General features: G+C 60.1%; 6 protein-coding genes across 8 annotated transcripts; 5 read left to right on the top strand and 1 right to left on the bottom strand.

Annotated features, from left to right (window-relative positions):
* Window positions 1-7,035: 7,035 nt before the first annotated feature.
* Window positions 7,036-17,939, top strand: USP43 (ubiquitin specific peptidase 43). 2 transcript variants are annotated; one of them, XM_071452531.1, is made up of 15 exons: window positions 7,036-7,563; window positions 8,651-8,791; window positions 10,637-10,737; window positions 12,746-12,838; window positions 13,019-13,154; window positions 13,385-13,508; window positions 13,978-14,140; window positions 14,332-14,443; window positions 14,596-14,699; window positions 15,004-15,081; window positions 15,157-15,286; window positions 15,424-15,772; window positions 16,031-16,171; window positions 16,738-16,836; window positions 16,909-17,939. In XM_071452531.1, the coding sequence occupies exons 1-15, from the start codon at window positions 7,036-7,038 to the stop codon at window positions 17,355-17,357; spliced, it is 2,748 nt and encodes a 915-aa protein (XP_071308632.1). In that variant the 3' UTR covers window positions 17,358-17,939. The 2 variants fall into 2 exon arrangements, with proteins under 2 accessions (XP_071308632.1, XP_071308631.1); XM_071452530.1 differs by having other exon boundaries at window positions 16,738-17,939.
* A 277-nt stretch (window positions 17,940-18,216) lies between these two features.
* On the bottom strand, window positions 18,217-42,164 carry ARHGAP44 (Rho GTPase activating protein 44). Its single transcript, XM_071452532.1, is given in 23 exon segments — window positions 18,217-19,116; window positions 20,702-20,861; window positions 20,863-20,922; window positions 20,924-20,994; window positions 21,083-21,150; window positions 24,227-24,451; window positions 24,719-24,736; window positions 25,688-25,868; window positions 26,082-26,173; window positions 26,459-26,572; window positions 26,655-26,735; window positions 27,051-27,132; window positions 27,575-27,686; window positions 28,942-29,069; window positions 29,785-29,866; window positions 29,941-30,009; window positions 30,870-30,987; window positions 31,652-31,728; window positions 32,075-32,186; window positions 33,171-33,247; window positions 33,343-33,447; window positions 33,935-33,974; window positions 41,818-42,164. Coding segments are annotated over 23 exon segments (2,490 nt in total). The 5' UTR covers window positions 42,081-42,164; the 3' UTR covers window positions 18,217-18,961.
* A 5,432-nt stretch (window positions 42,165-47,596) lies between these two features.
* Window positions 47,597-52,554, top strand: LOC139602601 (cytochrome P450 2C5-like). The gene is made up of 10 exons (XM_071452558.1): window positions 47,597-47,670; window positions 47,917-48,103; window positions 48,606-48,768; window positions 49,098-49,247; window positions 49,833-49,993; window positions 50,428-50,604; window positions 50,693-50,834; window positions 51,229-51,416; window positions 52,082-52,223; window positions 52,361-52,554. The coding sequence occupies exons 1-10, from the start codon at window positions 47,597-47,599 to the stop codon at window positions 52,552-52,554; spliced, it is 1,578 nt and encodes a 525-aa protein (XP_071308659.1).
* A 3,595-nt stretch (window positions 52,555-56,149) lies between these two features.
* LOC139602776 (F-box/WD repeat-containing protein 10-like) lies at window positions 56,150-65,008 on the top strand. The gene is made up of 11 exons (XM_071452933.1): window positions 56,150-56,243; window positions 56,335-56,462; window positions 57,347-57,475; window positions 57,935-58,047; window positions 58,419-58,616; window positions 59,418-59,539; window positions 60,587-60,735; window positions 61,077-61,219; window positions 62,010-62,168; window positions 63,035-63,243; window positions 64,173-65,008. Exons 1-11 carry the CDS (start codon window positions 56,150-56,152, stop codon window positions 65,006-65,008), a joined length of 2,280 nt encoding a protein of 759 aa, XP_071309034.1.
* A 1,750-nt stretch (window positions 65,009-66,758) lies between these two features.
* On the top strand, window positions 66,759-71,789 carry TVP23C (trans-golgi network vesicle protein 23 homolog C). Of its 2 annotated transcripts, XM_071452687.1 has the most exons (7): window positions 66,759-66,846; window positions 68,125-68,207; window positions 68,375-68,519; window positions 68,947-69,036; window positions 69,569-69,700; window positions 69,781-69,909; window positions 70,569-71,789. In XM_071452687.1, the coding sequence occupies exons 1-7, from the start codon at window positions 66,844-66,846 to the stop codon at window positions 70,599-70,601; spliced, it is 615 nt and encodes a 204-aa protein (XP_071308788.1). In that variant the 5' UTR covers window positions 66,759-66,843; the 3' UTR covers window positions 70,602-71,789. The 2 variants fall into 2 exon arrangements, with proteins under 2 accessions (XP_071308788.1, XP_071308789.1); XM_071452688.1 differs by lacking the exon at window positions 68,375-68,519 and having other exon boundaries at window positions 66,830-66,846.
* A 45,819-nt stretch (window positions 71,790-117,608) lies between these two features.
* Window positions 117,609-123,234, top strand: TEKT3 (tektin 3). Its single transcript, XM_071452801.1, has 7 exons — window positions 117,609-118,184; window positions 118,694-118,777; window positions 120,037-120,107; window positions 120,291-120,434; window positions 121,590-121,812; window positions 122,313-122,467; window positions 123,003-123,234. The coding sequence occupies exons 1-7, from the start codon at window positions 117,609-117,611 to the stop codon at window positions 123,232-123,234; spliced, it is 1,485 nt and encodes a 494-aa protein (XP_071308902.1).
* Window positions 123,235-127,216: the final 3,982 nt, after the last annotated feature.

Genomic DNA, 127,216 nt, shown 5'->3' with positions numbered 1-127,216 from the left:
AGCCCTTTGAAGGCCCTTTGTGCTCCTGGCCCAGTTTCTGGGCACAGCTCCCCGGGAGCTGCTGCTGCAGGCTCTGAACTCTGCTGGGCACCGACTGTGCTTCAGTGAGAAGGAGCAATTGTCCCAATTCCCGCAGTGATTGTCCCACCCTGCCGAAATCAAAGGGATATCTCAGTGCTCCCTGCCTGTGGGGAAAGCAGGAACAGGCTTAGGCAGAGGAGGGAAGGTTTAGATTAGAAATTAGGAAGAAATATTGAGGAGAGGAGGCCCTGGAACAGAGAGGCTGTGGGCTGGACACCCCTGTGAATGTCCCAGGCCAGGCTGGACAGGGCTGGGAGCAGCCTGGGACACTGCAAGGTGTCCCTGCCACGGCAGGAGTGGCTCTGGATGAGCTCTAAGGTAATTTCCAACCCAAGCCATTGTGGGATTCTCAGGTTCCAGGTGCTGCCAGCCTGGTCTGGAATTCCCCAGATTTGCACAAGCAGCTGGGGCAGGAGCTGTGGGGCTGCTGCTTCCTCAGCCTCCCAGGTGATCCTTTTCCTTACAGCTGAGGCAACTTTAAAGCACTTTTACAATTAGAGGATAACCTATTTTTGTATTTCCTGCCATGCATTTACCAGATCCCCCCCAAGAGCCCCTACAGCACTGAACAAATGGGTCTGACTGGTTCAGGGGGAGCAGGGGTTTGTGCTCCTTTCAGATTGGTGTGAAGGGTTCCCCACTTCTGAGAATCACCTTGGCCGTGGTTACAACACTTCCCTGTTGTCACTGCCACCTTTCCCAGAGGCTCCTGGCACAGCCTGGCTGGGATCTGCTCCCTTTTGGAGGCTCTGCTCCCTTTTGGAGGCTCTGCTGCCTTTGGGAGGATCTGCTCCTTTTTGGAGGATCTGTTCCCTTTTGGAGGCTCTGTTCAATTTTGGAGGATCTGTTCCCTTTTGGAGGATCTGTTCAATTTTGGAGGCTCTGTTCCCTGTTGTAGGATCTGTTCCCTGTTGTAGGATCTGTTCCCTTTTGGAGGCTCTGTTCCCTGTTGTAGGATCTGTTCCCTATTGTAGGATCTGTTCAATTTTGGAGGATCTGTTCAATTTTGGAGGATCTGTTCCCTTTTGGAGGATCTGTTCAATTTTGGAGGATCTGTTCCCTATTGTAGGATCTGTTCAATTTGGGAGGACCTGCTCCCTTTTGGAGGCTCTCTGCTTTCACTCCCTCTCTCTTCCCTCCCCCTTTTTGCCCTGCCTTTAATGAATGACTTGTTGTGTAAATTCAGTCTTCTGTGTTTATTTTAATTTGTCTGCTCCTGATTAAGGAAAAATTTCAGCTCCAACTCCTGGCATTTACTGGGAAGCTCTTTCGAGCCAAGCTTTTAACCCCACGTTCCCAAAGGAACTCAGGGATGCTGGGGCTGCTTCTTTTGCAGTGCCCAGTTTAAAGCCCTGTTCAGGGACCTGGTTCTGGAGAGTGCAGCCTCTGCTAGAAATGCCTGGGTGTTTCCAGCCTGGCACACTCAGATTCCTCAAACAGCCTCCAAATTTCCACAGCAGAAGTGCTTATTACTAACTCAGTATCACATCCAGGATTAAAAGCAACAGCTCCCGAGTGCTGTTTGTGTAAAGATCAGCGCAGGCAGCAGCCTGGGAAGTGATGCAAGGGAAGGATTTGGAGACCTGGGAGAATTCTGTCATCAATTAAAATGCAGCAGAAGAGAATGCTGCAGCCCTTAATGCTGAGGATCTCAGATGTTTTGGTTAATGGAGATGATTTATCTCCACACCTGCACTGACAGCTCTGGAAGGCACTGGGGATGGCATTTAGAGGTGTCATTGCTTGTTTTTCCTCACGTGCCACTGGAAGCATTTCCTGCTCACAGCACAGCACAGGGGGATCCTCTCAGCCTGTGCCCCTCTGCCATCCATCAAACACTGCACAAATCCTCTTCCTTCTGCCTGAAAACCCCCGTTCTCACTAATGGAGCCTTCAGCACAGGAATGCAGTCAGAATCCTCTCTTCCTCTGGAGCCCCTGTGCTGTGAGCCACGGTCTCTCCAGCAGGTTCCACAGGCTCTGCAGCAGCCAGGGGATCCAGGAGCAGCCCTGGAATGTGGGACAGGCTGGCAAAACCTCTGTGCCTGTGTGGGGGAAAGAGCAGGGGCCCTGTGAGAGCCGCCCAGGGGTCCCAGGAGCTCTGGCACTGCCAGCTCCCCTGGGGCAGAGTGTGGAGGTGCACGAGGGGCAGGTTTGGAGATCAGGGCTCTGCCCGGCCTCAGCAGAGCCACTCTGTCCCCACGGGTCACCCCAAACCTCTCACTGCCAGAAGGGGAGGACCCACTGAGAGCCAGAGTTGGTGTGGCTGCCCCCAGAGCCACATTGCTGCAGGAAACAGAGGCCATTCCCTCCCAGGCCGCTGCTCTGGGTGCCTCTGTCACCTTTCAGGCTTGTGCTCAGCTTGGCAGGGCCTGTATCCCAGCACACTGCTGTCCCTGTGGGCACATCCCTGTCCCTGGGGCACATCCCTGTCCCTTCCGGCACATTCCTGTCCCTGAGGGCACATCCCTGTCCCTGGGGCACATCCCTGTCCCTCCCAGCACATCCCTGTCCCTTCTGGCATATCCCTGTCCCTGAGGGCACATCCCTGTCCCTCCCAGCACATCCCTGTCCCTCCCATCACATCCCTGTCCCTGAGGGCACATCCCTGTCCCTGGGGCACATCCCTGTCCCTGAGGGCACATCCCTGTCCCTGCGGGCACATCCCTGTCCCTGCGGGCACATCCCTGTCCCTGGGGCACATCCCTGTCCCTGGGGCACATCCCTGTCCCTTCTGGCATATCCCTGTCCCTCGGGCACATCCCTGTCCCTCGGGCACATCCCTGTCCCTGAGGGCACATCCCTGTCCCTGTGGGCACATCCCTGTCCCTGTGGGCACATCCCTGTCCCTGGGGCACATCCCTGTCCCTGCGGGCACATCCCTGTCCCTGAGGGCACATCCCTGTCCCTCCCAGCACATCCCTGTCCCTGGGGCACATCCCTGTCCCTCCCAGCACATCCCTGTCCCTGGGGCACATCCCTGTCCCTGCGGGCACATCCCTGTCCCTGTGGGCACATCCCTGTCCCTGAGGGCACATCCCTGTCCCTCCCAGCACATCCCTGTCCCTGTGGGCACATCCCTGTCCCTGGGGCACATCCCTGTCCCTGGGGGTACATCCCTGTCCCTCCCATCACATCCCTGTCCCTGTGGGCACATCCCTGTCATCACTACTGGATCCTGGCTCAGCTCCTGCTGTGGGATCACAGTCCCTGCTCAGCTCCTGCTGTGGGATCACAGTCCCTGCTCAGCACTGCTGGATCCCAGCTCAGCTCCTGCTGTGGGATCACAGTCCCTGCCCAGCTCCTGCTGTGGGATCACAGTCCCTGCTCAGCACTGTGGATCCCAGCCCAGCTCCTGCTGCAGGATCACAGTCCCTGCTCAGTGCTGTGTAATCACAGTCCCTGCTCACAGGATAACGGGTGGAGAGAGCCTGGAGACGCCAGCTCCGTGAAGCACCAGGGATGGAGCAGATGCATTAAACCCGAGGGGAATTGCTGTGAACAAAGTGCAGGAGTTCCTGCAGCTCGGGGTTATCTGCTGCTTTCATTGCGAACCAGCGGAGCATGGCCAGCTCCATTCATCAGCCTGAGCCCTGCACAAGCAGAATTTCCCTGCTTTTCCCCGATGATGTCTCTCCTCAAAGAGACTCCCAAAAAAGGCAGGCCCCATGCATCTTTCATGGGGCACGAATAACTCACTCTGCTATCTATAATTCAATCCGAGCTGCAGAGGCTGAGGAGGGAGGGGTTCCAAGGGGGGAGATTTCTCTGCCTGCCCGGAGCCCAAAAATGGCCGCAGGCACAGAGGGGCAGGGAGGGGCAGGGAGGGGGCAGTGCCAGCCCCGCCCGGGCTCCCCCAGCTGCCCCCAGGCCGGGAGAGGATGGGGCTGCTGAAAGCACATTTCCACTCCACAGCACAGATGTTCCCAGCCCGTGCCAAGAGAGCGGGAGAGGCTCAAAGAAAGCAAACATTGTCCCAGGGCAGAGCAGGGAGGAAGGTTTCTCTTTTTTTTTTTTTTTTTTGCTGTTATTATTATCATGATGATTTGGCAGCGTGGAAATGGATTTCTCTGGGGCCTGAGTCGGTTCAGCTCAGATCTATTCAGGATTTTATCCTGAAATCCAAGTGTCTCCCTGGCACAGGGACTCATGTCCGTGCCCAGGGCTGTCCTGTCCCCGTGTCTCCCTAATCCAACCCAACCCCTCCGTGTTTTCATACCCATCCTGGCTGTCTGCTGTCCCAGGCAGTCCATGCCATGACAACAAGGAATTTTCCAGTACAGGGACCAAGCGTTTCCACCCTTTCCTGGTGTTTGACACTCGGATTTTGCCCACCCCACATTTGCTCTGAAGCCGAAGCAGGAAATGGCAGCTTGAGAGGCAGGAGCTGGAGAGAGCCAGGAGATCCCAAAAAAGGCATTTTAGGGAGAAAGTGCTGACGCAACCCAGCAGTGCCGGATGCTGCAGCGTTGATAAATATTTGATTTAGGCTGAATGGGAAGGCATCACGTTCAGAATGACCTGAAAAAGAGGGAAGATGACAACTACAGTGCCACTGAAAGGCAGATTGACACGGTGAGCATTCCTGAGGCTCACTCCCCTGTGCAAACTGCCTTGAATTGGAATGAACTGGAGTTACCTGTGGGAAAGGCACCTCTGCCTGCTCCAGGCCGGGAGGGATGCACTGACAGCCACGGGATGCCTCTGCCTGTGCCTGGAAAGGCCCTGATTCAGTTCACAGCCGTTGGCTGGTGTGTGCTGTCAGAATCCTGCACTGACATCGCAGGGAGCAGCTGGGGGGGCTGGCAGGATCCCGGGATAAATGCTTTCACTACCCTAACTTCCTAATCCTGGCAGCATTGGGGTTTTTGGCAGGGCTGAGTTCACTCTCTCATTTTAGAGCCATTTCCCTCGGCTGTGTTTGTCAGCTCTCCCTTCCCATCCCTCCCCCTCTGACAAACACCAGGTTCTGACCCAACCTGAGTTCAGCTCCTGCCTCTGGCCTCTCCCCTTCCCTCGCTCCTTTCCAGGCTTCTCCTCCCTTTCCTTGAGGAGTTGCTTTGGGTTTCTGGCTGCCCTGAGCTCTGCAGGAGCCCTGCCCGGGCTCCCTCTCCCTCCCTGCACCACAGCTCTGGCTCGCGTGGGATGCTCGGGGCTCCAGTGTGCAGCCAAAAGCGGCCAGAGAGGAACAACAAGTGCTTTTCTCCTCAGTGAGCCGGGAGCTGCTCTGGATAAACCCGTTCTGCCCACGCTGCATGAGGCACAACCTGCCCTTGTTAGGGGATGCAGCCGGGAAAGGCCCCGCAGCCCCTGAGTGCTCAGGCAGGTCCCAGTTCCCATCTCCTGGGGTCTACACTGGGGTTTGCAATGGGGGCTGCTGGAGCAGGTCAGGAACCTGCCAGGCGTCCCAGGGAACACTCTGTGCATGGATTGGCACCTTCAGATAGGAGCAGGGAGGCTGGTGTTAAGGATGCTTTTCCCAATTTCATTTATTGGCTTTGTAATGATGGATTTCACAGCTCTGGCCAGGAGGATGCTGAGAAATGAGCTCCAGCAGTGGATGCAGAGTCAGACCAGGAGTCAAAGCTCTGAGCCTGGGGGGGTTGTAGATGGAATTTCAGCTCAGCCCAGACTTCCCCAAGCGCTGGCCCAGCAAGAGCCCCGGCAGTGCCAGCAGCTTTCCTCAGGCAGCCTTGAGCCCCCACGGTGCAGGTGGGGCTCTGCGGGGCCAGGAGCTGCCCTGAGCCCCTGCCCTGCATCCCCCAGCCCAGAGCAGCTCCCCGGGCACAGGGACCAGTCCCGGCAGGGCTGATCCATCCCCATTCCCATCTGCCCAGAGGAGCAGGAGGCTGAGTGCCCGGGATGGCCCCAGGGTGCTCCGGGTGGGAGCTGCAGTCCCCACAAGGCAGCTGCTCCCTCGGAGGGCTGGCAGGGGGCAGGGCTGACCCCAGCCAGGCTCGCAGGGGACATCCCGTGCCAACCAGTGCTGCCTGTGGCCGGCAGGAAACTTCGGCTGGGCTCAATCCTCTCTCCTGTCTGGATCAGCAGCTCCTGAGCCCGGCGGAGCCGTCCCTGGGGATCCACGGGCGGCTGATCCCGCTCCATCTGCTCAGCATCGGCAGCTGCATTTAGCCGGAGATCACTCCAGGGGCAGCACACGGCCCTGTGCCCGATCCGTGCCCGCCACACCCGCCTGGCATCCCCTGGGAGGTCACCGTGCTGTCACCACCCCCGAGCTCACAGCCCGGCCCAGGGACACCTGCCCTGAGGGGAGGAGGGACGGTGACATCCAACAGCACCTCCTGACCCCTTCTTCTGTCACCGTGCTCCACCTCCCTAGCCCCAAACCGACACCAGTGTGTGGTGCCAGACAGTGTGGGGCAGCAGGAGGCGGCCAAAGGCTCTGGGCTCTGCCAGCACTGGGCTGGAAACCCCCGTTTTGTGACTCTGTGTGCAGGAACTGTCATTATGTCCCCAAACCATCGTGCCGCTATCAGCCCAGCGCGCCCAGAGCAGGCGGAACCGGGGCATCCCCGAGTGCCGCTGTGACACCTGAGGCGATGCTGAGGGCAGCACTCGGGGCGCGGGGACGGCCCTGCCGGGAAAGCGGCGGAGGGGACAGAGGGGGGCTCACCCCGGCTGCCTCGGCCGGGCGGTGCCGGGGTGACGCTGGGGACACCGGGGCAGGCGGGGCACGGCCGCCGGCGGCGCCTCCCCGTTCCCCCCGCCTCCGCTCCGCTCCGCTCCCTCTTCCTCCTCCTCCTCCTCCCGTCTCCCTCTCCCGAGCCAGCCCGGCCGGGGGAGGAGCCGGCCGCGCACAAAACCTCCCGCCCGGCCCCTCCGGGCCCCGCAGCGGCACCGGCACCGGCGGCGCCCAGCGCCCGCCCGGGGCCATGCGCGCCGCGGCGGGGCCGGGGCCGGCGGGGCCGGGGCAGGGCGGCGGCCGCCCGCGGCCATGAGCGCGGCGGGGCCGGGCGGCGGCCCCGGGCGGCGGCGGCGGGCGGGGGGCGGCGGGGCGAGCCCGGCGGGGCGGCCGCGGCCGGGGGGCGGGCGGCGGCGGCGGGCGCTGCGCTCGCTGGGCAGCCTGGCCGGGCGGCTGCTCCGCACCTGGGCGCGCCTGGCCGGGGGCCGCGGGGGCCGCCGCGCCGCCCCCGAGGATGACGAGGGCGGGTTCCGGGGGGGGTCGCGGCGGCGGCTCGGCGGGGCGGCCCCGGCGGCGGGCCCGGGGGGCGAGGCGGGAGCGGACGAGGCGGGAGCGGGCGGCCCCGGGGAGCGGCCGCCGGGCGCGCAGGGGCTGCGGAACCACGGCAACACCTGCTTCATGAACGCCGTGGTGCAGTGCCTGAGCAACACGGCGCCGCTGGCCGAGCGCCTGGCGCTGGGCCGGTACCGCGCCCGCGGAGAGGTCACGCAGCGGCTGGCGGCCCTGGTCCGTGCGCTCTGGACCCGCGAGTACACCCCGCAGCTCTCCGCCGAGTTCAAGGTACCGAGCGGCCCCCGCCCCGCGGCCCCGGCTCAGCCCGGCCCCAGCGGCATCCTCAGCAGCAGCGGCACAGCCGGCTCACAGCGCCCGGCACAGCCCGCTCACAGCCCCCCGAACCCACTGACAGCCACCCTTCTGAACCCCCCGAACCCACTGCCACCCTTCTGAACCCCCCCAAACCCACTGCCACCCTTCTGAACCCCCCGAACCCACTGCCACCCTTCTGAACCCCCCCAAACCCACTGCCACCCTTCCCAGCCCTCCAAAGCCACTGCCACCCTTCCCAGCCCCCCGAACCCACTGCCACCCTTCCTAACGCCCCCGAACCCCCAGAACCCTTCCCAGCTCACATCAGCTGCTCCCCTGCCTCACCCTCCCCGTGGACCCTGCCCTGCCAGACACCCCCGGCCCTGTTGCTGTCACCTCCCTCTGGCCTGGCCCCTGTCCCCGGAGCCCCCGGGGTGGGTGAGCTGCCAGCCCCGGCCGTGCCCAGAGCCCTGAGGCTGAGCTGGAGCCGGCTGGGATCACGGGGAAGGCAGGATGTTGTCCCAGGAGCCAAATTCAGTGGCCTCAGGCTCTGTCCCTGAGTGTGTCACAGCTCTGCCAGTGTGCCAGGGGACAGGGTGCCAGGGGCATCGCAGCATGGCCAGCCCGGCACCGCAGCTCCCCACGCTCAGGGACACGTGTCCCCTGCCCGGGTGACGTTTCCTCGGTGCTGCCAAGAAACTGAACTTTTCAAAGTGCCCGGGGGAGCTCCGGGGCAGCCGAGCCCCGCCCTGGGATGCGCTACACGGGGTTGGTGCCATCCGAGCGCTCGGGGCAGGTGGGACCCGAGGGTCCCCATGGCTGGACCTGCCCATCTGCACTTCATTCACTTCATTGCGGTTTTCCCTGTGTCCCCTCCTGGCCGCTGGAAGCTGGGACACCACAGAGCGTCTGTCTCTGTCCCCACTGCTCTGCTGGCCCCGTGGTGGCCGTGATGTCCCTGCAGAGGCAGGACAGGGCAGAGGCTGTTCCAGGGATGGTGTTGGGGTGGGTGCTGAGCGTGACCCCGTTGATCAGCGCCCGCCCCGCCCGTGTCTTGCAGAACATCGTCTCCAAGCACAGCTCGCAGTTCCGGGGCAATGCTCAGCACGACGCGCTCGAGTTCCTGCTCTGGCTGCTGGACCGAATGCACGAGGACCTGGGCGCCGCCTCCCCGGCCCAGCAGAGCCGCGGCCCCACGCAGGTGGGTGGCCCCGGCTCGGGGGAGGCGTTTAGGTCTGGGACCAGGGACAGCGGGATGCGGTGCCAGGCGATGGATGGAGCCGGGCCCCGCCCCGGAGGGGATGGGGATGCTGCGGTTCGCGGTGGGAGCCGAGTGCTGCGGGGCCGGCAGGGATCGGGGTGCTGGGAGAGTGGGGGTGTGGGCAGGAGCCCATCCAGCTGAGCATCCCGGCTCTAGGGGCATCCTGGTCCTTGGGTGAGGAGGAGATGCAGCCCCCCCGTCTCTCCCTGCCTCCAGCTAAACCCGCTGTAATTACAGCTCGGCGGCTTTGCTGCTGGCAAAATGAGTAATTAAGTCTTCTTCAATCCATCTGCGCTCAGGCATTGCCCTGGCCCTGGCCCTGGTCACCCCTGCCTCCTCCTGCCTCCTCCTGCCGGCTCCTTCCCGGCTCTTTCCCTGCTCCTTCCCCGCCTGCTCCTGCCCGCCGGGCGCCGCCTGTTCCAGGAGATGGATTTGAGCTGTTGCTGTTTGACCATGAGCTCAGCCTAGCACTGAGCTGTCCCTGCTTTGGGGGTGACACCTGGCCCAGCACTGAGCTGTCCCCACACTGGGGGTGACACTCAGCCCAGCACTGAGCTGTCCCTGCTTTGGGGGTGACACCTGGCCCAGCACTGAGCTGTCCCTGCTTTGGGGGTGACACCCGGCCCAGCACTGAGCTGTCCCTGCTTTGGGGGTGACACTCAGCCCAGCACTGAGCTGTCCCTGCTTTGGGGGTGACACCCAGCCCAGCACTGAGCTGTCCCCACACTGGGGGTGACACTCAGCCCAGCACTGAGCTGTCCCTGCTTTGGGGTGACACCCGGCCCAGCACTGAGCTGTCCCTGCTTTGGGGGTGACACCCAGCCCAGCCTCCAGCACTGTCCCAGGGCTAGCCTGGCTGTGGTGCCCATCTCCAGCACCTCTGGAGAGGCTTTGCTGCCTGGCCAGGGCCCTGCTGCCATCCCTGCCCTGACCTGAGCTGTCCTCAGCCCTGCCACCTTCCCTGGGACATTTGGATGCCCCAGGCTTTTTGGGGGAGCCCGGCAGCTCCCATTAAATGTCAGTGCCCATGTGTGCCATGAGCTGTGGTGTGACACTGCCTGTGTCACCTGGAGGCTGTGTCACCTGGAGGCTGTGTCACCTGGAGGCTGTGCCACCTGGCTCTGGGGAGGGGACCCTTGGTGTGTCCCTCAGCACCTGCGGTTTTGCCTGGCACCCCCCAGTTTTGGCTCCTTTTGGTGATGCCACCCGAATGTCACTCACGTGCCCCTGTCCTTGGGGAGGGATGCCCGGCAGGGGTGGGACCCCAATAAATGTCTGGGGTGAGGGGGGACCAAAGTGGGCACCAAGGCTTGGCTGCCAGGAGGATGGGAGGAGGAGGCACCCCTTGGGTTTTTGGGGAATTCTGTGGGCCCTGTAGGGCACAGACACCATCCAGGTCCCCTCTCAGCCACTCCAGATGGACCCCAGTGCCAGCCAGACCGTCAGGACACGTCAGGCTCAGCAGGACCTGGTGCCAGCAGATGGCATTGAGGAAAATCCACCTCTCGGCCAAAATCCTCAGTGATTTTCAATCTTACTCATGGAGACACCAGAAAGTCACTGTCTTACCCCAGAACAGCCCAGGTTTTTTACTGACACTGCCTGGAGGGCACAGCAGTGCCAGGAAGGCAGGTGCCAGAGTCTCTTTGGCATCACCTTCAGCCCATCCTCGTGCCATAGGGACACCAAAGCTGGGCTTGGATCCCTAGGACATGTCCCTGACCCCCTGAAGGACATGGCCCTCACCCCATCACCTCACTCAGCACTTGTCTCTTGCCCCTGCAGCCTGGCAAGGACGGGAGCAGCAGTGGCAGCAGGTCCCCCCCAGGCACCCAGCACCCCCGTGGGCAGAGCTTCGTGCAGAGCCACTTCCAGGCCCAGTACAGGTCAGTGGGGCACAGGTCCTGCCACAGGGGCCTTCTGTGAGCTCTGGGTGAGCACTGTGAGCCAGGGAAGGGATGAAACGGGGAGGATCTCCATCCATCCATCCATCCATCCATCCATCCATCCATCCATCATCCATCCATCCATCCATCCATCCATCCATCATCCATCCATCCATCCATCCATCCATCATCCATCCATCATCCATCCATCCATCATCCATCCATCCATCATCCATCCATCATCCATCCATCCATCCATCCATCCATCCATCATCCATCATCCATCCATCATCCATCCATCCATCCATCCATCATCCATCCATCCATCATCCATCCATCCATCCATCCATCCATCCATCATCCATCATCCATCCATCCATCCATCCATCCATCCATCCATCCATCATCCATCCATCATCCATCCATCCATCCATCCATCATCCATCCATCCATCCATCCATCCATCCATCATCCATCCATCATCCATCCATCCATCCATCATCCATCCATCCATCCATCCATCCATCCATCCATCCATCCATCATCCATCCATCCATCCATCCATCCATCCATCCATCATCCATCCATCATCCATCATCCATCCATCCATCATCCATCCATCCATCCATCATCCATCCATCATCCATCATCCATCATCCATCCATCCATCATCCATCCATCCATCATCCATCCATCCATCATCCATCCATCCATCCATCATCCATCATCCATCCATCCATCATCCATCCATCCATCCATCCATCCATCCATCCATCCATCCATCCATCATCCATCCATCCATCATCCATCCATCCATCCATCCATCCATCATCCATCATCCATCCATCCATCATCCATCCATCATCCATCATCCATCATCCATCATCCATCCATCCATCCATCATCCATCCACCCATCCATCCATCCATCCATCCATCCATCCATCCATCCATCATGCATCCATCCTTCCATCCATCCATCCATCCATCATCCATCCATCATCCATCCATCCATCCATCCATCATCCTTCCATCATCCATCCATCATCCATCCATCCATCCATCCATCATCCTTCCATCCATCCATCCATCCATCCATCCATCCATCCATCCCACCCACTCCAGCCATCGCAGCTCCTTCCTCTACAAACAGTTGAAAGTTGTCCAAGGCCAGGTTGGACAGGGTTGGAGTGACCTGCTCCAGTGTCAGTGTCCCCTGCCCATGGTGCTGTCCCTGCCCACAGTGGGGTCCCTTTCCACACCTGCCTGGCACTCATGGGATGCTCAGGCCACCCTGTCCCCAAGCCACGGCACTGCAGGCAGCAGGGGACACATCTGGCATCACAAGCCCTGCCTCCTCTCTCAATTAATCCCTCGTCCTATATATGCAAAAGGCACTTTAATTATCCCTGTTCCACGTGCCAGAGCCGTCTGTGCGCTAAAGGATTATTAATTCGTGTTGCTGTTTCCCAGGGAGCTCAGTGGCTCTTCAAGGTGACAAATAACGAGGACTTGGGATTTTGCTTTGGATTTTAATTCATTTTCCCCCTTTTTGTTGAACAAAAAGGCAGTGGAAAAAAAAAAAAAATTTAACCCCCTCTAAAAACCCCAAAACACAGAAAACAAATCAAAAAAACCAACCAATCCTCCCCCCAAGAAAACAGAATTAAGAAGAATCAGCAGTCAGTGGCTGTTGGTATCTGGGATGATGAATTTGGGATGTGGTGTCTGGGACGATGGATTTGGTGTGTGGTGTCTGGGATGACGGATCTGGGATGGTGCATTTGGGCTGTGGTACCTGGGATGATGGATCTGGGCTGTGGTACCTGGGATGGTGCATTTGGGCTGTGGTACCTGGGATGATGGATCTGGGCTGTGGTACCTGGGATGGTGCATTTGGGCTGTGGTACCTGGGATGATGGATCTGGGCTGTGGTACCTGGGATCAGCCCCAGGGCGGGCTCTCGGGGGCCGTGCCCGCTGTGCTGACACTGCCCATCCATCTGCCAGGTCCTCCCTGACGTGCCCTCACTGCCTGAAGCAGAGCAACACCTTCGACCCCTTCCTGTGCATCTCCCTGCCCATCCCGCTGCGCCAGACCAGGTGAGCCCGCGGGACGGCAGCTCCGAGCAGAGCAATTTGCATTGGTTGGGGTAAATAACGAACGCGGAGGCGGCGGCAGCCCCGGGGCAGGCGGCAGCGGTGCCCGGTGGGTGTGTGCCATGCGGGGCTGCCCCGGCGGTGCTGAGCCGTGTCCCCGCCGTGTCCCCGCCGTGTCCCCAGGGCTCTGAACGTCACTCTGGTGCTGCAGTGTGAGCGCTGGCGCTTCGTGCGGGTGGGCCTGGCCGTGCCGCTGCTGGGCACCGTGGCCGACCTGCGGGAGATGGTGGCGCGGGAGGGCCGCGTCCCCGCCGAGCAGGTAACGGGGCAGGCGGGGAACGAGGAGAGCGGAGCGGGGAGCGGGGTGGGGGGAGCGGAGCGGAGAGCGGAGCGGGGAGTGGAGCAGGGCGCGGGGAGCGGAGCGGGGCGCGGGGTGCGGGGAAGGGAGCGAAGAGCGAGGAGCGGAGCGGGGAGCGGGGAGAGGAGTGGGGAGCGGGGAGCGGAGAGCGGGGCCAGCCCGCGCGGTGCTGATGAGCGCCCGTCCCGCAGGTGATCCTGGCCGAGGTGTCCCCGCGGGGCCTCCTGCGTTCCCTGTCCGACCCCGAGGCGCTGCGGGCGGCCGGCGAGGCCGCGCCCGTCTACGCCTTCCAGCCACCGCCCGCCCGGCGCGCAGGTACCGCCCCGCGCCGATTGGCTGCGGCTGCCGGCCCGCCCCGCGCCGATTGGCTGACAGCTCCCGGGCTGTGCTGGGATTGGCGCTGGGCGGGGGGGCGGCAAGGACCCTGTGATTGGCGGGAGGCCGTGGATCCCTCACTGTGATTGGCAGGAGGGAGTGGATCCCTCACTGTGATTGGCGGGAGGGAGTGGATCCCTCTCTGTCATTGGTGGGAGGGAGTGGATCCCTCGCTGGGATTGGTGGTGCGGTGGATCCTCCCTGCTGTGATTGGTCAGAGGCAGCTGCACCCCACAGGGAATGGGGGAGGCAGTTTCTGCTGGGATTGGTGGAAGTGGGTCTCTTTGACTCGGATTGGTGGGAGCTGTGTCCTCTCTGCTGGGATTGGTGGGACCGGTGGTGCTGGGCAGGGCTGTGGCACTAATTAACCCAGTGCTAACGAGAGCCCCTTGTTTCCCTCATTCCTCAGGATGTGCCCGCAGCCTCCCCACGTCCCCTGCAGCGCCGTGGCCGGAGGGGCCTCGCCTGCTGCCCAGCGCCGCCCGCTCCTCCGACTGCCTGCACCGCGCGCCCGGCGGCCGCATCCTGCTGCTGCTCTGCAACACGGCGGGCACGGGGCCACAGCTCGCCAGGTACCGCCCCCTGCCTGTCACCTGCCTGTCACCTGCCAGCCACCTGCCTGCCATCTGCCTTGTCACCTGCCTGGCACCTGCCTGCCACCCTGTCCTGCCACCCTGTCCTGCCTGCCACCTGCCTGCCACCCTGTCCTGCCCACTCCCACCCGTGTGACACCCAGCCCTGTGTCCCTGCTGCCTGTGCCCAGGTTCGGGCCCCCGCTGGTGCTGCGGGAGGAGCGCGGTGTCTCCTGGGAGCAGCTGCAGCAGAACATCCTGGCCCAGCTGAGGGGAGTCCTGCGGGGAGAGGTCCGGCCACAGGTGAGCCCAGGGAACAGCCCTGTCCCCTCAAAGCCATCAGAATTTGGGGGCTGGTTTTGCCCCGTGTCCCAAGGCCTGGCTTGGCCAGGTGCTGCTGCTGGGCAGGGGATCCCTGTCCCCTGGTGACCCCACAGCCCCCTCTCCCCTCACAGGGCACGGGAGCCCTTTTCCGGATCCGCCTGGCCGGGGGCTCGGCCCCCTGCACCTACCTGTCCCCTCAGGATCCCCGTCCTCTCTGCCACCCTGCCATCGACAGGTAAGGGGCTGCAGGGACAGGACTGTCCCCAGGACATCCCCTCAAGCCCTGGGGGTGGTTAGTGGCATCACCATGAGTGCGCACAGTGTCCCTGTGCATGGCTGTGTTGTCGCCATGGGTGGCCAGTGGTGACACCTTGAGTGGCCACAGTGGTGGTCACTCTGCTGCCCCAGCACTGGGTCCCCAGCCCAGCGTTCCCCTTGTGGGAGGTGGTGGCTGTCCCTGCCTGCCACCACGGGCTGGCAAGAAGGTGTCCCCATGGGGACAGGGGTTCTGGGGACATCTCACCCTGTCCTCCCCTCAGGGCCCTGCAGCTGTGCGGGGCCGGGGGCCCTCCCCACGTGAGGCTGACAGTGGAGTGGGACACGAGCACCAAAGAGCGGTGAGTGCCCTGTGCCCGGGCTGGGGGGACGCCCTGGCACTCGGGTCACCCTCACTGGTGCCACATCCCCCCCAGGCTGTTTGGGAGCATCCAGGAGGAGGTGGTGCAGGACGCAGAGAGCGTGCGGCAGCAGCAGCAGGCGCACGGGCAGCAGCACAGCTGCACCCTGGACGAGTGCTTCCAGCTCTACACCAAGGAGGAGCAGGTAGGGGCACCTCGGCAGGCCCATGCCCTGCCCACCCCTGGCACAGGGGCTGCGGGCGCTTGCAGCGCTGGGGGTGGCTGTGGGGCTGCCGGGGATGACAGGGAGGGAGGAAGGTGGCCCTGACGTGGCGTCCCCAGCTGGCCCCGGACGATGCCTGGCGCTGCCCGCACTGCAAGGTGCCCCAGCAGGGCACGGTGAAGCTCAGCCTGTGGACGCTGCCCGACATCCTCATCATCCACCTGAAGCGCTTCCGGCAGGTGGCCGAGCAGCGGCACAAGCTCACCACGCTGGTGAGGTTCCCGCTGCGGGGGCTGGACATGGCCCCGCACGTGGCACAGCGGGGCCAGCCCGGGGGGCAGCTCCTGGGGCGCTGGGCGCCCTGGCAGCCCCCCCTGCGCCTGCCCCCGGGCTGCCCCCGCGACCACCTGTACGACCTGTACGCCGTCTGCAACCACCACGGCAGCATGCAGGGCGGCCACTACACCGGTGAGCGGGGACACGGGGGACGGGGGGTACAATGGGGGTGTCGTGGGGCAGGGCGGGGCAGGGGGCAGCCGGGGGGCAGGGGACATGCAGGATGGCATTGCAGCCACCCCAGAGCACCGGGAAGTGTACCCCAGCACCGCCCCACTCCCCTGGTGTTTCCCTGCACCACGGGGCTCCTGGCACCCCCTGCACCCCGGGCTAGGGGCATCCCGGGACAGAGCCCCCGTCCCCGCTCACCCCGTGCCCCCTCGCCCCCAGCGTTCTGCTGCAACGCCCTGGACGGGCGCTGGTACAGCTACGACGACAGCCGGGTGGAGTGGGTGCGCGAGGCCGAGGTGAGCACCCGCAGCGCCTACATCCTGTTCTACCAGCGCCGCCGCGCCGCCGGCTCCGGCACGGGTGAGCCCCAAATCCCTGACCCCGCACGCCGGCACTGCCGTGTGCTCACCCACAGCCCTAAGTGTGACCCACACCCGTGTGCTCACGCTTGCCTCTGCCCCCTGCACACGTGTGCACAGAGCCCTGCTGTGCTATCTCTACGCGTGTGCTCCCTCCCCCCCAGCCCTCCCTGTCCACCCCCGGCTCACCCCCAGCCCACCCTGTCCATCCCCGGCTCACTCCCAGCCCACCCTGTCCATCCTCGGCTCACCCCCAGCCCACCCTGTCCATCCTCGGCTCACCCCCAGCCCACCCTGTCCATCCCCGGCTCACTCCCAGCCCACCCTGTCCATCCTCGGCTCACCCCCAGCCCACCCTGTCCCATCCCCGGCTGACCCCCAGCCCAACCTGTCCATCCCCGGCTCACTCCCAGCCCACCCTGTCCATCCTCGGCTCACCCCCAGCCCACCCTGTCCCATCCCCGGCTGACCCCCAGCCCACCCTGTCCCACCCCCGGCCCTCGCCCCGCTCCCCACGCTGGGTCCCCCCGAGCGGTGCCCCCGGCCCACGCCCGCCGCTCCCCACAGGCTCCGCCGCCGCCGCGGGGCACTGGGTGTTCCGCCTGGCCGCCTCCGAGCCCCGCAGCGACCCCGACTGCTCGGGCTCCGTCGGCGCCCCGGAGAACGGTGAGGCTCAGGATGCCCGGCCCCCGGTGCCCGCCGCGCCCCCCGCCCGCCCTGACCGTGGTTTCCCCGCAGGCGGGTTCGAGGCGCGGCCGCCGGTGCGGGGTCTGCAGGGGCTGCACGGTCGCAGCCTCAGCGTCCGGACCGCCCCGGCCGGACCCCCGGGACAGGGGGAGCCGGGCCCCCCCCGCGCCCCCCGACGGCTCCGCCGGGCCGCCAGCGCCGAGGGGACCCCGCGCCGGCCGCCCCCGGGTGCCGGCAGCCCCGGGGCCGCGGGGCCGCGGGGGGACGCGGGTGTCGCCCCGGGCCGCTGCCCCCCCGGCCCCTCGGCGCTGGGGCGGTCGCGGAGCTCGGCCAGCCTGCCCCCCCGGGCCGAGGCGGGGCTGCGCAGATCCGCCTCGCTGGGCAGGGCCGCGGCGGGGCCGCCCCTGGCCGCCCGCGGTGCCCCCGGGGCCGCCCTGCAGCGGGGCCGGCAGCCCCCCGGGCCCCTGCGCCCCTCGGCCGTGCCCGAGTCCAGCTTCTGAGCCATGGACGGGAGCACCACCCCAGCAGCTGAACAGCCGGTCCTGAACGGATCGGGGAGCTCCCCGACGGAGGGCGTCTCACCACAAGGGTGCCTGAACCAGGGACCCCAAACCGGGAACATCCCGTCCGGGGGTGTCCTGACCCGGGGGCTCCCAGCCCAGGGACAAAACCAAACCAGGCTACCCTGAGCCAGAGGCTCCCAAATGCAATCCTGACATGGGGGCTCCTGCCTGACCCAGGGCTCCCCGATCCAGGAGCATTCCAAACCAGGACCATCCCTAGCAGGGGGGTTCAGACCTGGGCTCATCCCAAAGGGGCGGCTCTGAACCCGGGGGTCTCCCAGCACAGGGCCATCCCAAACAGGGCAGGCGCGTGCATGGTCCCCAGCTCTGCTGCACCAGAGTATTTATTGTACCAGGAGAGGTTTATTCAGAGACGCTTTTTGTTTTCTAAAAGGCGACTATTTGAGGGTGGGGGGTCCCCCACACCTCGGTCTATGCAATCCCCGATTCCTGCAGCCAGCTTTTGTACGGGGCTCTGCCCCACCGCCGGCGGTTTCTATTAAAGACACGTGAAACAAACCCAGTGTCCATCCCAGGGGAAAAGGGCTCAGAGTCCCTTGGGGCTGGTCCTGGTCCTGCAGTGGGGATCAGCCCGGGATCAGGGGTCAGTCCTGGCTGGGCCCGGCCGTGTGGGGTGGCTGTTTCTGGGGGAGGTGCCCCTGCCCATCCCATGGCACCAGAGCCATAATGTTCCCTGTAAAACGCCAAACCACCATTTTACCGCCCAAACGCTCTCCACCTCCCAATCCTCCCCCCAAGGCGGGGGCAGGAAGGAAAGGCCAGCGCTGCTGGGCAGTTCTCAGCGAGTGGCACACGGATTTATTGGATTTATTGATTGCTTTGGGGTGCTGGTGCCCCCCGGTGCCCACCTGGGGCGGGGGCACGGCGCGAGCGGGGCGGGGGCGAAGCGCTGCCATTTCCATCCTCCCTCTGGCCCCGGCCGGGCGGGAATGGCTCCACATAAAACAAATCTCTCTATAGTTTCTCTCTCTCTATACAAATATAGAATATATATATATCTCTGCCGATATATATATACAGCTCTTCTCTCTCTGGAAAGGATAAAGGTTAATTTGTCTGTGCATGCACGACCAAAGCCACCAACCCCCGGGGACAGTGGGTGCCGAGGGACGTGCGCCCCCCCCGCCAGCACCCCAAGAGCCGGGGGGGCACATCCTGCGTCCCCAGGTTATTGCTGGTCAGGTCCCATCCTGCTCCCAAACAAGCGGAGGGGGAAGAAGCCGAAGAAAGGAAATGCCACTGCAAAGCGCCGGCGAGCTCCTTGTCACCTGGCCAGCACCCAGTGGCACCCGCCTCGGGGCACGGGGACGTGGTGGCACCGCCCCGGGGTCGCGGGTGCTGCGGGGCGGGGGGGCAGGCACCCGCTTCCAAGGCAAAGTCTGGATAAGGCGAACAAAAATGAACTAAAGAACGGCGGCCGCCCCCAAAGCGGGCGCTTTGCCACCCGAAAGTGGCGCCGTGGCCCTGGGTGCCGGTGGCCGGGGCTGGCCCCACGGATGAGCTTGGGGACAGGGACACTGTCATAGGGCTGTGCTCTCTGATTCCTCCTCCTCCTCCTCCTCCTGCCGCGGGGTCACGCTCGGCCCCGAGAGTCTCTGAGCTGCCTCGGGCAGGTCCCGGCACAGGGCGGCATCCGGGGACACGTGGAGGGAGGGGACCTCAAAACGGAGCAGACCTGCGGGAGGGCACAGAGATGGGGACACCCACCGGGCTGGGGACACCCACCGTGTCACCGCCGCCAGCAGGGGTGGCACCACCGCCCCCTGCTCTGTGGACCCCACCCGAGCCAGGGCGGTGACACCAGCTGTCCCCACACACTGCCCGTGTCCCACCGAGCACAGGTGACACCAGCTGTCCCCACACACTGCCCGTGTCCCACCGAGCACAGGTGACACCAGCTGTCCCCACACACTGCCCGTGTCCCACCGAGCACAGGTGACACCGCTGTCCCCACACACTGCCCGTGTCTCACCGAGCACAGGTGACACCGCTGTCCCCACACACTGCCCGTGTCCCACCGAGCACAGGTGACACCGCTGTCCCCACACACTGCCCGTGTCCCACGAAGCCCCGTCCCACCGAGGGCAGGTGACACCGCTGTCCCCTCTCCCAGGGGACCCTCAGGGTGAGGCTGCACGTGTGAAGTGGGCAGGGTGACCACAGCCACAGGCAGGCAGTGTCACCGTGTCCCTTGCTGAGAGCAGAGCAAGCCCCTCATACAGAAGAAGCATCTCTGCCCCTCCTGCCCAGCTGAGGGACGTTACCCAGGGACATTGCCCAGGGATATTTCTCAGGGACATTGCCCAGGGGACATTTCTCAGGGATGTTTCTCAGGTACATTGCCCAGGGACATTTCTCAGGGACATTTCTCAGGGATGTTTCTCAGGGATGTTGCTCAGGATGTGGCTCAGGGATCTTGTCCCGCAGTGGCACAGGGGAGATGCACTCGAGCCAGAGGTGATGCCAGGTGTGATGTCAGGGCTGCATCCATGCCAGGCCCACAGCAATGCGTTGGCAGAGCCACACTGATGCCAGTGCCACCCAAAGGCAGGTGGCAGCCCCTGGGGACACTGTGACCGCCCCTCACTGCCACTCGGGCTGTCCCACCCCTCACAGGCAGGGACAGAGCCCTGAGTCCTGCCAGACCCCACGGGAGGGACACTGGGACACTCCCCCAGCCTCTGTGTCCTCCGTGGTCCCCAATGCCACCTGCACTTGCCAAGCAACCCCTGGCAGCAGCGCGGGGACCCCGGGGGGACACGGCACCACCAGAGCCCAGGGCCAGGGCGGGCAGAGCAGTAGGGACAGCAGCGCAGCTCCCGGGGATGCCACAGTCCTGGTGACATTGCCACCTGCCATGGGACACAGCCAGCTTCCCCATGCCTTGGCGCCTCCCTGGGCTCATCACCACCGTCCTGGGGACGGTTCTGCCTTTCCAGGGACATTGTCACCTTCCCGGGGACATCACCAGCGTCCTGGGGACGGTTCTACCTTTCCAGGGACATTGTCACCTTCCCGGGGACATCACCAACATCCTGGGGACGGTTCTGCCTTTCCAGGGACATTGTCACCTTCCCGGGGAACACCGCCACCTTCCCGAGCTCAGTTCTGCCTTTGCAGGGACAGTTCCGCCTCTGCGGGGAGGGTGCCACCCTCCTGGGGACATCCCCACCTTCCAGGGCGCACTGCTGCCTCCTCAGGGCCATTGTCCCCGTGCCGGGGGTCTCTGCCACCCCCCCGGGAGCCCCCCCCAGGGTTACCTGTGCCGGCGCCGTCCCCGGGCCCCGCGGTGTCCGAGCGGGGCGGCTCCGGGGGCTGGGGGGGCGCGGGGGCGGCCGGGGGCGGCTGCGGCGGGGGGGGCAGCGCGGGGCGCGGCCGCGCTTTGGGGGCGGCCCGGGCGCGGGGGGCGGCGGCGGCGGCGGGGGGACGGCAGCAGCGGGGGCGGCCCCGCGGCCGGGGCGGCTCCGGGGGGGCCGTACGGGGGACGGGGTGCTGGGGGGCGTCGGGGACAGGCTGGCCGGGGACGGGATGGGCGCCAGCTTCTTGGGCCCCCCTGCGGGACAGAGACAGCGACAGGGCCGCGTCAGGGCCGCGCCACCGCGGGCGCCCCGCGGCCCCCGGAACCCCCAGCCCGCTCCTACCTTTGCGCAGCGAGTGCGGGCTCTGCTCGGGGGGCGGCCCCGGGGACAGCTCCGGGGGCCTGAAAGTGCTGGGGCGGGCACGGGGCACGGAACGGGCACGGCCGAGAGACAGAGAGAACGGGGAAAGGGAAAGAACAGCCACGAGAGAGATGGAGGGAAAAAATACAGAAAAAATATAGAAAAAAACTCGCAAAATGGGGAAATGGAAAGAGGAAAAGGGAAAGAAAAGGGGAAAAAGAAATGGGAGAAAAAGGAAGAAGGGAAAAAAAAACCCAAAAAAAAGGAGAAAGGGAAAGGGGAAGGGGAAGGGGAAGGGGAAGGGGAAGGGGAAGGGGAAGGGGAAGGGGAAGGGGAGGGGAAGGGAAGGGAAGGGAAGGGAAGGGAAGGGAAGGGAAGGGAAGGAAAGGAAAGGAAAGGAAAGGAAAGGAAAGGAAAGGAAAGGAAAGGAAAGGAAAGGAAAGGAAAGGAAAGGAAAGGAAAGGAAAGGAAAGGAAAGGAAAGGAAAGGAAAGGAAAGGAAAGGAAAGGAAAGGAAAGGAAAGGAAAGGAAAGGAAAGGAAAGGAAAGGAAAGGAAAGGAAAGGTTTCAAGCATATAAAGGCAAAGAATAAAAAGTAAAATTAAAAATTAAATAGAATAAAAATAATTGAAAAGTAGAATTAAAGTAATGGAAAACAAAGATTAAGCATTCAAAGAATTGGAAATAAAATTAAAACCAAAAATTGCAAGATAATTAAATGATAAAGTTAAGTGGAAAAATTAACAAAGTAAAGAAAACTCAAAAATCATGAAAAATATTATTAAAAAAATAAAACAAAAATAAAGCCAAAAATCAAATAAAAGGAGAACGTAAAAGATGAGCCATATGAATAAAAAAGAAAATTGAAAATAGACAGTGGAAGAACAAGAAGAAGAAGAAGAAGAAGAGGGAGAGCCGTGAGCTCCTTCCCGCACCCAGCGCTCCACACCCGCTGTCCCCCGCCCGCCCCCCGGGCTTGTGCTCCCCTCCCCGGGCCCAGGGTCCCCCCGGGCGGCGCTGACACCCCCAGCCCCCCCAGGGCCCCACGGATACCTCGGGGGGCCGGGGCCGGCGGCGGGGGCGGGCGCGGGGGGGAGGCAGAGCCGCGGGGACAGCGGGGACAGGGCCAGGGGGGACAGTGACACGGGGACAGCGGGGACAGGGCCAGGGGGGCACAGTGACACGGGGACAGCGGGGACAGGGCCAGGGGGGCACAGTGACACGGGGCCAGCAGGGGACACTGACACGGGGACAGGGGGGGACAGTGACAGGGGCCAGGGGGCACAGTGACAGGGGCCAGGGGGCACAGTGACACGGGGACAGGGGCACACAGTGACACGGGGACAGGGGCGCACAGTGACACGGGGACAGGGGGCACAGTGACACGGGGACAGGGCGCACAGTGACACGGGGCCAGGGGGGGACAGTGACACGGGGACAGCGGGGGACAGTGACACGGGGCCAGGGGGCACAGTGACAGGGGCCAGGGGGCACAGTGACACGGGGACAGGGGCACACAGTGACACGGGGACAGGGGCGCACAGTGACACGGGGACAGGGGCGCACAGTGACACGGGGACAGGGGGGGAACAGTGACACGGGGACAGGGGGGCACAGTGACACGGGGCCAGGGGCGCACAGTTACACGGGGACAGGCGGGGACAGTGACACGGGGACAGCGGGGCACAGTGACACGGGGACAGGGGGCACAGTGACACGGGGACAGGGGGCACAGTGACACGGGGACAGGGGCGCACAGTGACACGGGGCCAGGGGGGCACAGTGACACGGGGACAGGGGCGCACAGTGACACGGGGACAGGGGCGCACAGTGACACGGGGACAGGGGGGGACAGTGACACGGGGACAGGGGGCACAGTGACACGGGGACAGGGGCGCACAGTGACACGGGGACAGGGGGCACAGTGACACGGGGACAGGGGCGCACAGTGACACGGGGCCAGCGGGCACAGTGACACGGGGCCAGCGGGGCACAGTGACACGGGGCCAGGGGCGCACAGTGACACGGGGACAGGGGGCACAGTGACACGGGGACAGGGGCGCACAGTGACACGGGGACAGGGGGGGACAGTGACACGGGGACAGGGGGGCACAATGACACAGGGCCAGGGGCGCACAGTGACACGGGGCCAGGGGGGCACAGTGACACGGGGACAGGGGGGCACAGTGACACGGGGGCAGGGGCGACAGTGACACGGGGGCAGGGGCGACAGTGACACGGGGCCAGGGGCGCACAGTGACACGGGGACAGGGGGCACAGTGACACGGGGACAGCGGCGCACAGCGCAGGGAGCAGAGCGGGGCGGGCGTGGGGGCGCCCAGGGCGGGCAGCGCTCCCGGGGGCTCGGGGGGTCCCCGAGCCGGGGTCCCCGGGGCCGCCGCTGCGCCAGGCGGCTGCAGGGCCAGCCCTGCTGCAAAGGTACAGGAGCGCCATAAAAAGCGGCAGAAGCGACACCAAGGCGAGGGGAAATCCATCAAAGAGCAGAAGCCTTGGCGGGCGCGGGGGAGCGGCGCGGGAGCCCTCGTGGTGCCGATCCCCCCCGCTCGTCCCACGGCATGTGAGGTGTGAGCACCCCGGCCCGGCTCGGCTTCACTTTTGGGGCAAAAAAGGGCGATTTAGGCGCTTTCTCCCATATGGGCTGTGCAGATTAAACTCGGGCTCAGCTCCTGGGCAGACGAGGGCGCTGGGCTCCCCGAGGGCTTTCTCTGCACCTTCCTGAAGCACCTCCAGCCCGAATTCCACTAGAGCCCAGTGACACCCGGGCAAGGGGCCCTCAGGAAAACCCCTGAAGGCAGCGTGGTTCTCACGGGAATGTCAGGATGGGGATGTGCTGGTGGCTGCAGGGATGCTGAGCATCCTCCCCTGCTGTCCCCAGGATTCTGCTCCCCTCCCGGGGATGCTGACCCTGCTCCTCTCTGGGATGCTGAGCATCCTGTCCTGTCCTGTCCTGTCCTGTCCCGGGACTCTGATCCTCTCCCGGACATGCTGAGCATCCTCTCCTGCTGAGGTTGTTTCCTGCTGGGGTTGTTTCCTGCTGGCCTCTCTCGCAGGGACAATGCCCGGCTCGGGGACAGGAGCAGGTGCCACTGTCCTTAGGTGTCCTTACCTCGTCCGCTCGGCTGCCGGGGGGAAGCCGAAGCTGGTGGGAGGCGGGGAGGGCGTTGCTGAGATCTCCGGGGGCTGCTCGGGAATGGGCGAGTGGGGCGTGGGGGGCAGCTCGGCGGGCGGCGCCGGGGGCTGCGCGGCCGGGGGCGCCGAGCTCGCCTTGCGCCCCGCGGAGGAGGTGCCTCGGCGAGCCACCCACGAGGTGTCCATCACCCTGACGCCCATGCTGGGGACACAGAGACGGGGGTCAGCACCTGCCCGGCAGGAGGGCACCGCCAGCACACCCCCGCCACTCCTTCAGCGTCCCTGACACGCCTCTTCCACCGGGAAACTGCTGGGAATGAAACTACAGGGCAGTAGGGCAGAGGGGGCAGCGTGGGATGGGTTTGTGTCACCCCCTGGCCACCTCTGCCTTCCTTGAGAAGCACCAGGCACCAGCACCCTCCCAGCACCCTGCCAGCACCCTCCCAGCAGCCTGCAGAGGATACGGTACCTTTGGATTTTCCTAAGGCTGCATGGGCAGAAACAAACAATTATTAATGTGAAAATGCCCTAGAACTGCACAGTGCACAGGGACAGAGGTCACTGCTGGGCAAAGGAGCTGTGAGGCTGAGGGGCTTTGAGAGAGGGGGAAGGGGGGCTGAGCAGGGACCAGGGTGCGCCAGTGGTGGGACAGCTTGGGATTTCCTCTGGAAATGGGGGCATTTTGGGTTGGGCAGAGTCCTGGGGCGTTTTCTGGAGCCCACTCGACTGTTTGAGGTCCCTGTGAGGTGTGATGGAGAGGGGACATGCACAGGCTGGGAATGGGCAGCTTTCCCCTGGAGCAAATGCTGCAGACCTTGAGGACACCAGGACACCCATCTCTGGCATGGCACAGCCACAGTGTCACCCATGGGCCACCCCACTCGACCTGCAGTAGGGCAGGCACGGAGCCCTGGGCTCACCAGAGCCCCCCAAGAGTCTGGCATGGAAATCAGGGGGTCCTTCCACTCTGGGACCACCCAACCTCCACCAGCTCAGTGCCACCCACCCCGAGGTGACACCGAGCATCCTCTCCTGCTGCCCCTGGGACGGTGTCAGAGCCACCTCCTCCTGTCCCCAGTGTCCCTACCCGTCCTTCTTGCAGAACCCCAGTGTCCTGCTGTCTGTCCTTCTAATAGAACTCCAGCATCCTGCTGTCTGTCCTACCCATCCTTGCACAGCCCCTACATCCTGCTGTCTGTCCTACCCGTCCTTCTTGCAGAACCCCAGTGCCATTCTGTCTGTCCTACCCATCCTTCTTGCAGAACTCCAGCATCCTGCTGTCTGTCCTGCCCACCCTCAGTGTCCTGCTGTCTGTCCCTACCCATCCTTCTTGCAGAACCCCAGTGTCCTGCTGTCTGTCCCTACCCATCCTTCTTGCAGCACTCCAGCATCATGCTGTCTGTCCTGCCCACCCCCAGTGTCCTGCTGTCTGTCCTACCCGTCCTTCTTGCAGAACTCCAGCATCATGTTGTCGGTGGCCACGCTGAGCGGGCGCCGCGCCTGCTCGTGCTGCCGGCGCTCGCCGTGCTCCATGTCGGGCGAGGGCATGGAGCTGTAGTTGGCGTTGTGGTTCACGTGCAGGGGGCTGCCGTAGTTGCCCGTCACGTTGAACTCGATCTCTGGGGGCACAGAGGGTGGTGGGAGGGGTGCGCTCAGGGAGGAGAGGGACTGGGGGCGTTGGCGCTGCAGGGATGGGCTCAGTGCCGTGCTGAGCCTGGCCAGAGCCCTCCCTGAGCTGCAGCAGCAGAGGCGGCTGGCGAAACCAAACCCGGGAGCTCTGAGACCCTCCCCAGGAGGTGCCACAAGGCCAGCTGTCCCCAGGCACGCCCTACCTCCGGGGAAGAACCAGTCTGCGTGCTGGATGAGCGGCTCAATGATGCCCACGATCTGCAGCGACAGTGTCGTCATCATCTCCGTCATGTTCCTGCAGGGGGGCGGCAGCTCAGCAACCCCCCAGGACAGCAGGGGCCCAGCAGGGTCCCAGCAGGGTTCCCAGTGGGATTCCAGCAGGGTTCCCAGCAGGGTTCCCAGCAGGATTCCCAGCAGTGTTCCCAGTGGGATTCCATCAGGATTCCCATCAGGATTCCCAGCACTGTTCCCAGCAGTGTTCCCAGCAGTGTTCCCAGCAGGATTCCCAGCAGGGTTCCCAGCAGGATTCCCAGCATTGTTCCCAGCAGGATCTGCCCCTCAGCCCCCACCCAGCACTCACCCCTCGGCCTGTGGCCACAGCAGGTTGGGTCCCAGCACGATGGCCACGTTGCTTGGGGTCATTTTGTTGATATCCTGGTACTCGGTCAGCTTGGCCAGGAATTTAATCACGTACCTGGACAGTAGATCCCAAAGGGGTCAGGGCATGGGCCACACCCTCTGTGTCCCATGCCCGTGTCCTGCTGGCCCAGGCTCACCTGATGTTGTTGTAGTTGGCTTTGGGCAGCTTCTCGCAGGCGTTCCAGAGAGCCTGCAGCCGTTTCTCCTGATCTGGGATGCTGCAGGGGAGGGGAGAAGGTGTTAACCCCCATCCCCACCCTGCCCTGGGGCTGAGGACCCTGCCAGCCCCACCCCTGGGGACCCTGTGACACCCCCAGGCTGCCACCAACATTATGGAAGTAAATTAAGTCCCAAAACCTGTCCAGAGGAGAAGGAAACCCTTTGGATTTCCTTTCACCACTCCATGGCTCTCAGAGCCCAGAGGAAAGATCCCAAATGCTGTGAACCATGCCAGAAAAAGCCCAAAGCATCCCTGGGAACCCAGGCTGTCCCCACCCGTGCCATGGAGGAATGGGGGGACGTCCCAGACTCACTTGGAGGCCTGGATCCACTCCTCGTACAGCTCAAAGGTCATCAGGGGCTCGGGCAGCTCCCGCAGGTAGGACTTGAGGGCTCCTGTGGCACACAGGGGACACGGGCATTGGCACTGCAGGTGGCACTGGCTGGTGGGCACCGAGCTGTTCTGCTCCTGGGCACCTGGACCCACATCCCCCAGCCTTCCCCCAGCCACACCCTAAGCACCCGACCTGGAGCAGCCTGGGGCACCCCCAACCCAGCTCCCACCCTTGCCACCCCGCAGCCCCTCCAGCACCTTCCCTCTGCATGGCAGCGCCTCTCTGGGGCAGCCACTGTCCCACTGTCCCCACTGAGGGGACACCCTGCCCCATTAGCCAGGCCATTAATTAATGACAAAATCAATTGAACAAAATCAGACCCAGCATCAACCCCCGGACTGCACCGCTGGCTCCTGGTCTCCAGCTGGACTCGGTGCCACTGATTCCCCTCTGGGTGCCCTTGGGGGCGCCTGGAGGGGCCGCCCCGCCCCGAGGAGCCCCACCTGCGATGGCATGGGGGTCAGCTGAGTACTCCTGCACGTCCACCACGCAGCAGTCCAGGGCAGCCTTGAGCTTCTTCAGCTTGGAGGCCGAGGGAGCCACTCGGAAGAGACCCTGGGCAGAGGACGGTGTTGGACAGGGCTTGGGGCTGGGCACATCCCTGGAGCCCCCCAGGTCCTCACCCTGGTCCTGGGGACACCTGTGACCCCTTCCATCGTGCCCAGCAAGGGTTGGACATGGGACCAATTCCTCCTGTATGCCCAAATCCAGCAGGAGCCACCTCCTCCTGCATCCCCAAATCCAGCAGGACCCACCTCCTCCTGCATCCCCATCCCAGCAGGACCCACCTCCTCCTGCATCCCCCATCCCAGCAGGACCCACCTCCTCCTGCATCCCCAAATCCAGCAGGACCCACCTCCTCCTGCATCCCCAAATCCAGCAGGACCCACCTCCTCCTGCATCCCCAAATCCAGCAGGACCCACCTCCTCCTGCATCCCCAAATCCAGCAGGACCCACCTCCTCCTGCATCCCTCAATCCAGCAGGGATACACCTCATCCTGCATTCCCAAATCCAGCAGGGACACACCTCCTCCTGCATCCCCCATCCCAGCAGGACCCACCTCCTCCTGCATCCCCATCCCAGCAGGACCCACCTCCTCCTGCATCCCCCATCCCAGCAGGACCCACCTCCTCCTGCATCCCCATCCCAGCAGGACCCACCTCCTCCTGCATCCCCAAATCCAGCAGGGACCCACCTCCTCCTGCATCCCCAAATCCAGCAGGGACCCACCTCCTCCTGCATCCCCAAATCCAGCAGGGACCCACCTCCTCCTGCATCCCCCATCCCAGCAGGGACCCACCTCCTCCTGCATCCCCAAATCCAGCAGGACCCACCTCCTCCTGCATCCCCATCCCAGCAGGACCCACCTCCTCCTGCATCCCCATCCCAGCAGGACCCACCTCCTCCTGCATCCCCATCCCAGCAGGACCCACCTCCTCCTGCATCCCCCATCCCAGCAGGACCCACCTCCTCCTGCATCCCCCATCCCAGCAGGACCCACCTCCTCCTGCATCCCCCATCCCAGCAGGACCCACCTCCTCCTGCATCCCCAAATCCAGCAGGACCCACCTCCTCCTGCATGCCACATTCCAGCAGGACCCACCTCCTCCTGCATCCCCAAATCCAGCAGGACCCACCTCCTCCTGCATCCCCCATCCCAGCAGGACCCACCTCCTCCTGCATCCCCCATCCCAGCAGGACCCACCTCCTCCTGTATCCCCAAATCCAGCAGGACCCACCTCCTCCTGTATCCCCAAATCCAGCAGGGACCCACCTCCTCCTGTATCCCCAAATCCAGCAGGACCCACCTCCTCCTGCATGCCACATTCCAGCAGCATGGTGACACAGGCCTCCACGGGAAAGGCGATCTCCCTCCCGCTGACTGCCAGGTGCTCCTCCAGGGGCTTCCCAAAGGAGGGTTTCTCCATCCAGGCCTCTGTGATGGGCAGAGGGGGCAGAGGAGAAGGAGGGTGGTGCCAGATCCAGCAGCCCCTCCCCAGAAGGCCCTTGGGTGACATTTTGGCAGCAAATACTCTGCATGGGTGTTGTTAGGAGAACAGGACCCTGCAGCTCTGGCCTTTTCCAGCCATCACAGGATTTCAAAGGAGTTGGATAACATTTTCCACAGGGGTAACAACAGGCAAACATTTGCAATATTCTGCCCTCCTTCCATCATGGGATGGGATGGGATGGAATGGGATGGGATGGGATGGGGATGGGATGGGATGGGATGGGATGGGATGGGGATGGGATGGGATGGGGATGGGATGGGATTGGGATGGGATGGGATGGGATGGGATGGGGATGGGATGAGATGGGATGGGATGGGATGGGATGGGATGGGGATAGGATGGGATGGGATGGGAAGGGATGGGGATGGGATGGGATGGGATGGGATGGGATGGGATGGGATGGGATGGGGATGGGATGGGATGGGATGGGATGGGGATGGGATGGGGATAGGATGGGATGGGATGGGAAGGGATGGGGATGGGATGGGATGGGATGGGATGGGATCCCCTGCCAGCTCTGGGACAGGCAGGATGCAGGCAGCACAAGCAAAGGGAGGGTGCTCAGCTGTCCCTGCAGGGTCACAGCACCCGTCACAGCCCCTGGGTGCCACAGGCAGGGACAGACCTGCGGGCACTCACCTTGCTGGGCTTTGATCTGTGGCAGGAAGTTCTGCAGGAGCGCCAGGGACTTGCGGTGGTACTCGGCCTGCACCTCGATCAGCTGCGGGGACACAGCACCGGGGTCACTGCACTGCTGGGACGGGGACAAGGACAGCCCGGGGGGGTGGCACTCACAGTTTGAAAATAGTTTGCATAGTCGACTTCTTTGGCCACAAAATTGTACATGTCAGCCGAGAGCTGGTCCTGCGGGGACAGAGGTTATGTCACTGTCCCTGCCTGCTGCCCTGGGGCCACCAGCACGGCCCTTCCCCAGCCACCAGCAGGGAGCAGCTCAGTCCAGCAGGAGCCAGGGTGGCACAGGGTTGAGGGGAGCTCAGGGGCCTCCCTCACTGCAGCCTGAGCAGGGCCCAGCTCCCCCCAAAGTGCACAAAGAAGGGAGATTGGACTCCTGTTATCCCAGGGAAGGGGTGAAAGTCCCTCTTAGTGCTTGAAAATGGCAGGAATCAATGACCCAGCACAGAGAAGGTGGAGAAACGTCTCTGCCAGTGCCAGGGCTGGATGTACCCAGTGCTGAGCTCTGCCAGGGTGGATGTACCCAGGGCTGAGCTCTGCCCCAGGGTGGGTGTACCCAGTGCTGAGCTCTGCCCCAGGGTTGGATGTACCCAGTGCTGAGCTCTGCCAGGGCTGGATGTACCCAGGGCTGAGCTCTGCCAGGGCTGGATGAACCCAGGGCTGGATGAACACAGGGCTGGATGAACCCAGGGCTGGATGTACCCAGGGCTGAGCTCTGCCAGGGTGGATGAACACAGGGCTGGATGAACCCAGGGCTGGATGTACCCAGGGCTGAGCTCTGCCAGGAGGGTACCCAGGGAGTGGGAGCCCCTCCAGCTCCGGGGACGTGCAGGATGAGGATGGAGCAGCTGGGGATGTCCTGCCTGGCTGGGGAGCATCACCCCCAGCCCCTGAGCTGTGTTTGGGGCCCAGCCAGAGGAGGGGCAGCACAGGCAGGGGAAGGAGGGTGCAGAGCGCGCTGAAAGGAGAGGCTGCAGCCTTCCCCAGGGTCTGGGAGCCCCCAGACCCCTCGGCCAGGGGCAGCCCCCTACCCTGCAGATCTCCACTCTGTTGGCCGCCTCCTCCATCTCCTCCCTGAGAGCGTCGGCTTTGGCTCCCGAGGGCTGCAGGTTGCTGGCCAGACCCGAGGACTTCACCGACTGCTGCCACCTGCGGGAGGGACGGGGACAGTCGGGACCTGACCGCATCCCAGGGCCCTGCAGGGCCACCGCGGCCCCCAGGGCTGAGCAGCTCGAAGGTGATCGAGTCCAGCTGGGACTGAGCCCCACTCCCAACCCCAGCCCCACAGCGCTGCACGGAGCAGGGAAGGAATTCTGTTCAGCGGGATAAGGAGCCACATCCAGGTGGGAAGAGAGGGGAAGGGGATGGGAGAGCCTGGACATGATGCTGGGGACTGTGGACACCTCTCAGACCCCTCCCAGGACACTCTGGAGTGGGGGCTTGGATGACTCGGGAGTGCCATGGGACAATCCTGAGTCTCCCCTGTTCCCCTCAGTGCCACTGCAGGGACAGCAGCACCCAGCTCTGCATCAGAACTCACCAAGACAGGGAAAAAAGCACAAAATAACCCTTTCTGCCAGAAAAAAATACACTTCTGCTGCAGAGGGCAGACAAGGAAAAGGAATCCATGGGTTCTGCAGACAGGAGCAGAAATGGTGGCTCATTGCAGAGCTGGACTCAAGCCCCCAGAGGCACAGCCAGGGCTCCCTGTCCCAGGGGAACTGCGGTCCCAGGGCCCAGGAGCTGCTCTCCTGGAGCCCCCCATGCCTTGGCAATGTTTGTTTCTTATAAAACCCTCGAAGGCACTTCCTACCTCGTCCTGGAGGAGTCCATGTCCAGCACGAGCTTGGCCAGGTGCTTCCTCTGCTTTTGGATATTTGGGATTTCCACCTGCGGCAGCACAGGGAACAGGAGGCGGTGACAGCCCTGGAGAGGTGTCCAGGGACACCCACACCCTGGGGCTTTGGGCTGGGTGGGCGAGGATGCAGCTCCAGGGTGATCCCAGGGTGACAGGGCCCAGCTGATCCCTCTGTGTGTCCCCACCCTCTCAGCCCCACTCCAGAGGCCCAGAGGAGCAGCCCTGGGGCACCCAAACCTCCTGGGGAATGGGGAGGGCAGGAAGGGCTCTGGGCATGAAGGGCACCCTGGGGACCCCAGGCTCACCTCAGCCAGCACAAAGGGCACCCCAGGGACCCCAGGCTCACCTCAGCCAGCACGAAGGGCACCCCAGGCTCACCTCAGCCAGCACAAAGAGTGGCTCGATGACGTCCCGCTCCACCTGCAGCTCGAAGTGGATCAGCTCCTGTGCCAGCTTGTCCTCGGCCTCCCCGCACAGCCGCAGCATCTTCCTGCAGGGACAGGCACAGCTGGGGACAGCGGGGACTGCCCTGCACTGGGGGGACAGGGCAGCCACCCCCAGGACTCCAGGAGTGCCACAGGACAGCCCCTCCTGGGCACAGGGTAGAGGGGGGCAGCCAGGGAACCTGGGCATCCCGGGTGCCAGGAAAGCTCATTCCTTCAGTATTGCACTTATAATGGTATAATAGTAATTAAAGTGTTCTATTATTATATTATGACATATTTAGCTATGTTATTATGCTATATATTAGTATTGTGTTGTATATTATCATATATTACATATAACATATAACATATAACATATTACATATAATATGATATATGATATATGATATATGATATATGATATATAATATATTATATATAACATATAATATATAATATAATATACAATATACAATATATAATATATAATATTATACATATAATATATATACAATATATATTGTATAATATAAAATATATTATATATTAATTATTATTATTGTTGTTAGGCCAGTCTGAAATTGTATGGACTTTTAATATCTATATAAATAAATATAAATCTAAAATATATAAATAATATATCACATATAAATATATGAATATGCATAAAACGTATGCAACTATATAAATTATAATACAGAAATATATAAAATGTACAAATATAAATATATGAATACTGATAAATTACGTATCAGTATATAAATAGTAGTAACTAAAATATAAATATATAACATACATTAAAATTGATATAAAAATAAATATAAATGTCTATATATGCAGATTAGATTGTATGATCACAGGACCCCAGCCCATACAAGGAGGAGAGGAATTAATTACCATGATCCCCCCAGCCCCTCTGGCGTCAGAGGCAAGGACCAGCAGCATTCCCCATTCCCAGCACATTCCCAGCACATTCCCAGCACACTCCCAGCACACTCCCTGCACATCCCAGGGCAGTGCAGGACCCATTGCAGCCCCAGCCCCCTTACCCCAGCAGGGAGTCGTCTCCCAGCACCGCCGATCCCTCCATCAGACACTGCGCCAGCGTCGTCAGCGGCAGCTTCTTCTGCAGAGAGAGAGGGGGCTGCACTCCAGATCCCCGGATCCCCGCATCCCCCTGGATTCCCGGGTCCCCCAGACCCCTGGATCCCGGAGCCTCACCGAGCGCTTGTCGGCGTCCAGCCCCTGCTGGCCCTGCAGACAGGCTGTCAGCTTCTTGTGGGTGCTGTGGGACACCTGCTTCACCAGCTCCAGCCGCTTCTCCACCTGTGGGAGTGACAGAGCCCATCACTGGGGATCCCAACACCCATCACTGGGGATCCCAACACCCAGGGATCCCATCACCCACTACTGGGGATCCCATTACCCATCACCGGGGATCCCATAACCCCAGGATCCCATCACCCATCACTGGGCATCCCAACACCCAGGGATCCCAACACCCATCACTGGGGATCCCAACACCCATCACTGGGGATCCCAACACCCAGGGATCACCATCCCCCAGGGATTCCATCATCCAGGATCCCATCACCAGAGTATCCCATCACCCATCACTGGGCATCCCAATACCCAGCGATCCCATTACCCATCACTGGGGATCCCATAGCCCCGGGATCCCACCACCTGGGATCCCACCCCTGGAGTGGCTGGGATGCTGTGGCACCACCAGGGAGCTGCTGAGGGCTTGCAGCCCCCCAGGAGGTGCCCAGGCACCCACGGGCACCCTGGGATGGCTCCGAGGGGGCCTCACCTGCAGCAGATCCTCGCTCAACACCTCGGTCTTCTCGGCCCTGCAGGACAAGAGAGGAGAGGAGCCATTGGTGAGGGGTGTGGGACACACAGCAGCACCCCCTGCACACCACGGAGCCCGGGATGTGCTTTTCCTTTGGATGCAGGGGGCATTTAGGGCTCTCTGCTCCCACCAGCCGTGCCTCATCCCCTAAGGAGGGCACTGATGGAGCATCTCCACGGTCACTGCCGGGCACCACACCGGTCCAGGGCCTGCCTCCCATCTCTGCCTTGTTTTCCCGTTATTGCCAGGGAAGCAGGGATCCAGATTCCCGGAAGGAAGCGGGCAGCGCTCCGAGAGAGGCGCCGTGGCCGCGGCTCCGCAGCTCCGCTCCCTGCCGAGCCCGAGCGCACACGGCTGAGCCGCCTCACACGGGCCAGCCCCGGATGGGAGGCGGCAGCTGCTGCCCGGGGCCTCGCCAGAGCCCTTTGCTGCTCACTGCAGACGGACTGACCGCTCCCGAGTCCGCGGCAGCCGCTGCCTTCCCGAGGGAGGAGCGCCGGGATGCAGGAGACACAAACCCGCCGTCCCCGGCCCCTGGACCCGCAGCAACCAGAGCCCGGGCCCTGCACCACAGCTGCTCATTGAAACCATCACATCCGGATCATTTGTTCTTTTTCCCAGGGTTTTTAACAACTTCGGTGCATCCTTTCACTTGGAAAAACGAGCTCGGTCAGTTTGAGCTGGGGCAGAGCTGTCACTCAGCCAATCGGACCCCAAAGGTTCCTCAGGGACAGCGAGAGCTCGGTGCTGCCATCCTGCAAACAACACCTTAATTTCCTGAGCCTGGTCCCCTCCTGCCCTCTGAGCTGGATTCTCAGCTTGGAGACAGGGGGGGAAGTGTTGGAGCAGTGGAAATAAGGAGCAAACACAGAGAAGGCTCAGACAAGGAGCTGCTCATACACAAATCCATCTCACCCAAAGCCTTGCAGAAAGTGCAAATCACAGAATCACGGAATGGTTTGGGTTGAAGGGACCTCAAAGCCCCTCCAGTGCCACCCCTGCCATGGCAGGGACACCTCCCACTGTCCCAGGGACACCTCCCACTGTCCCAGCTGCTCCCAGCCCCAGTGCCCAGCCTGGCCTTGGGCACTGCCAGGGATCCAGGGGCAGCCCCAGCTGCTCTGGGCACCTGTGCCAGGGTCTGCCCAAACCAACTGCATTAAACCTGCTTTGGGCATGAAAGATGTCCCAGCACCCGATTTAAGGTGGTTTAAAAATAAATTAAATTAAATTGAATCCTGTTTATGTTAATTTTAAAAATTAGTTATTGAAATGAACAGATTAGATCCCCTCTAAGGAGCACTGCCCACCTGGGAGCAAGAGCTGAGCAGCTTCTCCTCCTCTGGGAATCACCTTCACTCTCATTTAGACAGGATTGGAAGTAACACAGAATTAGCACAAACAGGGAAAAAAGCAGCAGATATCCACAGGCACAGCCACACGGTCCGTCCCCAGCTCGGGATATTTTTAGCCTCCTGAAGGAGTGGGAGGTGGCAGGGAGTGAGGCACCGCTGGCACATCCCTGCTGCTCACTCCCCAGGAATCACTTCCTCACTCGAGCAGGGATTTTTTCCCGTGTTTTCTCCTCTCCCAGGCAGGAGGTGGGTGGGATCTGCACAGCCCGGGTCCCACGGGCAGCTCTGTCTCCCAGCAGCCACATCCCAACCCGTGCCATGCCCTCAGGCGTGTTTGGGCAGCAGAAAACAACATTTCAAAGAGAATAACAAAAACCTGGCCTTGATGTGTTGCAAAGCACATCCTGAGTGTGAGAAACCCCCGTGTTTTCACGGGAGAGCATCCCCTGGGCCAGCCCTGCACAGCCCCGCTCCCTGCCAGGGAGGAACTGGGCTTTGAGGAGAGGCAACAACCAGGCTGCAGCGTTTTAGGGGTTGGGATAGCAAAGGGGCTCCAACCAATCCCACTTAAGGACGAGTGATGGTCCCAAGCGAGGGGGACAGGGACCCCCCAGTTTCCCTGTCTGGTCCCTAATTCCCCAAAACTTCATTGCATGTGAGTTACACGCATCCCGAGGGAGCACCCCTTGGGGACACAGCCAGCATTCCCAGCTCCAACACTTTTCCTCTTTCCTTTTGGCAAATAAAATCCTGCTCCTCCCTCCAGCTTTCCACCCAAGCCATTTTTCCCAGCACAAACACGGGCCCTGTCCCTGCAGGCAGCTGGGGAAAGGGACAGTGACCATGGGGAGCCAAAGCCAGCGGGTGGGGACACAGCCACAGCGTGCTCGGGCATTGCTGCTGCACAAGTTCACTGCTGCCAGCAGAAATCAACACCAATCAAGCAAATTATGTTGATTCCCAAATAAATACACGAGTTTCCAAAGCCTTGGCCCGGGGAGGTGCAGCAGAGCCAGTGCTTCCCTGGAGCATCTCCTGGTGCCAGCCACCTCTCCTGGCTGGAGCACCCAGCCCTGTCCCCTGCCACCGTCCCCTCTGGTGCCCCAGCCGCCCACGACAGGGAGCTGCCAGCCTTGGATGTGACCCTGAGCTGCAAAACTCTGAGCACGGTGAGGATTTCATGGCAATCAATCCCTGAATGGGAAAGCATCGCACCAGTGTGGGGACAGCAGGAGCAGGGATGAATCTGAGCAGGAGCAGGGATGAACCATCTCCATTGCCAGAGCACGTCCATGGTGCCCCACACAGCCCCTCCTGCTCCATCTCTGCACAAACACCCCTTGCCCCCAGCCCCAGCCACCCCTCGCTGCAGCCTGCCCAGAAATATTTAATCACTACTTAATTACCAACGCTGATTCCCTGATTTCTCCTTGCTCTAGCCTAAAAATAGCTCCACCGGTGGAGAGGAGGCACAAACACCCAGCCGAGGCCGTGCAGTGCTGACTCCCGGGGCTGGGTCTGTCCCACATCCCGCCCGGACACGGGGACAGGCCCGGCCCCATCCCTGGCTCCATCCCCGGCTCCATCCCCGGCTCCATCCCCGGCCCCATCCCCGGCTCCATCCCCTCCTGCCCCACATCCCAGACATGGGGACAGGTCCAGCTCCATCCCCTCCTGCCCCACATCCCGCCCGGACACGGGGACACGCCCTGCTCCATCCCTGGCTCCATCCCCGGCTCCATCCCCTCCTGCCCCACATCCCGGACATGGGGACAGGCCCGGCTCCATCCCCTCCTGCCCCACATCCCGCCCGGACACGGGGACACGCCCGGCTCCATCCCCGGCTCCATCCCCGGCTCCATCCCCTCCTGCCCCACATCCCGGACACGGGGACAGGCCCGGCTCCATCCCCTCCTGCCTCATCTCCCTCCGGTGCCTGTGAGAAAATTCCAGGCGCTGGAGTCGCCAAAGCCCAGAGAGGAGTCTGGGAGTGAGGTTCATCCACAGCCCCTGGGGAAAGCACTGGGCACCCTCTGCGTTTGCCAGAGGGAGGAGGGATCCCCTCGGTGTCAGCCCCAGCCCTGGAAGCGCCAGGCTCCTCATCCCGGCTGGATTCTGCCCCCACCTTCCGCGGCCACCTGAGCTCTTGCAGCCACCGCCTCCTGGGGACACCGATCCCGGCTCAAGCCGGCACCCGCCCAGCCCCAGCGGAGCCACGGATTTTTCCCGGTGCCTTTTCAGCAGGCAAGAAGCAAAACATCAAATATTGATATCCTCAAATCGCTGCTCAGCTCCCGCGGGAAACGGCTCCGACTGCAACATCCAGCGCGACGCGGGGACACGGCCCCGCCGGCGCCTCCCGGCCGCGGTGACACGGTGCGACAGCCTGGGGACACAGCCTGGGGGGCACAGCCCGGGGACACAGCCCGGGGACACGGTGCGACAGCCCTGGGACACAGCCCTGGGACACAGCCCGGGGACACGGTGCGACAGCCTGGGGACACAGCCCGGGGATCACAGCCCGGGGACACAGCCCGGGGACACAGCCAGGGGGGCACAGCCTGGTGATCACAGCCCGGGGACACGGTGTGACAGCCCGGGGGCACAGCCCGGGGACACAGCCTGGGGGGCACAGCCCGGGGATCACAGCCAGGGGACACAGCCCGGGGGCACAGCTCGGGGACACAGCCCGGGGACACAGCCAGGGGGGCACAGCCTGGTGATCACAGCCGGGGGACACGGTGTGACAGCCCGGGGGCACAGCCCGGGGGCACAGCCGGGTGACACAGCCCTGGGACACGGTGTGACAGCCCGGGGGCACAGCCCGGGGACACAGCCCGGGGGCACAGCCAAGGGGGCACAGCCTGGTGATCACAGCCGGGGGACACGGTGGGACAGCCCGGGGGCACAGCCCGGGGGCACAGCCCGGGGAGCGCTGCCCACTCGGGGCCAGGGCCGGGCTCTGCCAGGCTGCAGCAGCAGGAGCAGCAGGCAGTGAGGGCTGCGGCCGCTTCCCTCCATCCTGCCCACAGCTGGGCAAAGCGAGGCAAGCAAAGCAAAATGGGAGACAGATTCTGCAAGGCAGACTCCTGTCCTCATCTCCCGCTGCCTGCCCGGCCAGCTCGGTGCTGGCACCGCTTTGGCACGGAATGCTCGGGGCTCTCTGCTCCCGGCGCTTCCCTCCCCGGGGTCGCATCCCCAGCTCGCTTCCATCCCGATTTAGCAGCCCTGGAGAAGCCCCTGCAGGGCGCAGAGCCCCGAGGCAGCTGGAGCAGGGACAGAACCCTCAGCCCGCTCGCTCCATGAATATTCCAGGCTGCCAGCGCTGTCTCTTTGCGAGGAGGATAAAAATATCCCCGGGGCTGCCGGGATCCGCCGGCTCCGGAGCAGAAACCCCGGGGGACTGTGCTGGCAGCAGTCACCGGCACCCCGAGGTGCAGATGGGGAGCCCGGCTATTTACAGGGTGCTGTTCCCTCCTGCAAACCCCGCTGGGAAAATCCCAGGCGCTGCTTTTATTCCCTCTGCCCTTATTCCGTGCAAGCAGAAAATGTCCTTCCTTCTTGCCGGGCGTTCCTGCAGCACCAGGAATAAACCCGCGGTGTTTAAAGGCTTTGTCTGGAGGCGCGGCCGTCCTGGGGCTTGGAGAAGCATCTCCCTGCGAGCCAGCGAGGTGACATCCAGACCCAAAGGCCACCACTGCCCCCGGGATGGGGGACACAGCGTGGGATGCTCAGAAAGGTCGAGGAGGAAAAATCCAACCCCGCCGAGCTTCCGCCACCATTCCCGGCGAGCTGCATCCCCTCGGTGCCGCTGGGGAGCCCAGCGCGCCACTGTGCAGCTGCTGATTTAATCCCCATGGGAAAAAATCCCCACGGAGCCCGTCCTGGGAAATTCCCAGGGCTGTTGGAGTGACTGAGGTGACATCCTGGTGCCACCGTCCCGACGGGACAGACAAACACAAATAGCGATAAAAGCACTTTGCAGGAAACATCCTCAGAACGCTCGACAGACACTCTCTGGCTTCTCTTCCCTTTTCCACCTCACAGAGATAAATATCCCTGCCCCTCACAGACTGGCACAGGAATTCCTCCCAAGGCTGGGCACCAGGTGTGGGGCTGGGCTGGGCTGAGCATCCCCAGTTCTTTCTATCAAGTGAAATGGCAAGGAAACACCAAACCCAAAGTAAATAAAATAAATAAACACAAAACAAACCAAAATACAATAAAATAAATGCCATGCTCAAGGCCCAGCAGAGGTTCCAGTCTCCCCCTCCAGCTCCTGTGGAGCTGCTGCTCTCCCCAGTGGGAGCACGGGCTCCGTGCTGGCTCCCAGCATCCAAGCGGATCCAGGACACGGAACAGCCACCGGCGGCACTGCCGGGCTCCCGGTGCGCCTGCACCATGGTCCCAGTGCACGATCCCAGTGCCATGATCCCTGTGCCATGGTCCCACTGCACGATCCCAGTGCCGCGATCCCAGTGCCATGGTCCCAGTGCACGATCCCAGTGCCACGATCCCAGTGCCATGATCCCAGTGCCATGATCCCTGTGCCATGTCCCCTGTGCCATGATCCCAGTGCCACGATCCCAGTGCCACGATCCCAGTGCCACGATCCCTGTGCCACGATCCCACGGCCACGATCCCAGTGCCACGATCCCAGTGCCGCGATCCCAGTGCCATGGTCCCAGTGCACGATCCCAGTGCCACGATCCCAGTGCCATGATCCCAGTGCCATGATCCCTGTGCCATGTCCCCTGTGCCACGATCCCTGTGCCACATTCCCAGTGCCACGATCCCAGTACCACATTCCCAGTGACACCTTCCCTGTGCCACGATCCCAGTGCCACATTCCCAGTGACACCTTTCCTGTGCCACGTTCCCAGTGCCACGCTCCTACAGCACCTGGCACCACACACCCTCCATGCTCACAGTCCACATTCCCACTGCACATTCCCGCTCCACATTCCCACACTGTGCACCTGCCCGGCATTCCACACCACTCCCGTGCCGGATTCCAGCACCAAGCCCCGGAGCTCCCGAGCCGCACTCCCTGCCCGGCACTCCCGCACCTGCCCGGCACTTCCTGCCCGGCACTCCCGTACCTGCCCTCACTCCCGCACCTGCCCACATTCCCGCACCTCCCGTCATTCTCGCACCTCCCGGCGCTCCCACAGCCCCGGGCCGGAGCCGCTGCCAGCCGGGCCCGTGCCCGCTCCAGGCCGCTGGGCAGCGCCGCCGGTGCCGCGGGGCACACGGGGGCACGGGCGGTGCCAGGCGGGGCCCTGGCGATGCCGAGGGGCACACGGGGGCACGGGCGGTGCCAGGCGGGGCCCTGGCGATGCCGAGGGGATGCGGAGCCGCCGCTCCAGCTGTGCCACTGCCCCAGTGCCGCCACGGGAAGGGAGATAAATAAATCCTCTTCCCGCCCCCGCCCTCCGGTACAAAATCTCCAGGAATTACACAACAGCCACCGCCAAACCCAGGCCCGGCCGTGCATGGCACATACGGCATTCCCGAGGGCATCCCGGGGGCATTCCCGTGGTCATTCCCATGGGCATTCCTGGGGGAATTCCCCCCCGCACGGCTCCGGCTCCAGAGCCCCACAGTGCCCCCAGCCCCACGGCCAGCAGGGCCGCCCTGGGGTGCTGGGGGGGCAGGGCAGTGGGGCACCCCACAGCATCAGGGCCGTGTCCCCACAGCCCTGGGACAGAGGGGACGGCAGGACGGGGGGACAGGCAGGGAGTTGTGGGTAAAGGGGAGTAGGGCAGGTGTAGGCGGGCAGGCAGGGGTTAACTGGCAGGGGGCAGGCAGGGAATGGGCAAGAAGGACGTAAGGGGTGGGTACGGGGCAGTGGGGCAGGCAGAGAACGGGATTGGGACAGACAGAGGGACAGCGAGCAGGGCCAGGGGTAGGGAGTGGGGCACAGTGAGGACAGAGGGTGCCAGACAGGGAGCAGGGCAAGGGGCACAAAGGGGGCAGGAAGGCCGTGGGGTAGGCAGGGAGCTGGCAGGGAGTGGGATTGGGGCCAGTGGGGCAAGCAGGGCTCAGGCACGGAGCAGCGGGGCAGGCAGTGTGGCAGTGGCACAGCTGCAGCATCAGGGCACTGGGGCAGGAGGGAAGGAGGGGCGGAGGGGCAGGCAGGGAGCGGGATGAGTGCGGGATGAGGACAGTGAGGCTGCCAGAGTGCGGGCAGGGAGCAGGAACAGTGGGGCCGGCAGGGAGGGGGCAGAATCAGGGCACTGGGGCAGGCAGGACACAGGGGATCAGGGTGGTGGGGCCGGCAGGGAGCGGGCAGGGAGCTGGGAACGGGCAGGTGCGGGTGCGGCGGGGCGGGCGGGAGCAGGCAGGGCGCGGGATGGGGCTGTGGGCAGGGCTGGGCTGGGTCCGTCCCCATCCCATCCATCCCACCCCATCCCATTCCATCCCATCCATCCCATCCATCCCATCCATCCCGTCCCGTCCCGTCCCGTCCCGTCCCGTCCCTACCTGCCCACGGTCTGGTTGGCGAGCTGGCGCATGCGGTTGAATTGCTTCTTCATGGTGGCGGCGGTGCGGGCGCTGCGGGCGGGCAGCGGGGCCGGGGGCAGGGGGCCGCCCCTCCCGCATCCCCGCCCGGCGCCGAGCCGGGCCGGGCCGAGCCGAGCCGAGCCGGGCCGAGCGGGCCCCGCCGCCCCTGCGCCTCTCCGCGCCTCCGCCTGCGCTCCGCGCCCCCCGCGCCGCCCCGCACCGCCCCCGGCCGCGGCGGACATGGGAAATGTAGTCCGGGGCCGCCCGCCCCGGCGGGCTCTCCGGGCCGGGGGGTGGTCTCGGAGCGAGCCTGGAGCCGGGCATCCCCCCCGGCATCCCCCGACTTCCCCCCGGCATCCCTGGGCGTGGCCCCGCATCCCCCCGGCTTCCCTCAGCCTCCCTCGACATGGCCTCGGCCTCACCTGGCGTGGCCCCGGCATCCCCCTGGCACGCCCAGCGTCACCTGGCATCCCCTCGGGTCCCGTGACCCGGCCCCAGCTCCGCTCCAGCATCCCCGGCATCCGCCCGACATCGCCCCGGCATCCCTCGGCACGGCCCCGCATGCCCCGGCACCTCCCGGGCAGCTCCCCGGGCTCCCGCGGCCCCAGCCCCGCTCCCGCGGCCCTTGCGGCCCCCGGAATCTCCGGACATCCCCGGGCAGCCCTTGCGGCCCCCGCTCCCACCCGGCACCCCCATCCCCGCTGTCCCAGCCCCGCAGCCTCGGCGCTGGGGAGGGTTTGGGGAGCCCGGGGCAGAGCAGCCCAGGAGCCCCGGGCAGGAGAGCAGGGGCCCGTCACAGCCGGGGACGCCTCTGCAGAGGGAGCGATGGGGCTGGGGGGCCCGGGCTCCTGCTGCAGGAACCCAAAGCCTCTGCTGATGCCCAGCGTGGGCCCTTCCCTCCCCGGGATGCTGCTGCCCCGCACGCCTCTCTCAGGATCTGGGGATGGTTTAGAGCCAGGCAGCTCCTGGCATCTCCCCTGGCACCAGCTGCTGCAGGTTCATCACTTCCTCTCCCCGATTTTCCAGTCTAAATTGCACCATGACTGCGGGATGGAAAAGGCAGATATTTCATGGTGTCCGGGGGTGGGAAGGGAGTTCTGGCTGCTTTGAAGAGGGACGGGGAACAGCGCGGCTCGGAGCCGCGGTTCCCAGCACGGTGCCACCGAGATGTTCCTTCCACGGGCACAGGGAGGGTGACGCTCACGGACAGCACCGAGCAAATAAATCCCTGTAGGACGCAGTAACGCTGCCCAGCTGCCCCTGGCCCAGAGGCAGCTCCAAATCCCCGTCAGGGCGGATCCTCCCCGCCCTCAGCAGCGCCGAGCTGCCAATAAGGTCAGTCCGAGCGCCTCTGGCTCCAGCCCTCCCTCCCGCACACGGTGACAGGGCTGTCCCCTCCCGTCCATCCCAGCGTCTCGGGGCCGCTGAACCTCCGAGATGCGATCGCGGCGGCCCAGATGGGTCAAAGCCAATTAACGTCAGGGCAGCGAATTTCAGCGCAAAGCGTGTGACAGAGCAGCGCCGGCAGGAGCGGCGCTGGCCCCAGCGGCGGGGGCAGCACAGGCTCCTCCTGCCCTGCCCGCACCGTCCCTGCTGCCCCTCCTGCTCCCGGACACGCCACCAGCAGCTGTCCCAGCCCACCGGCCTCTCCTGGGGCCCTGCCGGGCACCGGGGGTGTGAGCCACAGCCCGGCCGTGCTGCTGACACCCCGGCAGCCCAGGGCTGCTCTCCCGGCACAAGGGAGCTCATGGCCTTCCCACAGGCTGATAAGCTCCCTGAGAGAGGCTTTAATCACATTTCCCTGTTTGCTGCTCCAGGAGACAGAGATAATGAAGGGTGGGATGGAAGTGGTGTCTGTGCAATCCCTGCAGCAGGAAAACAGGGAAAGGGAGGAGGGGAGCAGGGGGAACGGCCCAGGAGCTGCTCCCACCCCTTATCCCTGGGCTGGTGGGGACAAGAGACCACCACCAAACCCCTGCTCTGTCCTGGCTGAGCTGTGCTGGAGTACGAGCCTTCAGCCTCTGCAGGATCCCCATCCCCATCCCCATCCCATCCCATCCCCATCCCATCCCCATCCCATCCCATCCCATGGATCCCAGCCCAGGAGGCACCAGGCTGTGCGCTCCGTGTTTCAGTCCCTGTGCACTGTGAGTTACCCTGCCCCGGGCAGGAGTGCATTCCGGGCAGCAGGGCTCTCTGCCCGAGCCTGCAGCATCCCCGTGCTCCCCTCTCCCGGCTGGATCTGCCCGCTGTGCCTGGCTCGGGCCGTGCCTGGCTCGGGCTGTGCCTGGCTCGGGCTGTGCCGCCCTCAGGAGCAGCCCCGCTCCTCCCGCTCCTCCTGCCATCTGCCACCTGGCCCGGCCGTGCCCGTGGCACCAGTGACAGATGGCACCGGAGCTGCCCCGCTCGGCCGGGGCTGTGCCCGCTCCTGCCCTGCCCCAGGGCTCCATCCTCCGGGAGGGCGGACCTGGCCCGTGAGAGGAGCGGCAGAGCCGGCGGAGCCTCCCGTCCCCCCAAGTCCTGCGGGTGGTTTGTGGGGCCGCGCAGGGCGCACCGAGCCCCGCCCTGCCCGCCGGGGCTCCCGGCCCAGCCCCCGGAGCTGGCCCCGGGCACGGAGATGCGGAGGAAGGTTCTGGCACTTCCCGGCCCTGGAGCAGCTCCCGGTGCCACCGGCAGGGACGTGGGGCCGTGCCCGGTGCCAGCCCGGCTGCCCCGAGCATCACCCCCTGTGGGAGTGCTGATTTCTCTCCATTGAATGAACGCATTTCAATGAGGTTTGTGGATGTGATAAATACACAAACGGGGAGCAGAGGAGCCCCGCGGCCCGGGTAAGGACCTGGGGTGGTGGCCAGGCAGCAGAGGGGAAGGGGGGATTTCTCCTCTCTGTAATTATTGCAGGAAGGTGAGCAGCAGGACGGGAAAGGTTTCAGGGCAGTGCAGCTGCTCTAAGGAATCCCCTGTATTCCATCCACACCCTTGGGTGATTTTCCCAGCAGCTCCCTGGCATCTGGCTGGGATCCATCTCACCACCAGGGACACGGGAGCGTGGCAAGGCTCGGCTCATTTTCCACGAGCACAGGGCAAGATTTGCCCTCTCCAAACACGGTTTAGGAATAGAGCAGTGTTTATGGAGAAGTGGGAACAGAGCCCAGGTCCTGTGAGGAGCGAGGGCTCAGGGAGAGCTGCAGGCTCCTTTCCTGGAATTGCACCCATGATCCAGACCCACCAAAGGCCCCTGCTGCAGCCAGCCGCACTCTCTGGGGAATTACAGCAGGGATAAATGGATGGATGCTGGCTAATTAAGCAATTAATTCCTGCAGGCTCTACGGGCAGTGCCTGGTGCAGCTGCAAACCTCCCAGAGCCGCCCTTCCGTCCTCACACCCGTCACCCCTCGGATGGGCAGCAGGGGAAGCGGGCGGGGATCGGAAATTAAAATGCTATTGGAAAGTTTAATTATCTCTTCATCCTTTGCCATCCCGGGCACGGTGACGGGGATGGATCCAGCTGCCCGGGCTGTGCCCACGGGCACGACCCGCTCCAGCGGGGCATTCCCTGATGGGAGGGCATCCCTGGCATCCACCGGCCCCACACGGGCTCAGCGACCCCGGGCATCCTGCCTTGATGGGCTTGGCTCTGCAGGGGAGGGATCCCGCAGGCACTGGGGTGGGATCCTACAGGAACCGGGGAGGGATCCCGCAGGCACTGGGGAGGGATCCCACGGGAACTGGGGAGGGATCCTGCAGGCACTGGGGAGGGATCCCGCAGGAACTGGGGTGGGATCCCGCAGGCACTGGGGAGGGGAGGGATCCCGCAGGCACTGGGGTGGGATCCTGCAGGCACTGGGGAGGGATCCCGCAGGCACTGGGGTGGGATCCCACGGGAACTGGGGAGGGATCCTGCAGGAACTGGGGAGGGATCCCGCAGGCACTGGGATGGGATCCCACGGGAACTGGGGAGGGATCCTGCAGGAACTGGGGAGGGATCCCGCAGGCACTGGGATGGGATCCCACGGGAACTGGGGAGGGATCCTGCAGGAACTGGGGAGGGATCCTGCAGGCACTGGGGTGGGATCCCGCAGGCACTGGGGAGGGGAGAGATCCCACGGGAACTGGGGAGGGATCCCGCAGGCACTGGGATGGGATCCTGCAGGCACTGGGGTGGGATCCCGCAGGCACTGGGGAGGGATCCCGCAGGCACTGGGGTGGGATCCTACAGGAACCGGGGAGGGATCCCGCAGGCACTGGGATGGGATCCTGCAGGCACTGGGATGGGATCCTGCAGGCACTGGGGAGGGGAGGGATCCCGCAGGAACTGTGCACAGAGTGGCTCCTCTGCCCCTGTGCAGACCCTGCTCAGGCAGAGCCTCTCGCTCTCGTGTTTCAAACCACGGCAGGATCCAGGTGAAGGCTGCCTGTCCCTGATTAACCATTACCCTTCCCACGCCTGTTCCCAATGCTAGGACTGTGCTCTGCTGTGCTGTGCCACCCCTGTACACATCACTGCTGCTGCTGCTCCATCACAATTGAAACCAGCAGCAGGTGTTTGATGATATTTATTGAGGGAAAGTGAGGATTGCTTCATCTTCCTCTTGAATGATGTCTTCCTGCTTGGGAAGAGCAGACACAGAACCACCTGGCTGCCTCACACCCACAGCAGGTCCCAGCCCTGGTGTCCCACAGGGCTCCCAGAGACCTTTGAGATGTTTCATGAACCAGGAGAACTGTGCTGCTTTAGCTGAGCGTGGAGATGGAGGAGGGAAGGGACAGTGCTGCTGTGCTGAGCCCCCAGAGGGTGCAGGGCTGGAGCCGCAGGTACCAGAGCCCTGCTCAGTGCCCAGGGCTGTCACCAGAGCTGGGACAGCAAGAGGATGACAGCCCCAGGGCTGTGACACGCTGGCATCACCCTGGCAGCCAGCAGGGCGACACTGATGACAAATGACACTGGCCCTGTAATTACAGCCAGGCTCTGCTCAGCCAGTGCTGCTGCATTATTGAGAGCAGCCAGAAATACTCCCAGCTCAGTCATTAAGGGGTCTGTGCCTCATGGTGAGCGGCTGCCAGGGCTGCCTCAGCCTGGGCTGGCAGAGGGCACAGCCTGGAATGTGCTGCAGAGGCGTTCACAGATCCTGCACCCCACAGGGATGAGGCCCGGGGGAGCAGAGCACCCCGGAGGGTTTGGGATGCCCCTGGGGAAGTGGCACTAGGACGACATCCCTTGCCTTGGTATCAGTGCCACCGCTGAGCCTGGCTGCTCCAGGGCAGTGCAGCAGCTCCGGCTCTGCTCTGCCAGCGCCACAGAACTCCCCCTGCTGAGGGCTCCTTCCATGGACCTGAACCTCCTCCCTTTTCCCCCCCCAGGAGGAATGCCATCCTCTCCTGGGAGCTGCCTGTGCCCAGCCCGCTCAGCCCAGAGGTGTGGGATGTGCCAGATGTGCTCATGTGCAGCCAGATGTGCAGGTGCTCAGAGCAAGATGCACATTGCAGGAGCAATGCACAGGGAGGAGTTAACCCACGCCTCCGACAACCACACCACCTTGGGCTGATGCTCCTCCAAAGCTCAAGAGGAGCCCCAAGAGATATCAGAAAAAAGAGTTTTTTCTATTTTCTGATCCATTTTGCACCAGGAAGGAGTCTGGTGGAACATTGTAACCCCACAGGCACAGTGGCCCCTCTGCCCCTCTGTTTACCAGAAGGGCCTCTCCTGGGTCATTGCCCCGGTGAGCAGGGCAGTGACCCACGGGGCAGCCGCTGGGGGGACATGAAAAGCTCGGCCAGGACAGTGACAGTGACATCTTCTCGTGCCGCGTGCCGCAACACGGGAGCACCGAGCAGAGGTGACTCAGCAGCACGGGCAGGGACAGCCGCTGCCTCCCCGCGGGGTCACGGAGCTCCCGGGACGGCTCCGAGCCTCTGTCGCAGCCCGGCGGGGACAGAGCAGCGCCTGGGTCCCCGAGCCGCCCGGAGCCCCTGGAGCTCGGCACGGGCCGAGCAGGGAGGGCACACACAGCAGCCCCTGCTCGGCTCCCTCTGCGCTCTCCTCCCCGGAATTGCCTTGTTTCTCTCCCTGCTCGGCAGCACGGTGAGGATGGACGCCGGGCTGCTCCTCACTCTGCTGCTCCTCCTGCTCCTGCTCCCCGTCCTGGGGCTCCTGGTCTGCAGGCGTGACCCCAAGAGGAGCCGGCTGCCTCCTGGCCCTGCTCCGTGGCCCATCCTGGGCAACCTGTGGCAGAAGGATGTGCTGCCCCTCTACAGGCACTACGAGAAGGTAAGGGACAAGGGACAAGGGACAAGTGGCCGTGCTGGACCCATCTGCAGGACAGCAGGACAGACAGTGGGACAGTCCTGTGCCAAAATAAAAGGGGAATCCCACGGGTGACTCTTCCTACCTTTCTTTTCTCTTCTTCCGCCCTCATCTCTTGCTCTACCAGAACTGCCTAAATCCCTTCTGCTGGGAGCAGAACCAGCCCTGTTATCAAAGCCTTTCTCCTGTAAGGCACCCACGTGGTGACAATGCCCCTCAAGGGCCACAGTGCTGCTCCTGCCCAGAGCTGCTCCTGGACATGATGCTTTGAACCCCCAAAGGGGAACTGGGAGAAACCCACAGGGACAGGACAGGGACAGGGCTGGGAATGGGGTAAGGTCACACCTTTGAGGGAGGCATTTCCCCTCCTGCTGGGCATTCACCAGTGCTGTGGGCTCAATCCCAGTTTGAAATGAAGTGAATGAACTGGTGTGGGACCCTGGCTGACAGAGCTGCCCACCCCCAGCTCAGCAGCACCTACGGCCCCATCTTCACCGTGTGGCTGGGGCTGAAGCCGGTGGTGGTGCTCTGCGGGTACGAGGCAGTGAAGGACGCCCTGGTGGGACACTCCGAGGAGTTTGGGGGCAGACCCACCATCCCCCTCCTGATGCAGCTCTCCAAAAACTACGGTGAGTGCCTGGGCCTCTCCTGGATCCATCTGGGTGAGCAGATGGCCACACCCCTAGCCCATGGAAGGGCTCAGCACCCAAGAGCTCAGACACCCATTTCCTGCTCCACAAGACCCTTCAGGTCCTGTGACAAGGACAAGGACAGTATTAACTCCAGCTAGGCAGTTCCAGCTTTGTTCTGAGCTGCTGCAGAGATCCTCATCCTTTCATGGACACTCTGCACACCTGCATCGTCCCCTGGCTTACTGCTCTGCTGCTCCTCAGAGCAGGGTTCCCACTCCTGGGGAGCAGCGGGGTGGGCAGGGGCTGATCTCCTCTTGTCCCCCCAGGATTTGTCTCCGACAATGAGAAGAAGTGGCGGGAGCTGCGGAGGTTCACGCTCAGCACCCTGCGGGACTTTGGCATGGGGAAGAGCTCCATGTCCCAGAAGGTGCAGCAGGAGGCTCAGCACCTGGTGGAGCTGCTGGCAAAGCTCAAAGGTGACGTGGCTCCTGTCCCTGCTGGCCCTGTGGCGGGCAGAGGACACACGGGACATGTGGGGCCCCAAAGCTGTTTGCAGGGCCCAGTGTGGGTGATCCCTGCAGGGAAGGGCTGAGATCCAGCCCCATCCCACACAGGAGCTGCAGGGATGGGCTACAGGCACAGCTGAAGGGCCAGGAGGGAGATCCTGCTCTGAACTGGTGCAGGGATGGACACAACCAAGGAGCATTCCCTGCTGGAAGAACGGAATAGGGAACAGAACTGTGTGGGCCTGGGAATGATCAGCGAGGACACTGCCCCAGGGACTCGGGCACATCAGGGTGATTTCCTCCTCTCCAGCAATACCCAGCTCCTGCCAACACCTCTCCTGGGGCTTCCTGCAGGTGCCTGTGCTGCCCTCAGTCTGAGCTGTGGCAGGGAGGTGATGGAGGAGCCTCCAGCTCAGGAGGGCTCTTTGCTGTGGCTGCCAGGCCCCACAGATCAGGCAGGGTCCAAAACCAGGGGCTTGGAGTGCGGGGGAGAGGTGTTTTCTGTCTTGAAACAGATGAATAACTGGTGGCTTTTCTCACTGCTGCTGGCTGCAGGCAATGCCTTTGAGCCCATGACCATGTTCAGACACGCCGTGTCCAACGTGATCTGCTCCGTGGTCTTCGGGAGCCGCTACAGCTACAGCGACGCCGCGTTCCTGGAGCTGCTCAACGCCGTTGGGAACTACGTCAGCTTCTTCCTGTCCCCCGTGGCCAAGGTGGGAGCCTGCTGTGCTCAGCACCCTCTGCCTGCTGCCCCAGGGGGCTGAGGAGGCTCCCTGCCCTTGGGGGACAGCGTGGCTGGGAGGGACGGGTGAGCCATGCCCTCTCCCTGTGCCCACAGGTGTACAACACCTTGGCCAGCATCATGGACCTTTGGGGGGACAGTTTGGCTGTCGGGGGGCTCTGCCCAGGAACCTGAGCCCCCTCCCTGTGCCCACAGGTGTACAGCACCTTGGCCAGCATCATGGACCTTTGGGGGGACAGTGTGGCTGTGAGGGGGCTCTGCCCAGGAGCCTGAGCTGTGCCATGCCCCTCTCCCTGTGCCCACAGGTGTACAACACTTTCCCCAGCATCATGGACCTTTGGGGGGACAGTGTGGCTGTCAGGGGGGCTCTGCCCAGGAGCCTGAGCCCCCTCCCTGTGCCCACAGGTGTACAACACCTTCCCCAGCATCATGGACCGGCTCCCGGGGCCGCACAAGAAGGTTCTGGCCGACTGCCAGAAGCTGAAGGACCACATCCAGGAGAAGGTGCAGTTCCACCAGCTGACTCTGGACTCCAGCTGCCCCCGGGACTACATCGACTGTTTCCTGATCAGAGCAGAGAAGGTAGAGGGGGGGCTGCCCTCCAGCCTGGCTGCAGCCTGCAGGATCACCCAGACAACCCCGAGCCCCTCCCCACCACACCTTCTTGCAGGAGAAGGGCAGCCCAGAGACCATGTACAGCCACGAAGACCTGATCATGTCAGTGTTCAACCTCTTTGGGGCCGGGACGGTGACAACCAGCAACACCCTGGTGTTCTTCCTGCTGATGCTGGCAAAGCACCCCCACATCCAAGGTACAGCAGCAAAACACAGCTGCTCCTGTGCCCGGGATGCTCACAGGGCAGAGGGTCCCAGCCCTGGGAGGTCCTGCTTGGGGGCAGACCCAAATCATCCTGTGGGTCACCCGAGGGTGGGAGCTGATTCCCACAGGCCAGGGGCATCCGGGTGCTCCTCCCTGTGCTCCATCCCTGCCTGTGCAGATGGCCCTGGACTGGCTGTGGGAGATGCTCTGAGCTTGCCTGGTGCAGGGCGGGATGAGGGCAGAGACTGTTCCGGGCTTTCCAAGGGATTAGGGCAGGCTGCTCCCCCTCCAGCCCACCCCTGGGTTTAGGATAAGTGCCTGTGGAGGCCAGTAAGAAACCCTGGGGAGGCTGCAGAGCAGGCACCCAGCCCCGCTGCTGTCCCCAGCCAAGGTCCAGGAGGAGATCGATGCCGTGGTGGGCGCTGGCCGTGCCCCCAGCACGGAGGACAAGCTGCGGATGCCCTACACCAACGCCGTGATCCACGAGCTGCAGCGCTTCCACAAGAGCCGCATCGAGAACTTCCCGCGCATGACGACGCAGGACGTCCTGTTCAGGGGCTACACCATCCCCAAGGTACGGGGGTACCTGCAGAGAGGGGGCAGCGGGGCTTCAGGGCCATTTGCCTTTGTCCTTTGACTGTTTGCTCACGTCTGAAGGCCCCGGGTGTTTCCCAATCCTCGGTAGCGATGACCTTGCAGAGGGGAGCAGAGGCACGTGAGTGTCTGCCTGTCCTGCCCACAGCATGGGGCCCTTCCTTGCCCATCCTGGAAAACTGCTCTTCCCCTCATGGAGCTGTGCAGGGCTGCGGGGCAGGAGCAGGAGCCCAGCCTGGGCTGGGGCCAGGCCAAACTCCCCAGCCCTCGGCAGATGTGGGGACAGATGTGGGGACAGCCACCCCTGCTGCCTGACCACGAGCACAGTGCGCAAAACCCACCCTGAGGGAACATCTCCTGCCTTGGGTTTGGGGCAGTGAGAGGGGCTTTAACAGAAATCCACAGGAGTAACTCGGCAATTTGTGTCCCATGAGCTGCACAGAGGCTGGCAGGACCATGGGGACACCAGAGCCCCGGGTCCTTTGTCCCAGTGGCACAGAGCCACCAATCCAGGCTGCTTCCCCATGGGAACCTGCCTGGGTACTGGGGTGCACACCCAGCCTCCCCCCATGACTAAGCCACCCCAGCAGAGCCCAGGTGTGCACGGTGTCCCTCCTCCATCCCTGCCCCATCCCTCTCCCACAGGGCACTCCTGTCATTCCGGTCCTTTCCTCTGTGCATTCGGATCCAACCCAGTGGGAGAACCCCAAAAAAGTGGACCCCGCACACTTCCTGGATGAGAATGGCGAGTTCAGGAAGCGCGAGGCCTTCATGGCATTCTCAGCAGGTCAGCGCTGCCCCGCCCTGCCAGCTCCGTGCCCAGGAGCGCCAGCACGGGCGCCCAGGGGCAGCACAGCGCCACCGCCCCATGGGCTGCCCGCCCTCCCTGCTGTCCCCCCGGGGTCACCCCTCTCTCGTGCCCAGGGAAGCGGATGTGCCCAGGGGAGGCGCTGGCCCGCATCGAGCTCTTCCTGTTCCTCACCACGCTGCTGCAGAGCTTCACCTTCCAGCTGGCCACGGAGCACAGGGAGCTGGACTTGTTCTCCCTGTGGCTCGAGATCGAGAGGAGGGCGATCCCGGGCAAGTTCTTCGCTCTCCCACGCCCGGTGTCCTCCTAAGCTGGGGGAGCAGGACAAGGAAAGGCTCTCCAGGTGCCTCCACCCCTGCCCTGTGGCCACGAGGGCACAGCCACCACAGCAGGGACACTTTGGGCTTGGAGCTTCTCCTGTGAGACCTGTCAGGCACCTGTGCCACCAGCTCCATGAGCAGCCTGCTCCCAGCCCTTCCCTCCCCATGCCAGGAACACGAGGAAGGTGGCAGTGCTTCTCCTCCCCATCCCATCCCATCCCATCCCATCCCATCCCATCCCCATCCCCATCCCCATCCCCATCCCATCCCCATCCCATTCCCATCCCATCCCCATCCCATCCCCATCCCATCCCCATCCCATCCCATCCCATCCCATCCCATCCCCATCCCCATCCCCATCCCATCCCATCCCATCCCATCCCATCCCATCCCATCCCCATCCCATCCCATCCCATCCCATCCCATCCCATCCCCATCCCATCCCATCCCAATCCCAATCCCATCCCCATCCCATCCCATCCCCATCCCCATCCCCATCCCATCCCCATCCCATCCCCATCCCATCCCATCCCATCCCATCCCATCCCATCCCCATCCCCATCCCCATCCCATCCCCATCCCATCCCCATCCCATCCCCATCCCATCCCCATCCCCATCCCCATCCCCATCCCATCCCATTCCATCCCATCCCATCCCATCCCATCCCATCCCATCCCATCCCAATCCCAATCCCATCCCCATCCCATCCCATCCCCATCCCCATCCCCATCCCATCCCCATCCCCATCCCCATCCCCATCCCCATCCCCATCCCCATCCCCATCCCATCCCCATCCCCATCCCATCCCATCCCATCCCATCCCATCCCCATCCCCATCCCCATCCCCATCCCCATCCCCATCCCATCCCAATCCCAATCCCATCCCATCCCATCCCCATGCCCCTGCTCGAGCTCCTCGTGCCAGGGCTGCCTGGGGCTCCTGGCTGGGCAGGGGCTCTCTCAGTTTGGTGAAGGATTCAGAACAATAAAAATAACCATCACAACAGGATGCTGGTGTTTACAAGAACATTTGTGGTGCCTCTTGCATCCATTTCTTCCCACCAAGCCTCCCAGACACAGGATTTCAGCTCCATGGCTCTTCCTGGGGTGCCTTCACCTTTCCCAGAACAGCTCGAGCCAGGAAATCACCCAGGCATCAATCCAGTGCCACCCCTGCCACGGCAGGGACACCTCCCACTGTCCCAGGGACACCTCCCACTGTCCCAGGCTGCTCCCAGCCCCAGTGTCCAGCCTGGCCTTGGGCACTGCCAGGGTTCCAGGGGCAGCCCCAGCTGCTCTGGGCACCCTCACAGACAGGAATTTCTGCCCAGTGTCCCATCTAACCCTGCCCTGCAGCAGTTGGAAGTCACTCCCTTTGACCTGTCACTTCCCTTCCTTGTCCCAAGTGTCTCTCAGCTCTCTTGGAGCCCCTTCAGGTTCTGGAGAGGGCTCTGAGGTCTCCCTGGAGTCTCTTCTCCAGGCTGAACAATTCCAATTGTCTCACCTTCCAAAAACACACACTTGCTATCTCATCGCTGGGCTGTGCTTCTGTGATTCCTTCACAGCAATACTGAACTCCAGGAACCCTCAGGAGCCCGTCCAGCCCTGTGTGCAGCTGCTGGAGTCTCCCTGGGGGGAGCAGGCAGGGTGGGCCGTGCTCCCAGCCCTCCCGTTCCCCCTGCCCGGGGTGAGGGTGCTGCAGAGCTGTTGTGTCAGCACTGGGGCTTGGGGACCCTGCAGAGCCTGGGATTTCAGGCTATGGGGGAAATTTGGGCTCTCCAGGGGTCTCAGAGCTGGCTTTGGTGGGGTTTGCCTTGCTGGGGTGCTCCTGCAAGCATGGACAGGGGCACAGCAGGGACTCTGCCCTGGGGGAGGTGGCTGTGCCCTGCTGGAGGGAGGTGAGATCAGGACCCAGTGAGTCCTGGGGTGCCTTGTCCCAAACGATGCTCAAACCAGCCTTTACTCTGGCTCTGAGCACATTTGTGACCTTTAGATGACTAAATCAGCTCTTTTCTTCATCTGGGGAAGCTCAGGCAGGCAGAGCCACCTGCCAAAAACGTGTGTGACAGCAGCCTTTGCTCAGCCTCTGCTGAAGCCCTGGCTCAGCACTGTGCCTGTGAACTGCGTGACCTCTGGGCTCCTGAGTGTAAAACCAAACACGTCTTTGGGCCCAAACAGGTGTCTGAAGGCCACCCGTGCTCTGCTTCCCGGGGTGCTCCATGCCATCTGTGTCACTGCCCAGCCCAGCTGCGCTCGGGACGGGCATGGTGCCCTGCCCTGGCTGCGGGTGCCCATCCTGGGGGGGCTGCTGGCATCCCCCGGCTCCCCGACATCCCCCAAAGTCCCCCAACATCCCCCAACATCCCCCAATGTCCCCCAACATCCCCCAACATCCCCTGGCACCCCGACATCCCCTGGCACCTGCCTGGCACCCCGATATCCCCCTCACCCCGACATCCCCCATCACCCCGACATCCCCCGTCCCCACCCCTCGACATCCCCCGTCCCCGCGCGTCCCCGGCGCCGCCTGCTCCGCTGCGGGGCTGTGCCCGCGGCCTCCGGCAGCACCCCGGGGCGGTTGCAGGTTTCGGTAACTGCCGCGGCCGTGGCGGTGCCGGTGCCGGGGAGCCCCGGGCAGGTGAGCGGCTCCCTCCCTTTGCTTGTGAATGTCCCGGCTCCAGCCGTACCCGTGCTGCTGGAAATGCAGCGGCTGAAGGCAGAGGCTTTCCCCTGCTCCCAGCAAACCGGTGCCATGGCCTTGGCACGAGGGGCCCTGCCGTGCCCCTTGGAGCCCGGGGCTGTCCCGTCCCGTGCCCATCCTGGGGCTGTCCCCTCCCGTGCCCATCCCTGGGGCTGTCCCCTCCCGTGCCCATCCCTGGGGCTGTCCCCTCCCGTGCCCATCCCTGGGGCTGTCACCTCCCGTGCTGTTCCCTGGGGCTGTCCCCTCCTGTGCCCATCCCTGGGGCTGTCCCCTCCCGTGCCCATCCCTGGGGCTGTCCCCTCCCGTGCCCATCCCTGGGGCTGTCCCCTCCATGCCCATCCCTGGGGCTGTCCCCTCCCGTGCTGATCCCTGGGGCTGTCCCCTCCTGTGCCCATCCTGGGGCTGTCCCCTCCCGTGCCCATCCCTGGGGCTGTCCCCTCCCGTGCCCATCCCTGGGGCTGTCCCCTCCATGCCCATCCCTGGGGCTGTCCCCTCCCATGTTGTTCCCTGGGGCTGTCCCCTCCCGTACCCATCCCTGGGGCTGTCCCCTCCCGTGCCCATCCCTGGGGCTGTCCCCTCCCGTGCCCATCCCTGGGGCTGCCTCTGTGCTGTCCCAGAGAACAGGAGCGCTCCCAGCGCTTTCCTGTGACTTGCACAGAGCCAAAGTGACGAGTTAAAAACCACCCAGCCCTTCCAGGGCACTGCTGGCAGTGCTGCTGTCTGTGGCACCAGAACTCGAGCACTTCCAGGACTGTAAATTCCCTGTTTTCCAGCTGGCCAAGCTCCAGAACGTGCCTTTGGCCCCAGTGCACTGAGTGCCCTGCCAGGAAGGTCCCATGCAGGGGACAGCTCACCTTTGTCCCCAGCTGGTGCAGATGCCACCATGGCTCCTGTGTCACTCCCGTCAGGCTCTGATGGCAGCCAGCCCAAGGACTTTACTCGTGCCCTGCCATTCCAGCTGTCCATGGCCATCCTGGGTAAAGCTGCTCTGATTTTCCAGGGCTTTCCCCTGAGGGGAAGGGAAGGTTTCCAGAGGGGATCAGCCAACCTGTCCCTTGAACTTCCCAGGGCTTTTGGATCAGAAATCCCTGGATGCCTGCTCTGCTGTGAATGGTCACTGGGAGCTCCTGGTGCGGCGGGTCCGGGAGGACAGGGAGTGTCAGAGCACAGTCCAGAGGAGCCTCCTGCAGCTGCAGGTGGGACACCTGGGCTCCTGCCATTATCATGCACCTGAAAAAGAGGGGGTTTGCTGCTGCCCAAGCTGTTAAATGGGAATTCCTGTACCAGAGGCTGCCCCCCAACTCTGCCATGGCCCTTCCACCTCCAGAGCAAAGCCAGGTGACATTTCACACTGTCACAGGAACAGCTTTCAGTCTCCTTTAGAGAGCCCGAGACTCTAGAAATGCATCCAAACGTTCTTCAGGAAAGCTGACTTTGGTCACAATGAACATTTCCAGAGGTGCTGGAGGTTGGGCAGAGCTTCAGCAGCTCCCAAGGCAGCTCAGGAATGAGCTCCACTTGCTCCACACAGGGCAAGGGAAATGCACGGGCTCTGTGAGGGGCTGGGGGCTATGGCTGGAGCACGGGAATACAGAACTGCTGGGACAGGCCTGGCCTGGCCAGCAGGACCTGCCACAGGGCAAGGTGGGAAGGAGCCTCCCCCAGGAGACACTCTGGACTCAGCTCTGTGCTGGCCTTCAGAAATGCTTCAGGGAAGGTTTCACAGGCTAAAAATGAATCTCGAGTCTTGACTGAGGTGTTTTGAGAGCCTCCCATCTCAGTGGGTTTGGATTCTGAATCAACTGAGTGCCTGCCAAAGATGAGATGAGCTCAAAATTTTGCTGCTTATTAAAAGCTTAAGATTAGAGTTTGGAAAAAAAAAAAAAACAACAAAAAGCAATTATTTTTCACCAGAAGTTAGACCTGAGGTAGATAGAGTGGTAACTGCAAGCCAGGTCTCAAGGAGAAGGCAGAGTGGGCAGCTCAGCTCTGCAGGGAGCCCCAGCAGCTGAGGAGAGGAGCAGCACGCCCTGCCAGCGTGGGCTCTGCAGTGACTCCTGCCTCTGTTGGGTTATTCCAGGAGTTGTGTCCTAGAAAAACCATGCCAAACTATGCTAAAAGAGTCGATGTGCAAATTCCCCAGTTAAACGATGAGGGTGAGGTCACTGAAGTGAAGGACAAGGAGCAGAAGAAGAGGCGCAAATCCAAGGTTTGTTGGATGCTGCATGTCAGTGTTTGGGGAGGAGAGAGGACAGCTCATGGGAGACAGCACAGTGAATTTGGAATTGCTTCCTTCTTTCCCACTCCTGCCTTTGGATTGCCCCATCCTGAGCAGCTCATAGGGACCAGGGCTTGCTCAGCACCTTCCCACATGGGAGGGAGTTTGGGAGGCATTCCCAGACTTCAGCCTCACTCCCGTGTGTCCCCAGTCATGGCACAATCCTAGGGCCAGGGGCCTTCTTCCCTCAGAATAAAGGGTGCAACTCTCAGGGCTTCCATTTATGCCACAGAACACGGCCTGGGAACAGCCCTGGACTAAGCAGGGCCTTGCTGCACTCTGGTATTCCTTACTCTGGGCTCCTCCCTAGAGCTGCTAGGTTCAATACTATAGAATAATGCTGCATTCCTGCCTCTCTGAGTTACTTTTCCTTATTTCTCTTGTCATCAGACAGAGGATTTGGGTCTGCACGAAGCCTATCGGGAACTGAAAACTGACAAGATCGAGCTGGAAGAGAGGAATGTCTTCTGTGGCCCCTACAAGACCTGTGTCCTCCTGGAGCAGTGAGTAGAGTGCCCAGCTGTGGGGCCAAGAGCAGCTCTAGGAAAGCTGTTCCATTCCCTGTGATCCTCCTGGATGGCTGGAGAAGGGTCCCTCAGTGTCAGTGTTAAGAAATCTCCATTTTAAAAATAAAGATGCCAAGATAAGCTGTTTTTAAAGGAATAAGGGTTGGTGATCCATGGTGTATCCAAGGGATATGGGGCTGGGAGGAGCCCTCGCCCCTCTGCCCACCCTGATACCAAGGGGGAAGTGCAGATTTAGGGGCTGTGGTGGTGCCCTGCAAAGGATTCACCTCTGCCCACCGTGCCCAGCTGAAGGCAGGGCAGTGCTGAGCCAGGCCTGCTAAAGCTCAGCCAGGCACTGCTCCTGGCAGGTCTGACAGGGCAAGGAGAGCCCATTTCAGCGGTGGGGACTGGGTGGCTGCTGGCAGCAGGAGGCTGAGGCTGCTCCGTGTGCCGGGAGGGAAGGAGGAGCTGCGGCTGCACGGCCACGCCGGGCCCGTCAGAGCCCTGTGCCTGCGCGAGGACAGAGGGATCCTGCTCAGCAGCACCAGCCTGGAGCTTGGCATCAGGTGAGCTGAGGGATCCTGCTCAGCAGCACCAGCCTGGAGCTTGGCATCAGGTGAGCTGAGGGATCCTGCTCAGCAGCACCAGCCTGGAGCCCAGCATCAGGTGAGCTGAGAGTTCAGCAGCACCAGCCTGGAGCCCAGCATCAGGTGAGCTGAGGGTTCCTGCTCAGCAGCACCAGCCTGGAGCCCAGCATCAGGTGAGCTGAGAGTTCAGCAGCACCAGCCTGGAGCCCAGCATCAGGTGAGCTGAGGGTTCCTGCTCAGCAGCACCAGCCTGGAGCCCAGCATCAGGTGAGCTGAGGGTTCTTGCTCAGCAGCACCAGCCTGGAGCCCAGCATCAGGTGAGCTGGGGCTGTGCCAGGACACCCAGCCTGGAGCCCAGCATCAGGTGAGCTGGGGCTGTGCCAGGTTCACCCAGCCTGGAGCTCAGCAGCAGGTGAGCTGGGGCTGTGCCAGGTTCACCCAGCCTGGAGCTCAGCAGCAGGTGAGCTGGGGCTGTGCCAGGTTCACCCAGCCTGGAGCTCAGCAGCAGGTGAGCTGGGGCTGTGCCAGGTTCACCCAGCCTGGAGCTCAGCATCAGGTGAGCTGGGGCTGTGCCAGTACACCCAGCCTGCCACAGTGAGGAAAGAGGGAGGGACAGGGGCAAACGTTAATGCTGAGCCTGACCTGCCGCTGCAACTGCTGTGACACCTCAGCAGAACAGCTCCTGATTTTAACCTGTGTGTGGGAGCACAGCTGGGCACGTTAAATAAGAAATAATAATGGAACCACATGGAAGGAATCCTAAAGTTCTCCTCTCTGCAGGTGCTGGAATATTCACAGTGGGGCCTGTGTGAGAACCTTCACGGGTCACTATGCGACCATCACCTGCCTGCATTCCCACCAGGAGCACCTGGTGTCAGGAGCTGGGGATGGCATGGTGAAAGGTGAGAGCACTGGCAGCTGGGGATGGCATGGTGAAAGGTGAGGGCACTGGGAGCTGGGGATGGCATGGTGAAAGGTGAGGGACAGGAGCACTGGGAGCTGGGGATGGCATGGTGAAAGGTGAGGGCACTGGCAGCTGGGGATGGCATGGTGAGAGGTGAGGGCACTGGGAGCTGGGGATGGCATGGTGAAAGGTGAGGGCACTGGGAGCTGGGGATGGCATGGTGAAAGGTGAAAGGTGAGAGCACTGGGAGCTGGGGATGGCATGGTGAAAGGTGAAAGGTGAGAGCACTGGGAGCTGGGGATGGCATGGTGAAAGGTGAAAGGTGAGGGCACTGGGAGCTGGGGATGGCATGGTGAGAGGTGAGGGACAGGAGCACTGGGAGCTGGGATGGCATGGTGAAAGGTGAAAGGTGAGAGCACTGGGAGCTGGGGATGGCATGGTGAGAGGTGAGGGCACTGGGAGCTGGGGATGGCATGGTGAGAGGTGAAAGGTGAGGGACAGGAGCACTGGGAGCTGGGGATGGCATGGTGAGAGGTGAAAGGGGAGAGCACTGGGAGCTGGGGATGGCATGGTGAGAGGTGAAAGGTGAGGGACAGGAGCACTGGAAGCCCCCAGCCAGAGGGAACCACTGCAGAACCATGGGCAGGCGGCTGTGGGGAGTGAGGCTGTGAGTCACAGCTGGGGACACGTGCACACACAGTCTCTGATTATGTCAGGGACTAAATTCTCATTATTTCTGCTTTTATTCAGAATTAGTAGCTTTGTGGCTGTAATGCCATCCCAACTCTTGGGCAAGTGGCATCAACTATCAGCTTTGCCAGATGTTTCCTTACAGAATCAAGGTGAAAAAGATGTGCTTTTTCTGGACTTCACATTTAAATTGTTTGCCATGCAATTATGCTTTTTAAGCCAGCACTCAGCTCCTCACAGCTGCAGGTACAAGGTGTGACTGTAATCCAATAGTATTTTTTAAGGCATGTTGTACTCCCAAAACTCATCACTGGGGCAGATGCATTTTTAATTCTCCTCCTTGCTGCCCCAGCAGTGTGGAGCCTGAGGAGTGGGGAATGCCTCAGGACTCTGATGCACAGCAGCCCTGTGGGGGCAGTGAGGATGGACGGGACCCACGTGGTCAGTGGGGGTCACCGAGGGCTGGTGAAGATCTGGAGTGCAGAGACAGGGGCTCTGATCAAGGTGAGTTTCCTCTGGGGTGGATAATTCTGTGCTAAATGGTCACCATTCTCTGCTAGTTTATAACAGGTTTTTTTGCGTTTGCCAAAGACTTTCTAAAAAAGAAAATAATCCCATGTAATAAAGATGGAAAAGGGATGTAATTCCATCCCAGGAGCTCAGCAGCAGCACCAAGCCCAGAACATTTCAGTGACTATAAAACAATCACAGTTATCCATGGGGGGCACTGGTACCATACCACTATAAAACCATGTTGGGTTGGTGTCCTGAAAGCCATGGGACACCTCAGACAGATTTACATCCCCATTACTGATTGTGTTGCACCTTCTTCTTTTACTTTGCAGACATTAGAGAGGCACCAAGGCCCAGTTCTCTGCTTGGCCTTTGACCAGTGGCACCTCGTCACAGGGGGCAGTGATGGATATGCCCTGGGATGGAGCATGTTGGGAAAATTTAGGAGATGCCTGATAGCTTTCTTCCACCCCAAGTAGGAATCAGATGTGTTTCAAGTTGTATTCAACAGTGGACTGAAACTGTACAGAAAAAGTGCCCCTTACAGGACCAGAAAATGCCTTAATTACCAGTCTGAGGATTTGAAATATCCCACTTGCACCAATCTTTATCTCAAAGGCTCTGTCAGACACCCCACGGTCACAAGAAGCATTTTCAGTTAAGAGCTGGAACAATCTGAAATGCAAACCCACAACCCTTTCTCACAACCAGGGGTGACCAAAGGCAGACAGCACAGCCCAGTATTGCAAGGATCCCCCGCTGTGTGCCACAGGGTGTCACATCACCTGGGCAGGAATAGAGGTGGCCCAGTTTCATGCTGACCAACTGTGCGTTACGCCATCCTCTCAGACTTAAATTGTATCTAGAGCTGTGAAAACTGGAGGATCGTATGGTTTTCATTGATTTTCCTGGACATAAAACTGAAATTTCAAATGCAGCAGATGGCCACGACCATATGGTTGCTATGGGGAGCATGGAATCACAGAATCCCGGGATGGTTTGGGTTGGAAGGGACCCTAAAGATCACCTCATTCCACCCCCCTGCCACGGGCAGGGACACCTTCCAGTGGAAGGATGCACGGGGCTGTTGGTTTGGACATGACCTGAGAGGTCTCTGTCAGACCTGTGCAATGCCCTGATCAGCTCCTCAGTGCAGGCTGCTGCTGCAGCCAGAGCTCTGCTGCTCCTGCGGGCTGAAGGAGCTCTCTGACCATTTCCCCCTGTGCCAGCACCATGGAACACCAACTGGCCTGGTGTGTTTGCAGGGAAGTCCTGTCCCTGGAGTTCCTGTATCTCAGAGTCGTCAGTGGCTGTGCTGATGGATGCATTCGGATATTCAGCTTCCTGACTGGCACCTGCCTCAAAGTGCTGGAGCCCAGCGGCAGCGGGGACCCCGTGTCTGCTCTCTGTGTCGCAGGCAACAGGTGGGTGACAGCAGCTGCCAGCAGCCTCTGGCCCAGGTTTGGTGGATTGCACTGAAATTCAAGGAACTGTGCATTTTTCCTTCTCACAAATAACTTTTAAAGGACTCCACTATTTATTAGCTGCTTCAATGATCTGGTTTAGTTCACAGTGTCTGAAAAGATTTCTTCAGTCTCTTCAGCAATGTACAATCTCCTGTTTCTCTACAGCTGAAGATACAGACCCAGCTGTAAAGCTGAATTCAGAAATTCTTAGGAGGTTGGAGAATCAAGCCAATACCTGACAGTCTCTGCCTGTTCCCTGACCTACAGCCTCTTTGTAAAGGCCAATAATGAGAAATCCTTCAGGTTCATTCACTTTTGCACCTCTAACTAAAGGTGGCTCCCAGCTTCTGTGGAAGCAAAGGGTAAAACATTGCTGTGGTTTGAGGGCTGGGTTGGCCACACTCTAAAACACAGCAATAAATGGGCAGCTATGAAGGAATTGACACCAGCCCAACCAGACCAGCACAGCCCTTCAATCCACACTTAGATGTCCCTGACAATATGGTATTTGTACTCAGGTACTCGCATCCTTTAGCGCTACTCTGATCTAGCTCTGTCCACTGCTGGAAATTTTCATCTTAATTATTTTTAAATTAATTTTGCCATGGAGCAGAATGAAAAGAACACCAGAGACTCGCACAGAGCACAAGTTAAAATGTGCAGTGTCTGATTGATGGGGTCAATCGCTGCTGCTCCTTCCCGGAGAGACGATGATCTCAGATCTGTTGGAGGCCGCGGGGTTTGCGTTGCACAGGAGCCCCTCAGGCAGGACCTGCTGTGTCTGTGATCCCTGTGCTTTCATGGCTCTCCCCTCCCTCCTGCAGGGTGCTGACCAACTCCCCCAGCAGGCTGCTGCTGCTCCAGTTCGAGGAGGTGGCGTGGGACTATTCCCTCCCCGCCGACAGAGAGGTGCCCAAGGAGGACAGGAGGTCCCAGAAGGGGAAGCGCCAGGGCACCGGTGCAGAGCAGCAGCGAGCTCCAGACAAGTCCTCAAAATCTCGCCAGAGACCAAAGAGCCGTGGAAGACCCAAAAGTATCACACTGAGCCTCTTCTTTTCTGGCTTTTCTAAACTGAGCTACAAACCAAGCAGGCACTACCCCCAGCCCAGCCAATATTCAGACTCTGCTGTTGTCAAGAGCAGATGTGCTGTTCCATTTCAATGGTTCTGTCATTTTCTAGGCTTCTGTGAAACCCTTCTGCCTTTTTACAAGGGGTTGGTGTAACTTCAACACATTTTTCAAGACAGGCACTGTCATTTTCCAACTGAGTAAGACAGAAATCAGTAGTAGTATTCATATTCGCACAGCTGGTGGGCTTGGAAACACGCTGCTGATTCAGGGCTTGAATTATTCATTGCAAACACCCGAGAAAGTGAGAGAACACCTACATTCAGGATCTGCCATCACTGGGAAAGGCAACTGCCCAGAAACAGGCACCTTTTCAATTGTAACACAGTGATGTTATTTTGTTTTTAGTCAGAGCTATTCAATGCAGTGTGATGACAAATCCTTCAGCTCTACAAACTGAGTATTGCAGATAAAGTGATGGGCTGGGAAAAGGTTCCTGCTGTCCAGGCCAGCAGATGCCAGCTGATGCTCTGCTTGGTAAAAGACAGGACCCAGGGAACAGCAGGAGCTGGGCCAGGGCAGTTTAGGCTGGAGACCAGGGCAAGGTTCTCCCCCAGAGGGTGCTGGCACTGCCCAGGCTCCCCCAGAGGTGCTGGCACTGCCCAGGGAATGGGCACGGCCCCGAGGCTGCCAGAGCTCCAGGAGCCTTTGGGCAGCGCTGCCAGGGATGCCCAGGCTGGGGTTGTTGGGGTCTGGGCAGGGACAGGGGCTGGGCTGGGTGATCCCTGGGGGTCCCTCCCAACTCAACTCATTCTGTGATTCTCTGACTCTGTGCTCTGCAGTGTGTGGGAAAGCCTCTCAACCCCAAATGTGTTGCTTTGGTTTTGGCTACAGGTGATGAAGCTGAACAGGGCTCTGCTTCCCCTGCAGCTGAGGAGGCAGAGGCCACTTTGGAGTGTGAGCTGCCCCAGAGAGACCCAAGGAGTCCCATGTCCCCTGACAAGTTCCTCCTGACGATCGGCACGCTGCAGAGCTCCTGCAGGGCCGGCGCAGGCAGCCGCAGCCCCAGCCTGCTCTCTGCAAGGGCCAGGGCAGCCCAGCAGCAGCGCCCCGGGCAGCGGCCGGTGCCCAGGGCGGCCCTGCAGCACCAGGAGCAGCGGTGCCGGCTCCAGCGCGCCAGGCTGCACAGCCGTTCGCTGGCCGTGGCAAAAATCTCAACTCCCTTTGAAACCAAAATGCTGCGGCTCAGGCTGGAGAACTCTTTGCACAGCCCCGCTGTGAAATCCTCCATCCCTGCTCCCTGTGTTGTACGTCCCAAGCTCCGTGGCTCGCTGGGAGAAAGGAAAGCTCCCAGCGGCTGTGGGAAAGAAACTCCTGGTTCCAAAGAGGGGCATCAGCTCATTGATCTCTGCACAGCTTCCTCAGAGCTGATCCAACCGACGCCTGGCAGGGCTGCAGAGATGAGGAACGGAGCTGCCAGGAGAATACAGCCCTCCTGTGCCTCCGCTTCCCGCAGGGACAGTGGGTTCAGGCTCCTGACTGCAGAGCAGGAGCTGCGTGAGGCAGCTGTGGCAGCTCAGCACCAGGCACAGCAGGCAAAGCCCACGGAAGACAAAGACAGAGCCAGAAGGAAAGCCTGGCTGAGGAAAATGAAAGGCCTACCTGTGGATTCTTTTACTGGGGAGAGGAAAACACCTGCTCCAGAACTTGGGCATAACACATTTATCTGAGGTGATCCCCAGGTCTAGACAGCAGCCATGACCTGGGATTCTGGTGTCCAGCTGAGTCTGCCATGTGGCTTTAAGTATAAAATACAGATATATTCATTTATATATATTTAAGTATGTTTAGTTTATTTAAGTATACTCCCTGTGGTTGTAAGTGTAAAACACTGCCCCACTGTAAGTTTTCCTAAGAAATACTGTTGGTATATTCAGCTATTTGTCAAGGCAGGGAATGGACTGAGCTCTCTCCTGGATTTAACTCCCTAAACCTGCTGTTGTTTCCAACATGGCACTGTCTGACACCAACACAGCTCAGGATGGGCTCAGTCCTGGGAGAATAATAATAAAAACTTCTTATCAGAGCTTCTGTGGATTGATTAGGGTGTAGAAGCTGAAGATGCGTGGACTGAAAGCTGATGGATCGGTGACACAAAGTCTGCTTGGAGGCTGGTAACTGGGGGCTGATGCTGGGTCTGATTTTAACATCACCATTAATTAATGCCCCAGAGCAGAGGTGCTGCCATCCCGAGGGAGCCAGCCAGGCTGGACAGAGCTGAGGGAACCCTGGGGAGGTCCAGCAGGGAGGCTGCAGTGCTGCCCTGGGGAGGAGCTGCCCCAGCCCCTGGGGAAAGCAGCTTAGGCTTCATCTCTATGAAATGCAAAACAGGGTAAGGGGTTCAATCTCCCCATTTCTGTGGATAAATGCCTACTTGCACTTGACTGCGGAAGGTTTCCTGTCCATGGCAGGGGGATGGAACTGGATGGTCTTTAAGGTTTCTTCCAACCCCAACTACTCTGTCATTTTGTGGTTTCCAATAATGCTGAGAACTTAACAAGGTGACAAAAGCCTTTCTAGTATTTGAAAAACGCTATTTATCTAGCTTTGAGTGTCTGGGCTGGCGTACCAAAAATCTGTTGTATCAGAGGTTTGAGAGAGGCCACTTCTGCCCATGGTGATGCCAAGGGGCTTTCAGCAGCTGTTCTGGTTTGAAATTAGAGTCTCTGAAACTCTCCCCACGTTGGGGCTGTGATTAGTGTTGGTTTGTTTAATTCAATGCCATCTTCGACTCGCACACGCTGGGATGAAGCCGGAGAGTGTGCCCGCGGGGAGGCGGGCAGCTGGCACGGCACAGGAACCGAGCGGCGGGGCGGACGATGGCAGCTCCGCCACACGATGGCAGCTGCTCCCAAGGAACGAGGACAAACCCGCCCGGCTGCGGCCAAGGAACCGCGCCACAACCCGCGTCTCTCAATAAAGCCTGGTAGAAAAACAGCACGGAAGGGCTGGTTCCTTTTTGGCCATGACGAAGTGAGGAGGATCACAGGGTTGTGTTCAACTTGGGAGTCCGTAAATCAGCAGCTCCCTGAACCTGTGGGCGCTCACGGGCCAGCACCCCGGATCCCCCCGCTCCCTTCAGGCGGTGCCGGTTCCCGGGACCCCCTCAGGGTCCCCCCGCTCCCCTCAAGCGGTGCCGGTCCCTCAGGATCCCTCCCGCTCCCCTCAGGCGGTGCCGGTGCCGGTTTCCCGGGATCCCCCCGCTCCCTTCAGGCGGTGCCGGTCCCTCAGGGTCCCCCCGCTCCCCTCAAGCGGTACCGGTCCCTTAGGATCCCCCCTGCTCCCTTCAGGCGGTGCCGGTGCCGGTGCCGGTCCCTCAGGGTCCCCCCGGGCCCCCCCGCTCCCCTCAGGGTCGTTGGTGGGAGCGGCCCCGGCCACGTCTCGCGCCCGGCTCCCGCTAGCGCGCACGCGCAGGGAGCGGAGCGGCGGAGCGGGGTCACGGGACGCGCCGCGATTGGTCCACGGCCGTGACGCGAGCGGCGAGGCGGAAGTGGCGGCTCCGACCATGGTACGGGACCGGGACCGGGACCGGGGGATTGGGCATGGGACACGAGACCGGGACCGGGACCGGCATTGGTATTCGGGACCGGCATTCGGGACCGGGATCAGGGGCTTGGGCATGGGACACGGGACCCGGGACCGGGATCTCGAGACCGGGGCCGGAGCAGGGGCCTGGGCACGGATCATAGGATCCCGGAGCGGGACCCCCTTCCCACAGGCCCCGGGCGAGCTGCGGGGCGCGGAGGCCCTTCCTGCCGTGACAGGCCCGCCCGTCCGTACCAAGGGCCCCGCGGGGCTCCACGGCCGGTGCCCAGCGCTGCGTGACACGGCCGGAGCGGTGTGTGACACGGCCGGAGCGGTGTGTGACACGGCCGTGCCCGGTGCTGTGTGACACGGCCGGAGCGGTGTGTGACACGGCCGTGCCCGGTGCTGTGTGACACGGCCGGAGCGGTGTGTGACACGGCCGGAGCGGTGTGTGACACGGCCGTGCCCGGTGCTGTGTGACACGGCCGGAGCGGTGTGTGACACGGCCGTGCCCGGTGCTGTGTGACACGGACGGTGCCTGGCAGTGTGTGACACGGACGGTGCCTGGCAGTGTGTGACACGGACGGTGCCTGGCAGTGTGTGACACGGACGGAGCCTGGCAGTGTGTGACACGGACGGTGCTTGGCAGTGTGTGACACGGACGGAGCCTGGCAGTGTGTGACACGGACGGTGCCTGGCAGTGTGTGACACAGACGGTGCCTGGCAGTGTGTGACATGGACGGTTACCTGGCAGTGTGTGACACGGACGGAGCCTGGCAGTGTGTGACACGGACAGAGCTGCTGGCACCCACAGCTCGGGGCTCACTTGGCACCACTGGGGCTCCCAGCAGAGCGGCTTCTCTCAGTTCTCCGTCCTGGCCGCAGTCCCGGGCAGTGACTGTCCTGGAAGGCTCAGGAACAAAAACACTGCCCCAGCTGGAGTCACCGGGCAAGGAGGGCATGCGTTGGAGGCTGTGTGCCAGAGCCAGGTGTGCCAGAGCCAGGTGTGCTCTTTCCACACCTGGAAGCAGTGGGGTTTGTGATCAGCCCAGCTGCAGCTCACCAGTCTGAGCCCCGATGATCATTTCTGAGATCACACTGTAGGCTTGTGTGTGGTTAAATCTTCACCTTCTTCCCAAATGAATTCTGATCCTGAGGTGCCTCCGTGGTTTTCTGAGTGATGAGCACTGTCCCAGGCTGATGTTGAAAACATCAGGTTTCATTTTTCTCCTGTAACCCTTTGCCTCTGCTCCCCCCTCAGGACAGCAGTGATGACATTGAAGATGTGTCTCTCTTTGATGCAGATGATGATGCATCCAGGAGATCCAAAAAGTCAAAAATAAGGTTGGTGGGGACAGAGGGAGTTTCTGGAATGTCTCTTCCTTGTGTCACCTCCCAGGCAGTTATTTCCCATGTTTCCAGAACACTGGGTTCATGTTACAATGCTGACCCTTACCCCTGGCAGTGTCACTTGTCTGCAGGAGCTGTGACTGTCCTGTCCTTCATTCCAGGCACCCAGTGGCATCATTTTTCCACTTATTCTTCCGAGTCAGTGCCATCGTTGTTTATCTGCTCTGTGAGCTCTTAACCAACAGCTTCATTGCCTGCATGGTGACCATCATCCTCCTCCTGTCCTGTGACTTCTGGGCTGTAAAGGTGAGTTCCTCTTGTGCTTTTTGTTGTCTTTGTCTTGCTGTGTAAAAATAATCGACAGTGATGCTCATGTCTCAGAAAAGTCATTTCTTTGTGCCTCTCCCACAAAATGGTACCCCCAAAACACCCTCAGGTGCTGGAGGGGATTGCAGAGCTTTATGAAATAAACTGACATTTCTGTGCACTTGGTTCCTTTGGGAAACCAAGGGGAGAGCATTTGTTAGGCTCCCTTTTGAGGCAGCACAGGCTTTGTTACCAGCTCAGAAGCATCCTAGATCTGCTGGATCTCTGAGGAAACGGCTTGTTGTGGCTCTCATTCTCCCAGTGTGAGGCAGACAGGTGCTGTGGAAAGCAGCAGCCCGGCCCTGAGCTGTGGCAGGAGGGTTCTTTGCACAGGACCCCAGAGCTCATGGGTTCTCCTCTCTTGCAGAACGTCACAGGGCGGCTCATGGTCGGCCTTCGCTGGTGGAACCAGGTGGATGATGATGGCAGGAGTCACTGGGTGTTTGAGGCCAGGAAGGTTGGTGATTTGGTTCTTGTACTCCTGTCTGCTTTAGGAACCCCTGGTGGTTGGTGGTGCTGCTGGAGAAGGGGGGGTTGCACAGGGAACTGTGCAGGCTGCTGGATGAGCTTTCTGATTGTTGGGTTATTAAAAAGTTCTCATGATGTATTGATCTGGCTTAATATAAGTACTGTAAGTCTGTGGTTTTTGGAGGTAGGAAATGACTCCTTTGGCTGTTTCTGAGCTTTGTAACTGAACCTTGCAGGAAATGTCATTTTTCCCAAATTACCCTTCTAGCTCCAAGCATTCAAAGAGGTTTTGATGCTGCTGCCTCCGGTGATTCTGAGAGAAAACTGAAAAGGTTCCCTTAAGTGGAAACACTTCCTGTTGCAGAGATGTCTTTGTGTGATGTGGAAATTAATCCTGGAGGCACCCAGTGCTATTGTGTGGAGGGAAATCCCAGGGAGTGTGGGGATTCTGCCCTGGTTTTAAGGATGTGGGATCTGTAGGATGGAGCAGCCTGGTCACTGCCATTTCCTTTCTGTTCCAGGTGTCAGCACAAGGGGGTAAGACCTCATCTGAAGCAGAGTCCCGAATTTTCTGGCTGGGCTTGATCACCTGCCCCATGATCTGGGTGATCTTTGCCTTCAGTGCTCTCTTCTCTTTCAAAGTGAAGTGGTTGGTGAGTGCCCCCCGGGCTGCTCTGGCCCTGCCCTGTCTGAGCCAGGAGCTGCCAGCTGCTGATGCTTTTCCCTGTCGCAGGCAGTGGTGGTGATGGGGGTGGTGCTGCAGGGAGCCAACCTCTACGGCTACATCAGGTGTAAAGTTGGCAGCAGGAAGAACCTGACCAGCATGGCAACCAGCTACCTGGGCAAGCAGTTCCTGCGGCAGGTGAGGCCCCCAGGGCAGCCCTGGGAAAGCCAGAGGGGCTCGTTGGGGTTCTGGGCTGTGCAGTGGGGCCCTGCCCACGCTGCTGCTGGGGACCTGAGCCCGTTAATTAAGGCTCAGAGCACTGCTAATTGCTGTCATCCAGGGCTGTGGTGTTGGCTGGTGCCATGGGAATTACTGGGATGTGACTGCTGTGCTGGGAGTAGCACCTGGCTGACAGGGCTGCCACTGCCCTCTGTGTTCTCCCCCACCTCCACCCAGCTCTTCCAGCAGCTCCTGTTCTCCCCCAGCTCTGGGTCTGCTCCTTGCAGGAAAGGGAACAAATGTTGCAGCAGGAGCAGCCACCCCATTTCCACCCCACTGCTGCCTTTCCTGGCGGTATTGATGACCCTGGCAGAGGTGTTTTGGCTGCCCCAGGTTCACAGATATCTGCTGTAATTGCTGCCATTGCTGTGAGAGAAGCTCAAACACTGATGACCTTTCTGGCCCTCTGTGCTGGGCCCATCCCCTCCTTGGTTTGCTCCTGAATTCTTGTACCCTGCCAGGGCTTACCCAGGCGCCCAGGCCAGTCTCAGGCTCTGGCAGAAATGAATGGTTTTGCCCCAAAATCCCAGCAGTGACTCACAGAGTTCTCCTGCCCTCTTTGATCTTGCCTCCTGCAGACCATGGCTACAGAGGAGCAAGCAGCATCCTGAGTGTGGTGGGAGCCTCCAGCCAGGCTGCATTCCCAGCAGTGACCAACAGAGAAGTTGCTCTGAGCAATCTGGGAGCTGCACACAAGGTGTGAATCAAAAGAAGTAAATAAATTGTGCAAGACTTGAGGTTAACACTCCTGGCAACTTATATTCCATTTTCCACTAGCAGTTTGTGTTTAAGTCTTCTCTTTAGTTTGATTAACAAGAATTAATTTGCTTAAACTTTAAATTAAAAGATAGCCTGAGTGGGTTTTATAGAGGTTTAGAGATACTGGATGAGTTTAAAAAAATTTTGCTGGAGATTCTTCAGAAAAGCCATGTACAAGCCAAGCCTTGGGAACTCTCCTGCTCCTTCAGCACTTGGTGCCTGGGTGCTTTCAGCTGTGGGCTTTCAGGTTTGGCTCTTGGAGGTTGTTGCTACAATTTAAGGAGTGATTTTTTGGGCCTGCATCCCTGACTGTGTGACTGGAATGGCTCTGAGGGGCTGCAGTGAGGGGCATCTGAAGGAAATGGAGCTGCTGGAAGATCCCTGAGGTCCCATGGCAGCTGCAGGAGGTGACCTGTGAACTGGCCCTGGTTTCTGAAGCCTTCACAGACCCTTAGGAGAGCATCCTAAAGCCCTGGATCTGTGGGATCCCTGCAGGCCTAGGCCTGTCTGGAGAGTAGAAGAGCAGCAGAGTTTCCAGGGAAGGCTGCAGCCCTGTGTGCCTGGCCTGTCACCCTGAGGCCCCGGCGTGTCCTGGAGGGGACCCTGGGGCCTGGGGCTGCTCCTCAGGGCAGCAGGGTGTGGGGATGGCAGCTCCTGGCGCAGGGGTGGCACTGGCAGGGTGTCACCCTCCTGCAGAGCTGCTCTGTGCTGTCCCTGAGCTGGGGAGAGCCCTGCCTGGGGGCAGTGCTGTGTCTGAGCTCATCCCTGCAGAGGGACCAGCCCAGCTCCTCCTCTGGAGCCTGTGCTTCCACAGCAGCAGGTGCTGAACGTTCTGGGCCAGGATTGGGAATGAAGGATTTACATGATGGTTTCTTTCTGACTCCTGTGTGCTGTGAATTGTGGGGTTGCATTGCCCTGGTTCCTGTCCCTGTGCTCTGCAGTTCTGGCAGCTGTACGTTTGTTTAACTCTGATTGATACCTTCCTTTTGTAAATACGTATTTATAAAATCTTGAAATTAAAATGCTGCTTTGTTTAACCAGCCCAGACATCCCTTCTGTGGTTCGTGGCTCATTTCCGCCCCGTGTCCTTGTCAGGCACCTTCAGCAGGAGTTCATTGTCCATTCAAACTGTTCCTCAGCTCTGGCACAGTTCTGTCAGCCAGGGCTCTGCAGTTTCCCCTGGGCAGACTCTGCCCCGGCTGCTGGAGCTGTCACCACACTGAGCTGAAGTCGTTGTGTCCCCAGGGCTCCTCTCCTCTGGAGGGCGCTCAGAGGTGCCCTTGCTCCATCCCACACACACCAGAGGAACTTCAGTGCCCATTTCCATCCAAGGGATCAGGCATTTTTAGGGAATCAGTGTTAGGAGGCCAAATTCAGTCAAACCCCCAAGTGGAGACCCTTCAGCAGCCACAAGGCACATGCAGGTCCTGCAGGGAGGAGGGGGAATCCTCCCTGCTCCAGCCCAGCCAGCCCCTGTTTGCTGCTGGCACAGCTCCAGCCACGAGCTGCTGCTTCTAAAATGTGTTAAAAGCTTTGGAGCCAGTGTTTATTCACCTGCTGCCAAAGCTCCCCCCAGACTCCTGGAAAACAGGGCTGTTCTGGAAGTTGCAGTTTATTTAACCAAGGACAGAGGCATTTCTTAGTAGGTGCCTTTAAATAGAACCTTCTTTGGGTTATTTTTAGCTCTTGGCAAACATTCAGGCTTTTGGCTTCTGAGAAACTGGCAGTTTATTGCATTCCTGTCATGGATCAGAACCAAATTTCTTATCTCTGCTGCAGCTGGGTGTGAGTCTGGTTTGATTCTCACTCGCAGTGTGCTGGGGTTTCCTGCAGAGCAGGAAGTGGGAGTTGCCTCAGAGCAGAGAAATTCTCTGAATGTGCTTTTTTCCACAAGCCCAGGACTCCACACGGAGCCAGCTTCTTCAGCATCAGCTGGGCAATTAATGCTGGCCCCACCTCAGACCTGGGTGGGGCTGAGCTGGAGGCTTTAGAGAGCAGAAATACTCCTGTAGAAGTTGTAGTAGTAGTAATAATAATAATAATAATGATGATGATGATGTACTCTTTGCTCTGAAATAGTGAAATCTGGCTGGGGCTGGGATGGTGCAAGCGCAGCTGGAAGCTGTGATATTCCCCAGAATATTTGCCAAAGCCGTGCTAAGGTTCTTCAGCTGACCGTTCTCTCCCTGAACCCTGCTCTGTCCAAATCCCAACAGTTTGCTCACGTGGGAGTTGCACTTTCTACTCCGTTGTTCCTCACATTCCTCCAAGAATCCTCAAAAACCACCAGGACCACACTTGCCTGGTCCCACCCATCCGGCACCGGCAGAACCATCGGTCTGGGGATTCATTCTCCCTAAGTTCAGCCCCGAGAGCCCCAGGGCCCGTGGAGTCGTTGCTCTGAGTTATCCCTCTCTGTGTCACCAAGCTCCTTCCCTTAGTTCCCTTTGGGTGAGCTCTGTAGCGTTTTCTCCTCCTTTTCTCCTCAGTCCAGCAGTGTGTAAACAGCTCCATGGTGACCCCGAGCCCTGAGTCACCCAGCTGTTCTGTGTGATCCAGAGCAGGGAGGGCCCAGCGCTGACTCACCCATCCCTCCCGAGGCAGCCCTGCTGGCCCTGCCCTGTTTTATGGCTGCTGTCACTTCTGTGGATGTTCTATGGCTTGTGACCTTCCGTGTGTGTCACCTGTCCTCCAAGGCTTAAACTCACATCAGCTTCTTCCACCAGTACCTGGATTATGTTTTGTTCTTGTTGGAGCCCTCCCTCACACCCAGACCTGCTGTGGAAGGAATTTGTGTCACCTCTGCTCTTGGGCACTTCCACACCTCCTTCCCAGCACAAGAGATCCCTCTGGTCCAGCTGTGGGCAGGGGTCCCAACCCAAACCCTCACCTAAAATCTCCTTGGATGAGGAAAAAACGATTCCCTGGCCTTTTGTGGGCCCTTCATTTCTCGTGTTTTAAGTTGCAGGGCTGTGCCCAAAGGTGTGGTTTAGTTAGGACTGGACTGGATGGAGATGGGGACAGGGACTTGGCTTGGGTGCTGCTCCATCCTGGCGGGGCTCAGCCAGGAGCTGGGGCAGGGCTGGGTGCAGGTGGGGTTCTGGGATGGGGAGCCTCACCAGGCACCCCCAGGCACTTGTGGGGATCAGCCCGACCTCCCCCTGCCCCTGGGCAGCTGCCTGAGCCGGGACAGCCCCAATCCCCAGCGCGGTGAGAAAAGGCAGGATCGGGAACGCCCTGGGGGATTTTCCTCGGGGCTTGGAGCAGGATGGGGAGGGCAGCACCCCCTGGGCCGTGACCAGGCTGGGCAGCCTCAGGGGACATCAGGGACATCAGGGCCATTTGGGGACATCAGGGCCATTTGGGGACATCAGGGACATCAGGGCCCCGCTGTCAGGGCAGCAGCAGCAGCAGCAGTGAACATCTGGAGCCGCACAGCGAACATCTGGAGCCCCCTGGTCTCGGACCCTGCTCTCCCCCAGCCCTCTCCTCTCCGGGCCTGCACGGCAGCAGAGGGAGCCCTTAGGCTTTGCTTTCAAGAACAATTAAATAAATAATCATTTAAAACCGAGCCGAGAACGTTTCCAGGTCGGGCTTGTTGGGAACGAGTCCCGGGATCAATCCTGAGCCCTGAGCGGCGCCAGAGCCACCTGCGGGCATGGCAGTGCCCTGGGCACGGTGCCACCTCCCCGCTCCTCCCGTGACAAACAGGGGTGACAAACAGGGGCACGGGCACCAGGGCCGGGCAGGGACAGAGCGGGATGTGAGGGATATAACGGGAACATGATTCACTGCTCTGCTTGCAGGGGTGGGAGCAGCCTTGCAGCTGGAAAAAGGCAGCAGAAAGTGAATTTGCTGCCAGCTCTGTGTGTGTGGGACCGGCTGCCTGGGCTGGCTGCTCAAACAGCCCTCGGGCCCACCCTGATTTGGGGGAATAAGCTGTGATTTAATAAATGCTCCCTGGGAAAGGATTCGGCCCACGGCCTCAGGTGGAAATTAAAAATCACAGTCCAAATGGCCAAAGGAAGATTTTCCATCTGCATCCAAGTCTGCAAGCAAATACAGGCATTTGCAGGAAGAGCTGTCATCCTGCAAGGATTTCTGAAAAAAAAGAGAAAGTCCAGGCAGGGAATGACAAATGGGAGTGGGTGGGAATGGACTGATCCATGAGCTGATCCATGGGCTGATCCATGAGCTGTTCCCTGGGCTGTTCCCTGGGCTGATCCATGGGCTGATCCATGAGCTGTTCCCTGGGCTGATCCATGGGCTGATCCCTGGGCTGATCCATGGGCTGATCCATGGGCTGATCCATGAGCTGTTCCCTGGGCTGATCCATGGGCTGATCCCTGGGCTGATCCATGGGCTGTTCCCTGGGCTGATCCATGGGCTGATCCCTGGACTGATCCATGAGCTGATCCATGAGCTGTTCCCTGGGCTGATCCATGGGCTGATCCCTGGGCTGATCCCTGGGCTGATTTGGGATGGATTACATGCATTTTTGAACTTCAGTGCCTGCTTAACTTAGGCTCAACACCACCCAGGGTGTGGAAGCAGCAGGAGCCCTGCAATTCCCATAGGGAATAACTCCCATTTCTGCCCCCTGAGCATCCTCCTCTGGCCAGGAGCATCCACAGCCCCAGATGTGAACCCACAGCTCAGGTCCCTCCTGCTCTAAATGTGTACCAGGAGGAAATTCCAGCCCTGGCCCCTCTTGGCAGAGCTCTCGGCTCTGCTCTCGTGGTTTGAGCCGCAGGACCTCTGACTTCCAGCTGCAAAAATCCTGTAGTTACACAAGAGGAAGCAGCGCAGCTCATGTGCACGGGAACCATCCCGTGTGCCGGGGCTGGACGCCATCTGTGTGACCCTTCCCGGGCTCGGAGGGGAGACATTCCGTCTTTCCTGTGTCATTCCCAGTAAAAAGCCAAACTCTGGCTGCTGCTCACAGCCCTGGCAGGCGCTGGGCCCGCGGGGGATGCTCTGAGCTGTTTTCCTAAAATGTGATTGAGCAACGCCCAACGCGTCCAGCCCGGAGCCGCCGGATGCCGGGGATGAGCCGGGGCCTTCAAGGAAAGGGAATAAAAAATGAGCCCAGCTCGAGGGCTGGGACCTTGGAAGTGTGCAGGAGTCACAGCTGCGAGGGAAATGGTGACAGTCCCACAGTCTGGAGGGAACTGGAAGCGTGGACACGGATCCAAGCTGTGGGAGCACTGCCTGGACACTGCAAGTGTGCAATTCATGGAAATTCATTGCCATTCCTGGCCTGTATCTGCTGGGAGCTGAAGAGTGTCACTCACCGACCTTTGGGAGGGACACACAGGGAAATGCCTGCGGAGCCACCTCCGAGTCATCCCTTCCCTGGCATCACATCCAAGAGGTCTCTCCAGAGTCCCAGCAATTCCCATTCCTCCTCCTGTGCCTGGTGAAGGGACCCTCAGGGCTGGGCTGAGCTCTGGGGGTTTCACAGGGTTCTTGGGTGGGATTGCTCAGCCATGCCCAGCTCCACGTGACCTTTCCTTGTCACCCTGAGTTTTTAAGATTTTCTAAGCCTTCTGATGTCGACATTCTTGTAACGAACTTTCTCACATACTTTCTGTAAATAACTCATTGTTTTGCATTCTTTTATGGAGGAGGAGAGAGCTGATGGACTGTTGGTTTGTGCAGTGTCATTGGAGAGGTGGCACTGCCACCCTCCAATCCACTGTCACTTTTGGAGAACTGTAAATGTTGGAGTCAGATAATAAACTTCCCTTTTTTCTTCACCTTGAGAGAAGCGCTGTGTGCTGGTGTCCTTTCGTGTCCTATAGTGACATTTCCTCACAGGAGAGCTGAGCTGGGGGCACAGCCCTGCCCCAGCCCTCCCTGGGCTGTCCCGGCTCCGTGGGATGCAGAGGGCAGAGGGCAGGAGGAGATAAGGAGATAAGGAGATAAGAGCATCTCCGGGAAATCTGAGTCACCCCGGAGCGGTGGGAGCCGTCCCGGGGCTCCACTCTCCCGCACATCCCAAAGGCACCTGGAAAGGAGCCCAGCCCCGGGGAGGCCGTGCTGAGTGCCCAGCTCTGCAGGGACAGGGCTTTGGTGGAAGTGACACAGAGCTTGGCCCAGCCGGATTCCTGTCACACCAGGAGTGCCCTTGGCTCCCTGTCCTGCGAGGCTCTTCCCAGGGCAGGGGGCTCCCAGAGGAAGGGATTACTCATTTCCAGGAATGTTTGATGCAGTGGGAGCTCCTGGAATGCTCCTCAGTGCTGGATGTGTTTCCCTTTGGGGCTGCTGGAGCCAGGGCTGTTTCCGTGAGTGCAGGTACCTCATCCCCATGGAAATCTCCTCCCCGAGCTCCTGGAATGCTCCTCAGTGCTGGATGTGTTTCTCTTTGGGGCTGTTGGAGCCAGGGCTGTTTCCATGAGTGCAGGTACCTCATCCCCATGGAAATCTCCTCCCCGAGCTCCTGGAATGCTCCTCAGTGCTGGATGTGTTTCCTTTTGGGGCTGCTGGAGCCAGGGCTGTTTCCATGAGGGCAGGTACCTCATCCCCATGGAAATCTCCTCCCCGAGCTCCTGGAATGCTCCTCAGTGCTGGATGTGTTTCCCTTTGGGGCTGTTGGAGCCAGGGCTGTTTCCGTGAGTGCAGGTACCTCATCCCCATGGAAATCTCCTCCCCGAGCTCCCTGACAAGCATAGGAGCTGTGCCCCAGCCTGTCACAGAGAAACCACAAACCAAACCCCTCCTTTTGCTTGTTCTGAACCTGCACCCCTGCTCTCATCAGCACAGCCTTGGGGGCTCTTTGGGACCTTGGGAGCTGCTCCCCTCAGCCCCTGCTGCTCTCATCCCCCTGGGCTGGCCCAGCAGCATCCCGAGCAGGAAACTGCAGTTTTCCAGGGGGAATAACCTCATGCTCAGCTCTGATCCCTTTTCTGCCCTCGTCCCTGGGCTGGGGGAGCTGCCTGCACCCTCAGCCCTCGTGCCCAGCTCCAGCTCCGGGCGGGGACACGCTGGGGCTGGGGCTGGGACAGGAGAGAGCTCAGCCGGAGCTGCTGGTGCGGCAGGACCGGCCCGGGAGGGGCTCTGCTCATCCAGGGGGCTCTGTGCAGGCTGTCACTGTCACTGCACCGGGGCTCTGTGCAGGCTGTGACCGCACCGGGGCTCTGTGCAGGCTGTCACTGTCACCGGGCAGGGGCTCTGTGCAGGCTGTCACTGTCACTGCACCGGGGCTCGGTGCAGGAGCATCCCCGGAAAGAGGGATGGAGGTGCCAGGGGCTGCCAGCGGTGGGGATGGCGATGGTGGCAGCTCGTGTGACCCCCCCAGCTCTGCCCACCCATGCGCGGGTCAGCCCCGCTCCCGGCGCTGCTTCGGGTGGAGTTCCTGGGCTCGATTGCAGCTGTTGGCTTCTCCCGCTGCCTTTTTGGGAGCATCCTCCCATGTTGTCCCGCCCCGGCCCATTCCAGCTCCACCCTCTGCCCCTGCCGGCCCCTCCTGCTCTCTGACTGCAGCGCTCAGGATTGCGATTGTGGAAATCCGCCCCAAAATCAGATAAAGATGCGCTGTGCCTCCTCCGTGTGCGGGTCCGCCTCCCCTCCTGAGGACACGGCGGGGTCACAGCCTGTCCTCGCGGGGTGACACCGCTCTGGGCACTGCCAGCGCTGTCCCCGGGGCAAGCAGTGACACCGCTTCGGGCAGTGACACTGCTCCGGGCACTGCCAGCGCCGTGCCCCGGGTTCGGGGTCACCGCCTGTCCCCGGGGTGAGCAGTGACACCGCTTCGGGCACGGCCAGCGCCCGGAGGTCACCTCCTGTCCCCAGGGGTGAGCAGTGACCCTGCTTTGGGCAGTGACACCGCTCTGGGCACTGCCAGCGCTGTCCGCGGGCTCGGAGGTCACTGTCTGTCCCCGGCTCTGGGCAGTGACACCGCTCTGAGCAGTGACATCGCTTCGGGCACTGCCAGCGCTCGGAGGTCACCGCCTGTCCCCGGCTCTGGGCAGTGACGCTGCTTTGGCACTGCCAGCGCTGTCCGCGGGCTCGGAGGTCACCGCCTGTCCCCGACTTTGGGCAGTGACGCTGCTTTGGCACTGCCAGCGCTGTCTCCGGGCTGGCAGCGGCGCGGGCAGTGCCTGTGTGGTCCGGCCGTCCCTCCCTGCCCCAGGGAGGCTCTCGTGGCACAGAGGCTCCATTACACACTTCCCAGGCTCGCTGCTCGCTGCCAGGGACGTTACTCAACGCAGACACCGCCAGCGGCCAAATCCCATCCGAGAGAGCGCGGCCGGCAGGAATTTCAGCCGGGCCCCGCGGGGAGCCCTCGGCACCTGCTGCAGGTGAAAATCTGCTCTTGCCACGAGGCTTTCAGCGGGAAAAACCCCTGTCCTGTGCCTGCAGGGACGGCACCGACGGGGCTGCAGGGAGAGATGGTCCCCTCCTGTCCCCTGCTGGTCCCCTCCTGTCCCCTCGTGTGCCCCGCACGGGCAGCAGGAGGGCGAGCGCGGCAGCCCGGGCAGAGCACATGAGCCCTGCACACTGAGCCCCGCACACTGAGCAGCCCGGGCAGAGCACACTGAGCCCAGCACACTGAGCCCAGCACACTGAGCAACCCGGGCAGAGCACACTGAGCCCTGCACACTGAGCCCCGCACACTGAGCAGCCCGGGCAGAGCACATGAGCCCAGCACACTGAGCCCCGCACACTGAGCCCTGCACCGCAGCATGCAAGGAGCATCAGGGACAGGATGAAATCCCTGGAATCCCCTGGTGACCGGGCTCCTCCTGCCATTCCTCCGAAGGAGCTCCGGGAGGGATCACAAGCTCCAGTTTTTGTTGTAAAAAGCAAACTGGAAGCTCTGGGAGGGATCAGAAGCTCCCCAAGGCTTTGCGCCGAAAGCCTCCATGAGGTCACCCCAATCCTGCTCTTGCAAAACCTCTCCCCCTGTGGATCTGCTGTGCAGGCTGGAATCTGCCCTGAATCCAGCTGCAGCTCCTGGGGCTGGGCTGGAGGTTTTTACAACATGTGGAGATAAAGGCAGAATGTTCAGAAGGGTCTGTGAGGTGACACACGAGCAGCACTGACCAGGGCTGTGCCCTGTGGCTGTGCCAGGGCTGCTCTGCCCCCTCTGCACCCCTGCCCCGGGTGCGGGCTCAGAGCCAGGCTAACAGCAGCACCTGGGCTGTTATTCATGGTTAGGACACGGTACCCGCACGGGGGATTCCTGCAGGGTTTGTGTCAGCAGCACATGCTGGTGGAAAGGGACAGAAACACTTGGACAGACACATGAGGCTGTACCAGGGCCGCGCACAGGACAACAGAGACAGCCAGGCTGATCTGCGGCTGGTTTCCTAAGGAAATGAGCTGGGGGCAGAGAGTGCCCGTGCCCTGGGAGCCCCCAGAGCGCCTGGCTGACCCAGCTGGAGCCCAGCAAAGGAGAGAAAACCTTAAAAACCCCTTTTAGGGAGTGTGGGTATGGTGGGGTCACAGCTGGTGGTGCTGATTGAGGGCGGGGTGGCTCTGGGCGATAAAAGCGGCTGGGCTGGGCATCCCCTCCCCCTGTAACGGGGCTGGGGGCGCTTTGTGCTGTCACCGGTGCCCGGCAGCGGCCGCGTTCCTGCGCGTGTCCCGGCCCCTGGTTCCAGAGCCGCTGCCCTGCCCCGTGCTCGGCTGCCACATGCGGGTACTGCGGGGAAACGGGCCTGGCACGGGCCGGGGGGGGCCTGGCACGGGCCGGGGGGGGGCCCGGCACGGGCCGGGGGGGGGGCTGGCACGGGCTGGGGGAACCTGGCACGGGCCGGGGAGGGGCCCGGCACGGGCTGAGGGGGCCTGACACGGGCTGGCAGCCGAGCCCGGGCAGAGACAGAGAGGCCGTGGGGACGGAGCCGCACGGAGCGCCCGCAGCCCGGCCCGGGGCCCTGCCCGGCTCCCAGCCCAGCCGTGCCCGTGCCCAGCCGCATCCCGCAGCCGCTGCAGCCAGGCTGGCTGGGACCGTGGCTCACTGCACGGCTCCTGCCTGCACAGAGAACTTCCCTTCATCGCCTGGGTTTAAGGAGCACACAGTGAAGGAGGATGGGGCTGAAATATCCGTCACCACCTCCAGCCCTGGCTTTTCTTTAGAGAGGTGCCACTTTGCCACTTGGCTGTGCTTTCCAGAGCTCTGAGCTCCGTGCGCAGCATCCAATACCCACGGGAGGCTCCAGGGCTTTCCTCGGGCTCAGCTGCACTCCCGGCCAGCCAGGCAGCGAGTGCCACAACACGGGTGGTGCTGGTTCTTTACTGCTCCAGGGGTCTTTAGTAGAAATGGACCCTGGTGTCCCTGGGACGGGTCCCTGGTGTCCCTGCTGGCCTCACTGCCAGGGCTGGCCACAGACCCGGCGAGTTTGACCCTCTGAACTCCAGGGGAAGGAGCAAAGGGGTCAGTGCAGAGGCGCTGCACAGCCTGGGCTGCCCAGATTTGGGGGAGCTGCCCAGATTTGGGGGAGCTGCCCAGATTTGGAGGAGCTGTCCACACGTGTCCAACGGGGATGTGGGGTGGGGTGGACGGCTCGGGAGGGCTGCACCTTCCCGATGCCGAGAGGAGAGGAATAGGGCAACACACGGCTGGGAACTGGGGATAAAAGGAGGCTGCACTCCCAGAACCTCACGAAGTGGGGCCCCGTGGACTCTCCCTTTATTCCAGTAAAGCTGTGGACTCCGTCTCCTCTGTGGACATTGGCCTTTCATGGCTTGATTTTTCACACACTGCTGACCTGTCCCTGAGGGAGAGCAAAGGGAAAAACCTCGTGGCCACACAGCCAAACACTGACTCGTCTATTCTGTGCCCCACTGCAGACTCGGTGAGACGCATGGCGAGTTTCTTAAAGAAAATCCTGGAGCCATCCGAGGAGGACGCGTTTGACCACTTGACGTGGTTGGAAAAGCCTCGCATCAGCATCTTCGAGGGGCTGAACCCAGGTGAGGGCAGCGATGGGCACGGGAGATGGGCAGGGTGACAGCAGAGCCTCCCGCAGCCTGGGCATTCCCCTCGCGCTGCTTCCCTGCTAAACTTTGGGACGTTTTTAACTGATAATCCTGAATCTCCCCCGGCTGAATCTCCGCTCCTGGCCGCAGGTGGAGATGGTTTGCGCCGTGCCAGGGTGAGGGGCCAGTGTTTCTCCTTGGTTCTGCTGCCCTGCGTGTCTCCAGCACCGCGGGAAGCTCTCGGGCCGTCGGGAATTCCGCAGCTCCCAGGGGAGTCGGGATTTTGGTGAATGGGGGACGCGTTCCCTGAAATATCGGGAAACACTCGGATTTCGTTTCAGGCAGCGCACCACTAAAGCAATCCTCACTCTTAAGTTCCTGTAGCAGTTCGCTGCCCCAGGTGTAACTTTCCCCTCCTAATTGCGGGTAATTGATGTTAATTAGTGGCTAATTGCAGCCGTTAGCGCCTCGTTTGTCTCGGCTGCTGGGGCAGGGAGTTTGTGTTCGCACCGGGTGAACCCGAAATGATTTCCAGGGTGTTTCAATGGCGAACGTTGAATTTTGCGTGCGGAACGTTCTCTGCAGAGCCGTCGGACCGGCCCGTGGGTGCGCGGCGCCTTCCCTCGCGTGGGAAGCGAGTCCGTGGCACAGTGAAGAGATCACGGAATCTGTAATTTAATTCTGGGCAGTTTGAATTTCCCTGCGTGTGGATGTGCCTCGGCCCGGCTCTGCGCACCCCGTCCCAGAAACTGCGGGGTGCAGCCCTGCCCGGACACGGCAAAGTCACCCCAAAGTGTGCCTTGGGTCCCCCTGCAGCCGCGGCTCCCCCGGCCCGTCCGTGCCCCGTGCAAGGGCCTCTGCCTGTGGGGTTTGAGCTGTTCCCAGCCTTGCATGGCCCTGCTGGGCTGTGCCTGTGGGGTCTGAGCTGTTCCCAGCCTTGCATGGCCCTGCTGGGCTGTGCCTGTGGGGTTTGAGCTGTTCCCAGTCCTCAATTGCCCTGCTGGGCTGTGCCTGTGGGGTTTGAGCTGTTCCCAGCCTTGCATGATCCTGCTGGGCTGTGCCTGTGGGGTTCGGGCTGTGCCTGTGGGGTCTGAGCTGTTCCCAGTCCCATGGCAGGGGTCCCTCCCGCTCACAGCAGCTGTTCTGTCCCCTCAGGTGTCCCAGGGGACGAGGGGTGTGTGTCCCTCAGGGTGTCTGTCCCTCTGTGCCCCGTCCTGTGTTTGTGGATCCGTGGGCAGCGGCGCTGGAGCAGACAGAGGGCCCTGCTGTGTACAGACAGACAGACAGCAGCGTGCTGTGCGCAGCTGGAGTGCTGCCAGGGGAACATGGAAAGCAGATGTTGGGCTGGGACCTGCTGGAGAAGCCCCAGGCCCTCGCTTCCCCCCGTGCCTCTGTGGCCAGGGCTGGGGCTGGGAGCAGCCCTGGTGAGGGGAATGTGTTTCTCTCTGCTCTTGGTGCAGCCCTGGCTGAGGGCAATGCCTGCTCTCTGCTCTCATGGCACTCACAGAGCACAGGGACAGCCCCCTTTACACAGGGGCTGAGACTGAGGGCAATGCCTGCTCTCTGCTCTCATGGCACTCACAGAGCACAGGGACAGCCCCCTTTACACAGGGGCTGAGACTGAGGGCAATGCCTGCTCTCTGCTCTTATGGCACTCACAGAGCACAGGGACAGCACAGGACAGAAGCCCTGTGACACAGGGGCTGAGGCCAAGGGCAATGCCTGCTCTCATGGCACTCACAGAGCACAGGGACAGCACAGGACAGAACTCCTGTGACACAGGGGCTGAGGGCAATGCTGGCTCTCTGCTCTCATGGCACTCACAGAGCACAGGAACAGCCAAGAGTCCCTTTACACAGGGGCTGAGGCAGGATCAGGAGCTGAGGTGCCCCCACGGCCATTCCCTGTTCCTAGGGCAGCCTGGATCCGCTCTGGGTTCCCCGGGGTGGCCCCTGCAGGCAGATGGGTGTGGGACCCCCCCTCAGAGTCCTCCCTGCCCACCCAGACCAGCCCTGCTCCTTCTTTGGGGGCAGCATTGGGGATCTGGGCCCTTCCCCATGCGTTTGGGCCAGAGCCTCGCATCCCCTGGACCTTCCCAAAGAAAGACCCCGATGGGCTCCACAAACTCCCTGATTCCAGCAGCCAGGGAGTGGGAATGCTCTCACTTCTCCTCTGCCCTTTGCTGTGTCACCTCGTGCTTGGTGTATCTGCACCATGGGAAGGGATCCCAGTTCAAGGCTCTGCAGGCATTCCCGTTCCTGCCAGCCCTGGCTCCTGCAGCTGGGATGTGGCAGAGGAGCAGCTCCTGCAGCACAGGAGGTGTCTGGGGGAGCTGGAAGCCTTTTGCAGCTTGGGGTTTCTCTGCTCTCAGCAGCAAAAACAAAAAAGAACATCAGGAATTTTATTCTGTCTCGCCCATAGGCCCTGCTTGAGGATTTCCAAAGGGTTTGGTGGTTCAGGGCTGAGAGAGCAGACAAAGGTTGCTGCAGGGAGGAGGGAGCAGTTCTGCTGAGCAGGAAAACTTCAGTGGGGTGATTTTGCTCTTGGAGTGAGGAGCAGCACTATTGGGAAATCCACGCTGGAGAGGATGTTCTGAGGGACTGGTGCCTCTCCTGCTCCAGGCCATGTGTGCAGCTGGAGCAGCCCCAGCCCTGGCTGATTTTCAGGGCAGATTGGGGAAACTAATTGGATCCAAATGCCCTGATCTGGCTCCTCTGGCTGGGGAGCATCTGGGCCCCGATGGGTGATTTGGGGTGTTAAATGGCTCTGTGTAGGGCTGGGTCCCCAGGTGAGGGCCTGGCTGTGCCTGATGGCTTGGGCAGGACTTTCCTCTGGAAAAGAAAACCAGCACTCAGGAGGGGATTAACCTTTTGCAGAGGAAACTCCTGCCAAGGGTGTGTCACTGTTGGCAGGAAAAATCTCTGGATGCTGTTGGACCTAGTGCTCTGTGCTTTCATTTGAGGGTGCCTCTGGTTTTGGGATTCTTTATGGAATCTTTATGGAGTGTTAATCCGAGACATCCCTTTCCTACAGCTCAGGGGAGGGCAGGGGGGCACTCAGTGTGACTGTGCTCGGGCTTTGCCTTCCTTGACCCCGGGAAGATCATCCTGATTCCCACTTCATGTGCTGTGCACTGGAGAAAAGGCTGAGCTGGGCAGAGGAGAGCTGAGCTGTTCTCCAGGCAGGGATTTCCTGGAGCACAGCTTGGGAAGGAAGGACGGTGCTGGGATTGTCCCAGGGAGGACACTGGACAGTGCTGGGATTGTCCCATGGAGGACACTGGACAGTGCTGTGAGGGCTGTGCTGCCCCTGGGACAGGGCTCTGCTGCCTTGGGACATTCCCAAAGCAATCCAGGCCCGTCCTTTCCTCTCCAAGATGAATGGATGGGTCTGGGGTGTGTGACACCCATAGGGACAGGGAGTAGGAAAGTGATGTCATCCCGACCTCGGATCACTCAGGTCATTCAGGGAGGCTCCCAAAAACACACAGCCCCCACCAGAACTCAGCAACCACAACTCCTGGAGGGAATTTCTCCCCTGGATGTGCAAATTTTATTTTTATCCTCATGTGCAGCTGCTGCACATAAGGATAAAAATAAATTTTTACAAAAAACTTATTGTAAATACTATTTTTACAAAAAAAATTTTGTAAATTTTATTTTTCTCCTCATCTAAGCTGCTGCTCTGGACACCCTGGGGCTGGGGGGAATCTGTGCTGGGGTACAGGAGGAAAACACAACAGAAAGGAGGGACTGGGCAGCTGAAGCACTCCAGAAGGGCATTTAATGAAAGCATGAATGTGACAGCCCCAGGGATAACCCATGTGCAGGCCAGGCTCGTGTGCTCCAGCCCTGCCTGGGTTATATTTGGTGGTGAGTCTGGGCAGGGTTTCCTTTCCTGCCCTGGAGTTTGCTGGGCAGGAATGAGGGACTGGGCAGGGGGAGGCTCCTGGCCAGGGAAGGGGAATTGCACAAACAGAGACGGAGCTGGTTGGACACTGAATGTTCCTGTCTCACATTTCTGGCATGGCACGGAGGTGTCCCAGCCCTGCAGCATCTCCCTGCTCAGAACAGCTGCTGTCCCAGCCCTGCCCGAGGTCCAGCACAGCTCATGGCCAGAGGCCCCTCCTGGGAACATGGGGTGGGGCACGGGGCTGGGTGCTGGGCACGGGGCTGGGTGCTGGGCACGGCCCTGTCCCCCTGTCCTGCCCCATGAACCAGGGCTGAGTGCTGGGCACGGCCTTGTTCCCCCTCTCTGCCCCATGAACAGCCTGCCCAGGCCGGGTGCTGTCCCCATTCCTGGAGTTTAGAAGGATTTGGGGCTGGCATGGCCCTGTCCCCCCTCTCTGCCCCATGAACAGCCTGCCCAGGCCAGTTGCTGTCCCCATCCCTCTGGTTTAGAAGGCTTTGGGGCTGGCGTGGCCCTGTCCCTCCTCTCTGCCCCATGAACCAGGGCTGAGTGCTGGGCACGGCCCTGTCCCCCCTCTCTGCCCCATGAACAGCCTGCCCAGGCCGGGTGCTGTCCCCATTCCTGGAGTTTAGAAGGATTTGGGGCTGGCATGGCCTTGTCCCCCCTCTCTGCCCCATGAACAGCCTGCCCAGGCCGGGTGCTGTCCCCATTCCTGGAGTTTAGAAGGATTTGGGGCTGGCATGGCCCTGTCCCCCCTCTCTGCCCCATGAACAGCCTGCCCAGGCCGGGTGCTGTCCCCTTTTTCGGGTTTAGAAGCTGTGGATGTGACACTTGGGGACAGGGTGTGGGGGTGGCCTTGGCAGTGCTGCGGGAATGGCAGGACCCGGTGATCCTGGGGCTTTTCCGGCCTAGTTCCGTGAATCTTTGCTTTCAAAGGGCCGGGGCTGGGGTTTGGACGCTGAGCGCGGCAGTGCCGGGGGCCTGGGGCTGCCTGGAGCAGGGGATTCGGCCCCGGAGCGGCGCTGCTGGCCCGAGCCGGGGCGTGCTTGGGCAGTGACATCTCCTGGCCGCAGCTGAGGGGCTCGGCCCAGCAGGGGCCGGTCTGGGAGCGTGTGAGGCCGGGATGAGCGGGAACAGCCCAGCCCGGGCCCGGAATGTCCTGGTGTCCCCTGTCCTGTCCCTGCTCCCTCAGCCCGCGTGCCGCTGGGGCTGCCTGGGAATGTTTCCCCGTGCCGAGGGGAATTTCATGGCAGGATGAAAACAAACAGGGCCAGTTTTCCATTTGGAGGGATTGTTTTCACTGAAAAGTGAGATTTTCTGTTCTCTCGCCTGAACACGTTTCTGATGCAGAGTGGATGTTTTCCAGTTTCTCATCTTGTCAAAAAGTCAGCAGCTCTCAGAAGCAGATTTATTCCAGCAAAATCCTTTCAGACTGGAGCTTTTTCTTCCCAGCTCCTTTTCAGCCAGCTCCACTCATTTCAGCTGTTGGGGTTGGATGTCTCCTCATCCGAGTGCCTTCAAACAGAAATCCTTTTCCCACTTTAGAGAGCAGGATTTTCGTGAAAGCAGGCAAAACCACAAAGCAGAAAAATCTCCATTTTGTTATTGAAAACCTGCAGGGCACTGCCCAGGCTCCCAGGGAATGGGCACAGCCCTGGGGCTGCCAGAGCTCCAGGAGCCTTTGGGGATGCCCAGGGTGGGATTGCTGGGGGGTCTGGGCAGGGCTGGGGTGGCACTGGGTGATCCTGGGGGTCCCTGGCTGTGGTTCCCAGCCTTTGGACATGCAGGGATGGACAGGGGGGATTGCTGGGGGTCTGTGCAGAACCAGGGTTTGTGCTGGGTGATCCTGGGGGTCCCTGGCTGTGGTTCCCAGCCTTTGGGTGCCCAGGGATGAGCAGAGGGGATTGTTGGGGGTCTGGGCAGGGCCGGGGGCTGTGCTGGGGCTCCCTGGCTGTGGCTCCCAGCACAGCCCCTGCCGTGGGTGGCCGAGGCTGCTCCCCCTGCCCCGGGAGCCCCGGCAGGCTGGGCCCGGCTGCTCTCTGGGAGTTTCCATCAGGTGGAGCTGTGCATGTGCTCTGAGCTCCCCGGCGAGCCACGGCTCTCATGGGGGGACAATCCCGCGCTGCCCTCGCTGGCCAGAGGTGCGGGTGGCAGGACATGCTCCGGGGGCACATGGGGGACAGCGGGGCTCTGTGTCCCCCCCTTGTGCCCCTCTGTGTCCCGTGTCAGCAGCCCTGGCACCGGGGCTGGCCTGAGCCCTGGAGCGGGGCTGGGGCTCCAGGGGAAGGGAAATTTCAGGAAAGGAAAGGAAATTTCAGGAAAGGAAAGGAAGGGAAATTTCAGGAAAGGAAGGGAAGGAAAATTTCAGGAAAGGTAAGGAAATTTCAGGAAAGGAAACAAAATTTCAGGAAAGGAAAGGGATAAGGTAAGGTAAGGGTTAGGTAACCTAAGGTAAGGTGCTGTTTGTCCCCTGGTGCCGAGGAGGGGAATCCTCTGCACGCAGCAGCAGCAACCCTGAGTCCTCTGACCTCATCCAGGAGGAACCCTGCCCTGGGGATGGGGTCCCTGGCAGTTTGCTGCCCTGCAGGGCTTGGAGCAGCCCAGAAACAGCAGCTGTGGGGGCAGAGCTGTGCTGTGGAATTGCCCCAGTGGAACCGGGGGTGTCCCCAGCCCTGCTGGAGCACAGCACAGCCTGGTCCGTGCTGACAGGGAGGGGCTGGGGCTGCTCTCGCCCCTGGGCACCCCGGGGAGGGGCAGTGCCAGGCACTCAGCAGCACCAGCAGGGTCGGGTGCAGGCTGGGGCTCAGCCCAGCGGGAGCTGCTGACCCTGGGGCTCAGCACGGGCTCCCTGCAGCATCTGCAGCTCTGGGAGCCCTGGGGCACCTCCAGGCCCTGCCCTGAGCCTGCTGGGGCCCTGAGCCTTTGGGGGGCAGGAGGCGGATGTGGAGCTGCTTCTGAGCATCTTGCCCTTTGCATCCTGCCTCATCTGCATGGGAGTGCAGGGCACTGTGTCTCCCCGGGGGAAAAATGCCCAGAAATTCCACAGACCCTTCAATATGGTTTCTGTTTTACAGCCAGACAAAAAGGGGCCCTTTGTGTGAGGGCTGAAAGGAACAGCCCAGTCCCACAGCCTCCCCAAAAGCTTAATGTCAACTATTTGCCTCCTTGTGCTTTCACATAAACAAGCACTTTCTCCGGGGTTTCTGGGCTCTGGTGGCTCCCCCAGCCCGGGGCTCCCTGGTTGGTGGCTCCTGGGGGATGGACACGTCCCTGCTGCCCATGCCCAGCCAGGGAGTACAGGAGAGGCGACCAAAGCTGGGCTTGGGGAGCAATTCCAGGCCCTGCTGCTTGTCTGCCAGCAGGGACGAGCTCTTGCTCACAGACCTGGGCTGGCTGAAGCAGCAGAGCCTGGTGAGTGCCCCTGCTCACACCAGCCTGGCCCAGAGGCTGCCCCTGCTCCAGCTGGGGCTCCCCCGTCCTGTTCTGTGCTCCCCTATCCTGCCCTGGGCCCCCCCTGCCCTGGGTGCCTGCCCAAGGAGCAGCAGCAGCAGCTGAGGGGCTGCCCCTGCCCTCCTGGGGGTGTTTGTGGGGCCACAGGAGTGTCTGGGCTGTAGCACCGGGGATCTGTGTCTGAGCCACCTGCCCTGGGTGTGTGTGTGTGTGTGTGTGTGCGTGTGTGCACGTTCTCTGGCCCTTGGTGAAAGGAGCAGAGCTGGAGAGCAGGCAGGGCCATGGTGTGCAGAGAGCAGGCAGGGCTATGGTGTGCAGAGAGCAGGGCTTGGGCCATGGTGTGCAGGGAGCAGGGCTTGGGCCATGGTGTGCAGGGAGCAGGGCTTGGGCCATGGTGTGCAGGGAGCAGGCAGGGCTATGGTGTGCAGAGAGCAGGCAGGGCCATGGTGTGCAGGGAGCAGGCAGGGATCAGAGCAGAGGCAGCAGCGCTGCTGTGGGCACTGCTCAGGGTCATTGCACTGCTGTGGGCACTGCTCAGGGTCATTGCACTGCTGTGGGCACTGCTCAGGGTTACTGCACTGCTGTGGGCACTGCTCAGGGTTATTGCACTGCTGTGGGCACTGCTCAGGGCCATTGCACTGCTGTGGGCACTGCTCAGGGCCATTGCACTGCTGTGGGCACTGCTCAGGGCCATTGCACTGCTGTGGGCACTGCTCAGGGTTATTGCACTGCTGTGGGCACTGCTCAGGGTTATTGCACTGCTGTGGGCACTGCTCAGGGTTATTGCACTGCTGTGGGCACTGCTCAGGGTTATTGCACTGCTGTGGGCACTGCTCAGGGTTATTGCACTGCTGTGGGCACTGCTCAGGGCCATTGCACTGCTGTGGGCACTGCTCAGCGTCATTGCACTGCTGTGGGCACTGCTCAGGGTCATTGCACTGCTGTGGTTGTTGCTCAGGGTTATTGCACTGCTGTGGGTACTGCTCAGGGTTATTGCATTGTTCAGGGTTACTGCACTGCTGTGGTTGTTGCTCAGGGTCCCAGCTGTGCCCTGGCTGCTGGCTGTGCCCAGGAGCCTGGCAGTGTCCCAGCAGTGTCCCAGGAGCCTGGCAGTGTCCCAGCAAGCCTGGGGGTGCTCTGCTGCCCCTTCTGCTGCTGGGGGGTCCCTCATACTCGTTCCTCCTCTTCCCCCAGCCCTTCCCAGGCTTGGGGCTGTTTTTGGGGGAGGTCCCACAATCTGAACGTGGCTCCTGGGCTCGCTGAGGGCAGTGCTTGCCCTGGAGAGGTGAGGGGGATGAGTCCCCAGGGATTCATTCTCACCTCTTGGGAAGGGTTTGGGAGTGTGGTGCCCTGGCCTGGGCTGGGACTGTGGGCAATCATCCCCTGTGAGCCCCTGGCTCCGTGCCCAGTGGATCCAAAGCCCCCTGAGGGCCCTGCCTGGGCCCTTGTCTGCTCCCCTGATGCTGGATCAAGCCTGCCCTGGGATGAACAGGAACAGAATGCTTGTTGAGCCATTTGCTCCTCCTGTTGGCTTTTCACTGTAGCCCCAGCACCTAGACAAGGTTTTTCACCTTCCCTGGAATCTGTCACGGGATCCTGACTTCCCAAATCTGCCCTGCTGCCTCTTCTGTGGCTCTGTTCCTGCTCCTCCCCTTCCAGAGCCTGTGATCCTCTCTTTCCATCTCCCTCACACACACAGGGAGGAGCTTGGCTCGGAGCTGCTCGTGGACAGCTTCAAACGGTACAACCAGATGAATGAATAAAGGGGATTTTTGTTGCTCTTATCCTTTCATCAGCTTGATTTGGTTCCCAGCAGTTGATTTTGCAATTGCTGTTCCATCTTTGTGCTGAGGGTCAAATTAAAATCCTGCTGGAGAAGGGACCAAAGTGCTGTGGGGTTGTACAGGACAAGGAAGGGCTGAACTCTGCTCCTGGCACAGGAGCACTTGGTTCTGCTCACTTTGCTGTGCTCAGAGGCTGGAGAACCCTTGGCTGGAGCCTTGGGACAGGCAGTGTGTGCTGAGGCTCAGCAGGTGAAATGCAGTGAATTAGGATGTTCCCAAAGTGCCCTCCTGGCCCCCAGGCTTTGGGGCAGGGGGACTTCAGCTGCTGCTCCTTCCCAGGGCGCTCCAGGATGTTCTGTGTTCTGCTTGCTTGTAGGGGAAGGAGATATTTCAGTGTGAGTGAAAACCCCGAGTCAGTGGGAGATTGTAGGGTCATTAATGCTGGAAAGGCCTTTAGGGCTGGCTCCAGCCACGGATCTCCCAGTGCCACCTCCACCCCAGGGCTCTGAGTGCTGTGGTCTGCACGCCAGGCAGGACCCTGGGCCTGGAGGGGCTGCAGGGACCCCACCCTTGTCCCTCATCCTGGGGGCTGCAGGGACCCCGTGCCTGTCCCTGGAGGGGCTGCAGGGACCCCGTGCCTGTCCCTGGAGGGGCTGCAGGGACCCCGTCCCTGTCCCTGGAGGGGCTGCAGGGACCCCGTCCCTGTCCCTGGAGGGGCTGCAGGGACCCCGTGCCTGTCCCTGGAGGGGCTGCAGGGACCCCATCCCTGTCCCTGGAGGGGCTGCAGGGACCCTGTCCCTGTCCCTGGAGGGGCTGCAGGGACCTGTGAGTGCCCAGGCTGCTCCTGCCTCCCCTGGCCATGGGGAGCTCTGAGTGGGATCTCCTACCCAGCCCTGGATCTGTCAGCTCCTGCAGGCCAGGCCACCCCAGCCAGGAACATGGGAAGCTGAGGGGGCCCAGGGCCTGACAGCAGGGACTGCCCTAAGAACAAATGAAAGAACCGAGGGAGAAATATTTGTAATGATTGTGAACTTTAGGAACAGAAAATAAAAGCCTATTCTTTGCAGAGGTCCCTCTGCAGGCTGTAATTTCATTTCCCCCATTTGCTTTTGCTGCTTGCCCTGGCCCTGTCAGAGCCCCCTGATTTACAGGCGCCAGCTCTGGCTGTTTGTCAGGCAGGGCTCTCTAAATAGAAGGGTGTGAAACCTGTCCTGCTGCCAGCAGCTCTGAGGGCTGAGCCCCTGGGCTGAGCAGGGCTGGCTGCTCTCAGCAGAGCCTCCCTCCCTCCCTCCTGCCCTGCCCAGAGCCCTGGGGCTGCTCTGCCTGATGGCAGCAGGGCAGGCGGGGGCTCTGTGCTCTCTGCAGCCCTGCTCAGCACCACCAGGCACAGCTTTACTGAGCCAGGCTTAGCCCAGGGCTTGGGCTCGGGTTTTGGTTTATTCCCATGGTGAGAAGGCAGAGCAAATGAGCCAAGGGGAGCCTGCACAGGGGCAGGGATGCAGCACGGCCTGCTGCTGGAGGGAATGGATAACTGTGTCTGGAAACTGGGGGAAGCCCAAGCAGACCTCAGCGTGTGCTTTAAGCCCTGGCTGATGAGGAGGAGCTGTGCTCTGTGTGGTGATGTGTCCGTGTGTCTGTCCGCTCCTGTCCTTGGTGCTGCCTTTTTGGATGCTGTTAAAATAATGGGGACTCTGCCTGTCCATGTCTTGTAGCAGCACCAATTTGGATTTGAAGTGGCCACGTGTGTCCCCACTCTCCCAGAAACCATAATTCCATCACGAGCTCTGAAACGCTGCGTTTGCCCATTTTCAGCATCACAAAAATCACAAAAGGGCCGTTGTTTGAGCAGGGGCTCCTCACACCCTGCCCTGCAAAGGGGGCTCCTGTGGGTCCCCCAGCCTGGGGCTGATTTACAGCCTGGCTGGGCTGAGCCTGGGCTGCTGCTGCTGCCAGGCAGGGGAGCAGCCTGGGGAGTGCTGGCTCTGCTCTGAGCACAGCTGCATGCAGGGGGCACCTCCTGCTGCACAAAGGGGCCTTTTTGCTCTGGTTTTGGGCTGGGGCAGAGACTCTCAGACTGGTTTGGGTTGGAAGGGACCTCAAAGCTCAGCTTAAGGTCCACCCCTGCCATAGCAGGGACCCCCTCCATGGCCCAGGGTGCCGCCAGCCCTGCCCAGCCTGGCCTTGGAGGAAGGGACACCATGGTGAATGTGCCTCCAGGGCTGCTCTGTGCTGCTGGGCAGCCTCTGAGGCACATCCTGTCCCTGTGCTCCGCTGCCTGCCCAGGCTGGGAGCTCCCACAGCCCCGCAGGAAGGACCCTGGCTGCAGCTCTTGTTTCTATCCTGAGTCCTGCACAGGGAATCCACTGCACAGAGTCCCCCAGAGCCTCTGGAGCAGCTCCTGACTGAGGATGAAAACCAGAAATGGGATTTCTGCAGTGTCTGTGTGCTGTGGGGGCCTGGCTCATCTCAGGTGTCACAGCCTTGGGGAACAGCCCAGTGCCACCAGTGCCCCCTGTGCCTCACCAGAGCCCGAGGAAGGCTGGGCTGGGACACGAGGGGGTGGGAGCATTTCCCCCAGGGCAGGGTCAGAGCATCGGGGGTAGGATGGTGGGGATGGATGGAGATGAGGGATCTCTGCAGCCAGGTCAGGAATTTGGGGTTTATTGCAAAGGGCCTGGGGGCAGGGCCCTGCTGGGAGCTGCCAGCCACAGCTGGAGCAGGACTGAGAGAAGAGAGGGGGAGAGAGGGTGAGAGGGTAAAAGGGTAAGAGAGCAAAAGAGGTAAGAGAGCGAGGTTCCCATTCCAATACCATAAATCTTCTTCTGTGCTGAATATTCTAATTCTCCCTAACCAATCTAGTACAATACACAAATCCTACAGCATTTACATACAGCCTATAAGAATCATTACATTACCACACTGTGTCACATTTTAAACCCTAAAAACTCCTCTTTGGGCCCCTTCTGCCAAGCTGTAGGGTCTGCTCTGACCCTTGGGCCTGTCTGCAAGCAGAGGGTGTTGTTCCATCAAAAGGGGATCACCTTCAGCTGGCCACACCATTGTTTTCCAGTTGTTCAGTAACTGAGGGATCTCAAAGCTTGCTTTCATTTCAATCTCACTTGTAGTTTCCGTATTCTCAAAATCTTTTTCCAAACAATCATATGTATAAGGCTTTCCTGTTTCATCTTCCCCACCAGGGCAGCTCCTGCTCCCTGATCCCTGGTGTGGGCAGCTCCAGGAGAGCCCAGGGCAGTGCAGGTGCTGCAGGGAGAGCAGCTCATGCTCAGAGCATTCCCAGGGATGTCCTGGAGCCCTTTCTCCCTGGCCTCTGGAGTCACTTCCAGGCCAGTGGCCAAGCTCAGGCTGTAAATAACCAAGTGTGGCTGATGAGCCCGGCTCACTGTGCTCCGGGACGTTGTCAGCTCTGGGCTTTCCCCTGGCATCCTCTCTGCAGTGCTTGGCATTCCTGTCCTCGCTCCCAGGGCTCTCCTGTCATGCTCGAGGTGTGAAGGAATCACTTCTGTGGGGATTCCCAGGGATGTGACACAGGGAAAGCTGCTGGACCCGTCCCTGCAGGCAGGGAATGTCTCTGTGTCCTCCCCCTGTGGCTCCTTCAGCATTTCTGCTTTGGGAGGGGTTAGAGGGAAGGTCAGAGGAGAAATGTCTGGGATTTGCATCAGCCTCTGTCTCAGGTCTCCAGCATGGGAACTTTGGGAGGTCTTGTCTGGGGTTCTTTGCACCCAAGCACCCACAGCCACGCAGGAAAATTCAGCTGGTGGCATCCAAACTTTGTCCTGACACCAAAATTCCCACACCAATCAAAAATCCAGCCTGGGGATGTTCTCCATCATTGCTTTATTACCATTTAGGAAAGTGTTCCTAAACCCCTTTACTGCCCTGTGAGGTGATGCTGTGGCAATTGGGCTCTGCAGCTGAGCCCGAGGCCCTCTGGAAACGCCGGGAATATCCCGTGAATGTCAGTGTTTATCCAGGACTAAAGAGCACAGCAGCCTGTCCTGCTGTCCTGGACTTGCCCTGTGTCCTGGACCTGTGAGCCCAGCCAGCCTGCTCACCCCAGAGCTGGGACATCTGCTGTGCTGCAGGGATGTGACAGCTCCAAGGAGAACCGCGGTGGGAGGAGTGGGCTGGGCCTGCATCCCAGAGCCGAGCCCCTGTCCGTCCCTGTCCATGTCTGTCCCCGTCCCTGTCCCCATCCCTGTCCCTGTCCCCATCCCTGTCCCCATCCCTGTCCCTGTCCCCTGTCCGTCCCTGTCCATCCCTGTCCCCTGTTCCCATCCCTGTCCCCATCCCTGTCCCCATCCCTGTCCCCTCGGTGTGCTCGCTCCGTGCCTCTCTGTGTTCGTGCCTGGGTGGGTTCTGAGCTGGATCCAGGGTGGCTTTGCCTGCTGGGGATGGGCAGCAGCCACTCTCCAGCTCCTTTCAGGGGGTCCTGCCCTGGCTGGGAGCTGAGGGGAGCACAGCCCTGTCCCTCAGCAGCGACACACAAACACAGGCTCAGGGCCGGCAGTGATGCCCAGCAGCCCTTTCTTCCATGGATCCTTTGGCTCTCCATGCAGAGCGGCCACAGGCACCGCTGTCCCTCGCTGCTGTCCCTTGGCCACAGCACAGCCACCCCTGCGGGTCCCCGGTGCCACCGAGGGCTCCTTGGTGCCCCTGCCGGGGTGGGCAGCGCCCGGCAGCGCTCTCAGGCCGCGTTTCTGGGTTCTTCCCGCAGAGGATGTGCTGCCCTCGCCCAACGTGGGGCTGCCCAGCGCTCTGATCCCCCGGGAGCCGCCCGGGCCCGCCTACGTGACCCACACGGGGCCGCTGGTGCGGTGGCTGCGGCAGCAGGAGGGGCCGGGCAGGGCTGCCCCGGAGCCGCACCCGGAGCCGGACCAGGACCGGCCCCGCTCCGAGCCCAGCCCCGCTCCCAGCCCCGCTCCCAGCCCCGCTCCCGGCCCGGAGCAGCCCCCGGCACCGCCCGGGGAACAGCGCGCCCCGGCACCGCCCGGGCTGTGCCACATGATCATCTTCGCCAGAAAGCCTGCACAGGAGCCCCTTTGCCAGGAACCCTCCAAATGATCGTCCTTGCCAGGAACCCTGCACAGGAGCCCCTTTGCCAGGAACCCTCCAAGTGATCGGCCTTGCCAGAAAACCTGCACAGGAGCCCCTTTGCCAGGAACCCTCCAAATGATCATCCTTGCCAGAAAACCAAAACTGCCACATGATCATCCTTGCCAGAAAACCAACACAGGATCATCTATCCAGAAAGCCTCCAAATGATCATCCTTGCCAGAAAACCAACACATGAACATCCTTGCCAGAAAACCAACACATGAACATCCTTGCCAGAAAGCCTCCACAGGATCATCCCTGCCAGAAAACCAACACATGATCATCCCTGCCAGAAAACCAACACATGATCATCCCTGCCAGAAAACCAACACAGGATCATTCCTGCCAGAAAACCAACACATGATCATCTCTGCCAGAAAACCTGCACAGGATCATCCTTGCCAGAAAACCAACACAGGATCATCCTTGCCAGAAAACCAAAACTGCCACATGATCATCCTTGCCAGAAAACCAACACATATCATCCCTGCCAGAAAACCAACACAGGATCATCTCTGCCAGAAAACCTGCACAGGATCATCCTTGCCAGGAAACCAACACAGGATCATCCTTGCCAGGAAACCAACACAGGATCATCCTTGCCAGAAAACCAAAACTGCCACAGGATCATCCCTGCCAGAAACCCCCCCGGCACATCCTGGCCCCAAGCAGCCCCGCTTGCCCCAGCCACAGGGAGTGACTGCACAGATGAGGCTGAGGAGAGGAGGAAGATGCTCCTGAGTTTATGAGTCTGCTCCTGAGCACTCTCCAGACTCATTAAACCTCCCTGCAAGCAGCATTGAGCTTTTGGAGTCTTTTTGTAAAAGGCTGATTGGAATGGAAGCAGAAGGGGGTGAAGATGCATCTTGATCTCTGCTAGCAGGTCTGGAGCAAACCACAGCTCTGCATTTGAAATAAAATATTTATTTAACTTGTGATGGTGGAAAAAAAAAATTACCCTTTTTGCTGTCAAAATTAAGTTTGCTTGAGGAAACCATTTATCCTGGAAAACTGCTGGAGTTATAAACAACTTCTCTGATAATCCTGAGTATTTTCTGCTGCATCCAGTGTGTGGTTCCTGCTGTGCAGCTCCTGGGAGTTTGGCTGCTGTGGGACTGGTGCCACTTGGCTGCTGACTGCTTTGGGAAAGGGTGTTTGGCTTCTGCAGGGAAAGAATGTGAAGAATGAGAAAATGTGGCAAAAAAAAAAAAAAAAAGAGAGAAACTACCACTTTCTGGGCTGGATAAATAAATGTGTTCCCTATCCTATTTTGAGCCTGGCTCCTCTCGCTGTGCCTGCAGCGCGTCATGAGCCCCGTGCTCAGGAGAGGCCCTGCCAGCCCTCAGGGCTGGTCACGAGCCACGGAGCTGGGAACCAATAAAAGCAAATAAATAAGTAAATAAATAAATGGAGCTCCCTTTGCAGCCCTTCCCTGGGGCTTTGTCTGGGGGATCCTGGAAAGGGACGTGGCCAAGCGCTGCCTCCCTGCTGGGGCTGGGGGCAGAGCCGGGGGGCCCAGGGGCTGAGAACTGGCTGTGACAGGGTCACTGTCACCCCTGGGGACAGGGCTGGGGGCTCCGGCACCACTGAGCCCCAGGATGTGCAGGGTGATGGGATGGAGCCCCTGGCCGAGGCTCTGGGGTTTGCTGCTCCATCGCCTGTTCCCAGGGAGTGGGAAGGCCCCGATTTCCCCAATTCCCCGTTCCCCAAATTCCCCAAATTCCCCATTCCCCAATTCCCCATTCCCCCATTTCCTCATTTCCCCAATTCCCCATTCCCCATTTCCCCATTTCCCCATTCCCCAATTCCCCATTCCCCATTTCCCCATTTCCCCATTCCCCAAATTAATTCCCCATTCCCCCCAGGGTGCTGCCAGCCCTCCCAGCCCGTGCAGAGGCTGCTGGAGCAGCTGGGAGCAGTTTGTGCGTGCTGAGGGATGGGGGCAGGCAAACAGCCCCTCTCCTGTCCTGTCCTGGCTGCACAGAGGCTTTTCCAGGGTCTGCTTTGTGTTGAACCGTTCCCACACTGCTCCTCCTCAGCCTCAGGTGGATGGCCAGAGCTATTTACAGGCACTGCTGTGGCAGGAAACGCTGGAGGAAGAGGTTGGAATCATCCCTGGAGAGCCAGGAACAGCAGCTGAGGTGGCTGGGAGAATATTCCTGTTTCCCTTGGGTGTGTGGAAGGGTTTGCTCGTGCGCTGGACTCTGTGGGAAGGTGTCCCAGGACACCTGGGACAGTTCCTGCAGGTGGGGAGCCCTGTCCTGGCCAGCTCCAGGCTAATGGAGGTGCCACGGGCTGCTCCTTGCTCTCCTCTTCCTCCCAGGAGCAGATTTTGCTCTCGTGTTCCCTGCAGCAGGGTCAGTTGTGTGCAGCTGGATCATCCCTGCAGCTCAGGGGTCCTGCGGCTGCCTTGGAAATGTTCTGGCAGTGCAGCTGAACGCTGCAAAAGGCCAGGGCTCTGAAGGATCCCAGGCAGGGAATGATTTTAGCATTAAAAAGTAGTTGGGAATGCATTATGTCCTTAGTGCAGGCTGAAGCTTTGCTTCTCCAGGACAAATCAGAGTAAAATGGAAAGAGGCGAAACCAAGTGTTCTGAAAAGCACAAAGGGGGGGAACCCACAATGAAAGCAAGAGAGAGAAAAACCCAAACCCCAAACCCCCAACCAACCCCAGACTTGCTGCCTTTGGCAGTTCCTAAAATGAGTTTTTCAGTAACTCCACTTTATGGGAAATGTTGATTTTCTGCTGTCACTGAGGATAAAAGGGGCCTCCCAGAGGTGCAGATGGCAGCGTGGTGCTTTGTCACTCGTGGGCATTCCCTGAGCCCCCAGGGCTGCCGCGAGGGGCTGGGGGGCTCTGGGGGCACCATGGGGCTCCTCACCCAGCTGAGCTCTGTGTTCCAGGCAGGCTGAGCCCCTGAAATACCCCCAGAGGGGTCCTTGGGGCCCAGCTGGGCAGGGCACGTCCTGGGGCACAGAACCCAGGGCTCTGCCTCCCTCCCAGCCCTGCCCAAAGCTGTGCCAGTGCTGGGGGTCCCTGCTGCTCAACGTGCCTGGCTCCACAGACAGGGCTCCTGCCCTAGAGGGGCTCAGGGGGCTTTGGGGTGGGGAATTCAGGGGGATTGTCCCTGCCCATCACAGGGCTCCTGCCCTAGAGGGGCTCAGGGGGCTTTGGGGTGGGTGGAATCGAGGGCATTGTCCCTGCCCATCACAGGGGGCTGGAGCTTTAAGGGTTCCCTCAGCTCAAGCATTGCCACAATTCTGCTGGAGAAAACCTCCTCATGCCTGGCTCTGGGGCTGAGCTCGGGGTGCTGGAAGCCTCTCGGAGGAGCCCTGGCCCTCAGCTGAGGCAGGGCAGGGCTGGGACAGCCCAGGCTGGGCTGTGCTGAGTCACTGGTGTGGCATCACAGGGCAGGGAGAAGCTGCCATTCCTGCCTCCCCAGGCCCTGCTCCATCCCCCAGGACACAAAGGTGCTTTTTGCCTGTCCCAGCACCGTTCTGGGAGCTGCTGAGCTGCTCCAGCTCTCCCAGTGACTCGGCCCTGTAGGAGCTTGGTATGATGTCAATGTTTTGAGTGGGTGAAGCAGAGGAGGCAAAAATAGACATTTAGACATTTTTCCAGTTATGCCTTTTCAAAAATGAATATTTATAGCTCGGTGCTTGAACACAGGCTCTCTTTGTGAATCTGCTTCCAATTGCAGCCCAGCACATGCCCCTGCACCGTCGGGGTGTGTGCGGGCAGCCCTGGGCCCCTGCCTTAGGGACGGGGAGCCTCTGGGTCTGCTGCAGGCCCCAGGCAGGCAGGGATCCCTGCCCAGGGAGCGGGCACAGAGTGCCCTGCTCATCCCAGGGCAGCCAGGGATCCCTGCATAGGGGTCTGCATCCCCTGGCACAGAGTGCCCTGCTCATCCCAGGGATCCCTGCATCCCCTGGCACAGAGTGCCCTGCTCATCCCAGGGCAGGGATCCCTGCATCCCCTGGCACACAGTGCCCTGCTCATCCCAGGGCAGGGATCCCACAGGGAGCTGGCACACAGTGCCCTGCTCATCCCAGGGCAGGGATTCCTGCATCCCCTGGCACAGAGTGCCCTGCTCATCCCAGGGCAGGGTCCCCAGGCAGGCAGGACCTGCTCCATCCCTGGCATCATCCCACAGGGATCTGCATCCCCTGGCACACACTGACTGCCCTGCTCATCCCAGGGCAGGGTGCAGCACCCTGGGCTCTGAGCCTGCATTTCTGGGACTCTGGAGCAGGATGAGGAGGGTGGTGAGGAAGGTCTCTGATGATGAGGAGGGTGGTGAGGAAGGTCTCTGATGATAAGGAGGGAGGTGAGGAAGGTCTCTGATGATGAGGAGGGAGGTGAGGAAGGTCTCTGATGATGAGGAGGGTGGTGGGGAAGGTCTCTGATGATGAGGAGGGTGGTGGGGAAGGTCTCTGATGATGAGGAGGGTGGTGGGGAAGGTCTCTGATGATGAGGAGGGTGGTGAGGAAGGTCTCTGATGATGAGGAGGGTGGTGGGGAAGGTCTCCTCAGGTCACTCCTTGCTGGCTGTGGAAGGCCCAAGTCACTACATTTCACTGTGGAATTTGGGTAAAGGGCTTCAGCACAGTTCTGAAATGCTTGGAGCCTCTCTCAGGGCGTTGTTTCACCCTAGCCACCTCTGAAGCTCTGATCCTGCTTGCCAGGAGCTGCTGTCACCAGCTGGAACTCTCCAGGTCCTGCTCTCCCTGCAGCAGGAAGGGGAGCTGGGCTGTGGGTGCATGTGAGGAGGTTCCAAAGGTCAGGGTGGCTCTACAAAGCCTGGGAGAGCTGTGGGAGCTGTGCCCTCACTGGGGCTGTGCCCTCATGGGGCTGTGCCCTCATGGGGCTGTGCTGCTGCCCCTGGCCAGAGCTGCTGCCTGGCTCTGGCGCTGCCCCTGTGGTGCTGCTGCCCGGGGCTGCCCTGCAAACCTGGCTTTGGGGTTTTGGGACACCTTGGAGAGCAGCCAACAGAGGGGTGGTCCTGGCCCGTGTGGGGGCAGAACTCCCAGCTGGTTCTGGTGATGGGAAGAGCCTCGTGGGCAGGAAGGTGGGGCTGGTGATGCTGCAGGGCTCTGCAGGGCGTTCAGGGCTGGGCAGGGTCACTACTCTGGGATCCAGGAGGATTTGACTCCTGCGCCTCAGGGGCAGGAGGGATAATGCTGGTGAGCAGGTGGGTTACAGCCTGGCTCCAAGGGGGTGCTCCCAAAGCAAGGCCAGAAATCTCCATCTCTCCTCAAAGCGCTTTTCCCCGAGCCCTGGGCTGAGCCCTGGGCTGTTCCCCGGGCTGCTGGAGCAGGACAATGCCCCCACAGAGCCCAGCCCTGAGCCAGTCCTCAGCTCCCCACGCTGCTGCAGCGTCCCAGCCCTCCCTGCTGCCATCCCTGCCTGGCTCCAGCAGCCCCTGCTGCCTCAGCACTGGCATTTGGATCCTCCCCTGCACTGGCAGCAGCCACAAAGGTCGAGTTGAGGAACAATAGCACTGAAAAGCAGTGACTCTTCCTCTGGAAAACGCAGATCAAAGAGCCAGAGAGCCACAGAAGGGGTTGGGTTGGAGGGGACCTTTGGGAACATCAATTCCAGCCCCTGCCATGGCAGGGACACCTCCCACTGTCCCAGTGTCCAACCTGGCCCTGGGCACTGCCAGGGATGCAGGGGCAGCCCCAGCTGCTCTGGGCACCTGTGCCAGGGCCTGCCCACCCTGCCAGGGCACAATTCCTCATTCCCTATCTCCCATCCATCCCTGCCAGGGCAAAATTCCTAATTTCCAATCTCCCATCCATCCCTGCCAGTGAACAATTCCTCATTGCCAATATCCATCCAGCCCTGCCAGGGAACAATTCCTCATTCCCAATATCCCATCCATCCCTGCCAGGGAACAATTCCTCATTGCCAATATCCCATCCAGCCCTGCCTGGGCACAATTCCTCATTCCCAATATCCCATCCAGCCCTGCCCTGCTGTGCCTTCTCTCTGCCACACGTGCCTGCAGCAGCAGCAGCACCACCACCCCATTTCCTGGAAGATGCTGCAGTGATTAAATCAGCATCGATCGATGCTGGGAGCCGGGAGTGGCTGAGCCGAGAGCCGGGGCTGCGAGAGCTCTTGGGGGGAGCTGCAAACCTGGGAGGGAACCAGAGCAGCAAAAGCTCTCAATGGCTCAGAACCAGGGGCGGCTCTGGCGGCTGCCAGGCCCCTCGGGCTGCAATAATGGCAAAGTCCAGCCCCAGGAGCTCCGGTCCTGTGCATTGGGAGCTGACGGCAGCCAGCCGGCCCCAGAGCTGTGATTCGCCCCTGGAGGATGCTCTGCCCCTGCTCTGCCCTGCTTGGTGCCTGGGTGGGCTCCAGAGCTCTGATTCACCCCTGGAGGATGCTCTGCCCTGCTCTGCCCCGCTCTGCCCCTGCTCTGCCCCTGCTCGGTGCCCGGGGTGGGCTCCAGGGCTGTGATTCACCCCTGGAGGATGCTCTGCCCCTGCTCAGTGCCCAGGACTGCTCTGGGGACATTCCTGGTGTGGTCACACTCAGCTTGGCCACGCAGAGCAGCTCCAGTCTCCCTTGGTTTGTGCTGGCTTTAACCTTAAACTGCTCCACTTTCCAAGCTTTGAGGGCCCTCCAGGGTCAGATCCAGCCCCTGCCCTGCCCCAGGCCTGAGCAGAGGCTCCTGCTGCTCCTCCACACCGAGACTGAGAGGTGACATTTCCGAGGGGCAGAGTGAGACTTCACCCAGAACTGAACTTCCCTGCAAAGTCTGGCCAGGCCCTTTGCTTCCAGCACTGCAAATGAGGCAGATCAATTATTGTGAAACAGAAAGTGGAAATTGCTTTCCTGGCTGCCCTGGCTTCGTTCCAGCCTCTCAGTTTGCAGGAAAGCGTTCCAGCTGATGTGCTCCACGCAGAGACTCCTCTGGGATCAGAGGCATCCCACTTGTTTCCATGCACATCCCTCCAGCCCAGCCCCAGCCCTGCCCACGGCTGTGCTCGTGTTCCTGGAGGGCTGCAGGTGCTGGGGACGCCCTGGGAGCAGCCTGGGGACAGCTCTGAGCTGTCCCACGTGCTGTGCTGTGCTCCCTGGGCTCTGCTCCCCAGGACAGGGACTGGAGCAAGAGACCTTCCCCACCAGCCCAGCTGCTTTTCCTGCAGCAGCCCAGGCTGGGACTGGCACAGGTTTTCTGATGGAGAAGCAGAGCCAAGAGTGAGCCCTGCCTGGGGGGACATTCCCAGGGGGAGCCTCTGCCCTGCTCCCCCCTCCTGCAGGGAGGAGAAACCTTTCCAGGGCTATGTCACAGGAGGGACATGCTGAGGAGAGGCTTCACTGCTTCACACAGCCACGTTCTGGACAATTTCCAGCAGAGTTCTGGTGGTGAATAAGCACTTTTGCCCTGGAAAACTCTTCCTCCCCCCTCCCTGGGGCAGCACAGCTCCCCAGTGCCAAGGGCCGCATTGCCTGAGTTCCAGGTGTGCCACCTCCCCTCCTGCCGCCTCCCCTTCCCTCCCTGGCACAGCTCTGGGGGTCTCCTGGGGCTCTGGGACCCTCTGCCAGCCCCACAGCATCCCCTCGGTGGGGCTGTCCCCTGCTCCTGTGCCTGGTGCAGCCTGGGGTCACCAAGTGCAGCTCCCTCATGGCCTGCCCGAGGTCCCTCACACGGGGCTGTGTCACCCGCTCCTTTCCTTGGGGGGTGTCCCGATGGTCGCTGAGGCTGGGGCTGGTTCAGGATCCCGTGGGGCCCCAGACACATCCCAGAGGGCCCCTGGGTGCTGGGAGGTGCTGCTGCAGCCAGGCTCCACTCAGCCCTCGCTGCTTCTCCTGTTTCCCTCTGGGGCTTTCTGGGCGTTCGGTGCAGTTTGGGCAGGATTTGGGAACAGGCCCCTTGGAAAGGGAGGGAGGGCAGGGGAGGGCTGCACACACAGCCCTGGAGCCCCCACTGCAGCCCCTCAGCAGAGCCATTGCCAGCTGCTCCCAGACAGCTCAGAGAACCCGTCCAGTTCATTTCTCACTTTGGGTTTCGCTCTTGAGCCTCCACAGTTTTCTTGCAGATTCCAACCAACTTGGATAAATCTTTTTTCCAAGCTTTTTTCCCCCCGAAGTTTCCTCGCATCGAGGGGAACAGAATCTGGGGTCTGAATTCTTTCCTTGCCCAAACAATCAGTTTGATATTGACTCAAGCACAAATATGCTCTCTGCAATCCAAGGTAAAGAGCCACGGAGCCAACAGCTCCTTCCAAGAGCTTTGTGGTGTAGGAATGAAGGAGCAGCCCCCGAGCCCTGCCTGGTACTTGGGAGCAGCCACTCCAGTGCCTGCCCTGCCCCTGCTGCTCGCCAGAACTGGGCACGGGGCTCCTGGTGAGCAGCACAAGAACGGGGCTGAGCCTCCCTGGCACAAGAACGGGGCTGAGCCTCCCTGGCACATGAACACATGAATGGGGCTGAGCCTCCCTGGCACATGAACGGGGCTGAGCCTCCCTGGCACATGAAGGAGGCATCAGTGGGAGCCCCAGTCCTTCCCTGGGTTCATGGCTCTGTGTCCCCGGGGCTGCTGGCGCCGTGTCCCCGGTGTCACCGTGGCTGGTGGTGGCAGGGCTGTGTTTCCGTGCTCTCAGAGGCAGCGTTTGCTGCGGCCCTGGCAGTCTCGGCGCGACCTTCTCGCGTTACAGAGCTCCGTGTGCCTGCGAGCTATGAACAGCCCGCGGTGGGGCTGAACTGCAGCCCGCAGAGCCCCGGCTCTGCCCGGGGATGCTCCGGCTCCTTCCGAGGGAGGGGAGCGCGGGCAGCGGGGCGTGCGTGACACGGGAGGGACCCTGGGTGTGCCAGTGTGTGTGCCAGCGTGTGTGACACTGGCTCTGTGTGTGCCATGGGCTCAGTGTGTGGGTGGGGTGGCACACCGTGGGCTTTGAGGGTGGGCTTTGAGGTCCCTCCCAACCCAAATCTCTCTGGAATTCCAGGATCTCCCGTGCTCCTGCCCTGCAGCACCAGGGCTGGGAATGACAGGGACCGGGGTGTCCCTGCACCGGGGGTGTCACTGCATTGAGAATGTCACTGCACTGGGGGTGTCACTGCACTGGGAATGTCACCATGCAGGGAGTGTCACCATGCAGGGAGTGTCACCATGCAGGGAGTGTCAGCAGCCAGCAGCACTGTCCTGGTGACTCAGGAGGGGCTGGGACTCGTGCCCAGACTCTGGCTGTAATTATCCCTCTCAGTCACTTGTGCAAGGCTGATAACAATAGATAAGAGTGCAGTTACTGCTCCCCATTCTGTCTGGGGAGCAGACATTACTGCTCATTACTGCTCCCCATTCTGATCTGGCTTTGGGGCACCGATCCCATGGGTGGTGTGTGCTGGGAGGGTGAGACTGCCACAGTTTGATTCAGCCATTCAGAATAACACTGTTAATTGCAGAAAAATCACAGCCAGTTAAATGTGACTATTATTCCATTAGAAACTGTTTTGATGAAAATTGTTTGGAGGCAGGTGAAGCACAGTCAAGTCAAAAGAAAGCTCACAATTTTTACTTTATCTCTGTGGGGTTATTTTTCCTTGCTCATTTACCTATGGGATTTTTTTAAAGGTGTTTTCAGAGCGTTGCATAAAGGCCCCACCAGAACACCCCAGTGCCATCAGCTGAAATCCCAAGTCCAGGCTTGTTTAATCATGAGGAGAAGCAAAAGGGGATGGAATTGCTCTGAACCTTTTTTCATGCCAGCTTTCAGGAATAAGAAGTTGGAAGAACATGGTCTCAGTTTCTGTCTTTGCTGCTTACCTGTGGCACAGCATTTTAACTGCAGCACATAAAAATGGGTGGGGGTGTTGTGGGGATGAGTAGGATGGGAGTATCTCAGATATTAAAGACACTAAAAAATTATTCTCAGGACAACTTTCCATATGAACCAGCAGGTTAATTGAACCTGAGCCATGCAGTAGAAATGTGCTGAGTCCAACAACATTTTACAGCAGAAGGAAAAAAAAAAAAGGTGGAAATATTTTGTTTGGACAGTATAGAAGCTCCGGCAGAAGCAGAATGTTTCTGTTCTGTCATTGAATTGATTTCACGTCATGTAGAGTGTGAATTTTCATGTTTTGTCTTTCTGGACCAGGTCACTCCTCACACATGAAGCGATTCAGGAAGGGCTCAGCAGGGACAGGATCGTGGGCAGAGGCACCGCAGTGAAGGCCCGGACTGGCCTGGAGCTGCTGCAGGAAATGTTCGTCCTTGGCCTTGGCACCAGGACCCCAGCTCCAGTCAATGCCTCCCTTCGGGCAGGGTCCCGAGGCAGTGGAAGGCACAGAGTCAGAGTCAATGTCCCCCTTGGGCAGGTTCCCGAGGCAGGGGAAGGCACAGAGTCAATGTCCCCCTTCGGGCAGGTTCCGAGGCAGTGGAAGGCACAGAGTCAGAGTCAATGTCCCCCTGCGGGCAGGTTCCCAGGCAGTGGAAGGCACAGAGTCAATGCCTCCCTGCGGGCAGGGTCCCGAGGCAGTGGAAGCGCGGCTCCCAGCCGGGATGCTGCCTGCGTTAATCATTCCCTGCAGTCAGATGGAGCAGGAGATAACTCGGGGAAGCTGGAAAACGCCCCTGCCCTGAGCCATTCACACCGCGGGCCCCTCCCAGGACGGGGTGGCTGCGATCCCTGCTCCAGGAGCGATGGGAACTCCTCTGATCATTCCATGAGAAACTTGTGCTCACCTTGAGAAAAACAGCAGCAGCAGCAGCACCTTCCCAAAAAGCTTTCAAGGAGGAAAACAACTTTCTGTTTCTAATAAGGGCCTCCAGCATCAGCTGAGCAGGCTTTATTTTCATTTTTCTTCTCCACAAAAGTTTCCATTGTGTCCAAAAGCCATTTTCTGTCAAAAGGGGTTTTGATGGAAAATATTTTACTAAATCTGTTTGCAACTGATTCAGAGCTGTGCCAAGACAGAGGGAAGGAGCGAAGCCCCTGAAGCTGCTCCTGGGCACGTTAAAGGGAATATCCCAGACTCCCAGGGCCCTGGAGGGTGTTTGGGTGGTCCTGGTGGGGCTGGGCTCATCCCAGCCTCGGGCAAATGTTAAACCAACAAATAAATCTGCTCGGCTCAGCAGCCAGGGCTGAGCCTTGAGCTGGGGCGAAGCTTTTAAAAATCACCAGGAGTATTTTCTTTAAAGGAAGGAAGGATCTTAATTCCAGCATTCCAACCCAAAATAGACATCCCTAAGAATAGCCCTTCCCCATGGCAGGGCAGGATGCTGCCAGCAGGAAAAGGGGAAACCAGGGGTGCTGGCCTGGACAGGCTGGGGCTGGGAAGGGGTGCTGGGGCTGGGATGGGGTTCTGGGACTGGGAAGGGGCTCTGGGGCTGGGAAGGGGTGCTGGGGCTGGGATGGGGTTCTGGGATGGGGTCCTGGGGCTGGGATTGGGTTCTGGGACTGGGAAGGGGCTCTGGGGCTGGGATGGGGTGCTGGGGCTGGGATGGGGTTCTGGGATGGGGTCCTGGGGCTGGGATTGGGTTCTGGGACTGGGAAGGGGCTCTGGGGCTGGGATGGGGTGCTGGGGCTGGGATGGGGTTCTGGGATGGGGTCCTGGGGCTGGGATTGGGTTCTGGGACTGGGAAGGGGCTCTGGGGCTGGGATGGGGCTCTGGGGCTGGGAAGGGGTTCTGGGGCTCAGCTTTGATCAGGGGGATTGGAGCCTCCAGCCCCATGGGGACAGCTCAGAGCTGCTCCCGGGGCAGGGAGGGGATGCCCCAGGCAGGCTCTGTGTCTGTCCCTGGGATGCCCCAGGCAGGCTCTGTGTCCCCAGGGGATGCCCCAGGCAGGGTCTGTGTCTGTCCTTAGGGATGCCCCAGGCAGGCTCTGTGTCTGTCCCCGGGGATGCCCCAGGCAGGCTCTGTGTCTGTCCTTAGGGATGCCCCAGGCAGGCTCTGTGTCTGTCCTTAGGGATGCCCCAGGCAGGGTCTGTGTCTGTCCTTAGGGATGCCCCAGCCCAGCTCTGTGTCTGTCCTTAGGGATGCCCCAGCCCGGCTCTGTGTCTGTCCCCAGGGATGCCCCAGGCAGGCTCTGTGTCTGTCCTTAGGGATGCCCCAGGCAGGCTCTGTGTCTGTCCCCGGGGATGCCCCAGGCAGGCTCTGTGTCTGTCCCCGGGGATGCCCCAGGCAGGCTCTGTGTCTGTCCCCGGGGATGCCCCAGGCAGGCTCTGTGTCTGTCCCTGGGGATGCCCCAGGCAGGCTCTGTGTCCCCAGGGGATGCCCCAGGCAGGCTCTGTGTCTGTCCCTGGGGATGCCCCAGGCAGGCTCTGTGTCTGTCCTTAGGGATGCCCCAGGCAGGCTCTGTGTCTGTCCCTGGGGATGCCCCAGGCAGGCTCTGTGTCTGTCCCTGGGGATGCCCCAGGCAGGCTCTGTGTCTGTCCTTAGGGATGCCCCAGGCAGGCTCTGTGTCTGTCCCCGGGGATGCCCCAGCCAGGCTCTGTGTCTGTCCCTGGGGATGCCCCAGGCAGGCTCTGTGTCTGTCCTTAGGGATGCCCCAGCCAGGCTCTGTGTCTGTCCCCGGGGATGCCCCAGCCAGGCTCTGTGTCTGTCCCCGGGGATGCCCCAGGCAGGCTCTGTGTCTGTCCCCAGGGATGCCCCAGGCAGGCTCTGTGTCTGTCCTTAGGGATGCCCCAGGCAGGCTCTGTGTCTGTCCCCGGGGATGCCCCAGGCAGGCTCTGTGTCTGTCCTTAGGGATGCCCCAGGCAGGCTCTGTGTCTGTGCCCAGGGATGCCCCAGGCAGGCTCTGTGTCTGTCCTTAGGGATGCCCCAGGCAGGCTCTGTGTCTGTCCTTAGGGATGCCCCAGGCAGGCTCTGTGTCTGTCCTTAGGGATGCCCCAGGCAGGCTCTGTGTCTGTCCCTGGGGATGCCCCAGCCAGGCTCTGTGTCTGTCCCTGGGGATGCCCCAGGCAGGCTCTGTGTCTGTCCCTGGGGATGCCCCAGGCAGGCTCTGTGTCTGTCCCTGGGGATGCCCCAGGCAGGCTCTGTGTCTGTCCCTGGGGATGCCCCAGGCAGGCTCTGTGTCTGTCCCCATGGAGAGAGGCAAAGGCATCCCTGGAGTGGCGGGGCTGGGCAGCCTGGCCCCGCTTGCAGGGGGAGTTTTCCTGGGTCAGGAGCTGCCAGAGGGACTGCTCTGGCCAGGGAAGGCTCATTCCCAGCCTCATTCCCATCTCTTGCAGTCTGAAAAGCCCAGTGCTGGGGCAGCCCAGGCTCCACGGAGCTCAACAGGAGACCAGAGGGATGGGGTCTGCATTCCCACCCCCATTCCTACAAGGTGCAGTTTTGCAGCATTTGAACATTTTCACTTGGATGTTCCCCTTCTGGGGTCACTTCTCTGTGCAGGTGGGAGCTTCAGAGAGGAGTCTTGGTTTGAGGGATGAGTTTCTCCAACAGCTTCATGGCCTCCGAGCTGTGGCTTTGAGAAAACCCCGAATTTCCATGGAAGTCCAGTGAAACAATAAAACCTGACAGCAAAGGCAGCTCCTTCACCCCATTTCCTTCCTGCAGGGGCTGGCAGTGCAACTGCAATTTCCCAAGTTCTAAACACCCTCAGAAGCCTGGGCTCAGCATCTCCTGCAGGTTCCAGCTCCTGCAGCTTGTGCTTGCCCCTGGGACGTCCCTCCCAGAGCCTTTGGGAGCTTTTCCGTGCAACTTCAGCGTCCCCCTGCATTGAGCTTCCCCACAAATCCCTCACTGCACTCTGGTGATGCTCAGCACTCAGTAACACCAACCCAAGGTTTGCATGAGCCTGTGCCAGACCTCAAATATCCCGATTTTGGCTTTTCCAGATTGCATCTTTAAGTTGTGAACAGCATTTTGAGGGCTGCATGTGCCTGCTGGAGGGTGGCATTTGTCCCAGTTCGTGTCTGCAGGGAAAGTGTCCCCATGGGAGCTGCTTGTGATGATTCCCTCAGCGCTCAGGGGGCAGAAAGGGGAAATTCTGGGGCAGAATTGCCCCTTGCCACGATGATATGAAATGTATGAGCAAGCAAATGAGCTGGCTCTGCTTTATAGCCCAGCTTTACAGCTGAGATTATTTATATATCAGGTGAGAGGAAAAATGTTGGTGTAAAACCAGGCAAAACCCACTGGGTTTGGCCAATTACTCACTTGGTTCTTTGGGGCCTCTCAAATAAAACTCCAGGCTGGTGTAATGAAACCACAAACCCCAAATCTGAGAGAGGCCTCGCCCAACCCCTGTCCAGCTGAATCTCACACTCTGGAAAGGGGGGAAACAATCAGGTGGGAAAATGTGAGCTCCACCAGGCTGCAAACCTGAAACCTTCTGGTGCTTGTTTGTGGACTCTGGGAGGGCTGGTTCCTCCTGCCTCCTGCCCTTTCTGAGGGATAAACCCTGCACAGAGACAAGAGGAAAAGCATTTCCCATGGGGTAAGGCCTCAAACACACCTCTGTGAGTGCTGAGCCCTTCCAGGGCCCAAAGGGGCTGCAGGAGAGCTGGACAGGGACTGGGGACAAGGGATCCAGGGACAGACACAGGGAATGGCTGCAGAATGACACAGGCAGGGATGGATGGGAGATTGGGAATTGGGAATTGTTCCCTGGCAGGGCTGGATGGGATATTGGCAATGAGGAATTGCTCCCTGGCAGGGATGGATGGGATATTGGGAATGAGGAATTGTTCCCGGGCAGGGATGGATGGGATATTGGCAATGAGGAATTGTTCCCTGGCAGGGCTGGATGGGATATTGGGAGTGAGGAATTGTTCCCTGGCAGGGCTGGATGGGATATTGGGGATGAGGAATTGTTCCCTGGCAGGGACAGATGGGATATTGGGGATGAGGAATTGTGCCCTGGCAGGGTGGGCAGCCCTGGCACAGCTGGGGCTGCCCCTGGATCCCTGGCAGTGCCCAAGGCCAGGCTGGACACTGGGGCTGGGAGCACCTGGCACAGTGGGAGGTGTCCCTGGGACAGTGGGAGGTGTCCCTGGGACAGTGGGAGGTGTCCCTGGGACAGTGGGGGTGTCCCTGCCATGGCAGGGCTGGCACTGGATGGGCTTTGGGGTCCCTTCCAAACCCTTCCATGATTCCAGAACTGTTGGCGATTGCAGATGATCAGGGCAGGCAGATAATGAAATAATTTCTCTGAGAAGTGTGGGGAAATGCAGATTTCCTGGCGTGCTTTTCCTGCTTTTATGATATATTGCAAATGTCTTCTGGTCATTCTTTGCCCTGCTGTCTCTATCTGTTTTTATCTGCTCTCATTGTTCCAAGGGGCAGCCAGGGTGGGTTGTTTTGCTCTGTCCAGCTGATGGCTGAGGGTGCACCGCGCTCCCTGCCCACCCCAGGCTCCTCTGTGTGAGGAATTTCGGGGTGCAGGACCCTCCTTGCCCAGCCTGGAGCTCCTCACCCCCTCTGTCACAGCCTGGAGCAGGTGTCTGTGCCCTGGATTATCAATGGGGGAGGCAAAACTTGGGAAGGAGCCGTGGGAGACAGAGGAAGCCTGAGAGGCTGGGCTGTTGGGGATGCAGGCGAGAATCCCAGCTCAAACCCCTGTGAAGGAGAGCCCTGAGTGATTTCCATCCCTTCCTGCCATCTGAGTGACATCCATCTCTCCAAAACCAGCCAGAATTCACCTTCTCCTGCAGGCAGCGCGGGATACAATCACAAAACATCGTTTGCTGAAACTCCTTGACAATATTTGTCACTTCCAGGAGAAGCAGCCCATGGCCCCAGCCCTGGCTTCCATTTCCATGGGCAGCACCATGTGCTCAGCCTGGCTGAGTGGACACGGGCTCCAGGGATAGAAATGTGGTGTAACATGAGAGAAAGCATCAGCAGAGTATTTATGCAATGAAATGTTAACGATGCCTCCTGGGCCAGGGCAGGGCAGGGCAGAGAGGGCTCTCCTCGTGTGCAGGGAGGGACAGAACAGCCCTGGCCGGGGCAGGAAAAGGGCCTTGATTGGGAAATGTGCTCTGCCTTTTCTAGCAAAGCCCCACGGAGGACACCGAGGCATTTGCAGGATCTGATCTGATGGCAGCTGTCTGAATTGCTTTTCAGCTGGGCACGGGAATGGCTCCCTTTGTTTTGGAGGATAAACATCCGTGCTGGAGCTCAGGGCTGGGCTGGGCACGGAGCCAGCCCCGTGTCCCCAGCCCATGGAGGATCCAGCCCTGGGAAGGGGCTGCAGGGACCATTCTGGGGCTGCAGGGGCCATTCTGGGGCTGCAGGGACCATTCTGGGGCTGCAGGGACCATTCTGGGGCTGCAGGGACCATTCTGGGGCTGCAGGGACCATTCTGGGGCTGCTGGAACATTCTGGGGCTGCTGGGGCCGTTCTGGGGCTGCAGGGACCATTCTGGGGCTGCAGGGACCATTCTGGGGCTGCTGGGACCATTCTGGGGCTGCAGGAGCCATTCTGGGGCTGCTGGGGCCATTCTGGGGCTGCTGGAACATTCTGGGGCTGCTGGAACATTCTGGGGCCGCAGGGACCATTCTGGGGCTGCTGGGACCATTCTGGGGCCGCAGGGACCATTCTGGGGCTGCTGGAACATTCTGGGGCTGCTGGAACATTCTGGGGCTGCAGGGGCCATTCTGGGGTTGCAGTGGCCATTCTGGGGCTGCAGGGAACATTCTGGGGCTGCTGGAACATTCTGGGGCTGCAGGGACCATTCTGGGGCTGCAGGGACCATTCTGGGGCTGCAGTGGCCCCAGGGCTGCTGGGATTGATGTGGGATTGTTGAGCTCCTGTATCCATGATGCTGCAGGCCAGGATCAGGGGCACCCCTGCAGCAAAGGCTCCTCTCTGGTCCCGTCCTGGACGTGGGACACCCCCAGCCTGGGGACACCCCCAGCTTGTGCCAGGGCACAGCCCCTCCCTGCCTGGGGAAGGGTGTTGGGGTGGGGGCAGCACCTCGGCAGTGCTCAAGGGGAGCTGAAATGGGAGGAGAGACATTTGGGGCTTGGGACTAAAGGATCTTTAAGGTCCCTTCCAACCCAAACCATTCTGTGATTTTTATTGCTTTTTTCTAAAGCAATTTCCATTAATGTTGGTTTGGTTTTTTCCCAGGTGAGCTCTCTGAGCCCTTCCACACCAGGGCTGTGCTCAGCCCTCACTGTTTCCTGAGGGGCAGGAGCTGAGGCTGCTCCTGTCAGCTCTGCAGACGTTTTGATCCTTTTGCTGTCTGTGGAGTCACAGCCTGAGTACGATGACAGGCAAAAAAAAGAAAATACAGTAACTCTGCCTCCCTTTTCCAATGCAAGCCCTTTGCCAGAGCAATAAAAAACTTTAAACAATGGCCAGTCATGACATAAACCAGCCCTGGAGCTGTCTGCCAAAATTCACCTCAAGAAAAGAGCTCCAGAAATAAACAGTAACCTATAAAAAGCCCCACAGACTCAGAGAGAGTCCTCTCGGTGTGTTAATTGCTTTCACATCTGGCTCTGAAATGAGGAGTGTGTAAGGCAAGGAGAGGCCACCAATAACTCACTGCAGCTGAGCACTAAAGCATGTGTGGAGCATCAATCACCAGAGCCATCCACTTCTACAGAGACCTCAGATGTGGGGCTCACTTTTAAATTTTGTGTTTAAACTGCCCTGAAATAATGGGGCTGATGTTAATAAACAGCACATGGCTAAGCGCTTTCACAGGTGGGATATTTCAAGGTGAATGGAGGGAGACTGGGTTCACTTCCCTTTCCCCCTCCCACAGGTTTTGGAGCAGTTTGTGCCTGCGTTTCTTGGGCAGGAGTCGGCCCCAGGGTGGGTGCAGGGTGTGACAGCGCAGGGCTGCAGTCAGGTGGGACACACCAAGAGCTGGGGGTGGTTCTGGGATGGTTTCTGAGTGCCAGGGGAGTGACCCCAGCCTGTGACCCTGGAGAGCTCCTGTGGGATGCTCCCTGCAGCCCTGCTCGGGCTCCTTCCCCTCTCAGGCCAGCTCTGCCCCTTGTGTGGCTCAGGGGGCTCCTCCTGCCCCAGACCCGCTGGATGGAGCAGCTGGGGGGATCTGGGGGGCTCTGAGAGCCCCGTGCCCCCTGTGCCCTGCTGGAGCTGGGAGGCTCTGGGGGTTTCTGGGCTCTGAGAGCCCCGAGCCTACTGGGGCAGTGCAGGCCACACCATCCCCACCGCCCTGGCCTTGGCAGTGCCCCCAGGGCAGGCAGCAAAGCCGGAGCTGCCCCAGCCCAGAGGGACTGAAAGGCTGCAGGGAGGCTCTCCCTGAGCTCAGTGTTTGATTTCTGGTGGTTCCTGGGCACTGCTAAGAGCGTCACCAGTAAATGATGACATTTTCTGAGGCCACCACTGCCGTAATTATAGGAGTGATCCCAGGCTTAACCTTGGGGATGAGCAGAGCCTGCCCTGAGCATCTGTGGTTTGGTGGTTGTGAGTCACCACGAGAGCTTGGGGTGGGATTTGTGATGATTTATTCATACCACATTTATTGTTTGGAAAGCTCAGTCAAATGCTACTCTGGTTGGACTGAATAATTCAGCTGCCAGTCTACTTTTGCTTTAGTTTTGATCTCTTTCTTGCTTTCTCTCTAAGAGCTTCATGTTCAGAGGTGAAAATCACCTCAGGGAATCATGGAATGGTTTGGGCTGGGGGGAGAACTAAAGCCCCTCTCATCCCAGCCCTGCCATGGGCAGGGACACCCCCAATTGTCCCAGGCTGCTCCCAGCCCTGCCCAGCCCAGCCACACTGGGTTCTGGGGTTCTGGGGTTCTGTGAATGAGCAGCTGATCCCTCTCAGGCAGGTGCAGCATTCCTGGGAGCCAGGGGGATATTCCAGGCAGTGAAGGAGTGCCTGGGCTCTGCTGGGTACGTGCAGGCTCACAGGGCTGTATCAAGGATCTGCAGCTGGGTATTTTCAGCAGGGCAGCTTCTGACCCAGTGTAATGCTGTATTAATAGACAGCAGAATGCAGAGCAGTGACACAAGGATTGACAGCTCTTGGCAGTAGATTTTGTACTCAGGTATCCAAATGTACCCCTTGAAATTCCTTGAAATTTGGCCAGCCTGGGCTGCCGTGCTGGGAACTGGCACCTCTGCTTCCCATCAGCTTCCTGGGCTCAGCCTGGCTTTGTTCTTTCATTCTGAGCTGAACTGGTCGAGATTTCAGCACAAGCTGTGTCCTCACGTGTCCACCCAAACTGGATGTGCCCCAGCACAACTGGGTGGGGACAGTGTGTAATTTCAGTGATGTTGCAGCTGTTGGAGTTGTAGTCAGAATCAAGGAACAAGGTTTAGTTACTCAAATAAATGGTGGTGGTGTAAACAGCCTGTCCAGTTCCCTGGGGTACTCAGAGATCTGGGATTCTGGGATCACAGGCTGTGCACTTGGCAGCTCCGTGAGAGTCACTGTGGTATTTGTCTGCGTTACCTGTGCCAATTCTTCTCTTTGCAGCTTTTAGGAGTGTGAGAGGAGCTCTAGGTCGGATTCTAGGAACAGGTTCCTCCCCAGAGGGTGCTGGCACTGCCCAGGGAATGGGCACAGCCCCGAGGCTGCCAGAGCTCCAGCAGCCTTTGGATATCCAGGGATGCCCAGGGTGGGATTGTGGGGGTCTGGGCAGGGTCAGGGGTCCCTTGTGGGTCCCTCCCACTTGGGACATTCTGTGATTCTGGTGGGATCAGTCCTGTCCCCCGTGATGTCCCCACTGTCCCCGTGCTGCCCCGGAAGGTCCTGCCCACCTGCACAGAGCACCCCTGGGCCATTTACACATTATCAAATTATTATTGCCTAATTTAGCAAATCTTCCAGAGCCCTGGGGTTGCCTCCCACAGTCAGTGGTGCCCCTGGCCGGGCAGTGATTCATCTGAACAGAATTAGCCAGGGGCAGGGCGTGAGAGCCGGGCTGAGCTGGGAGCGTGCAGGGGGCAGAGCTGGGCTGCTCCCGGAGTGGGTGGGTGGGTGTCCTGCTGGGGACAGGCTTGGCAGGACTTCACTGCCATCATTTCTCTGCTTTGGCTGCAGAAAAGCCAACTGATGGCTGGATGGTTTGTTTCAGGTTGATGGAGCTGGAGTGACATGAAGATGTGCTGCGCTTTGTGTACACCAAGCACTCGGGGTTCCATTTCCTGCAAGAGGCAGAGCTGCCGTGGGGAGCCAGCTCAGCTCAGGAGGGCTGGCCAGGGCTCACCAGAGCTGGGAAACCCTCGGTGCAGTCCCAGTCTGCAGCTGCAGGAGTTGGGGCAGTCAGGAGAAACTGAGGCTGTGAGAGGGCAGAAACACCAGCCTGGGTCCTCGATGAGCCGTGGGCACGGCTGGGCAATGAAGAAAACGAAGATATCCCTGTGGAGAAGGTGAGATGGAAGCAGCCACAGCAGAGCTGGTGTTCCCAGAAGCTGGGCAGAGACCCCTGGCTGAGCTGGGGTGCCTGGGCTCACCCAGCGTCCCTCCAGCCCCTCCTGTGCCCGCTCCCAGACCAAGGCAGCCTTTGCTGGGCCATTCCAGGGCGGGTCAATGGCCAGGCCGGGTCACAGAGCCCGGCCAGCGTCACAGAGCCTCCCAGAACACGGCCCTGGGCACGGAACCCCGTCCATGGCAACGGCCCCACAGAGATGGGCAGTGCCAGCGCCACCCCAGAGCCGGAGACGAGCAGCAGCCCCCCCGGGCGCCCCCAGCCTGAGCCACCCAGGGGGAGCTGCGCTCGCCGAGGGAGGCCCCGCACGGCCGGTACCGACCCCAGCCCCAAACCCAGCCCTGTGCCCCTGCCCAGGGGGCTGGCAGCTCCCATCCCAGCCTGGCTTATCCCAGGGGCGTGCGAGGGCGTTCCTCTCAGCTGGAAACGCTGGAAAAGCAATCCAGCCCCTTCCCAAGGGCTTTCCCCTCTCAAACACTTGTCTGTCGGTGTCTGAAGGGGAAGGATTTGTTGGCAGGGTGGGAGCCAGGGAAAGCATCCCCCACTGCTCAAATGCTGCTCCCTGGGTAAATAAGTGGCACGGAGGCAGGGAATGGCAGTGGCCCCAGCAGGGACAAAGGGCTGCAGGGACTGGTTTGTGGGAGCAGCACATGCAGGGCTTTGGTGGAGCTGAGCACAGACCTCTCCTCCTTGGTGCTGCCAAGGTGGCTCGGAGCCAGTCCTACCTGGAAAGGTTTTGTGCTGAATTTGGGGGTGTGAGTGTCCCACTGCCCATCCCAGAGCCTTTGGCCAGGCTGAATCCTGGGATCAGACTCACTGGCCTGGGTTGGATGGGACCATCCCTGCCATGGCAGGGACACCTCCCACTGTCCCAGGGACACCTCCCACTGTCCCAGGTGCTCCCAGCCCCAGTGTCCAGCCTGGCCTTGGGCACTGCCAGGGATCCAGGGGCAGCCCCAGCTGTGCCAGGGCCTGCCCACCCTGCCAGGGGAGGTCATTAGATTGACAGAGAAAATGAAGGAATAATGGGAAATAAGGAATTACGGAATAAGGAAAACAACAGTATAAATCTGTCATCCTTCTAAGCAGCCATAATTTGTCTCTCTCCTCATTTCAAGACTTGACACAAGATACCTACAGCAGAGCTGGTCTCAAATCCCTCCCTGTCAGATGCCTGGGATGCTGTCAGAGGGGATTTGCATTCAGGAGATTTAGGGGCTGTGTGGGTGCCCTGGGCAGGGCTGGTCCCATCACACATTGCATGTTGCTGTAAGAGGTACCACAAGGACAGGAACTTTCTGAGCGAGGTTTTCCTCTGCCCCCTTTGTGCAGGACCCGCACCAGCAGCATTCCAGGATGGAACTCTACGGCTATCCCTTGAAAGCCAAGTTTAACCAGCCACGGCCACCCCCTCCCAAGGTCCTGCCAGCGACCAACGTGGCCGCTGGCTACAAGAACCGCATTCCCTATAACCCCTCCGAGAGCTTCAACATGCCATGGATGCCCAACTCCTACTACAAAGCAGCTGCCCTCAACCCCACCTTGTCTCCCCTCACCGAGAGCTTCCCGGGGCTGCCCCCCACCAAGATGATTCCCTTCATTTCCGAGAGACCCAGCGGGGTCTTCACCCGGCACACGCTGGACGACTGGCACAGGTCCAACATGACCAACTACAAGGAGTCAGAGACCACGCGGCACAACGCGGAGCGCCTGCGCGCCGACCTCACCCGCACCATCAAGGACGTGTACCAGCAGGCCAAGAGGACGCAGGGGGAGAGCACCAAGAACCTGGGCGAGCGCATCAATGACATCGAGTACTGGAAGTCCGAGCTCTGCATCGAGCTGGACGCCATGATCAGGGAGACCAACTCCCTGATGGACATGCAGAAACGGCTGGAGAGAGCCTTGGCCGACACCGAGGGCCCCTTCCAGGTAGGGACCCTGCAACCCCCAGCCCACACATCTGCAGCCTCTCAAACCTCTCATAAAGCCCTGTAACGTTGGAGAGGTTTCAAGAAGAGCCCATTAGTTGAGTCAGTGATAAACAAATCCCCTGCATCTGCTGCATCCTCCTCCAGCACATGCTGAGCACATCACTGCAGTGTTTGTTTAAGCAGATATTTCTGTATCCAGAATCCTGGCTTGGGACACAAAAGCCTGTGTCTGACTACGAGGCTCTGGGGAGGTCTACACCGGGCCTGACAGGGGTCCCTGCACTCTGCTGTGGTGGCTGGGGACATGAGGGCTCTGTCCCTTTGCTTCCATGCTGATGTGGCACTCGGCTGCTGCTGTCAGCTGACCCTGCTGCCTCGGGCAGCTTTCTGCAGGCTGACATCCTGTGCCTGCCTGCACTTTCCTTTCCTGCATCCCCTGACTCGGGGACAGTCCCTGCAGGGACCCTGTCCTGCAGCTAGCGCTGATGTCACCCCTTGTCCCACCAGGTCGCTCACAAGTGTTTGCTCCATCGGGAGAAGAGGATGGGCATCGACCTGGTCAACGACGACGTGGAGAAACAGCTCGTCACGGTGGGTTTGGCACACACGTCCTGTGACCAAGCTGGTTCTACCCACACTCCCCTGAACAAGTCTGGCAGCCCTGTTCCCTCACTGGCTCTTCAGTGCTGCTGAGAGAACCCAGCCTTCTTCAACCCCCCAAACCTGCTGGTGCTCCCACCCAGCAGCGTGTCCCTGGGACAGGCAGGACGAGCTGGAAAGGAGCCGGGTTTGTGTGGCTCATCAGGCTCCTCTGACCCCCTTTGGGGAGCCTGTGAGATGGCCCTGCCTTTCTGAGCCCTGCCTGCACAGATCTCCCTTTGCTTGTGTGATCTCTGTCTGTATCTGCAGCACATTCTGTATATTACACACACACACGGAGAGGGCAGGGTGTGCCCGGCAGCTTGTCTGCTTTCCCCAGCTATATTAGTTGGGCTAATAAAAGATATTAACTCCACTTGCCCAGCTCTGCTTTGCTCAGGGCAGAGTGGCTGCAGCAGGACTGTCACTGCGTGCTCAGGCAATGGATTTGATTGGAATCATAAAAACCTGCACTCCTGCCTGCCTTTATCTAAGCTGCTTTAAATCATGAATTAAAAGCAAGCATGGCACAGCAAATGGGATCCTAATGCAGGGTACAGTGAAATATAATCACTGCAAAAGTCTCACGAAACTGGGAAGGAAATTGCAGCCCCTGGGCCTGTGAAGCCACTGCTCTCTTAGAAGATCTTTTGTTATGAGTCAGACCCTGAAAAATTAAAAGATTAGTTTGAAGGTCATGAGGGCTTAGGAAAATTATCAGAGCTGGTATCTCCATAATGCCATTTGGGTTTTTTAATGTTTGGGATGCATTTAGGCTGTGCTTTCAGCTGGCTCCTGCATTCAGGAGGAATTCAAAGTCCCTGGGTTTGGAGCACTGATCACCTGTCTGGAAACCCCCATGGGTGCAACAGGCTTGTGCTGCACCAAGGGAGCTGAGAGCAGCACCAGCCTTCCCCCAGGGGAGCTGAACCCTGCCTAGAACTGAAAACCCCTCAAACTGAAAACCCCTAAACCGGGTTTACACCACAGTCCTCTTGTCCCATACGGATGGGATTTCTTGAGGGCAGGAAAATGCCCCGGGACTGGGGATGGGCACGTGTGGCACCACTGGGCCGGGGCGCTGGGCCGTGCTCGCTGTGGGAGAAGGGGAATCCCTGCCGTGTGCCCCAGGGCAGGAGTGCCCAGCAGTGCCCAGCAGTGCCCAGGATGCCTGAGCACCATGCTGACAGGGCTGCTCTGCCTTTGCCCAGGAAATCAAGATCATCAGGTCCTGCTGGGAGAGGCTGCAGCAGTGCCTGGACACGGTGAACGCCCAGATCATGTAAGGAGGGCTGGGGGCCCTCGCTTTGGGGCTGGTGTGTGTTTGCAGCTGTGCCCCTGCAGATCCCCGTGGGTTCAGTCCCTGCAGGCTCTGGGGGAGGCTCTGGGAGCACAGAGGGGCTGAGGGGAGCAGGATGGGCACAGAACCATCCCACGGCTCCATTCTGCTGTTTGTGTGCTCCAGGTGCAACAAGGAGGCCCGGCAGGAGCTGGAGAAGGACCTGGCTGACAAGCAGCTGGGCCACCACATCGACAACAAGTGCTACCAGCTGAAGAACACCTCCAGAGGCATCCACTTCTTCAAGGGCGTGGAGAGGATCGATGCCACGTGAGCTCTGGGGCCCGCAGAGCAGGAGCAGGGACTGCCCAGCCCTCTCTGGGGGCACATCCATCCCTCCTGGAGACACCAGCCCGAGGGGTGCTCGCCCTCTGGGCTCTCCAGGGGGAGAAGAACCCTCTGCCCGACCTTATTAAACATTAGATCAGGGCTCAGAGCTCAGCCTGCAAACGAATTCAGCCCAGCACCTCTGCACAGCTCATTAAGTTTGTGCATGTTTCCAGAGATGTCTCAGTGCTTGCCTGAGTGCTCCTCACTGATGGGAGGTCTGGGGGCTCACCCCTGTATGGAGAGGGAGCTGAAATGACCCAGAAAATCAAGAAATGAGAGCGTGGTCCTGGGACAGGGTTCTGCTGCTTTTGGGTGCCAGGAATTCAACTTTGGCATTGCTGTAAATGAACAGTGACCTAACCCAGCACTCACAGAGAGATGCCCAAGTGGCAAAGGGCTGAGAGAATAAATCTGCCCACACAAACCCATGAAGTTTATGGAGAGGCACAGATTGAGACAATTTTTCTAGTAGTTTGAATAATTATTCACAGCAGAGCTCAGACATATTTAGACAGGCAAATGGATTGCAGAGGATCGAGGCTGAAATTCAGAGGAGGGTAAAGTGTGCCAAGAATCAGCAGGTTTTAAATGGAGCTTATGTGGTATTTAAGTCTTTTGTTGATCTTGTTCTGGACTACTGCACAGGCAGGAACTTCATCCCAAATGCACAGACAGGGAATGGAGTGGGATCTAAAGCTTGTTTGGTTTAGTGGGACACTGAGATGGGCTGTGAGCAAAAGGAATTGACTGAAGTGTGATCTGTGTGTCCTTGTGAGGCTGGGAATTCCTTGCCACTTAATGCCTCGAAGGTGCAAATAGAGCTCCGATTGGAATCTCTGTTTTTTATGGGAGAATCTTTTGTTTGTCTGAACTTTCACAAGTTATCTTTGTGAGCACTTCATAAATATCGTCAAACAAATGGGGTCCAGCCCTCATTTGATAAATATCATCAAATGAACGGGGTCCAGCCCTCATTTGATAAATACCATCAAACCACCCAGGTCCAGATGTTTTAGTTCCCTGCAGTTTAATTCCCAGCACAGGTTTCCTTGCCTCGCTCTGCAGCGGGGTTCCAAGGCCGTGCTCTCCCCGCAGGGTCTCGGTGCCCGAGACGTGGGCCAGGTTCACGGACAACAACATCTTCCGCTCGCAGAGCGCGCGCGCGGCCTCGGCCAAGCTGCGCGCCAGCACCGAGAGCCTCCTGATGGGCACGGCCGACGAGATGTGGCGCCAGTTCAGCAAGGTCAACGACGCCTTCACCAGCCGCATCACCGAGATCGCCAACGCCAAGAGCAAGATCCAGACACACCTGGCCAAGGTACCGGCCCCGCCCTCCCCAGGGACGGCGCTGTCCCTGGGCTCCCTGCCCTGCTCTGCCAGGCATGGCAGGGGGAGAGCAGTGATGGGCCCTGGCTCGCAGCTCTGGGACCCTTGGGAAGCGTCTTGGGAACGGCTCACAGCCGTGAAGTTTGCAGGGGCTGACAGCAGGTCCTTAAATAAGAGCCATTAAAATTTTTCCCTGATGGATGATCCATTCTTGCAAGCAGCAAATTTGGGAAGCTGGTAATCGAATCGATCCACCACTGCTCCTAAACCACCTCTGCTCCTAACTCTTCTCTGATGTGGCAGCAAGAGCAAAGAGATTTTCCCTGAAAACTCTGCTGGATCTGGGCCTTGATGTCGCAGAGCAACAGTGGCCTGAGCCCAGGGGCTGTTTATTGAACTTGGGTTTTTTCCTGCACCAGCAGGAGAGAAGGGAATGATGTGATCGCTTGAGAAGATCTCTTTTCATCGATTCCTGTGTTTGTCTCACCCCAGACACGGCAGGAAATCTTCCAGCTCGAGACCAAGATCCAAGTCATCCAGAAGACCATAAGGGACAAAGAGGTTCAGCTGAAGGTGGCCCAGACCCGGCTGGATGAGCGCTCGAGGAGGCCCAACGTGGAGCTGTGCCGGGATGCTGCCCAGCTCCGGTGAGGCCGGGCTGCCAGGGGCTCTCAGGAGCATCTCTGCATGGCAAAATGGCTGTTTTCCCTAAATATTCCTTCCATAAGTGCCCTGGTCAAACCTAAAGCACTGAGCAGGTGTTCAGCATCTCACACACTGCTGGTTTTTCCATCCTCCACTTGTTCCACATTCCCTTTTACCTCTCCCAGTGTCCTGTCCTGCTGTGTGTGTCTCCTGTGCAGAAACCCTGCACGGGGAAATCCAGGAGGGTGAACCAACAAAGCCACAAACCCAAAGAGAAATGGGAAAGCAGAGCTGCTGGTCCCTGTTCTGGTGGCACAAGCTGCTCTGACAGACGTGGCTGAGCATATCCAGAGCTTTGGAACAAACTTCTCCACTCCTCCCCGTGGAGCTCGGGAGGAGCTCTGCCCTTGGCTCTCCCATACCAGGGCACGGGGGTGGGAATCACCTGAGTGTGCTGATGGGGGGACTCTGTGCCCAGAGGGCCCATCTGGGTGGGCACCACCCCACGGGGGTCTGACGGGTCCTGCTGTTGTCCAGCCTTGTCCAGGAGGTGAACGAGATCAACGAGACGCTGCGGAACCTGCACCAGTGCCTGCGTGCCTCCGAGGACATGCTGCAGATGCTGGTGCGCTCCAAGGGGGTCCTGGAGCACGACCTGGTGGTCAAGAACAACTCTCTGTTCATCGACCAGGAGCGCTGCATGGGCATGCGCAAGAGCTACCCCAGCACCGTGCAGATCCTGGGCTACGTCTCAGCCGGGCTCACCTGAGCGCCCGGCGCCCACGGCACGACGCGTCCCCCCTTCCCCAGCTGCTTTGCAAATATATTGTTGCAATTTCACAACTTTGTTAGCGTCTCATTTCCTGGGGTAAACTCCGCGTGGAAATTAAATGAGTGTTTTGTTTGTTGGGTTACCAGGATGATTCTTTTTTCCTTTGTCGTTTTCTCTTTCACCGCGTGCCAGGAAGGAGCTGAAAATATCCTGTATGTCACCAAACCCACCCACGGGGATCCATCCCTACCCTCCCAGTCTGCGCTTTCAGGAGAAAAGCTGTTGTGTCTTCCTCCTTTTGAGTGTGTGTGATGTGGAGAAGGCACAAGGGGAAGTAAAGCCACTTGTCAGAATAATGAGCTGCTGACATCCAGGATGGATTTTTAATGGTGCAGCAGAAGAAACACAAACTGTCCCGGAAATAGTTGCAGTTTGTGCTGTTCCTAAAATAGAAAAATGTGCATTTTAAGCTGATTTCTAATGATAATTGTCTTGCTTTTGAAAAATGTTAAATGCCATCAAAAATGTCAGTGCTGCGGTTTTAAAAAGAGGAAGTAGATTCGACTTGGAGAAAGTTCATTGAAGAAAATGCTGTGGGTTGAATTTTGGGTTCCTGGTTTAACCTCTCACGTGTAGTTCCTTGACAGGAGCACCAAAGCTCTTTGAAGATAAAGAGATTAATCGGTGTTTAAGCCCCTGCACCTTCTCTCCTGCTGTAAGGCCTGATTTTACCAAGCACTGGAATCTCCAGAGGGATAGGTCTTCAATCAATCTGAGGCTGAGTGTGAAAGTCACGTTGCAGTTTCTCTCCTTGGGCTATCGCAACTCTTGAGTCTTTAACCTCAGCTGCTGAGCTCAGCCTAAAGCCCGTGGGCACCAGGAATCCCAAAGGGGCAGCAGCTCGAGTCCCTCCCTCCCCTGGGAATCCAGGGCAGGGACCCCCGGCCCAGCGTGGGGCTCACAGGAGCTGGGAGCCCTTTCCTCGTCTGCCAGCCCCGATGGCTCCTCCTCACCCCACGGACCCTCTGCCCTCCCTGGCCTCCCCATCCTGGCAGGATCTCTCTCCCAGCACCAGCCCTAAACAGGAAGCAATTGTCTTTCTAACCTTTTTTTTTTTCTTTACTAGCACTTCTTTTGTCGAGACTAAAAATAGATTTCCTCTACTTTGTGCGTGTCCTGGGGCCAGAGCCCGTCGGAGGCAGCAGCCACCCTTCCAAAGGAAAGAGACAGCCGTGAGCAGAGAGACTGCCCAGCTGACCTCACCCTCCCTCTCTGCCCTCCCCTGCCTCCCAAAGGAGCCAGGCCCAGCTGAGCTCAGTTTGTGTCAGCACCCTCTGGCCTCGGGCTGCCCCGTGCTGCTCTCTGCCTGTGCTCCCGTCCCCAGCCCCGGTGATCTCGGCTGCTCCCCTTGTCTGCAGACCCACTCCAGATGTGCTCAGGCAGAGCTGCCAGGCCTTTGGGCCCCAGGAGTCTGTCCCCAGCTGAGTGTGGGGCAGCAGAGGCACCCACAGCCCTTTCCTGGAAGGCTCCAGCCTTGGAGTACCCAGAGCCAAGTCCTGGCACCAGCCACAGCTTTGCCTTCGCCTCACTTCCACCTTTGGTTTGAGTCATGTCAGAAATATCTGGGCTCTGTGTTACAGTGAGGGCACACCAGGATCAGTCTCCACTTTTCTCCAAGTTTGCTTTCAGAGCTCCCCAAACACTGATCTTTCCCATGGCTAGCTCCTTTAGGGCTCTCTCCTAACTGCCAGCAATTATGTGGTGCTGCAATTACCCAGCTCCATTTTCTCTCGCTGTCCTGGCCTCTCCATGCTCCTTTCCACAGCACTGCCAAGGAGTTTCTTTCCTCTGTTTGAGCCATGACCAGAGGAATTTCAGCTTCAGCTCGTCTAATTTCTTTCACAAATACTTTCCACTTTCCTGCAGCAATTTCCCAGACGTTAGAGAATTCCCAGGTCCCTCTGGGGTTGCGTTCTCTCCACGCCAGTTTTCCATAAGTTGACAGAACTGATGTTACTTCTTCTGGCAGCTGACACCCCCCAGCCCCCCTGACACGTTGGTCAGGGCATCCTACAGGTGCTTCAGTGTGAGTCTCAGGGTGAGTTTTCTTCTTGCCCCGAGGGGAGCCTGCCCTGCCACAAAGCCCTGTCAGAGGGGTCTCCAGGGACGGGTTTGGGTGCAGCTCCAGTGAGCACCAGGCTCTCCTGCACAGGGAGGGTTTTGCTTTCCATGACAGAGCTGCTGCTGAGTGAAGCTGCTCCATGTAATCCCTGCAGGGCTGGCTCTGGGATTTGAGCGGCCTTTGATGTGCTGGGGAGATGAAACAACAGCCCTGCCTCCTCCTGCTGATGGCTGAGATGCCTTTGCTGCTGTGCCATTAAATGATTTCCTTTCAGAGATCATTTCTAAATCACGGCCCAGGCCCATCATCTGCCTTTCTGTACTGAGGGGATGGCTCCTTTCTCCACCAGAGCGACGTGTCTGCTTTTATTGCTATTTATTGCTGGTTTATTGCTGCCTCTATCAGCCAAGTTGCTGAGAAAGTTACTCTGTGGAAATTCCTTTGCATCTTACAACCATATTCCCACCCTTCTGCATCATTCCATTTGCATCACTGCTGCAGAGCTGGATTTTTTTAAAATTAATTGTTTACTGACTGGAGGAGAGACAATAAATTAATAAACCCAGGACGCTGTCGCCTTGTGTCAGTCCAGGATCCAGGTGAACATTCCAGGCAGGGCTAGCAAGAAACTTCTCAGAAAGGAGATTTTGTTGCTTAAGAAAACAAAAATCATTGAATGTCCTGGAAGGGTCTGATATGAATTTGAGTGAAATCAAAGCTTGCCAAAACCCATGTTAACAATGTATTGCATAACTTGTGCAGATTATTGAGCTCAAGGGAGAGAGAATTCCCCAAACAGCTTCAGCAGTCAGAAAAAAAAAACAGCCCTAAACTCATTGCTATTATGGAAAAAAAGGGAGAAAACTTTGGCAAAACGCTGAAGGAAAATTCGGGCAGTGTAGGATCCCAGAAATGCTTGTGCTGGCTCAGAGCACAGTGCAGCCTCTGGTGCAGCCCCTGCCAGAGCCAACAGGAGATGCTGAGATAAAAGCAGCAGAAGGCAGCAAGAACTCTGTGAGATTCTCCCAGCCCACTTTCCCAGCTTCCAGCAATCAGCATCCCAAGGACTTCCTGAGCCGCCAGGGCTGCCCTTGGGTTTAATATCCCCCAATGGATTTGTTCCACATGCGCTCGTCCCAGCTCTCTGGGAGCTCTGCAGCTTCCGCTGTGTCCCTCAGCGGGGATGCCCAGGGCAGCCGTGGGACTCTGGGGACCCTGCAGGGCACAGAGAAGGGGCCACCCCTGGCACTGCTGGGGCCAAAGGTGTGGCTCGAAGCTGGTTTAGACCTGTGCCCTCCATAGGGTCTGCTCTGTGCTGCCAGGAGAGAAGCACAAGGCAGCAGCTCAGAAAGTACCTGAGGATGTTCCCAGGCCCAGCTGGGGAGCTCAGTGGGTTTTTTGAGGGTTTTGGGGTCAGTGGGTAAATGCTGGTATCCTTGAAGTCAGTGGGATTTCCTCCTGTGATTTCAGCCTGGCTCCATCAGTGTTGACACTGCCTGGGAGTGGAAAGCAAAAAGTTGGATGAAGTTGGTTTGGGGGCATGAATGCAGACAGGACCAAAGTATTTCATAAATTCTTCATGAATTGGTAGAAAACAAACCACGAAAAATAAGTCAATATCTCCAAGATACATTAGACACCTTTTGTTACTGAAGTTTGCTGAATATAAAGTCTCCCTTTATGTCTTTTTCTGGCTGAAATATTTTTTCCCAATACCAATTCCACCTGTGTAAATGTATTTATATATTTACATATACATACATAAATCTATATACATGTATATGCATATACACACACACACACACATATCTATATATATAAATATACACACACACACACATATATATATATATAAAT

Source organism: Agelaius tricolor, unplaced genomic scaffold, assembly GCF_023055355.1.
Source record: "Agelaius tricolor isolate 1412-34295 unplaced genomic scaffold, bAgeTri1.0.p SCAF_35, whole genome shotgun sequence".
Lineage (NCBI taxonomy): Eukaryota > Metazoa > Chordata > Aves > Passeriformes > Icteridae > Agelaius > Agelaius tricolor.
This window is presented reverse-complemented; position numbering and strand designations above follow the sequence as displayed.

Coding starts and splice junctions, on each gene's coding strand:
- USP43 (XM_071452530.1), top strand. CDS start 7,036: ATGAGCGCGGCGGGGCCGGGCGGCGGCCCCGGGCGGCGGCGGCGGGCG. Junction 10,738..12,745: donor CACTTCCAGGCCCAGTACAG/GTCAGTGGGGCA, acceptor TCCATCTGCCAG/GTCCTCCCTGACGTGCCCTC. Junction 14,444..14,595: donor GGGGAGAGGTCCGGCCACAG/GTGAGCCCAGGG, acceptor CTCCCCTCACAG/GGCACGGGAGCCCTTTTCCG.
- TEKT3 (XM_071452801.1), top strand. CDS start 117,609: ATGGAACTCTACGGCTATCCCTTGAAAGCCAAGTTTAACCAGCCACGG. Junction 120,108..120,290: donor ACGGTGAACGCCCAGATCAT/GTAAGGAGGGCT, acceptor TGTGTGCTCCAG/GTGCAACAAGGAGGCCCGGC. Junction 121,813..122,312: donor TCCAGACACACCTGGCCAAG/GTACCGGCCCCG, acceptor GTCTCACCCCAG/ACACGGCAGGAAATCTTCCA.
- LOC139602776 (XM_071452933.1), top strand. CDS start 56,150: ATGGCTCCTGTGTCACTCCCGTCAGGCTCTGATGGCAGCCAGCCCAAG. Junction 57,476..57,934: donor AGAAGAGGCGCAAATCCAAG/GTTTGTTGGATG, acceptor TCTTGTCATCAG/ACAGAGGATTTGGGTCTGCA. Junction 58,048..58,418: donor ACCTGTGTCCTCCTGGAGCA/GTGAGTAGAGTG, acceptor TGCTCCTGGCAG/GTCTGACAGGGCAAGGAGAG.
- TVP23C (XM_071452687.1), top strand. Junction 68,208..68,374: donor TCCAAAAAGTCAAAAATAAG/GTTGGTGGGGAC, acceptor CCTTCATTCCAG/GCACCCAGTGGCATCATTTT. Junction 69,037..69,568: donor GGGTGTTTGAGGCCAGGAAG/GTTGGTGATTTG, acceptor TTTCTGTTCCAG/GTGTCAGCACAAGGGGGTAA.
- LOC139602601 (XM_071452558.1), top strand. CDS start 47,597: ATGAAAAGCTCGGCCAGGACAGTGACAGTGACATCTTCTCGTGCCGCG. Junction 47,671..47,916: donor AACACGGGAGCACCGAGCAG/AGGTGACTCAGC, acceptor GCTCGGCAGCAC/GGTGAGGATGGACGCCGGGC. Junction 52,224..52,360: donor CTTCATGGCATTCTCAGCAG/GTCAGCGCTGCC, acceptor TCTCGTGCCCAG/GGAAGCGGATGTGCCCAGGG.